The sequence below is a fragment of the Vipera berus genome, assembly GCF_964194415.1.
Source record: "Vipera berus genome assembly, chromosome: 7".
NCBI lineage: Eukaryota > Metazoa > Chordata > Lepidosauria > Squamata > Viperidae > Vipera > Vipera berus.
The window spans coordinates 26,252,040-26,380,909 of NC_138209.1; the positions used below are offsets into that span (position 1 = coordinate 26,252,040).

Consider the following 128,870-nt stretch of genomic DNA (forward strand, 5'->3'; position numbering starts at 1 on the left):
GTTTAGATAAATAGGAATGCCATTCACACTATTTTATTATTAGCTCAGTAAAGATGTCAATATTTGTGAATTCAGAATGTATTCAGAAGTTAGTATTTGGAGATGAAATGTGTTTAAAAATGACAACACATACAACAATGCATATTTAAATGAAAATATTTGTATTTTTTAAATAGATCAATAAAGAAACATAATCAAAGTATGAAATAATGCATGCAAAGTTACATGAATCACATAAACAATGAAGAACATTTGTATCTTGAAGTATGTTTCACTTTAATTACTTAGCAAAGGGTCAGACTACAAATGTGTATAAGCACATAGATACATACACACACACACATACACACACGCCAGGGAGAGATGGTATGTGGCATTTTAAGACATTTAAAACAAAAAACCCTTTCATAGCTCTACTGGCTCAGAAAAAATACAAAGCAGAAGTGGAAAAGGACAGACAATATAATCTGATGATACAAAAATAATGGTATGCACGTCACAATATCGCAAAATTAACCTTGATATTTTACAATTGTATCCTGATATCCAGTTGAAATACATAAGTGGTTTGTGTCATGATGTATGTTTTGTTACTACACATGATAGCATAGGATGCTACATTATTCCTAAAATGAATGATATAGAATATGTATACCTCTCACATACAGCATTATCACAACACTGATAATCTGAACTTTGGTATTTGGCCTGGATTGGGATTAAAGTAAAGAAGTTAGCCTTTGATTCCTGTGTGATGGCCCAATGAAAATTGCTTCCCACTGTTCAAATTGCTACCATGTTTCCCTGAAAGTAAGGCCTACCCCGGAAATAAGCCCTAGCTTGATTTTTGGGGGTGGGCCTAATATAAGGCCTACCCCAAAAATAAGCCCTAAAAATCAAGCTACAGTGGGCGTGTGGAACTGGCCCACGTGCCCCGCACCCACTTACCTTGCAGCCAAGCCTCTCCTCACTAGCCCACTTCTTTTGTGGCATCTTCTGCATTTCTCAGTCACAGGCCTCTCCAAAAGGCCACTGCAGCCAAGATCTGAGCTATGGATTCAATCTGTAGCTCAGTTCTGCAAGACATCTGCAGCCGAGAACCGAGCCATGGATTAAATCCATAGCTCAGTACTTGGTTGCATAGGCCTTCTGGAAAGGCCTAACTGCAAAAGGCAGGCTGGAATGCAGCTGCAGAATGAAGCTGCTCCTTCCGCCGCAGAAGAAGTGGATCTGCTGAGCGGGGCTGTCAGTGCCGGAGGTGAGTAGGACATCCCCTGAAAATAAGACCTGGTGCCTCTTTTGGAGGCAAAAAAAAAGACCTGGTCTTATTTTCGGGGAAACATGGGTATCTATCTTTGGAGAAAATCTTTCATTGACACCAATCACAGTTTTGTTCATTGGAAATAGCAGATTGTTTAATAGAATAGTAAGATTTATTTGAAAGATGGAAAAAAAGGATTAAAATAGCACGCATATGTTGCTGTTAAATCCCAAGGAGGCTAATTTTTTCAAAATGCAATTTCAAGATGCATGTCATGTGAAGTTGGGCCCACAGTTGGGGGCATTTAAAGTGTCAAGAAATTTGTCCAGCTCTTGACTATGTATATTCATGTAATATGTGAATAGTATTTAAATCTTGAAGATTTCCCCCCGCTATTCCCCATCCCAAAGCTATAGCAGCAGTAGGATGATTGTCCCATTCCATTTTCACTTTATAAGCAGCCTTGTATAAAATGCTTGCATTGATTAGTGCTCTGTCAAGAATATTGTGCAATGTTTTATCAAATATGTCTGTATTTTGTATTCTGGGAATTATTGTTCCAACTTAACTTGGAGCACCACATTGGAAAAGCCTAATGTATTGAAGTGGAACAATGATTTTTTTTCCTGGTGTTTTTATTGTTAATTTCTGACTGAAAAAAAGTCTTCAAAACCTGGGCTTGCTAAGAAACATGTTGATAATAAAAGAACCAAATGTAACAAATAGTGGATATAAAAAGTCTACACACACCTCTGATAAAATGCCAGATTTTTGAGATGTAAAAAAATCAGATCAAAATAAATTGTTTCAGATTTTTTTCACCTTTAATATAACATAAACTCTACAATTCAACTGAAAAACTAAAATCTTCTAGAAAAAATAACAAAAATGTACAATACAGTAATGTGGTTGCATAAGTGTGTCACTCACTTATAAATAGGGATATAACTGTATTCAGAATTAACCAAACTGATATTAAATAGTAAGTACAAATCTGCCATCAATTAAAATAGGATTTTTCTGACATTTACTCAGTTGCCTTTTAGAGCAAAGGTCATGGTCTGGAAACTGCTTACAAAGCATCAAAAGATTATCATGATTGGTAGGTATCAAATCAGGAAAAGGGTACAAAGAACTTCCCAAGAGATTGGATACACCAGGGAAGACAGTGAAGACAGTCATCAAGTGGAGGAAATTCGGCACAACAGTAACATTACCAAGAACTGCATGTCCCTCCAAAATTAATGAAAAAAACCAAGAGGAAAATTTGTAACTTGTAAGCCAAGAGACCTACAGCAACATCAAAGGAGCTACAGGAATTTATGGTGAGTACTGGTTGTATACCACATGTCAGAATAATCTGTATTCTTCCTATGTCTGGGCTGCGGGGCAGGGTGGCAAAACTGAAGCCTTTTCTTACAAAGAGAAACATCAAAACCTGGCTATATTTTGTAAAATCCTATATCAATTCTGACAAAAGCATGTGGAAAATATGTTACGGTCTGATGAGACCATGATCAAACTTTTTGGCCATAATTCCAAAAAGTATATTTATTTTATTTATTTTTTATTTTAATTCCATTTATATCCCGCCCTTCTCCGAAGACTCAGGGCGGCTTACAAGCTTAGCAGTAGCCTTCATTCTATGTATATGCCTGCTTATTAGGGCTTTCGCCCCCCCCCCAGTGGCATTATTACAAAGTCAGCTTAATTGCCCCCAACAATCTGGGTCCTCATTTTACCTACCTCGGAAGGATGGAAGGCTGAGTCAACCTTGAGCCTGGTGGGATGCGAACCTGCACTAATTGCAGGCAGCTGGTGTTACTTAAGGAGGCATTAGCCCACTGCTCCACCAAGGCTCTTTAGCACAAAAACAACACTGCACATCACCAAGAGTACACCATACTGACAGTGAAGCATGGTGGCAGCATTATGTTTTGAGGCTGCCTCAGCTGAAACTGGGGCTTTAGTCAAGGTGGAGGGAATTACGAACAGTTCCTAATTTCAGTCAATTTTGGCACAATACCTTCAGGCCTCTGCTATAATGCTGAAGGTAAAGAAGAATTTTATCTTTCAAGACAACAATGACCCAAAGCATAACATCAAATAACAAAAGAGTGGTTTCACCAGAAAAAGATCAAAGTTTTAGAATGGCCCATTCAGAGTCCACATTTGAATCCAATTGAAAATCCATGGGATGACCTGAAGAGAGCTGTGCACAGGAGAAGCCCTCATAATCTCACAGATTTGGAGCATTTTCACAAGGAAAAATGGACAAAGATTCCCAAGATAAGATAATACCATGCTGATAAGCTCCTACCCCAAAAGTCTGAATGGTGTCATAAAATGGAAAGGTGCTTCAACAAAGTAGTAGTTTAAAGGCATGCACATTTATGCAACCACATTATTGTAAGCTTTTTATTTTTATTTTTCCCTCCCTAAAAGATTTCAGTTTGTTTTTCAATTGAATTGTACAGCTTATATGATATATTAAAGATGAAAAAATTCTGAAGTGATTTGATCTGGGTTTTTTTTATATCTGAAAAACTGACATTTTAAGAGGGATAGATAGACTTATATCCACTGTAAGTATTCATAAGAACATTTTAATATCTACCGGTAGTTGTTTGTCAGCAATGACGATAGAATCATCTGTTTATTTGTGAATCTTTGATAATATAAACCAGTATCTTCCAGTATATTTCTTTATATGAAGAAAGGAATAGGATGCTGTTTTGCAGTATACTTTACAAATCTAGGATTTAGCACATGATTGGTTGGGGAATTCTGAGAATTAACATTTACACCTCTTAAACCTGCTGACATTGAGAAACATTGATCTAACACGGGTTCGCACCCTGTGGGTGCAAGACGAACAAGGGGTGCGAAGTATAGTGTACATGTTCATGTCATTCAAAACTAGGTATTACTTTTGTAAGAGGTGCGAGAATATATCAGAAGCGTTCTAGGGGTGCGGGGTATAGAAAAGGTTGGGAACCGCTGTTCTAGCTTATCTAGTATGCTTATCAGTGTTTTCATGGTAATATATTTGGCAATACAAAATACTGTACATCTGCTAATAGACTAGAGCAGGGGTGTCAAACTGCTGGCCCGCAGGCCGGATGCATCACAACGAAACCGCACCCACCCCATTGCCGGCAATGGGGAAAAAGCTCCAATACATTGCGCGATGTCACGTGACGTCGCGAGTTTGACATGTCTGGACTACAGGGTGGAATCCAATCTTAAACTTATCAGTTTTTCTCCTCGAAACTGTTTGCTTGGAGGATTGGAGCCAACATGATTGCATGATAGGCAACAAAGGAAATATTTATTTTCTGTCAAAAGCTCTTTCTGCCAAAGTATGGAGTTGGCTGCATTTCACCAGGCCATTAACACTGATACCTTGGTTATGGTTTTTGTTCCAACAGGTTCAAAGATTGATATTTTTATTTTTCTTGAAATTGATTTTCTTCTCAGTATACCTAGACTAAAAAGAAATATGAATATTATTAAAGAAAGCATTGGTATTTAAACAGAGAATAATACCAAATTTTATATCTGGAAGCTGTTCAAATTTCCCAAGGCATAGTAGGAGCCAGAGGGACAGTATGCGAAATCTCAAATCAAAATGCAGGTCATGAAAGCTATGGAAGAGTTCCAAGAAGCAACACCAGGAATTGCCAGTAAAGTGACATTTTGAAAAATTATACAAGGAAGGAGTGATTAAAGAATATATATTCCATATATTATCCAAATGATTTGGATAAATCATCCAAATTTTAAATTGTATGTGTGTGTGTGTGTGTGTGTGTGTGTGTGTGTGTACACGGGCATGTGCAGCCATAGGATGACTTCCCAAAGACTCTTGCCCTCCCTACCCTAAAGTTGTGTACACCATATTTCAGCCCATAAAATGATTTCACATTTCCACAAGCTATAGGAAATATGATAGAACAATTAAAAAAGATTCAATAAATCAGGGGTCCTATTTGTATCTGGGCTGTGCGAGTGGCTGAGTACCCTACATCCCCTGCTTACATATATTTCCTTTGTGATATGTCCTTGATTACTGCACCTAACCTTCAATCTTGTATTCTGATGAGCAGCAAATGTTATGGTAATTTTTTAATTTACGCCACAGTTTACTATTGATATTGATACTGATATTGTGTCAAAAGCTGACCTGAAATCAATAAGTGCTCCATAAAGGGATTGTCCTGAGTTGTGGATATTTTTTCCTACCAGGTGTTGCAGCACCAAGGCATGTTCTAATGTTGGTCATCCTGTTCTAAACCCAGCAAGTTCATCCCTCAGAATGTCCTTGATTTCAAGCCAATCAGTTTCTCTTGTAGATGTTTGGTATACATTTTGCTGATCTGAGTTAGCAAACTGATTAGCTTGCTCATCTCTTTTGTCCTTCTTACATATTGGTATAATTATAGCCAAGCCCCAGTCCTTTGGTATAATGGCTGAATGATTTATTGTTGTGAGAAGTGAAGCTACCACTGGAATCCACCATTCCAAATTATTTTTTATTATTCCTACATAATAAAATTTGAGCCTGAGACCTTATTTGGTTTAAACTGTTTAGTTATATTTTTGATCTCTGAACATGTGACTACGGGCCAGTGGGGAAGGGAGATCGCATCCAACTTGCAAGTCTGCCAATGAATTCTCTGCTTGCCCATACAGGGTAAAAAAATGGGGCTACCATCCTCCAAAAAATGGCAGAATTATTTTGCACTGGCAGCTGCAATCCAAAATTGCCAGGATATCTACATAGCATTCTTTTTTAATGGATTAATTATACTAGGTTTTTTTTTAATATCACTAGATTAGTAATTGAACAAAAGCCAGGATTCCCTTTGTATAATTTAAAGAAATATTTAGAGAGATTCAAACTTCACACTATTCATGACTGAACCAAATATGATGTGTTCTTCAATCATGCCTAATTATAACAGATTGGGAATCAGTTAACAAAGATTGAAACAGTTTGATTAAGTTATTTAAATTAGCCAGTAAAATGTTATCTAACAATATGCCACTTTATGACTTAGTAAAGAGTTTTGGCTAGTTCCCTTCTAACAAGGTTGATTATTATTATTGCTTGCTGAGATGTCTATTTAGCACAGGGCAAAGGTCACTGGCCACTGTTATCAATAACCTATCGAAGTTTTTCAGGTGCTGGGTGATAGGAAAGTGGTAACTTTCAGACCTACAAACAACTGCAAAGCTAGGTAGATAGGGAATTAAACTTTGGAAGATCCCAACATAGTCTAACAAAGAAGGATTTTTACTGGCCCAGTGGGTAAATTCAGCTGGGTAATCATCTCTGAAAACCTCATTTAGTATTACCATGTTTAAACAAGGCAAAATCCTCTGTAATCAGTGAATACTGTATATTCTTAGGCTAGCAGCATAAAATAGGAGATGTTATTACAGAAGATAGAGGCTGGTGATGAAATTTAGCAAAAAGTGTTTTATTGTTTGCTCTAGTTCTTGCATTAAAATTGCCAGCCAGTATTAAGTATGATACAGGGAGTGCAGTCATTAGATCTCTCTCTATATTTCGTCTATGATCATAATCTCAGAAATGGAACATGTACATTAATCAAGAGGAACTGGCTTCTATTGAACTGCAGGAGAATTGCCAGTGCATACTGCTAAGCTAGGTATTTGAGCCTGTAATGAGGCAGATGTTAGAATGCCTAAGCCCTCACAAAGCCTCCCATGTCCTGCATGAGGCAAAGCTTACAATGTGTCTCAAACAGTGGTGGGATTCAGCCAGTTCGTACCACTTCGGCAGAACCACTTGCTAATTTTTTGTTGCACAGGCCCAGAATGGACTTCTGGAAGTGGCATCCACACAGAGAACCGATTGTTCACATATTTGAATCCCACCACTGGTCTTAAACCCTTCTAGCAGTTCACCCACATCCCATGATCCCTGGGGGAAAAAAAACCTACATCATAGCTAGATATATTTGACAGAAAAAATGGGCTTCTACTCCTAGAATTCCATCCAGGAAATAAAAGACATGGAAATAATATTGGTTGAACGGCCTTCAGTTTGGCTGAGCAAAGATATTGCTTAGCCAAAGGCATTTCTTGAGAAACACTGGAGCAGGGAAAATATCCCACAGCTCTGCGCTGCCAACTGCTGTACCGGAACAGCCTATATCAGATATCTGGTACTCTTTAATGGGGCTGAGATTGGATACTGTGAGTGGTGATTTGTGGGGTTACATTTGCAACTCTCAGCAGCATGTTTGGATTTTCAATGATGCAAGTTAATTGTCTTATTTGATTGCCTGCCTTTGACTGATGTTAGAGACAAATTCATATTAATCCTGCTTTTGCAGCCTTCTGCATACAGCATAGAGAGCAAATCAATTAGTGGGGTACCTGTCTTATGCACTATGGTTAAAGTCTGTATTACATCCTTTGACTTCTTTAGTAAGTCCTCCTGAACACAGCCTGGCAAAGTTCCAAAGGTGTGTTATATACTGGGTTCTGTGCTTGATTGAAGAGATGAGGCAAGTGAGTTCAGCAAGAATCATTCTTTATTTGCTTACAGGAACTGAACTGAGAAACAGGGCTACAAATGCAGCTATTTATACCCTGGCCCCTAGGTTGTGGCCAATAGGTTTAAAGCAACCTATTGCTGCCCTAGAAGCAGCCAATGGCGGCGCTGGAGACAGGTTGTCTGAGGAGCTGGGAGCCGTTAGCCAGCTTCCCTGCTTAAGCAACCTTCCAGCAATTAAGCCCATGTGATATTCTTTAGTAAGACAAAGTCCAATATATTACACCCCTCCCCCCTAGAATGTACAAACATTATAGTAACAAAGGGAATGATTACAGCAATTACAGTGTTTACAGAGATACAAAAGTAGTATCTAAAAGTACACATTGTTCCGTATTTTGCTAATAGAGGCTCTCCTGGCTAGCAGCAATTCAATGACACATACAACATTATAGCTCAGTTATTTTGGAACAAAATCCTGTAAATACACAGGAGGCTTGCGAACCCTCATGGAATGCCTGGGAGAGCCAGGCATTCCCCGGTCTACCAGCTTGCCCACCAGGCTGGGTAGACCAGGGTCCATGAGTTCAAACGAGTCTGGCTGACTTGGAATTCTGTGGCTGGCCGTTCCAGGTCGGCCCATCCCAGAGTCTAAATCTTCCGCAGAGTTAGCACAGTGGCTGTAGTGTTCTGGTTGACTATCTCCATCAGGGGCCCCATGTTGCACTCCTGGGCTTTGCCCCTCTATGACCACCTTTGCATTGCTCTGACTGCTTGGGACCTCAGAGCATGTGGATTGTTCAGTCTGGCTGCCAGTTTGAGGTCCATGGATGGGACCTGGGACGAAGTCCTTGTTTTGTGGCTGTTCTGGAAAATGCTTCCTAAGCTGATCGATATGGTGACGAACAACTCACCCGCCCTCTAGGCCCACTTCGTATGAGAGAGGGACCGATGTTTTGGTGATTTTCCCTGGGACCCACAAGTTCCCATGCCCATAGTTCCAGGCCCACACCCTGTCACCCACTTGCAACCCCCTCAGGGGTCTTTGGCAAGAGGTTTCTGCTGCCATCCGTTCTGGGTGCAACCTGTCCAGTTTCGTGATTAGTCGCCTCCCCCAGCGCAGCTCTGCTAGGCTTTTTCCCATTGCCATGCATGGTGTGGAATGTTGGCAGAGCAAAAGGTCGGCCAGTCTGTGGTGCCAGTCCCCAGTCACTATGCACTTCAGTGATTCTTGCGTGGTGCACACCATTCGTTTGGCTTGCCCATTACTAGATGGATGAAATGGAGCCTATGTTGCATGCTTAATGAGGTTTGGCCTCAGGAAAGCCTGAAATTTTGCCACAGTGAATTGGGCCCCATTATCGGACACTATGACGTCCGGTAGCCCGTGTGTTGCAAAGAGTTTCCTAAGCACCTGGATGGTCCTAGCAGTAGTCATATTTGTGATTGGTATAACTTTCAGCCATTTATAGTGGCTGTCGATCACTATAAGAAATAACTGTCCCTGAAAGGGCCCAGCAAAGTCTATATGAATCCTCGACCAGGGATGTGTGTGTCTCCTCCCATCTATGGACAGAAGCGTGCGGCATTTCAGGCCTAGACTGCTGACACGTGTAACACCCGTGTACGTGAGCTTCAATGGCTTTATCTAATCCTGGCCACCATAAATAGCTTCGTGGCAAAGCTTTCATGCAAACAATACCCGGATGACTTTCATGAAGCGATTGCAATACCTTGTCCCTTAATGAGGTGGGAACAATGACCCTGTTCCCCCATAGCATACAACCCTTATCAGCTGAGAGCTCGTGTCTCCATGTGAAGTAGCTCTGGAACTCAGGTCCAGGGCTTTTTTCTAGCCACCCCATGTGGACCCAAGATAGCACTCTGCTTAGAGTCTTGTCTGCCGCCGTTTCTGCGGCTATGTCCCCCGCATGGAGGGGAAACTCCAGCAAGTCCTGAATGGACAAAACATGGGCTGCTGGGGCCAGATCTGGCTCGATTTGAGACAGTGGAAGCCTGCTCAGGCCATCTGCATGGCCCATATCCTTGCCGGGTTTGTGAATTAGCTTAAAACTGTAAGCCGATAAAAAAATGGACCATCTTAACATTCTAGAGGATAAGATGTGGGGTGTCTGTCTGTAGTGAATAACCCCAATAGTGGTTTATGGTCTGAAGACTGTGAAGTCCCTGCCATACAAGTAGTGGAATTTTTTTACTCCAGCTACTATGGCCAATGCCTCCTTATCAATTTGTGCATAATTACGCTCTGCGGAGGACAGTGTCCTGGAATAGAAAGCAATCAGGACTTGAGTCCCATCGCTCTCCAAGTGACTTAGGACATCGCTCTCCAAGTGACTTAGGACCTGTATGGGGATGCGTCACATGCAAGGCACACACGATTCCTTAAAATGAGTGATTGTCGAACTGACGGACAGTAGACCCTTCAATGCTTGAAAGCTGCTTTTGTGAACATTAGTCCACTTCCATGCAGTATTTTTATCCAAGAGCCAGTGTAACAGCTCTGCCACTGCGGCGTTGTTAGGAAGGAACGCATGGTAAAAATTTAGGAGGCCTAGGAATGCCTGAAGCTTTCCCTTCGTTTTGGGGCTGGGTGCCGTCTGGATGGCCTTCACCTTAGACTCAGCAGGGTGGATGCCGTTGGCATTGATATGGAAACCGAAGAACTCAGTTGAAGGGACTCCAATACTATACTTATTCTTCTTAAGCTTACGGCCTGCTTCCCGAAGCCTTTGAAGGATGTCTCCGAGCCTCCTTGCCAGCACCTCAGTGGACTCACCGGTGATGAGCACATCATCGAAATAGGGGCAAACCCCCAGAATGCCCTTGAGCGTTCGCTCCATGATGCCTTGAAAAATGCCAGGGGCTACGCTACCCCCAAATTGTAGGCGTTTTACTTTAAACGCCCCCCTGTGGGTTACAATTCTCTGTGCCGTGGCTGTGGCCTCATCCACAGGAAGCTGTTGGTAGGCCTGAGCCAGATCTAATTTTGCAAAAATTATATCACCTTGCAAGGACGCCAGGATGTGGCTTACTACTGGTACAGGGTACACATGCTATTTGAGTGCACGATTAATTGTGCATTTGTAATCAGCACAGATTTTGACCTCCATGTTGGCTTTTAGTGGTGTGACAATTGGGGTCTCCCATTCACCCCCATCTACAGGCTGAAGTACCCTCTGTTCTACGAGTTTATCTAACTCAGCGTCTATCTTGTGTTTAAGAGCAAATGGCACTCTACGAGGTTTAATCCTGACCAGCACTACAGTAGGATCTAGTTTAAATGTTATTGGCGGGCCCATGTATGTCCCCAGACCTGAGTCAAACACATGTGCGAATTCCTCGCATACTGTCGTTAGACTCACAACTTGCGTCTGGTTGATTCCGGTTACTTGGATGCCTAGTGCATCAAACCAGTCGAGCCTGGTCAGGCTTGTTCGCTTACCCCCTACTATGACAATGTCCAGGAGCCCAGAAAACTCCTTAAATTTGACGGCCAGTGTGGCCTCACCCTTGACTGTGACTCTGGCATTCTGGAAGTCGGTCAGTATAATGTCAGATGGCCTAAGCTTGGCCCATCTCTTGCTGCGATTGCAGACAAAATTAAATGTCCCAAGTGATATAATGGAGACGGCTGAGCCCGTGTCCTGCTCCATCTTGCAAGGGACCCCTTGCAGCTCCACCTGAAGTCTAAACTTCGGCTTAATAAGGTGGCGAGCTCCCGTGCGGCAAATGCTTCTGCGGCTGGAGCAAAACCCTACACTATACTGCCCCGGGGTCCCGGTACCTCTCCTAATCGGAATGTCCGACTGGCGATTCAATTGCCGGTCCCTCTGGCGACCTCTGCAGATGGATGCGATGTGGCCAGTCTTCCTGCAGGCCTGCCACATGGCTGTCCGGAACCTACAGTCCATGCATTGGTGGTGGCCACCACACCCTGGGCAGCTAAGGAAGGGATCTGCCTTGTAAGTTGCCCCTTGTTGCTTGTCGTTGTGACGCTGTTGGTCATTGTGCCTTTGTAGCTTGTTAACTTCCGTGTTGTTTTGGGGGTCTTCCGCGTGTTTGTTATCCTCGTGGTGGACGTCTTCCTTGTGCTGTGCTGTTTTGGCAGGCCGCATGGCTCATATGGCCCTGCCGGCGGCTTCGTCCACCATGTTCTCTTTCAATGCATCTGGGAATGACAGGGTCTCTTTGGCGAAGAGTTTTTGCTGTAACTCTCGATTCTGAAGGCTGCAGACGAGCCAGTCCTGGAGCCTCTCTTCTATGTCAGAGAACTGGCACAGGCGTGCAGCCTGCCTCAACGCCATGATGAATTCAGACGTTGTTTCACCTTGCTGCTGAACCCTCTGTTCGCATGCGTGGCGCTAAGTGATTACCAACAGCTTGGGCTGGAAATGGTTGCCAAGCCGTTTCTTCAAATCCGTGAATGTTACAGACTCCAATGGCGTCGGCGTGAAGAAGTTCTCTGCGATGTCAAACATGGCTGGGCCGCAAACACAAAGGAGTGTAGCAGCCTTCAGGCCATCCTCGGTGACTTGATTGGTGCGGAGATAGTTCGCAACCCTGGATAGATATGAAGACCATCTTTCCAGATGAGCTATATCAAATTCTTCCAGCTTTCGAACCTTCGCCATTTCTGTAGGTCTTCGCAGCTGGGGCTCGTCGTCTTCTTATCCTGCTCCTCTGTATGCCCAGGGACTGGTCCTCTGGTGCGTGGTCGCTAGCGTGGCTGTGCTAGACCAACTGTAGGGGGGGGGGAAATTGCTTTTCCCACCAGGCATGTTCTGGCCTCTCCCCTAGTGACTCTCAGCTCTGTTGGAGGAGCAGGATCCCACCCTCGTCGCCAGTGTTATATACTGGGTTCTGTGCTTGATTGAAGAGACGAGGCGAGTGAGTTCAGCAAGAATCATTCTTTATTTGCTTACAGGAACTGAACTGAGAAACAGTGCTGCAAATGCAGCTATTTATACCGTGGCCCCTAGGTGGTGGCCAATAGCTTTAAAGCAACCTATTGCCCTAGAAGCAGCCAATGGCGGCACTGGAGACGAGTTGTCTGAGGAACTGGGAGCCGTTAGCCAGCTTCCCTGTTTAAGCAACCTTCCAGCAATTAACCCCACGTGATATTCTTTAGTAAGACAAAGCCCAATACATTACAGGTGTCAATTACTGTATTTCTGTTTTCAGTGGTTGAGTCATAATCCATTCCCTCTGCTTCAAATTGCTTATCTAAAGAAACTCCCAAGGATAGGGCTGCTTTGCTAACTTTGCAGCTGGAGGGATTAGCATCCACTCCTTATTTCTCAAGTTAAAGTGCTGGTAGCACCTTGATGTAATGACTCGATAAGTAGGGAGATCTGTGTCTTACAAAATACACAACTTTGGAAATATCAAGAAAATAGTCAGCATGAGCTTCATTTTGAAAAGCATACTTGCGATTATAACCTGATTGAAAGTCAGCAGAATTACAGCCCATCTTGCTAGGCAACCACTCCACCGAATGTAAGTCAATTTTATAGTAATGACATTGAAGTAGCTAACTTAGAGAATAATAAATTGATTTCTTTGAACACCACTCTCTACTGTTGAGTCTATTGAAAGTGATTTTTAAGTAAATCTAATTTCATATATTTCAATGACTTCATAATGTTTTTTAATGTCATTGTGTCAATATATTTCTATGTTCTAGAAAATCTCTTTCAGCATGTTCCATAAAATTAATAATTTGCTGTTTAATTACAAAAGTCACTAATATAAAAACATAAAACTGTTGACTAATAGATTCTGATTTCAGATATAAGTGGTGTTGCTTCTGTTGTTTCAAACAGGCTATATAATATGCCAAAAACCTAATAGCTTTCTCTTTTGATTCCCAATATTTCTGGTTAATACAGTTCAAAGAATATTTTAATGGCTCTGAATAATTTAAATGACATTGTTGGTTAATCCCTGATATAATTTATCTGTGGAATCCTTGCATATAACAAAAGTAAATGCTGAAATATTTGCTGCAGCTGTATAAAATTGGAGTCTCTAAATTGCTTTTTTCTGAAGCAAAGGAACTGATGGATCCCTTAGTAAAAGCTTTAACTGCATTAGATAAAATTAAAAGTGTTGGTAAAACCTCCACTGATTTCTAAAAAAGAACAGATTTCAATCTTATTGCTGAAAAAGAGATGCTAATAGTAATATTAAAATATCATTTTGAATTAGCTGGTTTATCTATTAATATTCTAAATTAGAATAACAGCTGCATGATTTGACATTGAAATAGCATGTGTAGAAGAATCAATAACTATTCACAAAAACAGAATTTAAAAAAAACTATTCAAAATTTTGATAGAGATGTGAAAAATAACTATATTCTCTATATTGTGTTTTTTTAAAAACCAAATAACTATTAATTTGAATTCTAAAATATGTTTTGTAAAGCCTTCTAGTTTTGAGAAACTATGAGTTTTTTTGTGGGGGGAATTCTGCTAAGACTCTTGAAGTTGACTGAAATTGCCAGGAGATAACTGAATAAGCTATAAATATTTCTGGAGAATTCCTAATAGGACCTTAATAAATGATAAGGGTTAAGACTAGTTATATTACCTATGAAAAAATAAAACATCCTTCACTGTCACAATCTTCATGATTCATATCAATTTTAAGATTGCTATTAAGCAAATTTCCTAAATATTGAACATCCACTAATATAAATTTGTCTATTTTAAGTCCTAGCCCTTGAAAAGAAATATTTAGTAAGAGGCATGCTTTTAATAGCATAATAGTGTCAGATTGTAAGTTTTCTAACTTGTTTATTTGTCCTCCATGAAGAAGTGATTAGAGTCCAATTCTGGCATTTGTGTGGGAGACAATTGCTATAAAGCTTCCTCTTTACATTTTTAATTATATTTATAGACAGCTTATCAAGCTGAGAAAAGGGGCATTTTTATTTATAGCCTGAATGGAGAGATTGAGGGAATATTTACCAGATTTGCAGATGATTGGGCAAGATAGCTAACAAGCTAGAACTTAGAAATAACATTCAAAAATGTTAGAATAATTGTCGAAAGTTAAAAAAGAAAAGAAATTAAGTTTAGATAAGTGCAAAGTATTTCACTTGGAAAACAAGAACACACTATGGGGATATTTGGGTTGGTATTTTTGAAAATAAATTTGGAATACCGGTAAGTAGTTTATTTAGTGACTTCAAGTCAGTGCTAACTCTGGGAAACTGCCTGGACAAGTGCCTTCAATTTATTTGACAAGATATTTTTTGGGGGGAAGTGGTTGCCATTCCCTGTTTCCTAGGGTTGAAAAAGAGTGACTGGCTCAAGGTCTCCCAGCTGTCTTCATTCCCTCAGACAGGAATAGAATTTGGACTTAATACCCGGTTGATCCAGGAGGAGCCAAGATGGTGGACAGGCAGGAAAGGCTGTAAAGAGCTCCTCCAGAAGTAAAAGCTTTATTTTATTTTATTTTACTTTATTTTATTTTTATTTTTTTAACCTCTATTAACATTGTATTTTTAACTTACCCCCTTTTAATCTATTTTAACCTTTTTAAACTTTTTAAAACTTTTTTAAACCTCTTTAATCTATTTTAACTTTTTAAACCTTTTTAACCTATTTTTAACCTAGTTTTCAAGGAAAATCTTTTCAAAGAATCTTGGAAGGAGCCAGTAGGCCAAAGCAGCAAAGACAATATTACAGAACAGCTCCTTATCTATTTTTATTCATTTGTTTCCTGAGGGTAAAAATGGCCTCTCCCAAGGGAAAGAAAAGAAAGACGGCACAGTGTTCACCAAATAGTAAGGAAGATAGAAACAACCCACAAAAACAACAGAAAATTGATGGATTCTGTCAGCCTATACCATCTACAGTAAGTCGTGCATCCTCCCCCTTTCTCCTGCCGGACAGATGTGAGACTTTGGCATTGTTTGGAGATTCTTCCCTGGAGTGGGATCTGCAGGTGCAGGCCGAAGAGAGCCAGTTAAGAAGTCAGTTAAGAGGCTCGCTAATCCCTCCGTGTAATTGGATGTCAAATGACTCAGCAGTTTTAAGTGAGTCAGTTCCAAGCCAGGATAAGGATAAGGGATTAGAGTTGGAGTTTGACAATCAAAATGGATCAGCTTTAGGGCTTGAAAACCAGCTAAGTGATAGCATAAAGGATTTCATCAGCCAGCACAGCACGCTCACTTCTCAGACAGTTTGGGCCATTTTTGACCAGTTTGCAGAGGTGTGTTTAAAGTTGGACTCTGTGATCAATCTTATTGCTGTGGTACAGACAGAAAAGCCACAGGTAATTTCGGCTGGTTGCCAGACAGAACGACCTGGTCAGACACCATCAATGGTGCGAATGAGGGAAGGAGTAAGCAGACAACATATTGGCTGTAATGGCGGAGGAAAAGATGGTGAGCTGGATGGGCCTGAAATCCCACGGCACAAGTGTGGTGGGGGGGAAAAGGCGATTGTTGAAGGAGCAGATTGTATTGAACATATATAATTCTGAGATAAATGCGGGTAGATGGACTTCAAAAAGACAGATAGTGACCTCTTTGTCACAGCTTACTCGGAGTGACAAGGGGGCAATAGATCTGGTAGCATATGAATATCTTCCACAATGCGATAATTATTCCAGAATCCTTCTTAAATTCAAACAACAGCTCTTTCCAAGTCTGCTCACGCGAATGAGAGGATTCCTGGCTTTTTACCAAATTTTACCAACCCAAGTTTTTTCTAGTAGTGAAGTCAGCCCGTTGGTCCAGAGAGCCCCTAGGGCAGGGGTCAGCAACCTGAAACAGTGAAAGAGCCATTCAGAACCGGTTCCCTCACAAAAGGAAAAGCTGGGAGCCGCAAAAAATGTGTGCACGTACATGCGCGCATGCGCAGAACAGGGTTTGAAGAGTGGAGCCAAGGCGAGATATGCACCTACCCTGCATATTTGAATTGATTGGTTGAACTTTTTTAGTCCCACTTTTTGTTTTTTTTTGGACTGCACATGGCAGAGGACTGGGAGCCGCAGGAGACGGCTGAAAGAGCCGCATGCGGCTCCGGAGCCGCGGGTTGCAGACCTGTGCCCTAGGGAGAGTGGTGCAGTGCATGGGTCAGCTGACTTGAAAAGTAAACAAAATGGGGAAAGTAAGTTAACTGAAACAGGGAGGAGATCTAGCATTACAAAGGAAATGTTGGCTGAGGCTTTGGTTCCAGCAACTGTGAAACTTCCTTCAATTGGCTTAACGCAAGATGAGATATTTGATTCTGCCTGCTTAGAAACTCTTTCTTTACTTTCATTAATGGAGCAGCAAGAAGTACTTAAAAAACTAAAAGAGACAAGGAATCTGTTGAAGCAGACCATTTCCTCTGCCACCCCTTTGGTGCCGATAGTTCTGTCCCCATTAAGTTATGATGCAGTTCCGAAGAGTCAGCAGTTTACAAGCTCAGGAAATCGGACATCTGCGTCTATACAGCAGAAAGCGCCAGAGACAGCTGACCTGACAGTGCAAAGTGCTATGGGACGAACACCGGAGATGGAAGGTATCCAGGAAGGAATCTCCCAGTCCTCCTCAGTGGCACAAATGATACCAGGAAACAACGTCACCACGGAGCCTCAAGTAAAATCATTTATTGTGGAGGCAGAGATTAATGGAACTTATGGATCTGCAAGTCTAAAAGTAACAGGCAGAGAAATGATGCCTAAACAGACTTTTATGGAGAGCAGGCAATTAAATGGGTGTGTGAGTGTAAATGGGGAAGGACGGGTGGAAGAGATTATTCAAGAAGCCTGACTAGGAAATAGCAAGCACTCACTTTCTTCAAGAGTACACTTCCTCCTTTGGAATGTGGCAGGATGGAGAGGGAGTTGGTGGACAGATGATTGTATTAAATTTTTAAACAGGTATCATGTAATTGCCTTGCAGGAGACCTGGGTTAGTGGTGATGAGGCTCCAATTGAGCTCCCTGGGTTTAATATTTGGCAGTTGCCAGCAAAGAGGGTAGCCATAAAGGGAAGAGCTTCAGGAGGGTTGTGTATTTTGGTTAAAGCCGAATTAGTTTGGAAGGGAAACGAGATATGCTTGTGTGCCAGCCCTTTATTTTTTCAAGCAATCCATTTGGCATATGGAGGGAAGTCAATGGTATTTATAAATGTGTATGTCAATCCAGCAATGGGTGATCTGTGGGAGGCACTAGAAGTAAAGATATTAGATATACATAAAAATTTATAAAAACACCTTTAATTTTGGCAGGAGATTTTAATGCCCGTGTGGGTCCTTCGTTGGAGCCTTTTGTTGAAAATGGTACAATTCCAGATGGTTATTTACATAACCAACAATCATGGGTCACCCAAGATAGGAAAAAGAACAAAGATGGGGAAATTTCTAACAATGGTATATAATTATAACCTTCAAATTGTAGGCCAGTATTCAGAGGTTAGAAGGTACCCCATAACCTTTTTTGGTCCCAAGGCATGTAGTTCTATTGATTACTTCTGTGTTTCTCACAGTTTAGTATCAGGGGCCACTTCGGTCTTGACGTTACCAAGGCCAGAAAACGACCATCTTCCGATTGAGATGTCCCTGGCACTCCCTTCTGACTTAAGAAAAAGGAACCAAATAATTCAACAAATAGGCTTCAACTTGGAAATAGCTCAGGAGAGAAGGCTAACATGGAAGAGGGTTGATGGGAAAGCAGTGACAGAATTTATGAATTCACCACGTATAGAAGCTCTAGTGCATATATGTTCAAATAGTACGGGTGAACAAGAGCTTATAGTATATTTTGCGGAAATATGTCAGAAGTTGAAGTATTTTTTTATGACTACTAAGTCAATGGGCCAGTCTGATTCTAGTTACTCATCATGGTTTGATAATGAATGCAAGGAAGGGGAAAAAAACAGCTTAGGAAATCACTTAAGAGATACTTAATGTGCCCAAAGATGGAATTACAGAAGAAGTATATTACCATGAGGCAGAAATATAAGCAGCTACTGAAGAGGAAAAAGGCCTCTTATATTGATGACTTATGGGCTGGCTTAGAACAGGCAGCAAAGCTGGCCTCACCCACACTTTTCTGGTTGGGGGGTCTCAAAAATTATTAAAGACAGAAAACCAATAAGTGACCCAAATATTACTGCAGAAAGTTGGGAGAGGCATCTGGCCATTCCAGCAGTAGCAGAGAGCTCTGATGAAGTGATATCCTCTCTGAGCTTGATACAGGGATTTGAAGCCTTACCCCAGTGGGCAGAAGTGTCAATCACAGAGGTGAGGCAGTTAATTTCTTCCCTGAAGACAAATAAAGCTCCAGGACAGGATGTGCCCCTGGCATCCCTATTTAAAGAAAACATAGCCTGGTGGGCGCCTGTCCTGGCGGGTCTCTTTACTTTTATTAATAGAACAGGGCAAATTCCTGCCAGTTGGCGTACATCAATAATTGTTCCATTACATAAAAAAGGCTCTAGTAATAATCCAGATAATTTCCAGTTAATTAGTCTAATTGACATTTCAGCAAAAAATTATGCTAAGTATTTGTTGCATAAATTAGAAGACTGGATAAAGAGAAATAACATTCTAGTTGAAGAACAGTCTGGTTTCAGGAGCGGAAGATCTACAATGGACAATTGTTTTGTGTTGGAGCATCTAATAACAAAGTTTAAGTTTTGGAAAAAACCACTGTACGTGGCATTTATAGACCTGAAGGCAGCCTTTGATACAATTGATAGATCAATTTTATGGGATAAATTAGAGGTCATGGGAATAGAAAAGAAACTGCTATACTTAATTAGATTGTTATATATGGAAACCCAGGTAAGAGTTCAAGTGAACAAAATAGGATCGGTAACAAATGCAATTCCAATTAAGAAGGGCATAAGACAAGGTTGTATTTTAGCCCCAACACTTTTTAATTTATATTTAAATGATTTTCCAAATTGTCTGGAAGACTTATCACTTCATGGGCCCAGTATAGGAACAAGACAGGTAAATTGCCTGTTATATGCCGATGATATAATTTTGCTGTTGGCCTCACAGGTGGGGCTACAAAGGTCACTAGGGAGGTTGGCAGCATATTGTATAAAAAAATCGTTTGATAATTAATGTAGAAAAATCAAAGGTAATGATATTTAGCAGGCAACAAAAGATGAGGAGATGGGTTTTAAATGGCAGAAGAATAGAACAAGTTCAGTCATTTACCTATTTAGGGCTAGTATTACAGACAAATGGTAAATGGGATAAGCATGTAAAAGCTGGAGCTCAGAAGGCCATGGCTCGGATGGCCCAATTAAACAAACTTATTTTAGAGAAAACTCCATCTTCATTAACCCCAGTGCTAGAGGTCTTTCAGGCGAAAATTGAACCAGTACTTACCTATGGGGCAGAAATATGGGGATTAGTTAAGCTGCCTGGGCAGGAAATTCCTCAAAATAAGTTCCTGAGGAGAATTTTGGCAGTATCCCCTGGAACCCCAGCTTGCGTAGTAAGGGCAGAAATGGGAATCCATGCGATTGGCACTAGGGCCATGCTGAAGGCCGTTTATTATTGGCTCAGAATATTTGAGATGGAGGAAGGGAGGTTACCTAAGCTAGCGCTAATGGATCAGATAATCTCAAGTAATAAAAATAATTGGTTATCAAGAGTTTTGAAGCAAGTATCTAGCTTTGGTATTCTGTTAAACTGGCAGCAGTACGATCTTAGGCAGATTCGAACTTGGATTGCACAGAGATTTAAGGACATAAGTGCACAATTGGACATTGCACAGGTGACAGCAGTAAAAGTTTGTCCCTGGTTATCGGCTAATAAACAAATTTTCAAAATAGAAAAATATTTAACTTTGCCTTTATCTCCCATCTTAAGGAGATTTTTTAACAAATTGAGATTGAACCAACTTCAAACATACATGCTTTGGAGTAGGTATAGGGGGATTCCTGTAAGTGAAAGAGTCTGTTTATGCGGGATGGGGGAAGTTGAAACACTGTCCCATGTAATTTTTGATTGTCCCCTGTATTCAGATTTGAGGAAACACCAGTTGGGCAGGATCTTTTATACCAGCACCCCTATGTCTAAACAGCGCTTCTTGCATCATTGTTTGTTAGGTTCTAATTTACAGTTGGTGAAATGGATTACCAAATTCGCTGTAAAGTTGATGGAAATAAGAACAAGGTTGGTGCAGCAGAGCGTGGTAGATTGTAGGAAAGATCACTTGATTTAACAATGTAATTTTAAAAGTAGTTTTAGGACTGTTTGGGGCAGATGCAGGGGTGATATTGTAACATAATTTTAATTATATTTAACCTGTTTCTTAAATCAGTGTATTTTATCCTGATTTCATTTAGATTGTATTTTGTTTTAGTTTTATTTTAAATTGTATTTTATCCAGTTCCATTTGAATTGTTTTTGTTAAGTTTTGGTGATATTTTGTTTTTGGAATCTGGTAACTTGATATGGCCCAAGGGCTAATCATTAAATAAAGATTGATTGATTGATTGATTGATTGATTGATTGATTGATTGATTGATTGATTGAATAGAATTTAGGACTACCATGACCTGGATGACTGAGAATCTCCATACACAATTTTACACAGCATCAATAAAAATCTTTCCAAATCACAGGATGTAATTATTCCAGAAAACCGATTGAGTTCTCGTTCCTTTTCTAGTCAATATATTTTAAGAAGAATGTAGAGAAACTGAATCAGGGTCAAAAGGATAATCAGGAGACTAGAAACTAAATCCTACAAAGAGATATTGAAGCAGCTGGGTTGTTTTAGCTTTGAGAATACATGCCTGGAAAGGTGGAGAAATATGATAGCACTCTTCAAATACTTGAAAAGGTATCACATAGAAGAAGATCAAGACGGGCTGTGTCTCAGTACAGAATACTGGGTGTATAATAATGACTTCAAGAAGACAGATTCGGTGTTTTGAAAAGCGTTCTGCTAGTAAGAGCAATTTAACACTACTGCCCAGAAAAAGGAAGGAGCTCCCCTTTACTCAATGTGTCAAGCCCCTTCAACTCTATTGTTGCAGAATCAAGAGACTCAGACCTCGGAATCAAAAGAAGGTTGTTTTATTTTGCATGCAAAAGGTTCAGAACAAAAAGCAATGTCAATGTCTGAACACGTTTTCAGGGAAAAGCAAGTACATATATAGTCTCCAAAGTAGCAAAACACAGAAATGTAACTTATGAGCTCTGATTGGTTACATGAATTCTAAGCCCCCTTCTAGCTCATCTGTAGCTCCCCTTTGCGTTGCTAAATTATAGCTAAATATCTTGCAACCCTGTCTCAAGCAAAGGTCACAGGTGTCTTGATAAGCGTCTAAGTTTCCGGCACCATTTGTGGTTTAGCTACAAGTGAGACATGTATGTGGTTAGCTGTAACTGAACTTTGTGCTGGCCTACGAGGTGTGACCTATTGTGGTTTGGCATTCTCCATTTCCTTGTTCCTCTTCTAACTAATACACGCATTTTCTTCATGCCTCACTTTTATGTCCTACCTCACTTTTATGACATGCAGCATTTTTACGTATTCTTTGTATCTTTATGGCCTGCCTCACTATGATTTTGTGCTTCTGCAGTGTAGATTACAGTATGTATGTGCATGTGTGCATGTGTATATATGTACATGTTTTTGTTTGTGTGTGTGTCTTTTTTAATCTATATGCAAAATAATTCAGCTACAGTATATTTCTTTTAATTAAGCTATTATGTATTGAAATCATCTTATAAATTCAAAGTCTCCCAAATGGAGTTATGGCCAGGGTAGGTCATTACAATAATTTTAAAATGAGTATATAACGTCTGAAAGGAAGAAGATAACATAGCTACCATTCTGTTACCTTCCTTTGTCTTTTGTCTTTTGTGTGGTCTTGTAAAATGCTGAAATAATCAGCAATAGAAGTGCTAACCATGGCTTATGTTCAAGAGATGACAAAGGCCACCATTATTAAGCCTGAAAAAGAGACACAGTATGCCCTCCCTGAGGTGTTTATAAAAACACAGTGATAATGGAACTGCATCTCCATTTTCTCATTTATAGAACGAGAAAAAAGTACATTGGGATGGACATAAAAGAAATGAAGGACGAAAAGATGTCTTGAAGAACTGAAAAGAAACATTTCCACACCCACTGTGTAGACTTAGAAGCCATCCCACTTAAAACATAACAGTAAAGGGAAGTGATGGTGGGATACAGTTACAGGAACAAGCATGTCAGTTAATTGATGCAAACTAGTTAAGACTGGTAGTTTAGTAATGCTGTCATTCCATTTTCAACAAACATATATTTTCAATGCTAACATAATTTTGAAAGGAGGACTTCTTAACAAAATAGTTTTATAAATATATATGGCATATTTAGTTCGTCATATAGTAACATTTCAAGACTGTCATACATAAATTAAAAAATCATTCACATCCTTAAACTTTAATGATCTTTGTAATAAAAAATTAACAACCTTACAGATATCAAACCTCATGTCAAAATGGAACATTAATATAATAATATAACATTTTAAAAGCAAGTGTTCCCAGTACAGTTTACCTTCTGATATAATTAACTTAATCTGCACTTAGAAAATATTATCTAGGGAGCCCAGTAATTTTTGTTAAATTAATCTCATTTTAATACCTTTAATATATCATTTAACATTTTAAGGACCCTTTGCCATTAATTAGCTACTATGATATTCCAGCTCCTTATTCCAGAATTTGTGCAAATATATACATCTTTTAAAATAAGAAGTAAAACATAGGTTTAGGATTATCTAAAACAAGTTCAATAATGAACCTAATAGACTGTGATGTTTGTGTGTGTCTCTGTGTATACTATACAAATCATGTTACAATTGCAGGCATTGTAAATATAGGGGCTTACTCCAATTAATTGAATAACACTGTTGCACTATTGATAAATAGTTAATAAATAAAAAATATTAATAAGACATATCATCTGCCTATAGTAACAAATTGTTCTAAATTTCAGCTACTGTTAAACTCAAAATATCCTTGAATTTGAGCCTGTGTGTATTCTAACTGGGGACCCTTTTCTTTCTCCTTCAAGATTAAAGTGGAATCTTATTATCCCAAAATAAAATTATACTGCTGCCATTACATAGACACACAGAGACACACAGATACACAGACACAGACAGATGAGAGAGAGAGAGAGAGAGAGAGAGAGAGAGAGAGAGAGAGAGAGAGAGAGAGAGAGAGAGAGAGAGAGAGAGAGAGAGAGAGAGAGAGAGAGAGAGAGCGAGCCAAAGAGAGAGAGAGAGAGAGACTCAAACATGATACATAACAGTACAGTCAATTAAGTTTATTAAATAACTTAAAATGAGCTACAAAGACTTTAATTTATCTATTGGCTGTTAATCTTTGTCTTCCCAGGTCTTAATATATTATTCATAAATGTGTCACTCTGACTTGTGGAAGTTTTGCTGTAACTAGGACTCGGAGTTTCCCTAGGATCCTTCCTTCCTACAAATAAGTCTATCTATTACTATAATGAGCCACCACAATTAGACTATATAATTAAATAGAATCATCTATATTACAAAAGTGATATGTTTCAATTTCCTTCCTTAATAGATAATTTTCAGGAGCTCCCTTTAAAATAGACTACTTTCTAGTTCCCTAGCCAAGTTTGCTCCTAGTGAAATACCTCCATCTTCTTCAGTGTCTCTGGGCTTAAGAAAAACTCTATTATAAAGTACAATCAGTTTTATTTAAAGGTAGTCCTCAACTTATAAAAGTTCATTTAGTGACTGTTCAAACTTACAATGGCACTGAAAAAAGTGACTTATGAACGTTTTTTACACGACCATTGCGACATCCCTTGGGTCATGTAATCAGAATTGAGACACTTGGTAACTGACTTGTATTTATGATAGTTGCAGCATCCTGGGGTTATGACCTTCTGACAAGCAAAGTCAATGAGGAAGCCAGCTTAACATCCATGTTACTAACCTAAAAACTGCAGCGATTCACTTCACTTAACAAGAAATGTCATAAAATGGAGCAAAAATTAACAAATGTATCACCTAGCAACAGAAATTTTGGGGTCAATTGTGGTTGTATGTCTGTATTGCCTTTACTAAGCAAACTTTTCCTCCCTTCCGATATTATCTCCGCATTAGCAACACCGCAATAACCTGTTCTTCTGCTTCTCCTCACAAATATTGAGGGGCATGTAAAATAAATTTTAAAGATGCTGTAGGGTACATCATCACCAAACGTCATCTAAGAAAAACTTCACAGCTTCTGCAGTGAAGTACTTGTACTATCAGGACATTCTTATGTTTAGAGTATCTGTGTAATTTGATAGTGTATGCTTTCTGGAGCAATTAAAAATAAATTTGCTGAAAATGAAAAAATCCTCAACATCTGAAAAACTTTTCATATCACTTTTTCAACCTATACTATATATAACTGATTCTCTTGTTCTCTGAAAGGTGTTCAAGAACAAATAAAGGTGTTCAAGAGCTTTGGGAGGATATGCATGGCAACTAAATTTCTAACCTGGAATGTTAATGGACTAAATTCACCGCAGAAGAGGAAGAAAGTTTTTCAATATTTAAAACAATTTAAGATAGATGTTATATGTTTGCAAGAAACGCACATTAGAGTTTTGGATCAAAAGTATTTATTGAACTCGAGACTGGGTACGCAATTTGTTGCCTCTGCAGAGAATAAGAAAAATGGAGTGGTTGTTTATGTTAAAAGTGCCTTAACAGCAGACTTAATTGAAGTAGATAAGCATGGAAGATATGTTATGATTGAGCTGTTGTTAGAAGGCAAAAAGACGCTTCTAGTTGGATTATATGCACCTAATCAACAACAAGCGGATTTTTTTAGTTTGCTCCACACAAAGCTTACCCAGTTGGATTATAAATCTTTTATTCTTATGGGAGACTGGAATGGTGTCTTGGATGCACAGTTGGACAAGGCTGGAGCTTTTAAGCGCATTCCAAGTCATGCTAGATTGCCTAAATCTTTTTTTGAAATGAAGGACGACCTGGAATTGAGAGATATTTGGCGTGAGAGGCATTTGCAGGAGAAGGATTATACTTTTTATTCTGATAGACACCAATCTTTTTCGAGGATTGATTTTATTTTGTTGACTAATGATTTTTTTTGAGAACTAAAAAGGTGAAGATTTGTGCAAGAACTATTTCCGACCACAGTCCAGTTTGGTTGGAGATTGATAAGGAGAAAAGAGACAGGCGCTCATGGCGTGTAAATGAGAATTTGTTTAGAAATCAGAGAAATGTGGAAGAATGCAAACAGCGGATGAAGGATTTTTTTGAGATTAATATGAATAAGGGTACCTCTATGGATATGGTTTGGGATGCTAGTAAGGCATATATGAGAGGGGTGTTGATATATATGAATAATAGACATAGACGTGTAATGGAAACTAGAAGGAAAGAACTGGAGAATGAAATAAAGGAAAAAGAAAAGGCTTTGATTCTGAATCCAGAGGATGTGAAGGTTAAGGAGGCTATTAGACTGCTAAGAGGACAATTTGATAAATTAATGGCAGATCAAGTGGCAACCAATCTGCGGTTTGCTAAGCATAATACTTTTTGCAACGCTAATAAGCCAGGCAGATGGTTAGCTTATAGACTGAGGAAAAAACAAAGGGCCTCTAATATAGATAAGATTGAGTATAAAGGAAGGGTTGTGTTTCAACAGAATCTTATTAAGGATGCTTTTGTGGATTTTTATTCGAAATTATATACTAAAGAGGAAATTAATGTAAAAGATATTGATATATATTTGGAGAATGCTAGCATCCCAGTTCTTACGCAAGTACAAAAAGAGGGGATTAATCAACTGATTACAGAAGAAGAAATTCTTACAGCAATTAAGGAATTGAAGTTGGATAAAGCGCCAGGTACGGATGGCTTGACTGCAGCCTATTATAAAAATTTGCAATTTGAGATGATAAAGCCGTTAAAGGAACTGTTTCAGACAATTCAGAGGGAGGGAAAGGTGCCACCGTCTTGGAGAACAGCTTTTATTTCTTTGATTCCGAAGGAAGACCAGGATGCTACTCAAGTTAAAAATTACAGACCGATATCGCTTTTGAACACAGATTATAAGATATTTGCTAAGGTTTTGGCTAATAGACTGATGAGGGTTCTGCAACAGGTGATTCATGGGGATCAAACGGGGTTTATTAGTGGAAGACAAATGAAAAATAATGTGAGACATATAGTTGATGTTTTAGAGTTTTTGGAAAGGCACAACCAGATCTCTGCAGCGCTAATTTTTTTAGATGCTGAAAAGGCCTTTGATCAATTGAATTGGCAATTTTTGTTGAAAGTTTTAGATAAAATGGACTTTGGGGAAAATTTCTTACAGCCGATTAGGGCATTATATCAAAAACAAACTGCCCGAATCATAGTTAACAATAGCCTGACAGCAGCATGTAACATTGAGAAGGGCACAAGGCAGGGGTGTCCGTTATCGCCCTTGTTATTTGTGTTAACATTAGAGATATTATTGGTTAAGATTCGGAGTTCGGGAAAAATTAAGGGGATACAAGTTGGGGATCAGGATTATAGATTGAGAGCATTTGCAGATGATCTGGTTGTTACAGTGACCCAGCCAGAGCACTCTGTTGTGGACCTGATGGAGATAATAACACAATATGGGAAGGTTTCTGGATTTAAGGTAAATACACAGAAAACTAAAATTTTGGCTAAAAATATGACAGTTTCACAGAAGGCTCTCTTAGAAGGATTAACTGGATTTGAGATTGTTAAGAGGGTTAAATATTTGGGGGTGATTTTGTCGCCCTCTAATATAAAGCTATATAAAAATAATTATGAAAAACTATGGGGGAAAATTCAAAAAGAATTGGAGAGTTGGCAAAAATTGCAATTGTCTTTGTTGGGACGGATTGCAGCAGTGAAAATGAATGTCCTGCCCAAATTTTTATTTTTGTTTCAAATGATACCGATTCTTAAGAAAGATTCTAATCTGGAGGAATGGCAGCGAGGTATCAATAAATTTGTGTGGGCAGGGAAAAAGCCACGAGTTAAACTTAAGATTATGCAGGATACTCGTGAGAGAGGTGGCCTTAAACTGCCTAATCTTAAATTATATTATGAAGCTGCTGCATTAGTAGGAATAAGTGATTGGATTAATTTGACGCAAGGGAGGTTATTAAATCTTGAGGGCCATGATTTGTGGTTTGGCTGGCATGCATATTTGTTGTATGATAAGAAGGTAGACAATGTGTTTAGGGTGCATATTTTAAGACAGGCATTGCTGAGGGTTTGGAAGAAGTATAGGCATAAGTTGAGCTGCAAGATACCATTGTGGGCAATTCCAAAACACGCAATAGAAAATATTCATGCTGGCTTCAAACATGATGTGACTACGTACAAGGAGATTTTAACTTTGGAAAGAAATGTTTGGTGTTTGAAATCATATAGCCTCTTGCGAGAAGAGAAGGTTGTTCAAAATTGGTTTCAATATATTCAGCTACGGGCCAGGTGGAAAGAAGACCAGAAAAATGGTTTTACAATGACTGATGAAAATTTGATAAAGCAAGTTAGAAATCAGGGATCAGCACATATCAAACGGATATATCTTGCATTGATAGAGATTGATTCAGAGACAGAGCTTGTTAAGGATTGTATGATAAAATGGGCCCAAAACATTCAAGAAGTTATCACAATGGACATGTGGGAAAAGATTTGGGTGAGGAACGTAAAATTTACTCAAGCTCAAAATCTAAGAGAGAACTTTTATAAAATGTTTTATAGATGGCATTTAGATCCTAAAAAGCTTGCAAGTATGTATCCGAATTACCAGCCTAAATGTTGGAGGTGTGGTGATGAAGATGCAACATATTTTCACATATGGTGGACATGTAAGAAGGTTAAGGCTTTTTGGATAAAAGTCTGGTGGAATATGCAGAAGATTTTTAAACAGAGGATAAAGTTTTGTCCGCAGCTTTTTTTGTTGGGAATAATTGCAGACGCTACAGTTGTGGACACTAAGTTGATGTTGAACCTAATTACGGCAGCAAGACTTTTGATAGGCCAATATTGGAAGAAAGAGGAATTGCCGACCATAGAAGAGTGGACTTTAAAGGTTTCCGACCTGGCAGAGATGGCGAAGATTTCGGCTTATTTGAAAGATCATTCGCAAGAACGCTATATTATGGAATGGAGAAAATGGATTGAGTTTATCCAGAACAAGTATAGGGTTAAGAAGTTTTATGTAGCATTCGAATAAGTCTTCTTTCGTTTTTTCTTTTTTATTTTAGTTTTTTATATATAGTCAATATTGTTAAGGTGTGTCTTATCCTATATAAGCTAGAGAGTAATGGATTTTAGATTTTATAGTGGGTAGTATATGGATGCTTATGATTGCCTTTTTATAGATATATACCTTGTATTTAGCTCTGGGAAGTCGGGGGGGGGGAGGGGGGGATGGAGGGAGGGGAGGTTGGGGGGAGGTAGGGGGGGGAGTAGGGAGGGGGAAGGTGGGTTTGTTAAAGGAAAATTGTATTTTAAAACTTTTTCAATAAAAAAAAAAGAACAAATAACTATTTCTATTGCTATTTTTCTATTCAATTTTTTAAAAATGTGTAATATATCAATCATAAAACCAATATTCAACTTTAGTCATTTAAAAAGTCATGAATGCTATCACTAAAGCTCCTATGCAAGGATGCTTTTTGAATGAAAGACTATGAAGAAATGCTGTAAATAAAAGCTTCATTCCATTTTGAAGAATACTGTTCTACAACTTTGAGTTGCAAGAAGTTGTTAATGATCTAGGTCAGACATGTCAAACTCATGACATCATGTGATGTCACGCAACATATCGGGAGAGTTTTGCCATTGCCAGCAATGGGGTGGGTGCGGCTTCCAAATGACGTGTCCGGTCTACAGACCGGCAGTTTGACACCCCTGATCTAGAGTATACATCCTTTGCATTAGCTTCTGAATTGGATCATTATTCTAATCATAGGCAGCTGTTCCTTGATATGATGATGCCAAAATAATGAAAAATTATTAATGATATACAACACAAGCCCTGGCCTTTCATAATTACATCATCACATGACACTGGTAGACTATTTCTACATTGGTCTCCTATATCCTGTCTGTGTATGCCTGTAATCCCAATTACATTGGCTGGATTATTCACATTTCTTAGATATGCATGAAATTAGGTCTATTTATCACAGGTCCCCAACCTTTTGGGCACCAGAGACCAGTTCCATGGAGAGAGGTTTTTCTGCAGACCAGAAGGCACGTGGTTTTGTGTGCTGTCTGCATCCCGCTTGTTTGTGCGGACTGGTGCTGGCATGCCACAGCCCAGTATTGGTCCATGGACCGGGGGTTGGGGACCCCTGCTATTTATGATTCATTTTCTAGTACTACAACCATTGTATTCTATTTATTCCTAAATAATCAGGAAATACTGGGACACCAAATGTTGGTCTATGTTATTAGGAAAAAGTCATTGTCTTTAATTTTGTTATTGTTCAGTCACTAAGTCATGTCTGAGACTCTAGAAAGAGTACAGAGAAGAGCAACAAAGATGATTAGGGGACTGGAGGCTAAAACATATCAGGAACGGTTGCTGGAATTGGGTATGTCTAGTTTAATGAAGAGAAGGACTGGGGGTGACATGATACCAGTGTTCCAATATCTTTGGGGCTGCCACAAAGAAGAGGGAGTCAAGCTATTCTCCAAAGCACCTGAAGGCAGGACAAAGAAGCAACAGATGGAAACTAATCAAAGAGAGAAGCAACCTAGAACTAAGGAGAAATTTGCTTACAGTTAGAACAATTAATCAGTGGAACAACCTGCCTCCAGAGGTAGTGAATGCTCCAACACTGGAAGTTTTTAAGAAGAGTCTGGACAGCCATTTGTCTGAAATGGTATATGGTTTCCTGACTGAGCAGGGGGTTGGACTAGATGACCTCTAAGGTGTTGTTGTTGTTGTTGTTATCTTTTAATCATTAAACATGAACCTCAGTCAACTGAGCATTCAAATTGACTGGCGCTGATGGTTGACACAGGTTGCTGCCAGCATCCTAGGTATCAACCAGGTGTTCTGAGTAGCACAGTTTTTTGTAGCATTGCTGGAGTTATTGCAGGATGCTGCAGTTTCTTGAGGTATTTTGCCAAGGTTCTGGACATAGTTCCCAGTGCCCCGATGACAATGGGTATCACTGTTACACATTTCATCCATAATCACGCAGTTTCGATGGACAGGTCATGATAGTTTGTAATTTTTTCCAGTTCTTTTTCTTCAACTTTGGCATCTCCTGGTACAGCAATATCAATCAGCTGTATGGTTTGGTTCTCTGCAACTGCAATAAGTGGTGTGTTGTGTTCCAAATGGCGATCTGTCTATATTCGAAAGTCCCACAATATCTTCACCCTCTCATTCTCAACAACTTTTTCCACCCTATGTTCCCACGACTTTTTGGACACATTATTATTATTATTATTATTATTATTATTATTATTATTATTATTATTATTATTATTATTATTATTATTATTATTATTATTATTATTATTATTATTATTATTATTATTTTATTATTATTATTATTATTATTATTATTTATTATTATTATTATTATTATTATTATTATTATTATTATTATTATTATTAGAAAAGTTTTATAAAAGTTACAATATTATCACATCCCCAACCCACCCCTAAACCCCCCTCTCCCTCCCCCACTTCCCAAAGCTGATTACAGGGTTACAAATATATAATAATCATAATCTATCATTGATCAACTATATAAATAACCAAATACATCAGGGGTGTCAAACTCAATTTCACTGAGGGCCGCATCAGCATTGCGGTTGCCCTCAGGGGGACGGGTGGGTATGGCCAGGGTGGGCGTGGCCTACTGGGTGGGTGTGGCATACTGGGTGGGCCTGGCCTACTGGGTGGGCGTGGCTAGAGTGCGTATGGCCTACTGGGTGGGCATGGCCAGCTCTACATCGTTTGCATCAAGGGTGCCTATGGGGGCCTGGGCAGCAGTGGGACAGATCTGAGGGTCTCTGGCAGAAGGAGGGTCTCTGGGCCAGGGCCAAGGCAGTGGGGGCCGTTCCCTCACTGTTTCCAGGATGGCTTCACGGGCCGCATGAAACCACTTCGCGGGCCGGATCTGGCCCCCGGGCCTTGTGTTTGACATGTCTGAAATACATAATGCACTTTAACCTGCCTATAACATAATTACAAACACTCTAAAAATATCCAACTTATACTAATACAATAATAATATCATATAATGTAAATATTATTATAGCTAATAATAATAATAAAAAAAGAATTTAAATTATAACAATCTAAAATTTACTCATAAGCTAAATGGAACTTTTTAGTCCCATATTTTTTCTGAATATAATCTATCCATCTTCTCCAAACCGAAATGTATCTTTCTTGTGAATGATCCTTCAAGTAAGCAGAAATCTTAGCCATTTCTGCTAAATTTGACACTTTAAGCATCCATTCCTCTATAGTAGGCAGGCAGTCCTTCTTCCAATATTGCCCTACCAATAACCTTGCAGCTGTTATCAAATTCAACATCAAGTTAATTTCTTTAGTATCACAATCTGTAATAACACCCAATAAAAATAATTGTGGGGTAAACTTTATCTTTCTCTTGAAAATCTTTTGGATATTCCACCAAATTTTAATCCAAAAAGCTTTTATATTTCTACAAGTCCACCAAATATGAAAATAAGTAGCGTCCAAACTACCACATCTCCAACATTTGGGCTATAAATTGGAATACATACAAGACAGCTTTTTAGGATCCAAATAATCGCACAGTCAGCCAGATGTTCAGACTGGATTTGGCATTTTTGTCTACCTATTGAGTCCTTACCAAGGACCTGGGATAGGCAGATGTGGATGTTTGATGGTATTATAGATATCGTCACAGGATGGAAGCAGTTCCTAGTAAGGCCACCTTTTGCAATTGACTAATGGCGAATTTGTCAATGCCAATGGTGTTCAAGTGGTGCTCCAGTTGTTTTGGGACTGCACCCAAGGTGCCTATTACCATTGGTACTACCCTTACTTGCCTTTGCCACAGTCTTTCTATTTCTATTTGTAGGTCTTTGTATTTTGTTATCTTCTCCAGTTCTTTCTCGTCTATTCTGCTGTCTCCAGGCACTGCCACATCCACTATCCAGACTTTTTTGTGTGTCTTATCGACAATTGTTAAGTCTGGGGTGTTATGTTGCAGGTGCTTGTCTGTTTGCATTCTGAAGTCCCTGAGCAGTTTATCATTTTCTATGACTTTCTCTATTTTATGATCCCACCAGATCTTGCTTACAGGCAAATGATATTTCTTGCAGATCTTCCAATGCACCATTGTTGCTGCTTTGTCATGCTGCTGTTAGTAGTCAGTCTGTGATCTTCTTGCAGCAGCTTACCAGGTGGTCCACTGTTTCTTCAGCTTCTTTGCATAGGCGGCACTTACTGTGTGTTGTTGTCTTCTCAATTTTGACTTTGTATGCATTTGTTCTTAAGGCTTGGTCATGTGCATCCAGAACTAGTCTCTCGGTCTCTTTCTTCAACTTTCCTGCTCTTAGCCATTGCCAGATCTTATTATCTGCTTTCTCAAATATTTTTTAATGTACTGGCCATGTAGTGCCTTGTCTTCCCATGCCTCTATTCTGTTCTTCATTTGGTCTTTCTTGTAGGCCAGTTTGGTCTCTCCAGTAGTCAGTAAGCTTTCCTGAAATACTAATTTCAGTGCATCTTCATCATTGTCCTTCAGATATTCTTCCAAAGCCATTTTTTCTTCTTCAACCATCTGATGTACTTGCAGCATTCCATATCCACCTATTTGCCTTGGTAGATAGAGTCTGTCAATGTCACTGCGTGGATGAAGGGCATGATTCATTGTCATTATTTTTCTGGTCTTCCTATCCATTGCTTTTAGTTCTGCTTGAGTCCAGTCCACTATTCCAGCTGTGTATCTAATGACTGGAATTGCCCAGGTGTTGATTGCCTTCACGGTATTTCCTCCATTGAGTTTGGACTTTAAGATCTTCTTCACTCTCTTGATGTATTCACCTCTAATCTTTTTCTTGACTTCAGTGTGCTTCATGTTGTCAGCTTGAAGGATACCCAAGTATTTGTAGTAATCTTCCTCATCCAGACTCTTAATGTTATTTTCGTGGGGCATCTTGATTCCTTCAGTTTTCACTATTTTTCCTTGTTTGAGAGTAAGTGTGGCACATTTGTCCAAGCCAAACTCCATTGCAATATCTTGGCTATATATACGGACATCATCAGGGTCTTTTACCATTAGTTCTCGCTTCTTATTTACTATTTGACCTTCAGCTTCAGTATCCTTCCAAATAATAGTCAGGATTTATTGTCTTTAATACTGGTTTGTAAAGAAAATCCATGGAACAAGTCTAAGCTTTTTGTGACATCTAGTGGTAAAAATAATTCTCTGTAGATTTTTCCTGTCTTGGCCAAGCTTTTTAAAAATGAACATAATGCCACATACATTAGTACCTTTTTAATTTGGAGGAAAAAGAATAAGAAAGGCATCTTGATTAACTTCCCTCAAGATTTTCTCATATTCATTCTCTCTCTCTCTCTCTCTCTCTCTCTCTCTCTCTCTCTCTCTCTCTCTCTCTCTCAATGCATCTCAAACTGTTCAATGGCCTAAGACAAAAACTGAAGCTGATTTAACTGAATTAAAATTATATTAATTGCATCAATGAATAAGGCATTGTGTGTGTGTGTGTGTGTGTGTGTGTGTGTGTGTTTGCAAAATTATAAATGGGTAGGAATTTCTAGAAGTTCTACTTGGAGTAGATGATCCTGCACCAGGCTAAAAAGGGCTTCATAAGTTAAAATAGTTTAAATTATACCTGAAAATCAACTGGCAATTCAAGCAGGATCCACAAAATAGGTGTTATGTGCTTCCAATGAGAGAAGCTGGAAAATATGCATGCTGTTGAATTTTGAACTAACTGTAGTTTTTGAATGGATTATAAAGGCTGTCCCATCTATGTTCACAAGTGACAGATCAGCTAAAGCTACCTTTAGGTCTCTGTAGCCATAGATTTCAGCTACTTTTCCACAGAGACCTTTTAATTATTCGTAAAACAACTGTGATACATATCTAACTTTCACTGCTGTTTCAATACAATGAGAAACATTTGTTTGTGTGAGTGTAGCCAGATATCTGGCATTGACAGGATAAAAACACATAATGCAACACATGTACTGCAATATTATAAATAAATATAAGTATATAAAGTAATTTATGAAAGCAAGTATCTGACTTAATAAGATATAAAAATGTTGCAGCATGGAGCAGTCATCACAGAAAATAATCTTGCATTGCGTGTCCCCCTCCTTCCTTCCTCCAAACATTAGAACGAGGGTCTTCCAAGGAATCTGACTGGACAGAGATTTTATATAGACTAAAGAAGGGATTTATTTGCAAAGGGAAGATTAACATGAACAATGGTTGCAGGAATTGTGTATGTCTAATTTAATGTAAAGAAGGATGAGGGGTGACACGATAGCAGTGTTCCAGTATCTAACGGGCTGCCAAAACATGGGGTCAAGCTATTCTCCAAAGCATCTGAAGACCGGACAAGAAGCGATGGATGGAAACTAATCAAGGAGAGAACCAACCTAGAACTAAGGAGAAATTTCCTGATAGAACAATTAATCAGTGGAATGGCTTGCCACCAGAAGTTGCAGGTGCTCCAAAACTGGAAGTTTTTAAAAAGGGATTGAACAACTATTTGTCTGAAATGCTATAGGTCACCTACTTGAGCAGGGGGTGTTATTCTATCAATCTATGAAATGCATTACTGCAAGATGCAGTGATGGTCATCACATTGGATGGCTTTATAAGTTATTGGTTCAATACTCAAATATTACCTCAGAGATCAGGGATCTTGTTTCCAGTTATAAGTTGCAGAAGAATAATGGTAGGAGAACATAAGATTTCCATCTCTTGTGTGTGAGCAGCCCAGAAGCATCTGGTTAGCTCCAGTGATAAACATATAGAATTAAGATTTATCTTGGCTTGACCAACGCTATTCCTAAGTTGTCTTGCTTATAGCAAAGGCAACATGTTCCTGAAGTGAGAAAAGTCTAAGGGGATAGAAGAAAATATACAAATTTCTAAATTTTAGTCACAGGAGCATATCCATCTGGAATTGTTTTCAAGCTGGTTCTCTTCGCAAACATCTGATAATATATAGATGTGCTTATTTTTTTTTATAAAACAATGCTTAAAATGGAAAAAGGGAAAAGGACAAAATCAAAACTTCTTATCTATGCTTTGTTAGGCCACTGCATAGAGTCAAAGGAAGTCATGAAAGAAGCAATTGAAAGCAAATAAGAAAAGGAAGTGACAAGGAATAGCAATACCTTGGCCTCCTTATGCACCACAGTGTCTCAGATTGCAACCATTGTATGGGTTGGAGAGGGTGTTCCTTTTATCTTGGGAGCTATCAGGATCAGCTCTTATAAAGCTCCTTTGACATGGACCACAAAGATAGACTTTGTTCTGAGAATTCCTCTTGAATTTCTGTTGATACATTGTTCAAGAGGCAGGTCAGCAGGAAGAGGGTTTTGCCATAGCTCACTGATCACTAGAAAAACAACAGGAGCAGCCATTTAATTCTAGCAGATTGCTTCCCAACTTTCAGCTCTCCCTCAAAATTCAGAAAGGGTCCAAAGGATCCTTAGTTTCTCTGCTTCTCCTTTTTCATCAGGAGGATGTAGCAAGATAAATACTAAGATTGTGCCAAAATCTGCAAAATCTGGCTTCTCAAAACACTCTTTCTCCCTTGCAGGGGTCTTTTGTTTTTCAAATCTTAGTGCTTGAAAATTACTTCTGAATATAATTTGATGCTATTTTTGAGATTTATTAACTGCTGCAGTTGGAAGAGGGTGCAAGAAACCAAGGAAAGTGTAGACTGCTGGGCAGACAGTTGCTTTTAAGCTTTATCATATAATAAAATACAGGGTTATCATGAATATGCACTTCATAATTAAATGAGTTCAAAAGCACCAAAAACCATTTAAATTCCACTAAAATTCTTTTTTTTTAAAAAAAATGAAAGCAAATTGTTTAAAATAAATCAAACGAGACCAGGTAGAAAAAAATGGTGAAGAACTGTTATGCAGAACACTAGCAATTCAAAGTGTTGTCACACTAAAAGCCTATCGTAGCTTCAGATCTGGATATCTTTGGGAACACCTCTTAGTGGCATCTGCTTATCTGGTCAGATTTAAAAGAGAGAGCTCCTTTGATTACCTGTTGTTGTTGTTAAGCTGCGAAGTCGTGTCTGACCCATCGCGACCCTATGGACAACATTCCTCCAGGCCTTCCTGTCCTCTACCATCTTCCGGAGTCCATTTAAGCTCACGCCTACTGCTTCAGTGACTCCATCCAGCCATCTCATTCTCTGTCGTCCCCTTCTTCTATTGCCCTCGATCTTTCCCAGCATTAGGGTCTTCTCCAGTGAGTCCTTCCTTCTCATTAGGTGGCCAAAGTATTTGAGTTTAAGCTTCAGGATCTGGCCTTCTAAAGAGTTGATTACCTAGCCTTCAGGAATGTCTTCTACAGGGAACGGCTCTTCTCCAGTGCTGTCTCCCTTCTCTGGAGTAGGATAGACATTCTTTTCTCCCTAACCTATCTATCTACTTTCTTCTGGAGATTAGATTGTCCCCTACAGCAGCAGCCCCCAACCTTTTGGGCACCAGGGAACAAGTCTGTGGAGAGAGGTTCTTTCCGTGGACAAGAGAGGGCATGGTTTCACATGCTGCCTGCATCCTGCAGATGGGGCTTCGCTTGTTTATGCAGCCTGATTTCTGGCATGCCACGGCCCAATACTGGTCCATGGACCAAGGGTTGGGGATCCCTGCCCTAAAATATGCTTCTGGGGCTCTACAAACCCATCGGGACCTGGTTGTTTGATTACTTGTGACTTTGGGCTTGAATAATTTGATTTTTCCTCTGTCTACAGCAGTGTATCTCAACCTCAGCAGTTTTAAGTTGTTCAACTCCAGAATTCTCCCTGTCAGAAATTCTGGGAGATGAAGTCCACATTTCTTACAAGTTGCTGAAGTTGAGAAACACTGCTACAGAGGCAAGTTTGTTGATTAGCTGATTTTCCATGCAATGTGTCTACTTTGTTTTTAGAAGTGAGGAGACCATGTTGAAGTAAAAGCACCTCCTAGATATCCTGCATAACCCTACTATACAAACAGTGCCACGCACAATGGTTTATTTATTTATTTATTTATTTATTAGTTTTTATAAACCGCCCTTCTCCCGAGGGACTCGGGGCGGTGTACAGAGGAAGGAATGTATACAGATTGAACAATAAATAATAAGAAACACTAATGAAAACAAACTGGGACCCCAATTAACGCTATCATGCCAGGCCAGACTGCTGGAACAGGAAAGTTTTTAAGTCGCGACGGAAGGTACGGAGGTCAGGGGCCATCCGGATTTCGGTTGGTAAGCTGTTCCAGAGGGCTGGCGCACCTACTGAGAATGCCCTCCCCCTGGGGGCCACCAGCCGACATTCCTTGAGCGGTGGCACCCTGAGGAGGCCCTCTCTGTGGGAGCGCACAGGACGGTGGGGTGCTGACATTGGCAGAAGGTGCTCCCGTAGGTAGTCCGGACCCATGCCATGTAGGGCTTTGTATGTCATTGTTAGCACCTTGAACTTCACACGGAAGGCAACCGGAAGCCAGTGCAGCGCACGGAGGAGAGGTGTGATATGGGAGTATCGGGAGGCTCCCAAGAGTGTCCGTGCCGCCGCACTTTGCACCAGTTGAAGCTTCCGAGTGGATCTCAAGGGCAGCCCCATGTAGAGAGCGTTACAATAGTCTAGGCGAGAGGTCACAAGGGCATGGGTGACTGTACGTAAGGAATCCAGGTCCAGATAAGGCCGTAGTTGGCGAACTAGTCGAACCCGGGAGAAGGCCCCCTTGGTCACAGCTCCTATGTGGTCTTCCAGGGAGAGCTGCGAGTCTAGGAGGACACCCAGGTTGCGGGCCCTATCAACAGGTGGAAGTAACTTGTCCCCAATGTTAAGCAGTGGGACGTTCTGAATATCCTGGCTTGCCGGTACGTACAGCCATTCAGTCTTGTCCGGGTTCAGTTGAAGCCTGTTTCTCCCCATCCATTCCCGGACCGCTTTCAGGCAGCGGGACATCACGTCTAGGGCATCACTGATATTGTTTGGAGTTGAGATAAAAAGCTGGGTGTCATCAGCATACTGATGGTACCCTACTCCAAAACTGCGAATGATCTCACCCAGCGGTTTCATGTAGATGTTGAACAGGAGAGGCGAGAGGACCGACCCCTGAGGGACTCCGCAAGCGAGAGGCCTCGGGGTCGACCTCTGTCCCCCTGTCAGTACCGACTGCGAGCGACCCTGGAGAAAGGAGGAGAACCAACGCAGAACCGTGCCTCCCACTCCCAGTCCCCTGAGGCGTCGCAGCAAGATACCATGGTCGATGGTATCGAAAGCCGCCGAGAGGTCTAATAAGACTAGGACAGAGGAATGGCCCCTGTCCCGGGCTCTCCAGAGATCATTCATCAGAGCGACCAATGCCGTCTCCGTGCTGTAGCCCGGCCTGAAACCCGATTGGTACGGGTCTAGATAAACCGCTTCATCCAGGATCTGAGGAAGTTGGTGCGCCACCACGCTCTCAACAACCTTCGCAAGGAAGCGAAGATTGGAGACTGGACGAAAGTTATTCAAAGAGGATGGGTCCAAGGTGGGCTTCTTGAGGAGAGGTCTCACCACCGCCTCCTTCAAGGCGGTGGGGAAGTGACCCTCACTCAGAGAAGCAGAGATGACTGCTAGGAACCAGCCTCGTGTCCCCTCTCGAGCTGCATAGGCCAGCCAGGAAGGGCACGGGTCCAGTAAGCAAGTGGAGGAGCTCAACCTTCTCATAATCCTGTCCACTTCCTTAGGAGTTACAGGATCAAATTCTTCCCAGATGACGTCGACAAGACTGTCCATGTCTTGTTCTTCCATCTCAGCCCAGTTGGAGTCCAGGCCAGTTCGAATCCGAGCAATTTTATCCAGCAGATATTGACCAAATTCCTCGGCTCGACCCTGCAAGGGTTCCTCCCTCACCTCTTGGTTTAGTAGGGAGCGAGTCACCCTGAACAAGGCAGCCGGGCGATTATCTGCGGACGCGATGAGGGTGGAAAAGTAGTTGGATTTTGCCACCCTTATCGCAGCGAGATAAGACCTGGTGAGGATTCTTAGTCGCAATCGGTCGGATTCGGATCGACTGGATCTCCAACGGCTCTCTAGGCCCCGTCTCCGACGCTTCATCTCCCGGAGCTCCTCGGTGAACCATGGGGCTCGCTGGGATCTGCGCCGGGTCAGAGGCCGCAAGGGTACAACTCGGTCCAGAGCCTCCGTGGCTGCCTTTTCCCAGGCTTCCACTAAGGCATCCGCCGAGCTGTGGGCAGGGGGTGCGTGCGTGTCCCTAAGCGCTGCCTGGAACTTATCGGGGTCCATTAGGCGCCTAGGGCGGTACCATCTGACTGGCACCGTGCACCCACGGTGGGGGGTGGCAAGGGGGAAGTCTAGCCGCAGGAGGTGGTGATCGGTCCATGACAGGGGCGTAACAGTTGTGGCACCCCCACCGATATCATCACGCCACCGTCCAGACAAGAACACCAAGTCTGGGTTGTGGCCTCTCTCATGAGTCGGCCCAGAAATTATTTGCAACAGGTCCATGGCCGCCATGGAAGCCATGAACTCCCGAGCCAGTTCGGATGATCCTCCCAGGGACGGTAGATTAAAGTCACCCAAGACCATGAGTCTTGGGAATTCAACCACCAACCCTGAGAGGACATCGAGTAGCTCGGGTAGGGCCGCCGCTGCACGATTAGGTGGTAGGTACGCCAGCAGCAGGCCCAACTGCGCCCCTGGGCCGTATCTCAGTAGGAGAGACTCACACCCGACCATCTGAGGGACGGTGGTCTCTCGCGGGCTAAGGGATTCCCTGATGATAACAGCCACTCCCCCGCCCCTCCCATGAGCCCGAGGCTGGTGCAGTACCTGGAAACCTGGCGGGCAGAGGTCAACCAGAGGAACACCCCCCTCTGGGTCCAGCCAGGTTTCTGTGATGCAGGCCAGGTCCGCATGCTCACTCTCCACTAGGTCACGAATGAGGTGAGCTTTGTTAGCTACGGACCTTGCATTCAGGTAGACCAGCCTTAGCATGGGAGGGTGCGCACCTTTGCTCCCGGGTCCTCCGGGGGAGAACAGAGGGTCGGAGTGTGTTGTCTGCTCTTCGTTAAGTCTGAAGATTACCGTATATACTTGAGTATAAGCCGAATTTTTCAGCCCACTTTTTGGGCTGGAAAAATCCACTTCGGCTTATACTCCAGTGAACAAAAAAAAGAACTGTCCCTTCGTTCGGGCCAGGCTGCTGAGAGAAGGGAGCGGCAGAGCCTTGCAGAGCTGGTAGAGGTGGTGGCAGTCCAGCGTTGTTTCTCCCCCTCGTGCGTGCGTGTGTGTGTCAGACCCACGGGAATGGCTGGTAGGGAAGCGGCATTCCGGCATTCCCCCCCTTCCTGTGTGTCGAGCCCACGGGGCTTGACACACAGAGAAACGCAAATGCCGGACTGCCGCCACCTTTACTAGCCATTCCTGCGGGTCTGACACACACACACACACACACGCACGAGGGGGAGAAACAACGCTGGACTGCCGCCACCTCTACCAGCCCTGCAAGCCTCTGCCGCCCCTTCTCTCCGCTGCCTGTTCCAAACGAAGGGGCGTCCCTTCGTTCGGGCCAGGCTGCTGAGAGAAGGGAGCGGCAGAGCCTTGCAGAGCTGCTCCCTTCGGCTCCTCTTTGTTCAGGCCAGGCAGCGGAGAGAAGGGGCAGCAAAGGCTTGCAGAGCTGGCAGAGGTGGCGGCAGTCCAGCGTTGTTTCTCCCCCTCGTGCGTGCGTGTGTGTGTCAGACCCACGGCAATGGCTGGTAGGGAAGCAGCATTCCGGCATTCCCCCCTTCCTGTGTGTCGGGCCCACGGGGCTTGACACACAGAGAAACGCAAATGCCGGACTGCCGCCACCTTTACTAGCCATTCCTGCGGGTCTGACACACACACACACACACGCACGAGGGGGAGAAACAACGCTGGACTGCCGCCACCTCTGCCAGCCCTGCAAGCCTCTGCCGCCCCTTCTCTCCGCTGCCTGTTCAGAACGAAGGGGCGTCCCTTCGTTCGGGCCAGGCTTCTGAGAGAAGGGAGCGGCAGAGCCTTGCAGAGCTGCTCCCTTCAGCTCCTCTTTGTTCAGGCCAGGCAGCGGAGAGAAGGGGCAGCAAAGGCTTGCAGAGCTGGCAGAGGTGGCGGCAGTCCAGCGTTGTTTCTCCCCCTCGTGCGTGCGTGTGTGTGTCAGACCCATGGGAATGGCTGGTAGGGAAGTGGCATTCCGGCATTCCCCCCCTTCCTGTGTGTCGGGCCCACGGGGCTTGACACACAGAGAAACGCAAATGCCGGACTGCCGCCACCTTTCTTTTTCTTTGGGATGGTTTTGGTTGCTACCTGTTCTACAATGTTGCGAACCTCTGTCCATAGTTCTTCAGGCACTCTGTCTATCAGATCTAATTCCTTAAATCTATTTGTCACCTCTATTGTATATTCAACAGGGATATGATTCAATTCATACCTGACTGGCCTAGTGGTTTTCCCTACTTTCTTCAGTTTAAGCCTAAACTTTTCAACGAGAAGCTCATGGTCTGAGCCACTGTCAGCTCCTGGTCTTGTTTTTACTGACTGTATAGAGCTTCTCCATCTTTGGCTGCATAGCACATAGTCAATCTGATTTCTGTGTTGAGTGTCTGGTGATGCCCATGTGTAGAGCCGTCTCTTGGGTTGTTGGAAAAGAGTGTTTGCTATGACCATTGTATTCTCTTGACAAAATTCTATCAGCCTGTGCCCTGCTTCATTTTGTCCTCCAAGGCCAAACTTGCCTGTTATTCCGGTTATCTTTTGGCTTCCTACTTTAGCATTCCAATCCCCCATGATGATAAGGACATCATTTTTTGGGATTCTTGCCCGCAGTAGTATACCTGATGGTCATCTGAATTAAATTCACCCATTCCTGTCCATTTTAGTTCGCTGATATCTAAGATGTCGATGTTCAGTCTTGTCATCTCTTGTTTGACCACGTCCAGCTTTCCTTGATTCATGGATCTTACATTCCAGGTTCCTATGGAGAAAAAATCTTTACAGCATTGGACTTTCCTTTCACCACCAGACACATCCACAGCTGAGCATCCTTTCGGCTTTGGCCCAGTCGCTTCATTCTTTCTGGCGCTACTAGTACTAGCCCTCTGCTCTTCCCCAGTAGCATATTGGACGCCTTCCGACCTGAGGGGCTCATCTTCCAGCGTCATATCTTTTTGCCTTTTTGGTACTGTCCATAGGGTTTTCATGGCAAAGATACTGGAGTGGATTGCCATTTCCTTCTCCAGTGGATCACGTTTTGTCAGAACTCTGCTATGACCTGTCCGTCTTGGGTGGCCCTGCATGGCATAGCTCATAGCTTCATTGAATTACACAAGGCCCTTTGCCAGAACAAGGCAGTAATCCATGAAGGGGGGCAATACAGTAAATGCATGTTAATATGAAAGTTGAAATCTAATATATACAGTAGTACAACACAAACCACATTGTGGAGGAAGTCATTACTGAGCCTTTTGGTATACTTATTTTAAAAGATGTATTAACAGCGTTCCGTGTGCCTTTGGCGTCTAGTCATGCCGGCCACGTGACCACAGAGACGTCCTCGGACAAATGCTGGCTCTTCGGCTTTGAAACGGAGATGAGCACCGGCCCCTAGAGTTGGAAATGACTAGCACGCATGTGTGGGGGAACCTTTACCTTTACCTTTATTGTAACAGCAACACAGGGTGGCTCAAAAAATGTATCTGCTGATTTCTAGGAAAATCCTATAATAAAAAGATTATTCCTCATTAATTTGAAAGGCTTAAAATCATGCTTTAAAATGGAAATATTGAATGTTCTAAATGAACTTTCGATGGGCTTTTGTGATGTAGTGCTTCCTTTGAATTATGGTTTTAGTCAGATTTTTTTCTTGTAGTTTCAGACCAGGACAAGAAATATGTTCAAAAGTGATCTGTAACCATCTATAAGAAGTTGGAGATCCAACAAAACATCAAAGTGCTAGGATAATTCTATTGTCTGTCTATCATCTATCTATCATCTCTATTTATCTTCTATCTATCATCTGTGCAGGGTCCTTGATGCTGTCTGAGCTTGCTTTGTTTTCTTGCAAACATTTCATTACCCTAACTAGGTAACATCATCAGTGCTAATAAGGAGTGCTGTTTGCTGTCTGTTTATATTCTGGTGTCTTGCCTGTCTGGGTGGGTGGGAGCAATCAGGAACTCTTTGGTTGGGCTATCATCTCTCTCTCTCTCTCATCTATCTTTTTCTTTCTTTCATCATCTATATCAGGGGTCCCCAACCTATGGGCCATGTTCCACTACCGGACCGTGGCCTCTTGGCCAGCGGGCTGTGGGAATGGCTGGCTGGTGCGCACAGACTCCTCCCCACTTGCACTAGTGCCTGTGGCACCACGGGCGTAAATGGGGGCAACTAGAGCCAGGCAGCTGTGCATAGCCTGTTTGCGCATGTGCGAATTGGGCCTCTAGCCATCACGGGAGAGTGCACGACCATTCATGCATGCACAATGCCAACACATGCCACGCCAGTGCATACAGCCCTGTTTGCATGTGCACACACCAATTTGGAAGCTGTTCTCCTTCGTTCCAGGCCGTGAGCCTGGAAAGTTGGAGACCTCTGATCTATATCTCTATCTCCATCTATCATCCATCTATCTTTCTCTACATATCTATATCTATCTATCTATCTATCATCTATCTATCTATCTATCTATCTATCTATCTATCTATCTATCTATCTATCTATCTATCTATCTATCTATCTATCTATCTATCTATCTATCTATCTATCCCTAACACCTTCTATCATCTTTTATACTACCAAACACATCTAAGTGACTCTGGGTGGTTTATAAATAAAAACATACAGTGATGTAAAAATGTAATTCTTACTGTCATAATTCCTAATGTCTTAGCCTGAAAAAGCTTAAATGCAGCTGGAGCAAAGAAATTTAAGAACATAGTTCTTTGCCTAGTGGCCGAGGAATATTCACAATGAACTTTCCTTGAGTCAGTGATATGCAACATACCTCCCAAATATTTGAAGCAGGTAACCCGTTTCACAAGTTAGGTGACCATTAATTCTCCATGAGCACGGCCTCCGTCTCTTGGCATATATCGTAATTGGGGGGGGGGGAGGTAGACTTTAAGAGCTTTTCTTTCATTCCTAGCTCAGTTATCCATATTATCTATAGAGTTGTTTAAAGGAAATGATTCCAAGAATTTGAATGAATTTGTTCCTCCTGCATTCAAATAAAGATTACTGGAAGTTGATTTCCTGGAGACAAAGGTAGAACTACAACTTGTTACAAGAAACAGGCTTTGTGTATCTCTGATTTATTTAACATTAAAGTAAAATGTTTTTATGGTGATGCCATCAGAATGGGTGGAAAAGAAAGACCACCAGATGTCAAAAACAAAAGACTTCTTAGACAAACAGTAGATCAGAACTATTTTTAAAGTTCCTTCTATTAAAATAGAGAAAAAACTTTGAGAATAAATATTTCTACAGTATTTTAATTTAATCAATGCCCTTTTTTAGTTTTCATTGTTCTATCCTCTTTATAGAATAAATAGAAATAAAATTCAAGGTTGAAAACCTGTTTGGTTACAATCCTATTCTCATTTACATAGTAAGACTTCTAATCATGAGAATCCAAGTCAAGCTTGACTCTTGATGACTGCAGGAAGAAGTCCCTGCAGTTTTCTTAGCAAACTTTTCAGAACTTGTTGCTGTTGCCTTTTTCCTGGGGCTGAGAGAAAGTGACTGGCCCAAAGCCTCTCATTCCATACCTAAGATGGGACTAGAACTTAGTTTCCCAGTTTTTAGCTTGGTCCCTTAACCACTACATCAAATTGGTGTACGAAGTAAGACTCACTTCTGATGTAACAATTTGCTTCAGCTTTAGAAGTTGAAAGTAGGAAGCAGAGCTGTTCTAGCCAACCTGATGACCTACCAGCTCCACCAGACTTCTCTTTTCACTAAAAGTGTTCCATTCCCTGGCCATTATGAATACTTATTTAACTAAGAATTGCTTGATTTTGTTTGTTGTTCTCCCATACCTCATTTTAACAATACATAGGCCACATCAATCTTCTTTTGTTAACAATTTGTAAATGCCTTAGGAAACCTTTCAGCTAAAGAGAAGGGCAGAAGTGTTGACTCATCTCATTTGGCTCCTCCTGGTAATGAAATCCCCTTCAAGTTCTTAGTTATGTTTTGGATTGGGGTACTGCCAGCCCGGAGGCCGGACACATCACACGGAAGATGTGCCATCATTGCCGGCAATGGCAAAAGTCCTGATATGTTGTGCGACATCACATGACGTCACGAGTTTGACATGTCTGTTTTAGATGCTAAAGCTGTTGATAAATATTTACTCATGGTATGTAGAAGCACCATAAAACTGACTGGGAAAATTTAAAACAATGAGACTCACTGGCTTATTACCTTGAAAAAACCTATATAAGAAATCAATCAACTTACTCTTCAAATTGTATCCTTGATATCCCAAAGTCACCCAGTGAGTTTTTAGACTGGTGGACTTCGCAGTCTTCCTGTTTTTCATTTTTTGTATTGTATTTATTTTTATTTTTGTTTCCTGCCGAGAGTTCCATCAGTAATTGGGTAAGCATTTGCCAAATGAATGCCTGAATAAACAATCAAATATATTTCAAATAACTATTCAAAGCAACTTCATCAAGTTTACTCAGTTCCTTGGATTGAGTTCAATGTCTATGGTACAGAATATAAAATTTTCCACAGAATTTTTGAGCAGAGAAATGGTTTAAATTTTCCCATGGGTAAAAGAAATATAGTAACTTCTTAAGAATAGAATTCACTAATGAAAAGTTCTCTCAATGTCCTCTTTGAGAGTACACTGAAACGCCCAAAACCAGAGACTAGACTACTAGGTAGATATGAAAGACTGTGAAAGGCAGATATTCTTATTTCCTCTGGCAAGCTCAACATCCTATCAGTCTTCTGGAGGCTGTGAAAATCTGGCTCTTTACCCAGACATTGGATTACGGTAGAAATAAGCTCAGAAAATGGAAGTGTAAATGTAGAATTTATGTAGTAGTGCAGAGTACTGTGGTCGGAATATATAGGGATTTGAGGGATTTGGTTAATTTTATTCTATTTTTAGTTAATATAATTAGGGCCTTATAGGAATATCATGTATAAGGTAGGAAAACATTTGTTTCTAAATAAAATAAAAAAATGTTTTCACTGGTTACAGTTTGCATGAACTCAAATTCTGAGCATAATTCCGTCCCTTGATGTTACTAGAGATACATGTGAAGGATTGACTTGTTGGCAATTATCAAGTTAGATCCTGAGCTAACACTGTAGCTTCATTTTCTAATCTCATTAATACTGAACCATCTGGTTCTTTTGGCAAGAAACAGAGTACATAAATGACAAGCTTCTAACAGTAAAATGATTTCTTAAATTTATTTTTTTAAAAAAAAAATATATTAAGCTGGCTTCAAGCCTTTTTACAAATCACAGTGCTTAAAAAAAGTCCAAGATTTCTTGATTGTTAGCAATATTAAAATTCTGTACAATCCATGTTTCTCATTTTTTTTAAACTGCAAGATCAGTTCTGACTTGGGGTCTGTGAAGGCCAGATAAAAAAACAGGCTTAAGTTTAAACAACAGAAAGATGAAATGGTTATGGATTCAAATACTCACTAACCCCGGAAATAGTTAATGTCTACCTCTACCCAGAGTGACAACCTCCCTTATGGAGGCGGCTTACAATTCAGTACTCCTGGACTCTGCTGGGACCCAAGATTGGAACAGTTGACAATCACTGCCAAAGACACCTTTGCATAATGAAATTTCGGCACCAGTTATGGCTGGTTCTTGATTGGGAAGCTTTGTGCTTAATGATTTGTGCCTTCATCACATTGTAGTCCAATTACATCTTCTAGTTTACAAAGTGCTGCTGTTGAAGACTGCTGTGAGATCAGAAGTGAGGCTTTCCTGAGGAAAATATCACCTACAAGCACTTAGGGGGGGGGCAGCCTTTCCAGTGATGGGCTTATTTCTATGGAATGTGTCCATGGATATCCAGTCTTTCTTCACCTTATTGGGCTTGTCTCCTTAGGAATTCATTTAATTATATGGAATTTAGCCTATCCCATGGAAGTGCTATAATGCTTGACTGTAGGTCTCCCTTCCGATAAGATGTTTATTAGCGGCAGGAGCTTGGGTTTCTCTGCTCCATCTGAGTGGAGGAAAGAAGAGGCACAGCAGCAGGATTGCTCTCAATAAGGCTGGCGCACACAAGCAAGCGGCGCACACAAGCAAGCAGCGCACCCGGGTCTTATTGTTTGAGAGCAATCTTGCTGCTGCACCTCCGCTTTCCTCCACTCAGATGGAGCAGAGAAACCCAAGCTCCTGCCACTGCCTGAGTGAGAAGAGTGGTGAGTTGTTGTCCTAGCCGGCCGGCCAGGCAAGGACTAGGTCAGGCGGGGTGAGTGGCTGGCTGGCTGGAGAGGGGGATCATGGCTGCTCAGGTGGTTGCCACTACTGCCAGCTTGGATGCAGGTGCAAGGGACCTGGCCCCACAATGCCTCCCCACTCATTTGAAGGCTTCATTCCTGGCCTCAAACTAAGTCCGGCGCATGCAAGCGAACGGCTCAGCCGGGCCACTGACAATATTGGTTCCTTCGCCCGGCCGAGTCTGATTTCATGCTTTGCCCCATAGGCGTGCAAATGAAGCACACTTCTCCCCCCCCCCTCACCCCCGAGAACGGAATGGGTGTTTGAACTCACGTTGTATTACGGCACCAGGAGCTTCCATTGTCCGCACGAAAAGCATTTGCAAGCTTTTCTCCTCTTCCTCAAAGGAAAGAAACCGCGGCAGAGAGCAGACAGATTTTGCAAGGTAAGGGACTCCGGTGCAGCAGGAAGGGAGGGGGAAGCATGAGGTTTCTTAGTGAGTTGGGGAGGCCTTGGGGGCTTGTTCCATCATTAGGCCTCCCCCATGGCCTTCCCCACCCTGAGATACCTGATGTTTACTTAACAAGTCGCGTGCGTTTTAACGAGGAAGAGAGTGATCTCGCTAAAGGAACGAGATTCACTCTCCGAGTTTTCAATTTACGAGTGGAATGGGCAGGCTCCATTACACTCGTAACTTGAGGACTACTTGTATTAAAGATATTTTGTCAGAAAAGAGAAATTCCAAATGCCTTGGTAAAAAAAAATTTATTTTCCATACAAAAGTGCCAAAATAATGACCAACAATGAATTCTAGTTCAACCACCAGTTCATTCTAGTAATCAAAAGAAAAAGCATTTTTTTAGTTCACATTTTAAAAATGACATTCCTTTTTCACACATTTCCACAATAACCCGAGTCCCTAGGAAGAGAGAAATTTGCATTCCGATTAGTCGCTGAAGTCCATATATCTAAGTTCATATAGGCACGGAATGGGTTAAATCTCGGGTAACATTCCTGCTTACACAGAACTGTTTGGCTTTCCACCTGAGCTGAGTGCTGAGTGGCAGCACTGACAGGGCAGCAGTTGTCATAGACATCATTCTGAGGGGCCCAGATGGAACCAAAGAGGCCAGACATGGGTGACAAACTCCTGGTGCTCGAGAGGTAGGACTGAAAGACAAGAGAAGGTATCAGTGTGCAAAAGCTGTCTAAAGACCAGGAACAAGCAGTTAAATACCACTTGAGAAACTGAAGCAAATAAGCTAAGGTGAAAATAAAATTAAAATGGAAATATACACTTTATCCAAGCATGTTCTCCAGCTAAAAGTGGACTTGAACCCTGCGTTTCCCAAACCCTACTCCTATGCCTTAATCACTGTAAGGTAAAAGTAAAGGTTCCCCCGCACATGCCTGCTAGTCGTTTCTGACTCTAGGAGCTGGTGCTCATCTCTGTTTCAAAGCCAAAGAGCCAGCACTTGTCCGAGGACATCTCCGTGGTCATGTGGCCAGCATGACTAGATGCCAAAGGCGCACGGAATGCTGTTACCTTCCCACCATAGTGGTCCCTATTTTTCTACTTGCATTTTTACGTGCTTTCGAACTGCTAGGTTGGCAGAAGCTGGGACGAGTAACAGGCACTTACTCTGTTACACGGCACCCGGGATTCGACCCGCCAAACTGCTGACCTTCTGATCGACAAGCTCAGCGTCCTAACCCACTGAGCCACCGTGTCACTGTACCAGAATTATAAATCTATTTTTATATCCAGAAAAAAATTCCAGCATTTTTCCATTATTCATTACATGCATAGTAAAAATATGTATTGAAATGAACAATGAAATCTATTGCTCAGAAAATTTGTTATTAAATGTGCCAAAATTACAATCAAAACTGAAATTGAAGCCACCTAAATTTTGAAATGTGGATTTTAAATACTTCACTCTTTAAAAAAACAAACCCAAGAATATAGCAATAGCACTTAAGAGGTATTCATAGTGCTTTACAGCCCTCTCTAAGCAATTTACAGAGTCAGCATATTTCCCCATACAATCTGGGTCATTTTACCGACCTCGGAAACATGGAAGACCTTTGAGCCGGTCATGATCAAACTCCTGACTGTGAGCAGAGTCAGCCTGCAATACTGCATACTAACCACTGTGCCACCACAATCCTAAAAAATTACATTTGAACTGTTATTAGAATGCATGAAACAGCCCACTAGTAATACTTACAGTTGGGTTGACATAACTGGTGGGTTCCCATGTTGGAGGAAGATTAGGTGGGGTGTTCCATGAAGACTGACAGGTGTGATCAATGAAGCTTGAATTTTGAATTTCTTCTGTGCATGGAAAGCCATTATGGTAATTCATATTTTCTTTATTTTAGGAGATAGAAGGATTTTCAGTATTAGTCAACTTTATATCAAAGTGCAATTATATATATATATATATTGTATGAATAAACATATATAATGCTTTTTATTTACATTAGTTAGCCAAATAATTACTCTATGAATCCTAGATCCTGCTTTTATGTCCAGCTGACAACAGCACATAATCAACTCTGGCTAATCTTCATAAACCAAAAGGGGGTCAGCCCAGATTAGTATTTACATGGGACACTTTCCAAGGCTATTTGGAAAATTTTAAAATTCCCAAAATAATGTGGCAGAAAATTACTTCCCATTGCTACCATAATGACATACCTGCATAGCCCATCATAAATTGATCTGGACTTAAAACTGGATTTCATTTTTATATCCTATTTTTTGTTTATTTATATAGGAGGGGAGGAAGACAATCTATACTAAATAATAATGTAGGTAGGGTAAATGAAGAACAACATCCATTTCAAAGAAATGGAAGGTGCTGTGAGACTGAAACAGGAAAGCTGCCATGCCTAAAGACAAAGCGGGCAAGTAACCAGGGTGGGTAAAAGCCAGGAATCCAGTCTGAAAGATCCGTTTGGGGAGATAGATAAGAAGGAACTAAGTTGTTAAGGAGACAAATGAAAAATGTCACCTCACCCAAACAAAAGAAATTGGGCCTGAGCACATGGGAATCTCTTCCCCAAATCCCATCAACAGCTACCAGATTTGTAAATTAACAAGGAAAGAATAGTTGCTGGTCTTGTCAGTCAACAAAGCAAAGCTAGCAAGGATTTGGGGAATAAAAGGGCTCCTGACTCTGAGTTGTTTTTGGATCCAGATTTGGCAGTTTTTCTCCGTCTGCCAGTCTAACTGAGAAGGACATGAGAAAGTGCAAATGAGTGTGTACAAAAAAAGAGTATAATCTGGACAGGAGTCCAAAAGACACTACAAAAGCTAGAATAATAACCAAAGGTGTTTAATGGAATTCTGAATGCCTATTTAAGTGCATCTATTTCCATATAAAATACTGATGGTTTGGTAGAAGACGTACCATATTCATTCACTTCTACCGGACAGTACATGCTAAGCTGGCCATCACAGGTTGGATTCCAATCAACAAAGCTACTGCAAGATAAAAAAGTGTAAGAAAAATTTCAGAAAGACTGAATTAAAACCAATACCTTGGCTCAAAAATCACAACAAAAACATATTTCTGATAAAACAGCCCCTCCTAAACTGGATCCCTCTACAGCTTCCAGATATGAGAGGACAACTCACAGTTCCCATGCCCAACACAATCTCAGACTGTGAAGTCCATAGCAAAAATATATAATAAATAATAAATAAATAAAAAACCTGCCCATTATGTAATGAAGGGTTTTCCTGGATCATGCATGATACGTTGTTCTCAAGACTGTAATTCATACTATTTGTCAGGCAGATAGGCTGAGATGACCACAGATCTGCTGGATAGAGACCTAGAAAGGCAAATAAAATTTATAACATATTATTTATTTAGTTGCATTTGTATACCGCCCTTTCCCTGAGGACTCAGGGCGGTTTACAGGGAATTAAAAAAAATCCAACATACAAAAGTTAAAACCATATTAAAAAATATTAAATTGACCCTGTACACGATTAAAACCCCAATTAAAAATTTCTCCTCAGCCTGGGCCCGAGAGCTCAAAGAGCCAGGTCTTCAGGCCCCGGCGGAATGATCGGAGGTCGGGGGCAGTTCTCAGCTCTATATTAACACAATATATATTTTTAAAAAACTTTCAAGCACCAGCATTAAAATGCTATGCAATGTTTCATCTCTCCCAAGACAAACTAAGTTTTTCAAGATACAACATTCTATCTAGCCACTTAATAGGCTGCGGCTTATACAGTTTTAATATAAAAGTTCAAGTACAATATAATTGAGGGTCATAAGGCTTATACATCATATGAATTTGTTGTAAAAGTTATGACTATATATTCAGCCAGTATCAAACTCTGCAAATTCAGGAGATATGTGCTGAACAAAAGGTACTGATGACTGTTTCTCAAAAGTTCTGGATGGTCATGTGAACGTAATCTGAGTGTTTAGCAATTGTCTCACACAATTGCAGTGTGTCGTGGTCATAGGACTACAATTTGTCATCCTCCTTGCCAGATTCCCACAGGGAAGGTTACAAGTCGCTCCTGCTGCTTTTTCTCCAGCGCATCAATCCCCCCCAGCCTGTGAGGCACCTGGGATTCACAACTTCCTGCCAGCTTCCCCATTGACTTTGCTTGTGAGAAGCTGCAAATCATAGTCATGCGAGGTCTTTGCTTAATGAACCACAATCCTTAATGTCGGCAATGAGGACTGGCAGCATTGCTGTTGCTAAGCAACGCAGCCACATGACATCACACACTTTAGGATTGTATCACTTAACAGAAATTCCAGTTCCAATTGCTTTGCTTAAGTGAGGGCTTCCTACGGACCAAAGCTGAATCCTTAGAGATTTTGGGAAAGATAAGATATTTGCAGAAAGTGATATGTTAGCCCCCAAGTCTCCTTTGTAATCCTGTCCATTTGAGGCCAATAGATTTTAGAGGAGGATGTTGAATTATTATATTCACAGGACTATTCCAGTCTTTTCAAATGCACCTTCCAGAAGCAGGAATATTTTAAAATGGGAGTCTGTGGGAAATGGGATATTTGTTCTGAAAATGCTGGATGTGCAACTCCTTCTGCTTTAACCATTTTATACTCCCATTCATCATTCACATTTTATGACTTAGATGACAATTAATTAGGCAATAAAATAAGCAAAAAGGCTTAGTTTACTTTTTCATTTATTTATATCTGGTATAATTTTATTACCTAATTTCTGAGATTATGCTGTCTGTCATTTTCTTAATATCTGCCCGTAAATCCCACCACTATATCGCAATCTATTTACATGAAAGTTGGTATTCTTGATTAACTCAGAAAGGAGGAAATGCACTTTTAAACTTATTTTATCTCTGACAAAACTTCTCATCAGACTTATTTTAGACCTCTTGTGAACAATAAGCTGATCAGCAGTTCTTATTTGTGGGGAAAACATTATTTTAATTTTTTGTAGTACTTTTATTAAAGATTGCAATTTACAACACTAAAAACTAATGCAAACTAAACAACAATAAAAAGTAAAAATGGAAGCAGAAAAGACAAAAACAGAAAAAAACAGAAGGAAAAAACTAAGAGTATAGTAAGCTTAAAAAAGAGAGAAATAAGAACAATTAACAATAACAAAACCTTGAGGGTAGATTATCTTTTAATAGAGGTAAAAAGAAAGAAATGCAAAGCAATTTTTAATGTATATCTGTTAAGTTAGTGAAATTTAGGCAACAGTTCATCCTAAATAAGCTACCTAGTTTCATTTGAGTTACATAAATCTTAGTGAAACAATATTAAAAATAAGTTAATCATTAGTCATATAAATTTGGATATATCAGAAAGAAAGAAAACGAATAATGGAGGATTGTTTGGATGATCTGCCTTATATTACAAACAATAAAAAATATGCATGAAATTGACAGCATCAGATCTTTTTTTAATTAACCAACCTTCATTTTTGTCTTGATCTGTGGTTAAATCAGTGAAGCTGGGACACAAATTCTCTGGATACTGTGCGATACTGTTCATTTCTCCACTAAAAATAAAATAAAGATAAATATTCTTATATTTTTAATGATCACACATAACTTTTCCACCGCAAAGAGTATGACTACAGTTATGTTCATAAATGGACATCCACATATATTTGAGGCATAGTATCTAATGTAACCAAACAGAGGAATGGTATACAGGTTTTTGATCAAAATATTTGTATGGCAGCATCTAGCCGTTCTTTTGTCTGAGCTCAAAATACAGTTAATATTAGTTAATATTACCAAGAAAATCTACAACTTAGCTACACTGACAAAAAAAAAAACCCATCCCACAGGTTATGGCAAACCACTTCTATATGGCTCCCCTAAAACATGGACAGGAACTGAGAAGGATTAAAAAATATATTTATATTGTTAAACCAAAAAAGGGGGCACATTAATATTTTGTATGAAATAAACAGTAAAAAACACACCATCAAATGTATAAGTAAGTTTAGAATTAGAACATTTACTTTTCATTTCTTTGCTAGTTATATTTGAAGCAGTTGGTCTGTGAGTGATCTATAGAAAAGAGGAAGTATTAAAAGCCTTTACCTGGTGTTGCAGATGCTGTGAGAAAGATTTAAAGTGATGGGAGTATCAGGTGAAAAATCATTACATAAAATATTTTCTCCTGCAAAAAGCAAAATTAAGAATCAGGGACTGGAATAACATATGTACAATGCACTAACTTTGGGACTATATGATTTAACAGGCAGTCCCTAACAGGAATTTTAGCATCTTTCTAGATATTTTCTTTCTTTTCTGTAGCAATTTCAAATAGTCAAAGAAAAGAAAAAGATTGAGGAACAGATATAGCACCCTCATCCAGAACTAGCATCTAAGATTACAATGCCAGTAAAAATTAATTCATAATGTATAAAATTTGATAGCACTTCGATTTAGTCTGCTTCACAGCCCTTTACAACCCTAAGCAATTTACAGAGTCAGCATATTGCCCCCGACAATCTGGATCCTCATTCACTGACCTCAGAATTGAACTGCTGGCAGAATTAGCCTGCAATACTGCATTCTAACCACTGTGTCACCACAGCTCTTTTGGTAAATAACTATACAAATAAACACGTCTTCACAAATAATACATTTCAAAGTACATTGGCTTTGATTTCATTGTCCCTTTAAACTATGCTATTAACAACTCATGAGACTATTGAAATGCATTCATAGTAATCCCAATGCATTTAATAAAGGTTAACAAAAAAAACAAATAGGAATTGTTAATGAAAAGACTCAATTGTTTATACAGGCAGTCCTCACTTAATGATAGTAATTGGGACCACCAAGTGACACAGTTGCAAAGTGTGGCATTGCATGACCATGCCAAGGGCAGTTGCAACTGCCATCATTAAGCAAATTCCACAGTCAAGTGCAATGCCATGCAATTGCCTTTTGCTACCCCCTGCTGGTTTCCCCAACTGACTTTGCCAGAAGCCAGCAGTAAAGCTTTTAACTGGATACTGGGACTGTTGTAACTGTGAATTGCCAAGCATGCGAATCATGATCACATGATCAGAGGGACACTGTGATAGCTGCAATTCCAAGGACTGGTCATACCTTTCCTCATTCAGTGCTGCTGGGAGTTAGAATGGTTGCTGAATGAGTGGTTATAAGCAGGGACTATCTGTAGTTAAACTTCAAAATAACACAAAGATAAAAGAGCCAGTTTTGGTCTAGCAGGTAAGGCACTGGGCTAGCAACCAGGAACTGTGAGTTCTAGTCCTGCCTTAGGCATGAAAGTCAGCCCAATTCACCTTACAGGATTGTTACGGGACAAATGGGAGGAAGAGGCTTGAGTTATTTATAAAAATAATAAAAGTGGGACAAATTCTTTAGAAGCGATGTTCAAATATGTGACTGAAGATATGTTAATAGTTCATTGGAAATCTGGTTTAAACACAATCCCTTTAAAATAAACTGATTGTGTATTATCCCCTAAAATAGTTATGCTTATTTTAAATACTTCAATAGGAGTGATTAAGATATTTTTGTTATTTTCAGTTAAGATTATTTTCCAGATAGCAATTATTAAGATGGGGGCGGGGGGACTTCAGAGTTTAATGTAAAGACAGTGACTTGCAATGACGTTTTCCCAAAGCAGAAAAGAAAAAGAACACGTGTCCAGAGCCCACATACATACTTGAAGGAAGGAAATGTCTGCTAGGAATCTTCTTATCTCCATCTGAACTGCTGGTGCTGCTCCAGCTGCCCCAGCTGCCGCGACTGGCCCGTACACTTCCAGAAGAACTTCCACAATCTGAACTTGAATCTGAGCAAAACCTTTCCAAGCACTTCTTCTTAGGCCACTGGTAGAAACCGTCTTCAGGAAGCAGTTAACAAAAGCAAACTTTAACACTCGTCCCATTGCATTCTTGCCAATAACCAAACATGTGATTACCAGGATATCAGACTTTCTCTTCTATTCCGTCTTTTGTTAGATAGAAAAATTAAACAACTTTAACAAATGGCAGAATTAGAGAGAGCTCATTTCTAAACTATGACTATCCCTGAAGTTTAGAAATGTTCAGAGTTTTATGTATGATTATAAGTATGGGGTTTTTTGTCACTGGTTCCCATTCTCCCAATCAAGCGGTCAGATATAAAGTCTAGGATGTTCTCCTTATTATAGCATCAAATCAAATCAATTTATTTCTTGGATTTAATTTGAGAACCAAAATCACAAAAAAGGATTTCTAATTAAAAAAAACCTGTTTCCTATTGTTTGTCTTCCATTTACATTTTACTACCTACCTGCTTCTCTGTGTGCAGATTTATCATCTCCTTTGCAAGTTTCCCTGTTGCTTTGAGCACACCAATTTCTTATATTAATAGTAGTTCTAAGTTCATGTCTTTCACTGCACACATGCTTCAGCTCAGTCTGCTCAGGAACGCTGTAAAAATATCCCCCAAACAAGAAGAAACGCCTTATTTTCCCCCCACTTTGATCAGTAAATGAACAATGGCAACAATTAGTATTAAGATTAGATGCTTGGGTTTTAAATCACACTTGAATAGCAACTGAAATACCTAAGTTACATGTTAACAAGAGAATGAGTGAAGAGAATAATTATACAGTAATAGATGGAACCAGACTTTCCGTTTCTTACACATAATTACTATTTCTATTTGACAAAGCTTTCTGATCCAGGTTTCTTCATTTTCTCTTTCCTCAGAGTTCTTTTAGCATTTATTCTAAAATATTGCGGAAACCCCTCGACACAGCAGCAGAAATAGTAATGGAAGAAGAGGAAGGAACCAGGAGGGGGGGAAAAGTCCTTCCTTCTATAGACAGGAACATTCAGAATAAAAATATACTCAAAGAAGCTAGAGTAGAAGCACTCTCTGAACACATCCAATAAAATTTAAGTGAAACAGTGCTGATTTTCTAATTTAAAAAATGTGAATATGTAAAGGTAGTGATGCATACCGTGAAGATATGTTTACATGCTTCTTCTTATTTTTTCTATTTGTCCTATGTCTATTCCAGCTAGTATTGGGCAACTGTCCATCTTTTTTCTCTTGAGATCCATTTTTGGGGTGAACTTCTTCCTGCTGAAAGACACAACTAATTTTTGAAATATATATGTGCTAGAACCATATTTAATATAACTAACTGTTGAAAGACTACCATTTTATGATGCTGAATATATTAACGTAAATCTTTTTTTTCTATTTCTTCTCTGATACTTTTATTCTTTTTTTGAGTCAGAAAGGGCTGGAACAGGAGCAAGAATAGGTAATACGATTTTGACTGACATTATCTAGATCAGCATAGCTATAAGCAGACCTATTATAAATGCTCCCTCTGGCTTTCTTTCTTTTTTCTTTTCACTCACTCATTCATTCACTGTTATTTGTTGTTCCACTGAGGTTTAAGGTTTCCTGAAAAGTTATTTCAGCTTTCTATTATATAGTTGCAGCCAGGGTTAATCAAAGAGAAAATTAAAGGTACGTTTCATCAATGCATACTTTTGTTCTGGTGTTAAGATCACAAAATGGCAAATCTAAAGTGAATCAAACAGTTTATCTCGTGTAGGTTATACAGCAGCTAATGTGATCTAAGAGACCATGGACAGCCTTGAAACAATTGTTTTTAATTAAATCATTTAAATTTTCTAATTTGTAAAAATGGAGCTCATTAACCCACTTCAACCAATCTTCTTATTTTGAAAGTGTTTATTCTTTTTAACAATTGTTTATATTGCTTGTACTTTACTGCTAGTAATTCCAATTACTGTAACACACACGGTGCTCAGGGCATACTGGTAAACAATTGTTTAAAAGTGTGAAACAAGAAAAGAAATATGACTACTATATAAAGTTCATCTCATTGAAACCACTGGGCTTTTATTAGCTTCAACAAAACTTTGCTCAAACTCGATCATATTTAACCCTGCCTCCGATATATTGTATTGTTTTTAAAAAAAACAAAAAAACAAAACTGAATATTGCAACAAGGAGATATAAAATACGAACCCCAGCAGAAATCAATTCCCGTTTTCCAGAATACAGTAATTCATCTTTAAGTCCTTTATTCTCTATCTTCTCTGTGGAAAGCTGTTCGTTAGCCTGTTTTTGCAACGTCTCACAGTTTCCTGTTTCATTCCTGAGAGGCACTTGCTGACTATTTCCTTAAGCAATAAAGAGACATGTACTTTGTAATAACCACTAATAAGTCATGAAAAATTATGGACCTGTATTACTTGAAATTTATAGTAAAAGTTAGTGTCATGTTAGATTGGATTTAAAAATTCTCAATTTCTTAACTAAAATCAGTGCTTTTTTTGTAAAAGAAAAAGGTGCCGGAACTCACACGTCATACAACCCGCCTTGCCTACCCTACAAGGTTCCATCCAAAAAAGGTGCCGGAACTCCGTTCTGAACGTTCTATGAGAAAAAAAGCCCTGACTAAAATAATTTCATAAAATACTTTAAACAGATTTTAAATTTATCTGACTAGATAAATAAAATGTACCTGACTAGATAAATAAAACTTGAGTTTTGCTAACATTGGCAAAACCCTTTTCTTCCTGGAAAGCAAAATAAAGGTGAAAAAAAACATGCTTGAATTTCAATCACCTTAAAACTTACTCTGAAGGAATTTCCTCATTTACAATTCATCTTAATCTTAGTAAATATGCCTAAAATTGTACCCTTTGTGTCATATCTTTATATCTTCTATAACTGTTAAATGCTGAAAATCCAATTAAAAGCCACTTCTTAAAAAAGCATTAAAATGCTTGGATTGCAGTATGTTATAATTGCTAACGTATTTGACGTAGTACAGCTTCTATGGTCATAATTCTAGCATTATTTTCTAAATTCTACAAAAACCTATTTTCTGGCATGCATATTTCTCTGTTGAGTTTATTCAAAATGACACCTTTTTTGATTAAAGATAAAATTACCGCCATTTTTTCTTGAAATCTCTTGAAATTCTGATTGTTGTTGAGGTGAAGATCTTGGAAGGCGACTTTCAGACAATTTCTTTGATGACTTTGAAGGACATAACTCAGGTTCTTTGAGTTCAGCTAAATTTTCTGAAGACTTAAGATTCGTTTCCTTAGGAAACATATTTGTTTGAAGGCCCTCCTTCAAATTGCAATCTGAAGAAATATTTTTCATAAGTGATGCACTTTTTAATGCACTTTCGTCTTTATCTACAAAGTTCCCTGGATGTGTTAAGTTCTTTTGCATGTTTATGTTTACGTTATTTGCATATTTCAAGCTCAGCCAGTTTTCACTAACAGTGCAAATGTCTTCCTTTGGTGCTGAGATAGGATTTTCAATTGACTGGCTCGGCTTATCATCTGTGGTCAGAGTGTTGCTGCTAGTTGTTGTGCTTGATTTTTGTTTGCCGTAGTATACAGAACATTTATGTTTCTTCTGAGAATGACTGTATGTTGCTGGACTTCTCTTGGCTGCATTCTGGCTACGGCTGGTTGCACTGCCCGCCAAAAGGGAGCCTTTTCCTTTTCCTTTGTCAGAAGAACTGTAAGTCTCAGTAAACGCTCTGCAGCTACTCCTGATTTTAAAATAAAGTTATAAAACTTACTATAAAAAGATTGCATGGTTTCTAGACAATTGCCAAAAACAAAGCAGTAAAAAAGCTGCAAAACATGGAACCAAGCATGAAACTTTGAAATCAAGCTGATACTTCTAAAAGGATTATTCTGTTTTCTGTCTTTCACTTTTATATTTCTTGGCTCCCTTAATATATGTCATAATCAGAATATTATTTTTATTTATTTAGTAAACTTATATGATGTCCATCTCTCCTAGTTTTTTGTCCCTCTTCCACTGGAGATACAATATGCAAATATACATATGCTCGGATATGCAAATATGCACATCTATAGTATGCATGCCCACAACTTTTTTAAACAGTAACTCGTCTTCTCAGTATAAAACAACAGTCATCCCAACTAAGATGCTAGAAATACCAACTACTGCTAATGTATAATTTTTAAATGAAATTTCTAGGAATTTTATATAGAAAGGGAAAAAACATTACTTGTAAGTTTCAGAACTGATGATGTCCACAGAATTGTTGTTTTGCAGCGCAGAATTGTGGTTTGACCGCTGTCTGGACTTCATGAATTCTGTTAGAATGTACTGCGCTTGCTGGAAAGCTATCAAGATCACACCAAATAAGGACAAACTGTAAATGCAAACACATGCACAGAAACAGTAATGAGAAATGTGCAAAATTTAAAGCTCAGTCTCAATTTGATAAAATACATTTGAAGGCACCGAGAAGTTATAGTCAAAGGATGACTATTGTTATACAAGTCGCCATATCCTAAACTTTGTTTTGTAAGGGGTTCAATATGTAAAACTGCATGGCATGCATTCTATCAAACACTATTTTAAAGTTAGGCATGATTCTGATAAGATTCCAGAATTTACTGAGCCTAGTATGATGCAAAACCCACTGAAGATGATATCTGGTTCGTATGATTCTTCTCCACCAGAATAAGTTCACTGTCAGACTAGCAACACCTTCATATATTTTAGTTTCTGTTTAACAGCTAAGGATATCCTCTTCCGGGGTTTGTATGTTCTTCGGTGCCTGAGTGGATACCAACCAATTGCATTAAGATCAACTAGCCATATGAGTAAATGTAAGAGTTTTGTATTCATCAATATTAATAACAAAAAACCTCCTCTTTTATAATGAAAATTTAAAAATCTACTAGAGGAAAAGTTTAGTGACAGTTGATTAAAACATGCACATCTGTTAGTTATTTAATAATTATTCCTTTATTGTTACAGAGTTTATTTCTGTAAGCATCCTGAGATTCTTAAATGATTTACCTTACAAAGAGTACGGTGAGCCTCCAGAATGACTCTTCCCAACTGGGCCCTGGTACCACATCTGCACATATGGGTAAAAGATGGTGAGGAAGGGTGACGTTGAGCGTAAAGTGAAACTCGATGCCAGCAGCAGTAACCAGAGTTAGCTGACGAATAACCCAAGATGATGTAAAATCTGGAGTAAAACTGCACCAGAAAAAGAAACCAAGACAATGAAGCTAGAGGCTTTTTAAATAGTCGTTTTATAGTTGCTTTTGCTGGGAATAAGATCAATACGGGTAGTCCTCAAATCTCAACCGTTCATTCAGTGACCATTCAAAGTTATGGTGGCACTGAACAAAATGTGCTTACATCTAGTTCTCTAAGACAGAGATCCCCAACCTTTTGGGCACCAGGGACTGGTTACATGGACAGAGGTTTTTCTCCGGACCGGAGGGGACATGGGCTTGTGTGCTACCTGCATCCTGTGGATGGGGCTTTCCTTGTTTGTGTAGACTGGTTGCTAGCATGCCGTGGCCCGATACTGGTCCACGGACTGGGGGTTGGGGATACCTGCTCTAAGATACAGTGCTCATGTGTTCAAAATGCAGATGCTTGGTAGACCACCTGCACTTCACCTGCCTATCTTTCCCATCCCTGCAGCCTTACTCTTCTATGGGGTGCTCCATCACCCAGCTGACATTCACTATTCTTCTTGCTCCCACTGCTGAAAAGGTATGCAAGGCTTTCTTGCCAAGATCATACATGGCAGTTTCCTTGTGAGGACTGGGAAGAAGGTCTCATATGGTCAGCAGCTGCCTCATGGAGGACCAGGCTGGGTACACTGTGTCAGCGGTAGGGGCAAGAAGATGGTGAAGGTCAGTTTTTCTTTTGTGGAAGCATACTTTCATGAAGGTACTCCTCTTTCTTTCTCTCCCTCCCTCCCTTCCTCTCTCTCTCTCTCACACACATACACACGCACACATTTAAACCATGAATAAACTGTTCTGTTGAGACCTGCTGAAGCTACATATCCACATGATGGCCTCATTAACTACTCCAGGCAGTAGTAATAGTACCAAAGCATCATCCAAATAGACATGTACCAAAGAAAGTAAAAAAGTGGTAAATGCCTGGATAACAGGATTTCACCAAAAATATGTTCCATTTTTAGCAGAAAGTTGAACAGTGAAAAGTTGAACACAAAATGAGAAAATGCTTTGAATGCATAATCTTGTTCTAATATATTTGTCGCAGTCTCTTTAAACTTCTCTCTTATGTAATATCAGCAACTGTGAAATGCAAAGCAGTTCAGGAATAGTGTAACAAGAAATGCCTTTGCCAAAAGATTGCATTAAGAAGGCTAAAACACTCACTGCTCTGAATTATGGTAATTATGACCAAAATTAACCATAAATAATGATTTAAGCAGCCAGCAAAGCAAACTATGTATTAAAAGATTAATCTCAACATCTGAAATAACATTGCAGAATGTTACAGAATATGTTACTGAAGTAAAATTTTGTTAAAATCTTTACTAGGAAGAATTTGGGAATTATACTATTTTCTATGAAGATCTTTTAGGGAATGAATCTTCTACTCATTTAAAGACAATTGTAAGAAACAATAAATTTATCAATAAAAGAACAAATGCTTACACAATGCTAATGTCACGTGAAGAATTTGGTGCCAAAAAAACCTCCCTGCAGTCAAGTACTTCGAACCCATATCCTTGGCATCTGTACCCATTAATTTTCATAGACATTACAGTAATAGGAAGATGACCAATGTTCTCAACTTTAAAGTTTTTTGTGATAGACAGAATATGCTTGCCATCCTTCAGTTCTGAAAATCATAAAATTGATATATTGTTATTTTTCTAGCAGTCAATCTATAATGCTAACAAATCTTCCCATAATGCTGCTATGATACATTCATTTATATGCAAGGCAGGAGGGTTAGGTGGGAATAACAATGATATGCAATGCCCCTTCAACATTTTGCCTGTATTAACGCAAAAAACTTTCTATACTACATTATATATTATCCATCCATTTATGGCATATTTACGATCATAGTCACAACAGGAATCAGAGACGTGTGAATAAACATACATGCATGTTATGAACCTAAGTCTCTACACACCTTCCTTCTCACCATACATATCTGTACACTTGAAACTAATCCCATTCAACCCCTTACCAACAGACAAGTTTCGCACTCACGTCGTCTGCAGTCCATAAGGGTTGACTCTGGCACCTTAAATCGAAGAGATCCTCCAGCCCCAGGTAACCTTCCCCCTACTTTCAATAATTCTCTTGCTCCAGTGCCTTCAACATAAACCATATCCAGAATTGTCAAATTATTCCTGCAATAAATCAATGCAAACTTAGTAACTAATTTAAGAAAAGAATACTAGCACCATCACAAATCACCCAACACCATATAATATGCACAATATATCTCAAAACAAAAATTAGAAACATACAGTGATAATTCCTTTTCCTAATGTATTATTAATGAATTAACTTATCCTAAAGACCTCATGGGTAGGAACATCTTCAATTGACACCGACTTTAATGAAGGAAAAAAGGATTTTCAGTAATGGAAAGCTAAGAACATTATATTTGTGTGCACAAAACTGACTACTGGAGGCATATAATGTATAAAATATTCGAGGACATATAGATACATTATACATACGAACTATAGAGTTAACATCAGGGGTCCCCAACACCCAGTCCATGCCCCGGACCTCAAGCCCTGGATCCCGTCCTCTGCCTGTTGGGAACCGGGCCACACTAGCGGCAGGCAAGTGCATGTGAAACCATCCCCTCTCTCCCTCCCCACCACTGCTGCCAGTCCATGGAGACAGAAAGGTTGGGGACCAGTGGTTTACATCACATCATATACTTCAGGTGTGAAGTGTTTTAAAACATCTGCAATGAACTTTTTAGCTTCAGCCTTTTTGAAGAAAGTAAAAAGTAGACCTACCTGACTAATATAAGGGAAGTTACTCTCCTGTAGTCAAGAGGTGTAAAGACAACTCCAACTCTCTTCATTTCTAGGGGTTGCAATTTCAAATGAAGCAACTCAGAACTAGATCTGATATAGTCATGGCCTTCCTGTGGTTCACCCCGCCAAACAAAATAAAAATATGTTATTTATATTTGTATATTTTTAAAATAAAGATTAATAAGATCAACAAAATATTCCGATGCCCTTTTTTGTTTGTAAGAAAATAATTCTTTTTCAAATTGTTTACTAAGAAATGAATGTTACTGAGTGTAAGACTCAGTGTGTTACTTTTAGCATCAAATCAAGAAACAAGTTTGCCACTCAGACTTGTAATTATGAAATGGATGACTATATAAATTGATATAATACATAAATAAATTTAATATTATTTTTACTCTACACTAGGCATGTCAAACTGCTGGCCCGCGGGCCAGATGCATCACAATGAAACCGCACCCTCCCCATTGCAGGCAATGGGGAAAAAGTCACAATACATCACGTGATGTCATAAGTTTAACATGCCTGCTCTACACTATTACTTTCTGCATAAACAACAGCTTAGGCAACACAGAGAACAACAACCTTAAATTGAAATATCAGAACTACAGAACATGTGTACCAAAATTAATAAACTGGTTACAGATTAAAGTTGGTGAAATCAATGAACAAATTAAACATGATGGTTACATTTCCAATAAAATTAACTAATTTTGAACCATTTTATCATAGAATCCATCCCATACAGTCAAATAAACATTATGCAGTCTTTCTATACTCTTTTTTTTTTAGAGATACTGGGTATCACTCTCAAATCATTCGAAAATTTCTTGCTGCCAAAGACAAAATGACTTTCACTTCTACATATAATAGGACCACCATACTTCGGATGTAAAAATCTATACAACCATTAGATGGCGTCAAGTAACTAGTTTACTGTATCTTTTTGCTATCATCCAGTACCTAAGATATATTACCTTATATATGCTAATATATAAAAACTGACTAGACTAGCAAGTGAATCTTTCTTCAAGGTTCTCTCTCTTTTTGTACTGGAAGCAATTTTCTATAACACTTAAAAATACGGCGGTGTTTCTACCAAACTTTTTTTCTAACTCCCACCCACCTGTGGTAATCATTTTATTCAGTGGTATAGCTAGTTTTTCTTCCAATTTTTTTTAATCCCAATTGATTAGAATCTGTTTTCTAACTAAACTTTGCTCTTTTAAATGTATGCTCTCTAACAATAGGGTTTATCTTTCTGTGACTTGCCCTGTATTATTTGATTGTTCCATAAAATGAAAAATATGCAACAGAGACAATGAAAGGTTTTTTTTAAAAAATGAATAAATATTGCACATCATGTGAAAGCTAATTCTACATTTCATAGCAAATATTAACTCTGAATAGTTGAGTGCCTTTTGTGTATATAAACAACACATTCCGGGAAAAGTAAGTTGCTGCAGAATGTATTTAATGTAGATTTATTTTTAAGTTCCCTAATGTTGAATGTATTACATCACTTTAACACAAGACATAACTTACCCTGTAAGTATACTCTTCTGTCAATCTGAATTCAGTGGTTGTATAATTAATAGATTGTATATTTGCACCAAACCTGTATCAAAATGCATTAAAATAGTTATACCCCAAAGACAGAACACATCACAGAAATAACTAAAACACTCAGTTACTTTAAGTTTCTATTTAATTCAAATATTTTCTTTTCAAAAAAAAGCATTAAATACTTTTAATGCTTTTATGTAATTAAATACATAAATCATGTATTAACCACAAATTCTTAATTGTTTTGAAATATCACTCTTGTCATTGTACTGTAAGAAATGATATTTTACAGTTCAAAAGTACATTATACATTTTGTTGCCAGAACACATAATGTAGCCACCATTAAGAATTTTGAGAGAATTAGACCAATTTTCCTACACAATAGCTAGAGGAAATTGTTACTTTTGTCCAAGTGAAAAAAGCAGTGTCGTGCCATCCTGCTGCATTCACAAAAGGGACAAAGCTTCATTGCAATGACACTTCTGTTGTTTTACTTCTCCACACCCCTTTTCCAGCCTATTGCTGCAAATCATGAGAACCAGTTTGGTCTAGTGCAGGGGTAGGCAATCTCGGCTCTTTTATGACTCGTGGACTTCAACTCCCAGAATTCCTGAGCCAGATGAATTCTGGAAGTTGAAGTCCACGAGTCATAAAAGAGCCGAGGTTGCCTACCCCTGGTCTAGTGGTTAAGGCACTAGGCTAGAAAGTGGGAGAGAGTTCTAGTCTTATTTGGGGGGAAACGTGGTGGCTATGCATACTCTCTCTCCTTTATCGCTTCCACACATAACATTTTTTGATAAACTTAATAAACATACAGTTTATTTATTTAATCTATTCTTCTATTCCAGAATGATCTCAAGTGGTATAAATATAATAGATTTATACATTCCTCCCACTATACACATTCAGTACCATAGACATAGATGGAATTCTTTGTATGTGTTGCATTTGAGATAATAAAATAAAAGTCATATTCTTTAATAGCTATTACCATTTGCTGAGTAGACTCAGTGGAGCTTGAGGATCAGGATAGAAGGACAGAGGCAGGAGTTGCAATGTAACTGGGAAATATGAAGGGTTTCTTAGCGTAAAATATTTTACCTAAATAATTAAAGAATTCAAGTTATTAATATACAATTTTGAGGCATATTTTGGCATGTTATAAATTTTATTTTTTATCAGATATTTACAACTATACATAATTATATTTTATAAGATTATAAATGTAAAAAAAAATTCTTTCCACTAATTTCAATGGATGTGCAATGTGTTAAGTGAAATTATTGGCTTCAACCTAGCTCTACAATTTTCCAACACATCAGTTGACGTTAAAATTCTTTTAAGTTGATGCAATTTACTGATTAGAATTTTTTCCACAAACATAATAATATAATCTCACCATGCTGTTCTTTGGTGCAGCTGCATTGAAGTTCAGTGTAAGACCCACCTCTGACACCAAATGGGGAAAAGATAATGCAGATGATTCTTCTTCAGGATTTTTTGGATAAGCAGCTTGAATAATTTCCCTAAGATTTCTTCTGTTAACATATGTAAAAGAATGGTCAATAACTTTAATGTTTTGATATAAATATCAATAGATAGACAGATATAGATATAGATAGATATTCTTAATAAGACTAAAAATGCGAATCCTGAGTGTGTGCATGTTAGAAAGAAAAGAATCGAGCACCAGGATAGAAAAATAAACAAACTGTTTAATATGCAGAACACTTAGCTTTCATTGGCCAAACACCAAGGGCGGCCAGTTGCTCAAGGAGGCATGGCTATCCGATGAAAATTCCATTAACTGTCATATACACCTTTTACCTGCTTACCAGACGCTCAGGGAATGGGAAGAACGATGTTATGACTTACGACAGGCACAAGTCTGCTCTTTGCAGGATCTGAACAACGCTGCTACAGGCAGAACAACAGCGATCCCCGGGAAGGATGAATCTTCAATGTGCCCTGTGTCAGACTTTGGGACGTGCCCTGTATTAGATCCTGATTTGGAGGGTGTAGCCACAACAATAATCCCCAGGAAGAACGAATCCACAACATGCCTGGCTTTAGGTCTTGAGACGGAGGCTTAGGGTCGACCAAAGAAGGGGGGGGAGGAGGTACAAAACAACTGCGGCTGGCTAATCATCGGCTCCCTGATGTGTACACGCTCACCAGGGGAGCGACCACGAATAAAACAACTTCTGATCCTCTCCTATTCTTACTCTGATGGCAGTTTGGCTGATGAAAGCTAAGTGTTTTGCATATTAAACAGTTTGTTTATTTTTCTATCCTGGTGCAAGAGAGAGAGAGAGAGAGAGAGGGGGGGGGGGGAGGTGGGGGAAGGGAGAGAGAGGGAGAGGGAGAGGGAGAGAGAGAGAGAGAGAGAGATGGGGGAAGGGAGAGAGAGGGAGAGGGAGAGGGAGGGAGAGAGAGAGAGAGAGAGAGAGAGGGAGGTGGGGGAAGGGAGAGAGAGGGAGAGGGAGAGGGAGAGGGAGAGGGAGAGGGAGAGAGAGAGAGAGAGAGAGAGAGAGAGAGAGAGAGAGAGAGAGAGAGAGAGAGAGAGAGAGAGACTAAAGGCATGACTAATCAAGGAGAGAAACAACCTAGAACTAAGGAGAAACTTCCTGACAGTTAGAACAATTAACCAGTGGAACAACCTGCCTCCAGAAGCTGTGACTGCTCCAACACTGGAAGTTTTTAAGAAGAGACTGGGCAGCCATTTGTCTGAAATGGTGTAGGGTTTCCTGCCTGAGCAGGGGGTTGGACTAGATGACCTCCAAGATCCCTTCCAACTTTACGATTACGATTACGATTAGATAGATAGATAAGATAGATAAGATAGATAGATAGATAGATAGATAGATAGATAGATAGATAGATAGATAGATAGATAGATAGATATAGACACAGACAGATAATATTTGTGAAATTATTTACAATAGTCCAACTGTGTGACATGACTAGGGCCTGAATGACTGAGCTCAGGGATTCCTGATCCAGGAAAGGCTGCAACTGGCGCACAACCTGAAGTTGTACAGAGGTTTTCCTAGCTGTGATTGCCACTTTTTTAAAAAAAAACAACCTATCATTGGAGATACACATTTTTAAACAAAATAGGTTTGAAACTTTTTAATATTTCACTATATCAAATGTTGCTGAAAACATTGGCTAATATAATTTATTAATTAAACATATTAACCAAAATATTAACTAAATCAAATAAGCTTGGCTGGCTGGGGAATTCTGGGAGTTGAAGTTCACACATCTTAAAGTTGCCAAGCTTGAGAAACACTGAACTAGATTATTAGCCTTTTTCCCCATCCAGTATACACTTCATTCTTCCTTTTAACTGATTATTCAATTCTTCTTTGGCATCAGAAACTGGTGTTTAATCCTACTCATCAGAGCCAGATGCAAGGAGGGCTAATCTCTACCATTACCTGCAAGGTTCCATTTTTAAATGTTTTTATCTCCCTTTGCCATATAGTAAATAGTATAAGATATGTTGTCTGAGTTCCCCTCATGAGAGGGGAGCTGAAGAGAACCAACATGGCGCTAAATATCCAATACAAAGCAATGTGCTTCTTTTACTCCACTGCTTAAAGTATTTTTAAGGAAAAAAAAGTGAAGACTAATTTTGATAGTGGCTGAACAAATAAGATGACAATGGGATGAGAGATAAAAGAATATCGCCAATTGGACACCTGTTTCCAGACTGTCTTCCAAGCCCTTCCTCCGAAGTCTAGGGTCTGATTTAAGTCAGGAAAAAAATAAGTTGCACACTATACCTGACATTTTACCCATAATTCATCTTAATTTGACTTATGGTTATTTTTGCCACTTACAGAAATTTAATTATAAACCACAACTCTAGCTGTAGACAAAATCGCTAAAAGAATATATATATATAATATAATATATATAATGCAAACCTGCAAATTTCACTCTGTTTAATTTTTTGCCATTTTTCATGGAGTTCATATGCAAGATCAGAATCCACATTCCATGTCGAGCTGTCAAGAGAAAGACTTCTTTCCCAAAGAAGATTTGCTAAAATGAAAATAATACTCAGTTATACTGTTATACAATGTTTACTTTAATTAATACCTCTCTGACCATCATCTCATTTTAGGAAAGTACCAAAGAATCTATACTTTTTTAAAAAAATTGAACAACAAATTTTATCTAATACATGTGATTTATACAAAGAAACTCCCCTTGTTATTATTTCTCTTTCTTATGCTGGAGCATCTGACTTATCTTTCTCCGATGCACTGCCTTGCCCTATTTTCCTGTTCTTGTAAAAAAAAAAAAATCTAAACCTCTGTACTACTAAATATTAAGCAGCAAGGACAGAATATTGCTAAGATCTACAAAGAATAAATAGCATTGCAAAGAAATGAATGCTAGTTGTTATATATTTATTTGATATAAGATAACAGATTAAACATTATTTTTCTACATTTACCTTTGTCTGACATTCTTAAGGAACAGTACATATCATGATGTGCTATGACTTCAAAATGAGTCTCTCCTTGCTGAAAGATAATTTAAAAACAGGTTAAGCAACATTATCGTGGAAAAGTAAGTTTCTAAATGTAAGCAAGCTTCCACTATGATTCATTCTTATGTTTTATGTGTTTTGTGAATTTTTAAAATACACATAGAACACAAATTAAATTAAAACGTGTGTGTTTGGTTTTTTTAAAAGAACCATAGAAATTGTAAACTCCTATGACCAAAAGCTTTTAATTTCTGTCACGGTAATACAAAGTGGTCCAGAAAATCTTGAGTCTTACTTAATCCAGATTCAAGAAAAACTGCTTTAATTCTATTTATTTAATCTTTTAAATACAATTTATATGTCTGCCCAACTCAAATATTATGACTTACAGATGGCAATAAATTAAAAAAATGAAACAATTTCACTTAAAATACAAAACATTAATAGGTGACCAGAAAAATCTTATTCAGATATTTCCCCAGATGAAAGTGCCATCCGGGAGCTATTTATTAGTTTGTTAACAGTTTTCCTGTCTTTATATGTTATGGAAAATAATTCCACAGACAACAAATTGCAAGTAGAAGAGGCAGTACCACTTTTGTAATATTATCATTATTCAATGCATTCTGTATATATAAATTTAGAAAAATATAGTACCTGAGACAAAGCAGAATAAATCTGTAGTGGAATCTCAAATATCACTCCAACATTTGTAGTCACAAAAATACTGGAAAATAAACTTGTTACAGATTCCTGTATGTGATATTTCAAGGAAAACACATTCCAACAGCCAGGAGGTAGAATCAGGGCTCCTGTGAAGTTCAGAACCTAATGACAAAAACTTCAGATTAAGTTTATGGTAAATAAACATGTACAAATGTTACTTGATTTTATGCCTTTTGATTCTAATCCTACTGTATATGAAAATAAAACAGCAAACAAGGGGTGTGTTTGTCCTGCTACTGACATCTTCTCCCTGCTGCAAGACCATTTCCTTCAATATCTAGAAATTCCACAGCCAATCGTGTTTCAAATATATTGCCCCAAAGTGAAAACTGATTATCAGTTCAACATTCAACATCCTCACAATTTCACCGGCGCTTCACAAATTCAATCACCAGTAGGATAATTTCTCAGATGTGTATTGATGCTTAGTGGCATTTTAGAAGCTGTTCAGAATAAGTTAAACAGCTTACTTCACAGCTACCAAATGCTAAAATAAACCGGGAAGGCCCCAAACTGCATTACTCTAGCTTACATAGCAGACCTTTTGAGAGGTCTTGTACTCATTCACATCCAATACCCAAATCACAGTAGTTTCACATTGGTTCGATATGATGTGTTTGCATTGTGCATTATTGTTGATGGAATGCGCCGAACTGAATTTGAAATTTATTTTTTATAATACAGTGATAAATACTTAATTCATATAAATGTTCATAATTTATACCAGTCATAGATAAGGTATCATTATTTTATGTAGAATGAATAAAAATATAGATATATACACAAACAAATTACAGAAAGGAGGTATGACTGAGCTGAATGAAAGCACTATTATATATAGATAGAAATTTGAGGGAAAGTGCACTATGAGATCAGAAGTAAAAAAAAAAATTACCTTTAGAATATCCTTAGTTTGCCTTGATACATATACATCATTTAGCATAATGCTAAAATCGAAATTATTGGTAAACCAAACAGACCAAAATGCTGAAATATTGTAATGTGGTTCTATGTGAAATACCACTGCAAATGGATTAATGCCAAAATATCTACAGAGATAAAATGAACAATTAAATGTGAAGACTGACAATAATTTTAATTAATATTGTATAAATATCTCTGTATAAAACAATACAATGCATAAAGATTTTTCAAAATACAATAAGAAGGAAAAAGAATATTAATCTGGAAATTGCCTGTTTCTTTCTTTCCTTTCCTTCCTTCCTAACCCTATAATCTCAATATATAGTAAAATCTATCTGCTCCAAATCAGTCATTAAAAAATCAATACATCCCTCTGGAGTCTCTGGAAATTGTTTTTAAATCATGTCAAATGAGTTATGATATCTGGATTAATTCTAAATTATAGAATATGTATTCCTATTTTTGAGGATTTTGCACTGTAGTACATTATTACATATTTGCATTAAAAACTCACCCTTCTATCACTGGATGCAAAAGACACGGCTTAAGTAAAGTTGTTCTATCCAGTAGATTAACTCTTTCTTGGTTGCTTTCATGACCACATAGTTTACCTATGTCAAAGAAAGGGGGAAAAAATGGATCCAGGAAACTATAGACCAACCAGCTTGATATCAATACCTAGGAAGATCCTGGAAAAGATAAGCAACAGATTTGCAAACACCTAGAAGAAAGCAAAGTTATAACCAGAAGCCAACTAAAGTAAAAAACAGATCATGTCAAACGAATGTAATTGCATTCTTTGACAAAAGTAACTAAATTAGTGGACCAGCAAAATGCTGAAGACATAGTATACTGGGATTTAAGTAAGGCATTTGACAAAATAGATCATAATCTACTTCTTGGTAAATTAGAAAAATGTGAAATAGACAGCATCAGCACCAGATGGATTTGTAACTGGCTGACAAACCATATTCAATGTGTAGTCCTTAATGGAACTACATCTACAAATAAGCAGTGGGGTACCCCTGGGTTCGTCTTACTAAGCCCAGAACTCTTCAACATCTTCATAAACCATTTAGATGAGGGAATAGAAAGGAAATTCATCAAATTAGCAGATAACACTAAGCTGGTAGGTATAGCCAAACTGCAGAAGACAAGCTCAGGATCCAGAAGGTTCTTGACAGATTTCACTGGCCTCTATCTAACAAAATGAAATTCAATGGTGAGAAAAGTAAGATTTTATACTTTGGTAAGAAAACTGAAACGTACAGGTAGAAAACTGTGGAACCTGGCTCAATAGCAGTAACTGTAAGAGGGATCTAGGATTCCTAATGGACAAGCACTTTTATGAGCCAGCAGTGTGCTACAGCTGCCAAAAAAGCCAATGCAATCCTAGGCTGCATTTACAGAGGGATAGAATCAAGATCACATGAAATTTTAGTACCACTTTATAATGCCTTAGTAAGACCACACTTGGAATATTCCCATTTTGGTCACCACAATATAAAAAAAATGTTGAAGATCCAGAAAGAGTACAGAGAAAAGCAACAAAGATGATGGTTTTGGAGTCTAGAACATATAAAGAACAGTTGCAGGATTGGGTAAGTCTAGTCTACTGAAAAGAAGAATTGGGATGACACAAATAAGAGGTGGTCAACCTTTTCTCCAAAGCCTCTGAAAGCAGAACAAGAAGCTGTGGAAACTAATCAAGGAGAGAAGCAACCCAGAACTAAGGAGAAATTTCCAGACAGTCTGAACAATTAACCAGTGGAATGACTTGCCACTAGACGTTGTGGGTGCTCCCTCACTAAAAGTTTTTAAGAAGAGATTGGACAGCCATTTGAAATGGTAGGGTCTCCTGTTTGGGTAGTGGGTTGGACTGGAGGACTTCCAGGGTCCCTACCAACTCTATAATTCTGTTCTGTTATTCTGTTATTCTTTCTATGACTGTGTGTTCCTATCCAATCAAGGCCAAAGAAAGTCTGAAATGGCATAGGATCTCCTGCCATGGGCAGGGGGTTGGACTAAAAGACTTCCAAGATCCTTTCTAACCAATTCTATGTTCTAAAGGAGCATATAATTTTGACGTGTGTTATGGTCCATGTGGTTGTGAAGAATCAGACATGACTTACTGACTGAATGATGACAACAACAATTTTGGCATAGATTTCACATATATCTTAGAATCTTAACAATTTCTTGAGAAAATTACTACTGTATCATTTCATTAATATGTATCTGAATAGATACTGCTGCTTGCAAAATGTTTAGAGTTAGAACGTAAAGTCCAAGAAATGAAGAAAAAAGAAAAAAAAAGTGCTAGAAACTGAGGGAAGCAATTTCTCAGATAAAATTATTTAGAAAGAAAATTACTGAAAGTAGATTCAAAACTAAAAATATACACCTTCTAATTATACTGATTATGCTTTTGACCATATCCATATAGTACACATAATTGGGAATTTAACTATGGAAGAAAACCTAAAATATTCTATAACACAAAATATTTTCAAATAAAGCAACTGTTTGAAAAGTGTATTATTTTTTCTGAAATGTAGCCACACTGTGTACTGGTATCCTACCCACTTTAATTTCTCACTTGTATCTCACTTTTACCGAGATGAATAAATTGAGGTAGATTGTAATTATACATGTATACTCACATGCATTTCATACAAACACACACGCACATACACACGCATTTATACTATAATATAATGTGACTTATGTTTAATAGTCCTACTAAAAGGACCACGGATTTCAATAAAATATATACTTGAAATGTTCTTTAAAAGTCAAATTATAAAGTATGCTATGTTAATACATTTTGCTCTTTTATTGTTGTTTTATTAGCAAGGTAGACAAAATAATTAAAGTGAAAATAGTTTTTAGCTCTGAACAAAAACAGACCCACAAACATCACTTATTATTACACAACATATGAAAATACTGTACCTTTACAAATAATAGAAGCCACTTTTGTGAAATTCATGGTCAGCGATGGTAGCAATATTGGCTCAAAAATCAAAGTAAATATGTTTTCCTGGGTCAAATGTTTTATATCCTGCAAAAAAGGGCAAATTATATCACTTATTACTATCGTAGTTGCTATAAATAGGCAAAGTTTCAAGTCCCTGCAGTTTGTCCCATCAAGCCATGCTTATTCTGGACTCATACTAATGAACAAAGCCATTAATATAGTTTCAAGTCTGTTAATGTAGTTCTATACTATGAATTAGCACAGAATTACAACATTCTTCTTGATTTTTAAACTATTACTTCCCCACTCCCTACTTGTGCAAATTCTTTCATTCACAATTTACACAAAAGGTATGTCCTAATCTTCTTTTCAATTCTCATTGGAAGTGACTGATTTTTTTTCTCCTTTGTTCACAAGAGATGGGAAGAGGTTGTTGGAATGTCTAATTGTGCATAAAGACAGCAAACAGAAAAATATTTCTCCAAATAGAAATCTTATATATATATATATATATATATATATATATATATATATATATATATATATATATATATTACCCGTTCTCCTTAGCCTGCTGGAAATCAACCCACAACTTTCCACTTCTCACTTCACTGGCTAAAAGCTTTTTGAATCAAGCAGCCTTTCCACAAGAGTAATGGGTTATTCAGAGAAAGAGACACTTAAGGGACAATGTTGTTGTTGTTATTTCTAAAAACTTTCAATCTACTGGTTTCCAGGATAGCTTCTCCCTTGCACACCTGATTCATCACTTAAATTCTAACTCTAAACCAGATTGTGAAATAAAGAATGTTCTGTTCAATATCATAAACATGTTGGTAACAATCCTGTTTGCGTTTTGTTCCTTGACTTGAGGATTTCCAATTCCAATAAAATCAGTTTGCTGTAGTATAACTGCTTAGGCATAAGGGGATCAACAATTTATTAAACATAAAAGTATAGAGCAAAAACAATATGAAACAATATATATATATATTTAAAATTACCTGCACGTACAAAAGGTTGTTTCCCGAATGTAATACATACAAGATTACTGAAGAACCATCTATGCAAAAAGAAGAAAACCAGAAGCAAATGTAAACTCTCTACTGTAACACTATACTATGGTCTAAAAAAAATTAAAGTCAAAAGGGTAATATATCTTGGCCTTACCTGAGGTCTGTGTTTTATCCATTGCTACATAAATTACAAAAAGGTTCTCCAGTAAGTATTGTCTAAGATCCACAAATTCATGCTGCACATTTTTCATTCGGACCATTAAACTTATTTCTAGCAGCAGGTCATTGGATGCAAAGCAACAATTCTAATATAAAATGAAAGGAAAATCCAAAAATGATCACAGGTGAATAATTAAAAGCCTATAAATAGAAGTCTTAAAAGTGGGACTTACCCACATCAAGAAAACAAAACTGTTGATGCGACAAGCAAAGGGATGCTCTGCTGGCATTCTTCTTGTATGCTACGCACTAGCTCAGGAATTTTTTTTGGGGGGGGGCATGGATACCCCAAAGAAGAGCAGTATCATACATATTATATTGTTTTCATGTAAATAGTTTAAGTTTAATTAAGTCTATTTAATGACTATATGTAAATTGAGTTTATAATTTACATATAATTAGGCAACCATGAAAGGGAGTAATAATATTACAATTGATGATGCAGTGTTACTAGATCCACTACTGGATCTAGACGTCAGTCTATAAATCTTAAATGGAACTAAAAAGTTTGATCATATTAAATAATCAGTATGAATAAAGAGAATGAAGCAGTTACCCGAGGCTCTAAATGCCTGCACTACGAAGAGGGCAGCAGTAGTATCCCACTGCTAGTCTACTGAGAATGGAGTTAGGAACCCCTTAGCTTCGCCTGCAAATTCTAAACTACTCCCCTGCCCTCATCGGCCACCTCATGACCAATGCTGAATGTTTCATATGCTCAAAACTCTACAGGCTGCACTAAATTCCATCTTCTTGTTTGATTTTAACTTTAGGTCAGCACGGTATGAAAGAAAAAGTTCTGTCTGACATTCAACATTGTATTGGTAGAGGAAAAATTTTGGAAACTAACTGCCCTTCATTCCATTCCAAAGTCCTCCAGTATTCAGGAGTACAGGTAATTCTCACAAGAGTTTGTTTGGTGACAAGTTACAATGGCAATGAAAAAAGTATGCAAGTTTTGCACATTCCTAGAGTCACTTTAATAACAGAAAATGTTGTGTCTACCTCATTTTAAGATCCCCAATATATTAAGAGAATCAAGAAGACAGGAAGGGAAACATGGCACAGAAACCTATGTTAGATAATATCCAGCTTGAAGTTGAAGAGAAAAATATCTAGAATAAAAGTGGCTCTGCTTAACAAAGCTAATTTTTCACAGAAAAGAATGTTTAAGAGCAATTATTAAATAATTCTAATAATGTTCACGAATAAATAATAAAAAGGACACAGGAGCTTTCATGTTAAGACACGTATTACTTGAAAAAGACTTGATAAAGATAAAGAGGGGAGAATTAGTTTTGAAAAGATAACTTCAGTGTATATGCCAATGTAAACCTGAACAATGAATCAGGACTGGTTCAAGTCACATCTAACAGCAGCTCAATTTATTGCTCATAGATAAAATGCTTATAGTCGTAAAAGCAAATTTAAGAGCAAACATACATGCCATACCTTAAAATAATGATACAATTTGTTATGTAAACTGCATTCAAGGCGAACTTTTACATGACTGACATTCCTAGTTTCTGCCTGAAAAAAATACATAACCAGTAGTTTTATAAAATAGTTCAAGAAATTGAAATCTAGAGGAAAATAAGGAGAAACTGATAATATTTAAATAGAACAAAAGGTTATGTCAAAGTACAGAGAAGTACTTTCTTCTGTATCAAAATCTTGGGCTTCCTAACCAGAAACAAGAAATCTGGGTCTCTAATTACTGGACCCAAGGTTGCTGATCATAGCAGCCTTCCATTATATACTGTATACGATGTACTTCAGACATTTTAATAATATACAAATGGCATGTATGCTTTTTAATATTGTAATTTATGTTATTTGTGTTAAAATAAGTAACCACTTGAAAAAGTATTTATAATTTTGTCACATCAGATTGTCAAAGGTACTTACTGAAGAGTCTGCATCCAAAATATAAATGATAAAAACATAATATAATATTTACTAAATTTAAATAGCATAGTTGCTAATTTTATTTCATTCCTACATTCAGAGTTTTACATTTCCACAAGGGGGAGATATAAGATCTTATTTAAATTCTTTCTATAAGCACTATATTTTGTGGAAATATTAATACCTAAGATCGAAAAGTGTGTGTAGTATCAGCTTTGTTAAAATACTGTACAGGAGAATCAGCAAAACCTATACTTATAACTCACTCTGAAAGAATATTTAATAAATCAGTATAATGACTAACAGCATAACAACTGAAACAATCAATGCATCTTTTAATAAACTACTAGGGACTGTTTATGTTGTCATGGTATAGAGTAAGCAGCCTTGCTATATTTAAGGCTAGTAAACTTCTCTTACCACGTTTAATTTAGCAAACCTGTTCCCCTTGCTTCTGCTACATCATGCAGAGCCAGTGATCGAGTTTGCATGAATATTTTTTATTTAAAATAAGATCTAGACTTATATCGTCCCTTTTCTATGGTTATTAATCGTATATGAAAGTGGATCTTGCCCTTTAAAAACATATTTATTCATAAAGGTGAATAAAGCACTTTTTTCCCTCATTAAGCTAGAACTTCTTTTTTTAAAAAAAGTTCACATAGCAGTCCACAGTTCTAGCTCTTTTTAAAACTTTTTCCTGTTTGCAAAGTGGGAAGCCCTTAGCATGCAAATCATACCCTTTACCTATATACTTTCACATATAAATCTAATATTTATGTTCCACAGACTTCAATGCACTTTTATTCTGCCCATAAAATTTTTAAAGACAATGGCACAAACAGAAAAAGTTTATGATAGAAATTTTTTTTTAGAAAGCACACTGATTTGAGTGCTGAAATTTGCATTCCTGCTTTTTCTGCTCTAAAGTGGTCAGTCAATATGTTAATTCAATTCATTCAGTTCTGGATAACAATCTATTATAAAATGGCCAATCACTACTGGGCACTCTATTATCATGCTTCAACAGACAAATGCTACAAGATGAGATTCACACTTAGTTTTTCAGATATTAACCACAAAGCAATATCTAAAACAGGGGTCTCCAACCTTGGCAAGTTTAAGACTTGTGGACTTAAATTCCTAGAATTACCCAGACACCATGGCAGTTGAAGTCCACACATCTTAAAGTTGTCAAGATTGAGAAACATTGCTCTAAAATGTTGTTTAAATTCTTAAACAAATTAAATATTATTTGCATTTAAACTTAATTAAAATTAAATATTATGTGATTTCCGGAGTCCTGAATTTAATTATTTCTCTGCATCTGGCACATTACATATTGCTATGTTTAGAAGCAGGCAGCCAAGGGAATAAGATTGTGCATTTCTCTTTTACATAATACTATGTAAAAGAGCTTAAGATTGCTTCAGAACAATTATGAATTGATCTAACTTGTTATGAATAAATAACAGCAGCAATCAATGTAATGAAATCCTTAATAATATTTGTTTGTAAGCAAGATGAATTTTTTTTTAAAAAAAAATCTCATTAAGAGATCCTCTCCTTAACAGTATGTTATTTAAGAGGTATGTATGTACCAAACTGGTTTGTATGTCAGGAATTTTGCCTGCTTAAATTAACTGATGACAGTGAGTGATAATTAAGTCAAAGCATGGATGTATGAGAAAGCAAAACATTGGCTTTCTTTATTTTTAGAGCAAAACCCTCAGCATAATGGAAACACTTGTCTGCAAAACCAGAGCCTTTAATTATTGGTTACTTCATCAATAGGGTTACGTTTCCCACCATTTACAAACTCATTATTAGAATCTTCAAATATTATTACCCATTCTCATTTCCCAGGTCACACTCAAAAGTCCAATTAATACTGTACTTAATAAACAGGACATTGAGAGTAATAGATATTTTTTAAAAGAATACAGTACCAGTGTTTGTGAGATCTGAATACTATTGATATGGGGAAGCAGCAAATAAGTGTTTGCTAACTCCTCTCTAGAATCTTCTGAAACAGCTTCTGAAGTTCCGGTTCCAAATACCTAGTGTAAAACAAGATGTTATATTAAATATTTCCAACAATAAATGTAATAAAGAACTGCAATCTTTTACAAACACATTTATATAATGCTATTTTAACAATAAATAAGATATTGCAGCATTGAGATACTGTTCATGGTAAACATCTAGGGTGTAAATAAAATTTCCTTTCAGGAAACTTCAAATGCAACTGACCAAATTTTTTTGAATGTCACACCTACTCCCCTAAACAACAAATTATGTTTCTTACAAAACAGTTCTCAAAACTTTGTAATGTAAATAATATTGAGGGTGAAGATTCATTCTCCAAGCTTGTGAGTTGGTTTGTGAACATTTTGTTACCAACTAGGTAACATCTTCAGCAGATTTTAAGGGATTTCAGTGTCAGGGTTCTGTTTATAAGGGCGTCAGGTGTGGGTGTCAAGGGAGGGTCTTGTGATCCGTCAGGTGTGAGTCATCAGTGACAGTCTTGTGATGGGTCTTGTAAAACTCACACCTGAAGCCCTTATAAACACTGACACAGACATCCCCTAAAATCCACTGAAGATGTTACCTACCCTGGTAACAAAACGTTCGGAACCAAGCCACAAGCTCGGAGAACAAACTCTCACCTGAGGTACAGATATTTCCACTATTGTAAATAATATTTTTTGTATAACATATTAAATTAATATTTGTATTTGTTTGCACCTTGCTTTAAATTATGCAAATGATGTAAAGGGCTGCAAATGATGCACAAATGTCAATGATGTAAGGATGTAAATTTTCCCAATTCAGATTTAATAGAACTTCAGATTTTTTTTCTCCATGTTTATAATCATTAATCAAGATTTTATTGTATGTTATTGGCATTAAAAGTACATGCATGCATGCATGTGTTTGTATATTAAGGACATGCATCACATTATATCTATTACTGGAATAGCCAACATAATGCTCTCTTCATTATATTTGAACCAGCTATCCCATCTAGCTTTAACTTTTTGTAAAACAAGCAAACCGACCAAATTTTAATTTAAAAAGTGAAAGCTAATATACCATTTGCCCTCTTCATGTATCCCTAAAAAGTGTTATAAACTAGAGAAGCAACAACTTTTCTGAACTCTCACAGTAGCTACACAGGCCTAGTAATGTAATATTTTTCAGGTAAGGGCTGTTATGATGTATTGTACTCAAGTTTCTGTTTCCTTAAGCTACTTTTTGCTATCTCCTTTTCAGACCCAACTTTTCCAGCTTCTGTCTTCAGAAATTTGTTGTCTCCAGAATGACTTGTTCCAAAGATAGCACAGCTTTCCAAAGGCTGTGGTGACAGTGCAAATTTACAAAGACAGGGCTGTCTTCAGAAGGAAGGAAAAAAGTAGGAAAGTAGGAGAACTTTGCCAGAGAAGCTGGGTTCAAAAAGGAGGCAGTTTTTACCCATGTTCCACACTAGCGTAAAAACTAGGGCTATAAACAAAGGCATTATATTCTCAGATGACATGATGCTTTGGTCCCCACTACAGTGAAAAGAGGATCTTTGTTTTTCATAAGACAAGGATGAAGATATTATGCTATGTTTCCTGGTAGGAAAGAGAGGGATGAATGTGTATCACAGTCTGCTTTGCTCCAGCATAGAACTGCTTAAAAATCCAGAGGCATCTACATAAACTATAGAAACATGCCTTTCTCATGCCAGTTTCTGACACCCCAGTAAGACCAATTCTGCAATTAAATATAAAAATGAAGCATCATGACAGTTTAAAATTATGTGAGATAAATATCAAAATATTAATATTCTCAATAAGACAACTTGCCTTTAAAAAAAGGTTTATTAAAATTCATAAATATTATTCTGCTTAAGGGAGAATCACCAACATTAATGCAGAATCCCTTCATGATAGTGAAGAATTGAGGAGCAGATACCTGTAAATATCAATCTCTTACACAGTATGCAATGTTCTGCAAATTGTATTTATTTGGACTGTACATCTTTGTCAGCTTTCACTTGTTTGTCCACTACACCATCATTTGAAATAAAGTATCTTCTGTACTTCAAGCTGGTAAATTAGTATTACCTGATATGAAAATATTCCATGAGTTGAGGTATTTATAAATAATGAACTTTCAAAACTGCCTTCTTCTACTGGAAGAAAAAGTACTCTGAAATAAATTTTTCCCATTGCTGGAATCACCTACAAGTAAGATAAAAAGTATCTGATGTTCAATATATTAAATTGCCATAGATTTATTACATTTATAAATTACCAAGGGATAGCCACTAACCTCTTTGCTGTACTAAGATAAAACTAGCCAAGATACACTCATTTGCACATCACTTCATCAAATCTACAACCAACTCCCAGAAGTACTACACTATCCGTCTATAACCCATAGAAAATTATTGTCTTCAAAGTGTCACAGTAATGGTGTTCTATTATCTGGTCTTCAATGTATTAATCATCCTTTGATAAACCAGCATAGCTAGGTTACCCATAACATTAAGCAATAAATCATTTTTATGAATCATGGTGGCCAACTTCACATATACAGCTAAGCCAAAAACTCAGATTATAGCTAAGCATTATGGCATAAATCCAGCTACTAGCTATTCACACATAGTTATTAATCACTAACATAATGCCACTCCTTAATGGATACATTCACACATTACTCCAGGCTAAAAAGTGGCTATATTACACCTTAATGTAAAATCCATTTTAAAGGGATTTAAATGGATTTCATGTGGTATCAAATAGCAGTGACTAGTATCATATTACATATCCTCTTCTCATTCTTCATGGCTTTTTCCTACATTACAATTGTAAGCAACAGCTTGTAAGGTCTGGATGAAATGGCAAATTACAATCTCAGTACAGCTGTAACTACTGATTATTTATTTATTTATTTATTTATTTATTTATTTATTTATTTATTTATTTATTTTTGGGACTTATATCCCGCCCTATCTCCCGAAGGACTCAGGGCGATTATAATTAACAGAGAAGAATACTCAGTCCCGATTTACAAATACAGAATGAAGCAAAATATTTTAACACAAGACATATTAAAGGATACTTTTGAGCAATGGTCCCAGAAGTTAGTTTTAAGTGTTTGCCTCTACAAACAGACTGTGTTTAAAAGATGCTATGGAACAGGAGCAAATATTACCTGACTTGATTGAGAGTGATATAAAGGTACCTCCATCATGGAGGACAGCTTTTGTATTGTTGATCCCAAAGGAGGATCAAGATCTTACCCAACCTAAAAATTATAGACCTATATCGCTCTTAAATACAGATTATAAGATCTTTGCTAAAGTATTGGCTAATAGATTAACGCAAGTTTTGAAACAAATGATTCATAGTGACCAATCGGGATTTATATCTGGGAGGTATATGAAAAATAATGTAAGACAAATTGTTAACTTGCTTGAATATTTGGATAAGAACAACCAAGTCTCCGCAGCACTGATATTTTTGGATGCAGAGAAAGCCTTTGACCAATTGAATTGGCAGTTTTTATTAAGAGTTGTTGAGGAGATGAATTTTGGAGAAGGTTTTCTACATGCTATTAAAGCTATATATCAACAACAAACTGCACAAATTATAGTTAATGGGGGATTAACAGAGACTTTTAGAATTGAAAAAGGTACAAGGCAGGGCTGCCCCCTATCACCATTATTGTTTGTTTTAACATTAGAGATTTTACTAATTAAAATTCGAGAGTCCTCTTTGATAAAGGGAATTAAAATAAAACAGAATGATTATAGACTGAGAGCTTTTGCTGATGACTTGGTTGTGACAGTATCCCAACCGCTACAGTCGGTTGTAGACTTGATGGAAATTATAACTCAGTATGGTAAGGTTTCTGGGTTTAAGGTGAACAGTAATAAAACTTAAGATATTATCCAAGAATTTATCTACGAGTGAAAGGGATATGTTATCTAACTTAACAGGTTTTGAAATAGTGAAGAAGGTTAAATATCTAGGAGTGCATATTGCAGCCTCAAATGTAAAATTGTATAAGAATAATTATGAAACACTATGGTTGAAGGTACAAAGGGACTTAAATAATTGGAAAAAAATTACAATTATCACTACTGGGAAGAATTGCAGTTGTTAAAATGAATGTTCTACCAAAGTTCCTCTTTCTGTTTCAGATGATACCTATACTGAAAAAGGATGCTAACCTTGATCAATGGCAGAAGGGTATTAACAAATTTATCTGGGCGGGGGAAAAACCAAGAGTTAAATTCAAGATTTTACAGGATGCCAGGGAAAGAGGGGGACTTAAGGCGCCGAATTTGAAATTGTACTATGATGCGGCTGCTTTGACCTGGGTTAGTGATTGGCTTAATTTAACTAACAAGAGAATACTTCATCTTGAGGGATGGGATTTGGTATATGGATGGCATGCATACTTGCTTTATGATAAGAAGGTAGACAGGGCTTTTAAATCCCATATTCTTAGAAGTGCTTTACTGCGTGTCTGGAAAAAGTACTATAATAAGTTAAATTATAAAATACCGATTTGGGGAATTCCTGGACACGCGATAGAGGGTGTATCTATGGGAGTGAGTATGGATATGGTTTCTTATAAGGAACTACTCAAATTGCAAGGGAATGATTGGCAACTTAAATCAGCAGAGGAGTTAAGACAAGAAAACATAAATTACTCTTGGTTTCAATATACCCAATTGAAAGCTAGGTGGAAGTCAGATCAAAAGGTTGGTATCACAATTACAGATCAAAATTTAGTAAAGCAAATTAGAGATCCAAAATGTGCACATATAAAGAGGATATATAATGCTTTAATTGAATTGGATTCGGAAACGGAATTGGTTAAAGATTGCATGATAAAGTGGGCACAAAATATTCAGGAACCAATCTCGTTGGACACCTGGGAGATAATTTGGGTCAGAAATGTTAAATTTACCCAGGCTCAAAATTTAAGAGAAAATTTTTACAAAATGTTTTATAGATGGCATCTGGATCCCAAGAAGTTGTCCAACATGTATCCTAATCTGCAGTCTAAGTGTTGGAGGTGTGGTAGCTTAGAAGCTACCTATTTCCACATGTGGTGGACTTGTAGAAACATAAAAGCCTTCTGGATTAAAATTTGGTGGAACATTCAAAAGATTTTTAAGAGGAAGATAAAGTTTTCCCCGCAATTGTTCTTACTGGGTATTGTTGTAAATTGTGATGTCAAAGAGACTAATCTGATGTTGAATATGATAACGGCAGCACGGTTACTGGTGGGACAATATTGGAAGAAGGACAATCTGCCCACGGTAGAAGAATGGGTGTTTAAAGTTTCTAATCTTGCAGAAATGTCCAAGATTTCTGCTTATTTAAAGGATCACTCACAGGAGAGATATATTTCAGTTTGGAGGAGATGGATAAATTATATTGAAAACAAATATGGGACCAAAAAGTTCCATTTAGCTTATGAGTAGAATTTAGTGGGATATTGTTATTGTTAGTAGTTATGCTAAGAGAGAGTTAAAGCGCAGTACGAATTTGGTTGATTGTATATTGTGTAAATTTTTATTTAGAATATGATTGTTGTAACTATAATCCTGTATTTAGCTCTGGGAAGTGGGGGGGGGAAGTGGGGGGGGGGGGTTGGGGTGGGAGGGATTTGGGGATATATTGTAAAATATTGTAAAACTCTTTAATAAAAAAAAGAGAGTGATATAAAGGTGGATTTAAACATGACATGGAAAAAAAAGGTTATAGAAGACATACAAAAGAAACTGATGTTTTAATAATAAAAAGGATATATAAAACTGATTTATTTGAACAAGGTTAAAAGAGTCCTTAAAGGACTTTTGCTGACCAGGACTGAAACAATATAGCTATAAGGATTTGCTTATAGATAAGAGATGGAATATGGAAAGAAGAGTGTTGTATTTTAAGAGTAGGTGATAAGATAAGCTACTAAAATTGTTTATACTTTTGATGACAGGAAAAGTTAAATATACACATATATGCACTCATACACACACACACACACAAAGAGGACATTTTAACATTAAGGATGAGATGCGAAAATCTCTATGGAAATAGGTTCACATTTCCATATACTTGGTTTATGTTGACTGATGCCCTTCAACAGCAACTGGACTTGAAAACTACCCTTGAAATGAGGTCAACTTCAGAGTAATTTGTGACAAGGGTAAGGAGGAAATATTATAGAAAAACATTTTAATACATTTTAAGGATACCAAAATTTTGGCACTGATTATGATTGCATCCATTATACTTTGCGAACAAGTCCCAGATTTGTTTTTCTTCAAAAAGACATGATGAATTGCAAAATAAATTTTTATTTTGCAAAAGGAAAACACAAGAATTTTCAAACCATATTTTAAGTATTTCATTAAGGATAGTTGTCAAGGTTCTGTTAAGGCTTAGCCTATTAAGGATAAAAGAAGAAGCACTACAAATATATAGAACTTGATCCCATATCAGCATATGCAAGTTGTTTTATGTTTCAGGGGTTGAACCGCATTTCAAACTTGCTGTTTGCATCCTGTATGAATTCACGTCATATACTTATAACAGGAAAAATATTACATTTTACAAAAAGGAGGGGGGGAAATGTTGTAGTATGTTTGCCTAAATGAAACAGAACCCAATAACATGATGTCAACCCACCTTTATTCTTTAAAGCATGTGATATAATAATGCAAAATTATAAATATACTTGGTTATCTTGATATCTTTTAATGGGTTGTAAATGAGAAACAATTCAGTTCTTTCACAGGAAAGTGTGTCTATTTATTAATACAAGCTAAGCCAAAGCCACAGCTTTCTGTCTTAAAACTGAGTCAGTATTTTAACCACCAGAGCCTCAAATGGCCTCCAACAGAAAGGTTTCTAAGGAAGTGTAGCACAATATAAAGGGGTTAGTACTTCAGCTTTTAGTAATGCAGTTGTTGCGCACATGAGTATTGTAGCTACAACTTGTGTCATTGTGTTAGAAACTTTTTGTAGTTTGAGTGCAATTTGGGGATTCAAATTTTCAGGAGACATAAAACTCAAGATTGATTTCAGGTGTTTCAGTATGGTAAAATAGAACCAAGGCATAAAGACTTCATTGTATAGGTAGTCCTTGATTTACAACTGTTTGATAAAGTTACAATAGCCTCGGGAAAAGTGACTTATGACCTATACTCGCACTTACAACTGTTGCACTACCCCACAGTTATGTGATTGCAATTTGAGCGCTTGGCAACTGCCTTGTATTTATGACAGGTTGCAGCCTCCTACAGTCGCATGATCACGTTTTCCAATCTTTCTTTGCCAATTTACAACCACAACTGGCAAAAAAAAAAATCCATTGAGGAAGCTGGATTCACTTAATGACCATATGATTTGCTTAACAGCTGTGAAGATTCACTTAACCCCTGTGATAAAATTGTCATAAAATCAGATATGACTCAGCTTATGGCTGCAATTTACTAACATATATTCTGGTCCCAAACTATGATTTTAAGTCAAGGACTTACCTGTAGCTACAGAGAGGGTAACAAGAACATGTATAATAATACGGATACTGAATGGGGAGGGAATTCATTGCAGGTGTACCTGCAATCTATATCTATGGTGAGCATAGAGAAAACCTCAATCTTAGATCTTAATGTGGAGAGGGGCAGAGCTGATATTTAATATTCTCTTACAATCTGCTTATGTATTGTATTCCTCCCCAAACCTTTTATCACATTCCTGTGGCCTCATACAAAGGCCTATACATTGATATACCTACGTGTCCTTGATGGCACTGAAGGAGTCTCTCAATAATATTCCTATCCAAGACTGTTAATGTACACATTTACTGTAAATATTGAATCAGTTGCATATGTACTTTCAAACTGATTCACATATCACTTTAGAATGCTGGAACTGTCTTCTATACAGACAGTCCTCAACTTACAAGCATTTATTTAGTGACCATTATAAGTTATAATGGCACTGAAAAAAAATGATTGTTTTTCAAACTTATGACCGTTGCAGCATCCCCATCAAAACTTGGGACACTTGGCAACTGGCATGTATTTATGACACTTGCAGTGCCCCAGGGTCATGTAATCACCTTTTGTGACCTTCTGACAAGCAAAGTCAATGGGGAAGCTGGATTTATTTAATAATCATATTACTAACTTAACAGCAATGATTCACATAACAACCGTGGCAAGAAAGGTCATAAAATGGGATAAAATTCACTGTTTCACTTAGCAACAGAAATTTTGGGGTCAAATGTGGTCAAGCACTGCCTGCAATCATAAATCACTCAGGTTGCCCTAAACAAGCAGTTCTGCATTTGCTATTAAATCACTAGTATTCTAAAATTCCAGAAAAGTAATTAAATCATTGGGATATAACAATTATTGTTAGAAGTCACTGGATCAAAGTTTCTCTTGTAAATGGGTTATACTGAATGCTTTATTATTAACATTTGTATACAGCCATGCATTAGTAAAATATAAAAGAATAATACTTAAGTATTGTGTACATTTGATAAAATATAACATTCTATTTGCAACTGTGTATTTTACAAGCAATGTTTGCTCTTTTGCAAGTATTTGCTTCAGACAAAATGTGTGTCTTCTAAATGATAGAAGAGGGTTTTTTTTTATAACAAGCTATATTTTTTCTACCAAGTAATAAAAAATTTGTATCCCCTTCAATGCATTCCCTCTTCCAATTTAATATTGTAAGCCACCAAGAGGTAAGATGACAGTCAGTAAGTTTAATAAATAAAATAAAATGTAATAAATAAAATATGACAGCAGCAAGTCAATGTCAGTCTCTTTTCAGATACGAATGAATGTAGCTTCATTTGTTAATTATAAATTGATCTAGCTACAAACATAACCATTGCCATTTTGGCAAAAATTGGCATGCTACTGCAACGTAATTTTCAAAAATACATTAAAATACTCACTCTGCTATGAGCAGGGGACACATGAAAATGCCTAGTTGCTGTAAACACTGAATTCACTAGAATGTCTCTATCCTTATTAGGGTTGTAAGCATAGAGCATTTTAGCTTTGGGTAGCCCCAGTAACCTAGGGAAACAAGAAAAGGTGAAATAGAGGACAGTGCTAAAATAATGTATTATTATTATTGCTCCAATTCAATTTCAACACTCAAACTACTACAGAAGTATATTCCACAAAAATAACATTATTTTCAACAGTTTGTACTAACGGAGGACAAAGTATCAAGCCATGTTTTACAATGACACAAATTCTCCTTTCCTAGTAGTACTGTGGCTCTCTCAAAATTTGCTGATTTCAATGTATTATTCAAATATTGTTTTTATGTGCTTTTCAAAGCAGAATCAAACCAGAAGAGTATTGCTTGAATATGCAGAATTGGGTTTTAGGACAAGGACAAACTATAGCTGAAAGTATCGGAAACTCAACATAGTAACACGTGAGCCTTGCCTTGATCACATAACAAACCCTGGTTTGATATAACACTAAAACTATGATACAAATAGGTAAACAGTTTAGATTATAAAACAAGTTAATATAGCCGTTTTACATATTCCTCTTAAGAGCTGTAATTATTTTAAAAGTTAGCTAATGTGCTTCTTTCATAATTAAAAAAATATTTCGTATATGTTGCCCATTATTTACTTTTCATAATCACCCTGAAAATATTGATGCATCTTATAAAATAATTGTAATGAGAAAGGAAAATAGGCAAAAGGCTGTTTTCTTGAAAATATTATTTTTGTATTATAGGTATTACTTTGCCTTTATTCTGAAAAAGTGAAAAATACTCACTGCATTCCAAAATGGAGAATAGAAGGATGAAAATGAAGAATCTTGCCATCAGGCATTTTTGCAGAAAATCTGAAAAAGAATATAGCAATAACTATAGAATCTTATTAGATAAGAGAATATATGTAAACACTCCAATTAAATGTATAGTGTGACATCTAGTGCTTGGTTTTTTTTAGTTAATTCCATTTCTGTATTGCTAAACTATAGAAAATTCTGAATACTGGATACTAGATTTCAGAATATTGTATCCAAATGTAATAAATCCTTTTTAAATAATTCAGTTACATATAAACTATTCTGTAATGGCTAATTTAAAAGTGTTTGAGAATATGAAGGGCATATAAGTAGCTGCCATACCATCATTTAGAAGTCAACTCTGTCATTATTCTTATGCAGCTGAGGCTTGCTGGTTTAATTTGCATGCAACTATTGGGGGTGAAGGGGGAAGGTAAACAGGTTTATTCCAATGAGTATTCATTCAACATTTTCTGCAGCTGTAGTTTAACATGACCACAGAGTGAAAAATTCCTAGAAAACAGACCTGACAGTTTGGACAAAACACACCAGCATTTATACACTAGCATTATTGTGCTTTGCAATAATTCAGGCAGGAAGTAACAATAACATGGATAACTATCACCAAATCTAAGTGCCTCAAGAAAGACTGTATCTGGTACACCAGAAATGTTATCTCCTGCAAATACAGTGACAACCAAGGAGTACTTCTTCATTTAGGACTTATCAATGCTTATCAAGACCAGTTTCCAATGAAATAATAGTTATCTTGATCACGTATCCAAATTTTAATCTTTTTCTACCTCATCTAGTTCATCATCAAGTGTACCATGTTTCCCCCAAATTAAGACCCGGTCTTTTTTTTTTTCCTCCAAAAGTGGCACTAGGTCTTGATTTTGGAGAATGTCTTATGTTAGGACCACTGCAGCTAGGCCTCCCAAGCTCCAACACCTGTTGCTCTGCTGCTTGACTTCTTCTGCAGCTCCTTGCTCCCACCTGTGGCCAGACACCATGTGGCATATTGCGCCATTGCCGCTCCACCTGGCAGGATGCCGCATGGTGCTTCGGGGCATTGCCGCTGCTTGCACGCTTTGGGCCACTTCTCTTTGTCACGTGCTTTGGGCCACTTCTTTTGCTCCCGCACTTCGGGTCATTTCTGCTGCTCGTGGGAGGACGCCGCCTAGCTCTTTGGGCCATTTCCGCAGCAGAAACAGCCCAAAGCACCATGTGGCCTCCTGCCGCGAGCAACAGAAGTGGCCTGAAGCACTGCACAAGCAGTGGAAGTGGCCTGAAGCATGCAAGCAACAAAACGGCCCAAAGCGCCATGCGGTGTCTTGCCGGGAGGAGCAGCTACGGTGCAATGTGCCACATGGTGTCTGGCCACAAGTGGCGGCAAGCAGCCACAGAAGACGTCAAGCAGCAGCATGACAGGTGTCGGGGCATGGGAGGCCTGGCTGTGGTGGTCCTGCCGGTAAGGTAAGTAGGTGTGGGGCAGCTTCACCTTCCTACACCCACCCTAGCTTGATTTTTAGGGGTGTAACTCACCCCAAAACTAGGGCTTAGTTTTGGAGTAGGGCTTATATTAGTCCCACACCCAAAACTCAAGCTAGAGCTTACTATTGGCCTGGGTCTAACTTTCAGGGGAACATGGTAGGAAATATTTACAAGCATCACTTTCTTCCATATGGAACACAAAGATACATATCTGATTGTTACTGCATATTTATACTATGCAAATCTCTACCTGATGTACCCTGGTGATTTCATTAAGATGTTAAATAGCATTGGAACAGGATTGAATGTTGTAGAAGAGTTAGATACTGAAAGAGCAAACCCTACTACATTATCTTCTGGGCACGATCTTATAGGGAAAGATCATCACTCTCCTCAGAACCAAAAGAATGAAATCTTTTTCTGGACATTCTTTTTTTTAAAATTGTGAATATTTCAATACTTCTTCGTTGGTCACAACAAGCAAATGTAGTATGCAACAATCTGCCCCTAACAAGGACAAAGCAGGATATGCTGCATGATCTTCCTGTTGCTGAAGTCCCAAAGCCTCTGCTTCAATGGGGGGAAAAATCACTGAACTATACTGACTCTCAGCCTTCCAATTTGGTACAAAGCCAAAAGACACTTCAGTATCATCATGATAGTAGAGGTTCAAGAGAGTAAGCAGGGCTCTGCACACCCTGCCTCATCAGTTTCTAGTATAGCTCCCCCGTACAGCAGTGTCAGCACCGTATTCTGATATTTACTTCTCTACATCTCTCAAAAATTGACTCTTTTGAAAGTTTATATGTATGACTTGTTAATTAAAAGCAGGAGCATGCATATATGTGACCTTATTTTTACCTTCATATGAGGAAACTTGCCCAATTTTCAGAGGCTTCTATTTCAAATAAAGAATCACTTTTAATTGTATATAGCCTATCCAAAATTTACACTGAAGTCAGGTATTAATCACAATGCCAAAGGCAGCACATGCTACCAACTTTTAGTTTTCTCCCATGCATTCATTTGCATAATACCTATTCCCCACAGCCTTCTACATACAGTACCTTTGAATCAGTTTTTGTGGATGAATCAGCTTCTAAGAACAGAAGCCTACAGCTATATTAATTTCAATGGATGCAATCAGAAGCACTACAACTTTATTACAATTTTTAATCATATAAACACCTAGTATTGGTGCAGGCAATATGCTTCAAAGTCAGATGCAACATAAAAATTCTGCTTAATGTAAGTGCTCGTATATTTGTAATCTGTTTTGTTATTGTTGTCATATAACCTTGCCCATGTTAGCGGAATTGATCTAAAAAAACCTTAATTCTTCTGATCTTGTATTTCATAATACTTAGATTGACAGATCCAATTGTTACATATATATCTGCTTTTGTAGTGTACTGTATGGGTAGATAAGAATATGAACAGTGAACAAGCACAATTTGTTTTATAATACTGAAATGCCTAAATAGAATGTTTTCCTTGCAAAACAGGCAGCCATTTCATTTCCTAACTTCAACATTGCTTGTAGTCACACCAAGGCCTGCTATGCTCCCTCACTGTGGCAGGGTGAGGGATGTTGCTGAGTGGAGTGAGTAAAAAGCAGTGGGAGTGTACATATTCCCAACAGGATGATCCAAGGCAGAGGTCCCCAACCTTTTGGCACCAGGGACCGGTTACGTGGAGAGAGGTTTCTCTGTGAAACGAAGGGGGCATGGTTTTGTGTGCTGCTTGCATATCACAGATGGGGCTTTGCTTGTGCGGCCTGGTTGCTGGCATGCCACGGCCCAGTACAGGTCCATGGACCAGGGGTTGGAGACCCCTGATCCATGGCATGAATGTCATCCAGCTGCCCAGCTACAGAAAACTAAGATGACTTTGAACTAATACAGCAAAACATAAATTAACCCTAGGAAGGGAAGTGATAGTCAGAAATCTGAAGAAACAATGTCTTGATTCTGGATCAAGGAAGGGAAAATGCTGCAGGCTTTCAAGGTTCTGTTACTATAACAAAGCACAGTTCCAATATTTCTTATTCATTTCCTGATCTGGCCTACTTGAAAGGCTGACACCAGCTAAAAGAAGCAGCTATCTATATTACACAGCGGTGATATATGATGGTTTGGGAGGCGGATACCCAATTTACTGACAATGGCAAAGGCATAATTTTATATTAACCAGGAAAATGTAATGGTGAAACTAAATGGATAGACAAAATAAGGCTATTGACATATAATTCTGGACAATGAGCCTTTTAGGTCAGATGGCACTAGGTATGCTACTAAGAAAGAGCTGAGGACTTTTCAGAATTGTTTATGGTGTGACTTTCCAGATAGCAAGTTAAAGAGAATAAAATCTGAAGTTGTAAAAATAGAAGTACTGTAGGCACATGGAATGTGAGCAGCATAAAGACAGGAAAGGTCAACAGTGAAAGATGACATGAATTTACTGCACTCTGATGTCTTTGGCATCAGAGAATTGAAATGGACTGGAATTGGACACTAAGTTAGAAGATCATATTGCTTACTACTCAAAAGATAATAAGCAAAGAAGTAATTGCACTGTTTTCAAAGTTATAAAAGATAAAACAGAGTCAGTATTTGGGTACACTGTAATCAATGACAGAATAAACTCAGGGTTTGTAGACAACCAGTTGATGTGACAGGTTGGTCATATTTATGCTCTAACCACTATTGCTGAAGAAGAGGCTGACAAGGTTTATGGTCAAGTTCAATCTGAAATTTTTGCCAATTCAATGATGTCTCTTTGTTGCTAATTGTCTTCAAACAACAAAAATGACACCTACACACATAGATATCAACATGTATAAAAGACAAAGAAAACAGATAGACTATATAGATATTACTGCTAAAAGGAGATAGAATAATTTGGTTATAACAGAGATGTGGCCAGAGAAATAGACCATAAGCTGCCCATACATAAGTTCTAAGCTAAGGTAAAGTAGAACAAAGCCACCCAGTTGCCACAATGTGATCTTGGACTTGTATGGATTTTATACTTTAGATTTTTTTAATGTTGCAAACTGCCCAGAGTCACATATCCACAACTGTAACTTTGCTTAACTCTATCTTAATGTGATATCCAAACCAAACTGGGTTATTTCCCCTAAGAGGAAATGAAATTATAAAATTGATATTCAGCCACAGCTGGAGCTGTCCTCAAGTTATCAGCTGTCCAGGTCATAAGAACAGCCAGTTGACACCCAAGGGGGAAGCCAACACTAGCATGAGATTATTAGTACGCCAGAATAATGGAGAAAGTAAACTTATTATATAAGCAAGACAAATCTAAACATAAAATCCATTAAAATATACTAACAATATACTTTACACACATAAATAAGTTAACTGCAAATAGAATTTTAACAGACTTTTAAAAATAAAATTTCAAGAACTCCTTTTATTAGCATGTACATGTTGTAGGGGTTAGCATGAAAGCAGCTCCATTCTCTGACTTGATATTTTACATACTGAACATCTCATCTGTATGTGGAGCACTTAGGTCAAAAGTCCATGCAATCTGCACTATTATCCCAAAGGAGATTGTATATGCAAATCCAGCTTAACCTTTGTTTGGTAACAAAGGTTTTAATACACAGTAGTCGTCCCATTAAATGACCAGGGATAATCTAGATCCAAATAGCCATGGAATCTATTTCAGATAAATATTTTCCAAATAAAAGAGTTATTTAAAGAAATAAAAAGAGTTTGGCCCTATTCTATGCACACTGAGAATACCTCTGTTGTAAAGAAGAGAAATGCAATTAAAGAAGAGAAGAAGGAAATGTAATTTGAAAAAGGAGTTAACACACTAGGTAAAATGTCATTACACCTAGCCATATTATATATACATTATACATTAATACAATCCAATTCCTAATCTTAAAATAAACAATGCAAACTAGATTTTGCAATTATATAAAGTATCTGTCAATGTAGGTAAGCTGAATTGTTCAAGTCAATCACAGAGCTGAATGAATATATTGAATATTTTCAAAATAAAATTCTGTTGCAACTATGGTCTGCTATGTAAAATAAGTTTAAGTAAACTGCAGGTTGAGAACCAGTATGGTGCTCTCTCAAAATATCTATTTATTCTAAAACAGAAGCAAGAGTTTCACAAAGAAAAAATGTGTTTTGTGGTATAATTGCCACTTGGAGAAATCCATGTAATATGCACTCTCTAACTTTATGAAAAGCTTGTACAAACTTACAGTCCCACTCGAATTGAATGCAGCTAATAGGCTATCATCACTCAACTATCCAAACTTCAGAATTTTATCTTTTAATCAGAAAAAAACAAAAATATAAAATCATTAACCTGTATTTTTCACTATGCTTCTAGGCAAAAGGAGCACAAAACTCTTTTGTATATCATAATAAGCTTGGGTTAACAAACCATGGTTGATATGGCCTTACTTGTAAGCAGCATAAGCATGTATACAGAAGTGAGTAACTATTAGCTTTTTGTGATATTTGTTATGTCATACATTTGGCTGATGGGCATATATGTATATACATACATAAGAAAAAGTTTAACAATTCTGTAATCCATCTAATATAAAACCAATACTTCTATGCAAATATAGTTTTATAAGTTTAAAGACAGCTATATCTTAAACAAATCAAAACTCAAATTAATTTTGAAAAGAAATGGATTACAGAGAGTAATCTTCCTGGTCTTAAGACTACAGGAAAAATGGTGAGGAACAACTCTAAATGGAAACACTGCAACAGAAATCAAACTGGCACTGAAGAACAGTAGTCAATGGCAACAAAACATGTATGTCATGGGTCAAAGAGTTGGTCAAACAGAGGTCTTTCCAATCCATTCTATTGCTACTTGCCTTGAACAGAATTTAGAAAATAGCAAGCAGTACAGTATTGTGGAAAAAGCATTTGAACACACAATGTTATTCAAGATGGCACATACTTTAAAAGTGACACTTGGTGTTAATCTTTTCTTGTTTTAGTAGACTAAGTAAGATCTACAATCCAAATGAAGTTCTAATCAAACTGAAAATTTGGTACTGCAATTTTGCAGTCCACAAATGACACTGAAGATTTTATTTAACTTATTTATTATTTTTGCTTAATTTATTTAAATGTTGTTCTGCCTATCGATTCTGATAGGTTTATTTTTATGAACAATCTTTATTACTTCTAATATTAGAAAATGGAACGTAACTTTTTATCACAAAACTATATGATATATAAACTTAGTTTTTGTTTTACCAAAACTTCAAATCATACATCTTCCACAAATGCAGAGATCTAATCTTGATTTGCAATTTGAACCAAACATGTCATATACTATGATTAATATTAAATATTGCTTAAGAAAATTCATATTCCAAACCATGGCTTGTTGTTTTAATCCAAAATATAGTTATAATTACTTCCTTAAATAAGGAAATAAGACAATGTAAAAATTCCTTTCTAATTTTAGGCAGCCACCTGAAAAAATCAATACTCCTAAAAATAAAAAATACAACCCAAGTAAAATAAAAAATAGTGGTTATATTCTAATAAAATTAAGGCAGATGACAAAATGCAATTCAACTGATATTCAGAAATTACAAGAGATTTCAAACGTTTATAACTGAACCAATATAGATACAAAAAATAGAAACAATAAAAGATCTTAACTAGCATATCTAAAATGAAGAAACTCAGTACAGAATACAGAACGTTAGAGGTGGAAGGGACCTTGGAGGTCTTCTAGTCCAACCCTATACCATTCTGGGAAAAACGAGTGTCAAATTTCTTCTTAAAATCCTCCAGTGCTGGAGAACCCTAGACTTCTCAAGACAAGATGTTCAACAGATTAATTAACTGTCAGGAAGTGTCTCCTTAATTCCCGGTTGGATCTCTCTTTGATAAGTTTCCATCTGTTACTTTTTGTCTTGCTCTCATGTGGAAAAGAAGTTGTCCACCTCTTCCTTGTAGCAGTCTCTCAAATATCGGAAGACTGCTATCATGTCACCCGTAGTCTTTCTCTTCATTAAATTAGATATACTCAGTTCCTGTAATCATTTATCTTGTTTCAGCCTCCAGATTTATTGTTCTTCTCTGCACTCTTTCCAGAGTTATTTTTTTTTTGTACTGTGGGGACTAGAACTGGACACAGTATTCTAAGTGTGGTCTTATCAGGGCAGTATATAGCGGTACTAATACTTCATATGATCTTAATATACTATTCCTCTGTTGATGCAGCCTAGGACTACATTGGCTACAATGGCTAGACCAGGAGTTGGCAACCTTGGCTCTTTTATGACTCATGGACTTCAACTCCCAGAATTCCTGGGCTAGACAATTACCTACTGTACGTTTTTCTAAGTAACAATTCCTTGAATAAGAAGTTCCTTTCTAATTCAATATTTTTCCCCTAGAATTGTAACTTTTGACTCCGACTCCACCAAAAAAACTAAAGCTTCAATTGTCTCAAGAAGCAAAATAAGACTTAACTCTGCTTATGACAAAATTCAGGTTAGCTTGCAGTCAATGCTCACAGAAATTTAGATATGAACTATCTGTCCCTTAGTTGGTTGACTGTGAAATCTCTCAAGGTGTAGAAGGCTTTCCTGCCACGAGGGCTTCCATAAAGACCCAGGAAAATTAATGGGAGATTGGAAGATTTTTAAAATTTGATACAAGTTTATCAAATCCACATTTCCGAAATGTATACAGCAACCAGAAAACAGTTGCTCTTTGTTCATATTTAAAAATTTGACATTCCAACAAATGCATATACAGTAGGAGAAAATACAGATAAGGAATTTGTTATACTAGCAGAAATATACATGATCCTATATATGGTTTGGTTCTTTCTAAAAATATTAAAATGAAAACTAAGCAGTGCAGTCTTGGGATATAAAAAATAGATATTGGAAACAGAGAGAGATGGTAAAATTGACAAATATGTCCATTCCTAAAGATGAGCAAATTATTTCAGGGTTTATTTAACAGAAGGATGGGAAAATATATGGGGAAGGGACTTTTACAGCAAATGATTTATTTAGCAAATACATTATGTAGCATTTTTTGATTCTGCCCTCTCCAAATTGTTTTTGCATTACAAATCCTATTATCAATGAAGACAGTTGGGAAAAAAGTAAATAGGGATAAGGGATAGGGAAAGACAAAGTTTGAGATCAAATATGAAGGAAGCCAGCATTACAGGTAAAATAAAAAGGACATTTGGAAATTGTCTTGTCAGCAGATATATTAATCAAACTTTCCATTTGTTTTTACAAATATCTACCTATATTGGAATAAAGTCAACAGCAACTGGGAAGTATTTTGAAGGAAGATCTTAAACTGAGAAACATCTTCATAAATGCAGAGACTGCATGGGGCAACAGATCCAGAGACAGAGAAAACTAAAAATAATATTGAACATCAGAACACCAAATATGGTGCAGCCTTCCATCAGCTTACCAAATGACAGCACAACATTCCCAAAAGAGCTTTGGAAGTCTGATTTTGCTCTTAAAATATCATCTTAAAATATCGTGTTCTGGCATAGCAAGATACATTTTTCCCCTCTTTTGTCCCAAGTTATTTGGCAAGTAAATTTGTAAAAGCCTGCTTAAATTTGTGATAGATTTCTACTACATACACACAACTGCTGCAGTCTGTTCCAACTCCTTTTTCACAAATCATCTGCTGAGTCTCTGAGAAGAGTTGTATACCAATAGTTTCTGTTGTTATAAAATCATGATGGATACAGGTAGTCCTAGACTTATGATCACAACTGAGTCCAAACTTTCTGTTAAATGAGACATCTGTTAAGTGAATTTTGCCCCGATTTACAACCACTCTTGCTATAGTTGTTAAGTAAATCACTGAAGTTGTTAAGTTAGTAACACAGCTGTTCAGTGAATCTGGCTTCCCCATTGACTTTGTCAGAAAGTCACAAAAGAGGATCATGTGACCTTGGGATACTGCAACCGTCATAAATATAAACCAGTTGCTAAGCATCTGAATTTTGATCATATGGCTATAGGGTTGCTGCAATGGTCAAAAGTGTGAAAAATGATCATTAGTCATTTTTTTCAGTGCTGTTGTAACTTTGAAAGGTCACTAAACGAACAGTTGTTAGTCAAGGACTACCTGTAGAGGAAGGCAAAAGAATATACACTCTTCCCTTAAAAATTACAGGGCAGAGAAGCTGGACAGAACAATCTTTTTTAACCTAGTACCTATTAGATATTCTGCACTTCAATAGCCAATATCTCAAGCTACCAAAGCCAAAGATTAGAGATGACTGGGAAAATAGGACAACAGATGAAATTAACTGAATTTTTGTAATTATGCACTGTAGCAAATATTGGAAAACAAGCATGCATCCTCCTTTAAATTTAACAGTTTTTAAAGTGTGAAAATAGTACTACCTGAACAATTTTAACAGTAGTTTTTAAGAATCCTTCAGTTAAGGATAATCTTACTCTAATATTGTCTCCATTTTTAAATTACTGAAACAATATAAACAGATTAACTCATTAAAAAGGGCTCTCTGGACAGCAATAAAAGGTAAAAGTAAAGGTTCCCCTGCACATGCGTGCTAGTCGTTTTCGACTCTAGGGGCCGGTGCTCATCTCCGTTTCAAATCCGAAGAGACAGCGCTTGTCTGAGGACGTCTCCGTGGTCATGTGGCTGGCATGACTAGACACCAAAGGCGCACGGAACGCTGTTACCTTCCCACCGTAGTGGTCCCTATTTTTCTACTTGCATTTTTACGTGCTTTCGAACTGCTAGGTTGGCAGAAGCTGGGACGAGTAACAGGCGCTCACTCTGTTACGCGGCACTCGGGATTAAGATTGCCGGAAGAAATATCAACAACCTAAGATATGCAGATGATACCACTCTAATGGCAGAAAATGAAGAAGAACTAAAGAGTCTCTTGTTGCGGGTGAAGAAGGAGAGTGCAAAAGTTGGCTTGAATCTTAACCTTAAGAAAACCAAGATCATGGCATCCGGCGCTCTCAATTCCTGGCAAATAGATAGGGAAGAAATGGAGGTAGTGACAGATTTTATTTTCCTAGGCTCCAAGATCACTGCAGATGGGGACTGTAGCCAAGAAATTAAAAGACGCTTGCTCCTCGGAAGGAAAGCCTGGCCCATGGCAAATATAGACAGCACACTAAAAAGCAGAGACATCACCCTACCAACAAAAGTGCGTATAGTCAAGGCGATGGTCTTCCCAGTTGCAATGTATGGCTGTGAAAGCTGGACCATAAAAAAGGCTGAGCGCCAAAGAATTGAGGCCTTTGAACTATGGTGCTGGAGAAGACTCCTACAAGTCCCTTGGACTGCAAGGTGATCAAACCAGTCAGTCCTAGAGGAGATCAACCCTGACTGCTCTTTAGAAGGCCAGATCCTGAAGTTGAAACTCAAATACTTTGGCCACCTAATGAGAAGGAAGGGCCTAATGCTGGAAAAGATTGAGGGCAAGAGAAGAAGGGGACGACAGAGAATGAGGTGGCTGGATGGAGTCACTGAAGCAGTAGGCATGAGCCTAAATGGACTCCAGGAGATGGTAGAGGACAGGAATGCCTGGAGGAATGTTGTCATTGGGGTCACGATGGGTCGGACAAGACTTCACAGCTAACAACAACAAAAAACCATTTAAAAAAATGAAAAATCCAAGTAGAATCACATGGCAACAACCTTTTTAAAATGTTCTGAAAACTCAGCAATAGAAAAACTACTTTCATTTCCTTCTAAATGTTCAAAGGCAGAAGAGGCTATCTTTACATCAGAGAGTAAGGAAATCCATAAGCCTGGACAGTCACAAGCTCCTGGCCTGTGCCCATCTCCAGTTTTGACTGCTTTCATGACACAAACATGAAACTGCTTTCATGACACAGGATGGGCCACATGTTCAACACAAACTGACTGCTTTCATGACATAGAATGGGCCACCATGTATAATATATGATACACGATTCTCATGGATTGTTTCCTTTTATCCTACATAACATTTTTCACTGAAGCCAAAAAGTTCTATTTTGGTCTCATCTGTTGTCCAAAGAACATTCTTCTAATAGCATTCTGACTTATCCACAGCATTCTGGCTTATCTTTTGCAAACTGTAAACGGTCAGCAGTAATGTTTTTGGATAGCAGTGGCTTTTCCCTTGCAAATCTGACTTGCACACCATTGTTGTTCAGTGTTTTTCATGAACACTGACATTGGCCAATGTGAGAAAGGTCCTTAGTTCCTTACCCAGGGGTTCTTGGAGCTTTCCCAGGATATTACTTGCTTTGCTCTTGGTCCAATTTTAGTTTAATAAACTTTTAATAGTTCAAGAACTATTAAGTCTACAATATATATACTTATTAACTTCCAATTGCACTGGAGACTCCAATAAGGAGAAATTTCCTGGCCATTATAACAATTAATCAGTGGAACGATTTATCTCCAGAAGTTGTGGGTGCTACAACACAGGACGTTTTTAAGAAGAGAGATTTTTTAAAGAGGGTTTCCTGCCTGAGCAGGGGGTTAGACACTAGAAGACCTCCAAGGTCATTTCCAACTCTGTTATATCATGCTGCCTTATTTTTTGAGGGGCATTTTCTGAATATTAATTTAAAACAAAGACATACTCTGAACCTGCTCATATTTTATATGACATTTTAGACATACTCTGATACTTATTAATTTGACAAGTATAAAGCAACCTTTGAAGACTTTTTGAAAATGGTCTAAAAATTATTGTCACCGTAGATAAGGCCACGACAAAACATTTATCCAAAATGTATTCAGTGACATTGCACTCTAATATCTCCTCACAAGAATATTTGGTATTTCCTCAGTTCACATTTTTTTCTTGGCTTGCTTCCCGAAGGTCTTTAATTGGATCCATGAATATAAATACTGTGCTTTATTTTGCAGCATGCCCACATTCCAAGATTAATATTCATGAAATATTGGTTGCCATCCCCTGGTCTAAATCAAGGAGTGGAAGCTTGTTAATGCCAAAATGCTCTGCTCTTTTTCTTTTTTCCCCCCCAACCAACCTCCACACTCTATACCAGGCCTTTACAATGAGCAGAGCAATGGGGAAATGGAGTACAATCAAACACGGAGGAAAGATAAACTTGCACTTCAATGCAAGTTTATAAAATTGTTCTTCAATGATCAGATATTACCTGTTACAAGTTATCAACTTATATCCATTCATTTAGCAGCCAAAGTTACAAAAGCACTGGAAAAAGACTTAAGATCGGTATTGTTACTGCATTCCCATGATCACATGATCAAAGTTTGACACTTGGCAACTGGCATGTATTTACGATGGTTGAAATATTTTGTGGTTGCATTTTCAACCTTCCAAGATGACTTCTGATAGGCAAAGTCAATGGAGGAAGCTGGATTTGCTTACCAACTATATCATTCACTTAACAACTTTAGCAATTTATTTAACAAAATAGCAAACATGGTTGTAAAATGGATGTGACTCATTAACAACTACCTTGCTTAGCAAGCTTGTAAGCTAAGCTTGTAAGCCGCCCTGAGTCTTCGGAGAAGGGCGGGATATAAATGAAATTAAAATAAATAAATAAATAAATAAAATAAATAATAGAAATCTGGGTGCCAATTGTGGTTGTAGTCAACTCCTGCAATTTGGGATTATTTTTAACAAATCCTTTTTGTAAAAGGATATTTGTGAAAGGACTTCCTAAATCATTTATTCACTTACACAAGAATTAAAGCATTTTAAGTTGAATTCCATGTACAGCATCTTCACATAATGCAATTCCAATAATTTATCCCCTTTTCTTCAGCCCTTTCTTGTAGCTCATCAAAAAATATTTGGAATATTGGAACATGCATTTTCCAGACTCATCCCAGAATTTGTAACATTTTGACATTTCAATGTGCTTTGAAATTCTTTGAGAAACAGCAATTAACCCACTTTCATTCTTTGAGCATTCTTCCAGAAATTCACAGGATGCAGCAAAAGCCCTTCCACACATTAGATTTATTTATTTATTTAACCTATACAGATTCAAAAAGAAAAAAAATGGAAATGTAAGTAAAAAGAACAAATAAATTCCTTTTACTTAATGCTTAGACCTCACAGACAAATGGTATTGCTGAAATTCAGTGATAAAGTTGAAATTTCTGATCAAACTAAAAGCCACATATTATTGGGAGAGGGCATATGAGGCATGCAGACCTCCCACCCATAATATAAATGCTGTTGAAAGTTTTTCTTAAAATGCCAGGAATGCAAAAGAACGAAAGCATCTATACCAACTTTCATAAAAACATTTCAAACATCACAGCTCCATTGCCTGTTTTTAATCAATACACGTTTATAGAAGGCCAAACTTTTTTTTGCAAGTTCTTTCCCTCAGTGAAATTTTTATTTTCCTTTTACTAAAATTTATCCCTCAAGAGAAAAGCTGCTAAATATGCAATATACCGTGTGGTGATATGAGCCTGAAAAAAGCACAAATCCCATCAACAGTGTTTGGTTGAAAGTGATTCGAGTGGCTGTTGATCAGGGCTGTGAGTGTCTGAGTGAGTGACCCTAAGTGTTACTGATCAGCAGCCACTCAATCACTTTCAACCAAACACAGGCATTCATTCTTTCCAAAGAATACACAAGAGACCCAGTGAATCTAAAGTAACCGCAAGTTTACCGTTAACAATGTAACTGCTCTCCTCCTCCCTCCCTCCCACTCTCTCTCACACATATACACACACACACACACACACACATAAACGCACCTGCAAGGATCCACACCTACCCACATCCTTCTCAACTAAGCAGCCATCAACCAGCCAGAGAGACTGAAGCTACCAAATCTGGATCAAAAGACAATGCAAAGAGCATGCAGGCTTCAGAACCCTTTTTTATCCCAGGTGCTTGCTTTGGTGTTTTACAGGAACGGTAGCTACTCTTGCCTTGTTCATTTCAAAATCTGGTAGCTGCTGATGGGATTGGTGGAAAGGTTTCCCATGTGTTCATGTCCAACTTCTTTTATTTGGTTCAAGTGATATTTTTCCTTAACAACCTGGTTCCTTATCTATTTCCCCCAAGGAAACTTTTAGACCAGTGTTTCTCAACTTTGGCAGCTTGAAGACACGTAGACTTCAGAACTCCCAGAACCTTCAGCCAGCCATTGCTGGCTGGGGAATTCTGGGAGTTGAAGCTTACATATCTTCAAGCTGCCAAAGTTGAGAAAGACTGTTTTAGACAATTCCTGGCTTTTTTATCCATTCTACTTATACACCAGCTTTAGTATGGCAGCTTTAGCCCCGTCTAACAAATGTCTTTATACATACTGCATGCTTCACATCTATTAAAAGCGCATAGTTTGCACAAGAATTGTTTGCAGAACAGCATCTTCCGTAAAACCAGAGCACATACTAAGAGCACTTGAAACATGTCCCTATTTCCTGAAATGTGTAATATTATTGCAACAATTACTTTATGCTCCAAAGTTGGTGAATTGCATTGCACAGAAGTCCACAACAATCAAAGATATGGATATAAGCAATGGCAACACTCCTTAAAGTTATGAATTTCTATATCTCTCTGTAAACAATCAATGATCTCACATCTGAACCAAAAAAAGCATACTGAATTTTATTCTAAGTTGACTAAGTAGAGAAAACTGACCCTAAACATTCCTGTACTTCTAATCTGTACTTCTAATCTGTACTTCTGTACTTCTTTAGCAACTATGATCAAACACAATGAGTGTTATACAGGGAAAGATCTCCAGTCACTGTGTCTATTTCTGGATTGTATTAAGCCATACATTTTTTAATTTTAAAATTATTTTCATTTCACAAATCTGTAAATGAGTAAATAAGCCTAACAGAAAGACAGCATTTCTAGGGAACACTATGATACTAACAAAAGATAGGAAAAGTGATGGAAAATGGATTTGTATTACAAAAATGTATTCTACATTTTTTTTTCAATTCACATTTTTCAAGTGTTTTCAAAAAATTAAAGACAAAATACGTTTTAGTGGAATGTACACAGTTGAGTTACAAAGACCTTATATTTATTTTATTTAAGGGGTGGCGGAGACAGTATATATGTATGACTTGAAAACAATCAGCATTAATGTGGCTTTCTGACCCTCAATTAAATCCCACAGATTATTAGAAAGGAACACTTCCAGTCTTTTTCATACATTCAACAATTCTCTCTTTCATACAGAACAAAATAATCTGATATAATAATTTGGGAATAAAAAACAAAATTTCCTCACCTTCATTTTATTTGAATAAGACAAAGCAAAGATATTCTGAAGTATACAATAAGAATTCTACATCACCAATTATTTTTAAAATTAATCTCAAATTTTAAAAGAAACAGATATTGCTGTATTACATGCTATATTAAATGTTGGGAATGTTCCAAATTATGGATATTGTATTAATATTTTAGAAATTGCTATGTATTCATATTTTCTAATTTACTGATAAAGAAAATATAGAGTATTAAAAGTTCAAGGTGGTTTCTGGATTTAGCTTGATTAGGTTAAGCGTGTGCAAGTATAGTAGTTATAAAATCAAGTGTAATCAGATGCAACAAAGAAGGAACACTAGCTAAGTAAAGAAAAAAACTGATTACATTTGTCATTATATTGGTAACAATTCAAATATGTATATCCATGAATCAGAAAACATACAGATATCTGTACTCGATTGGAAAGTTAATGAAACAACTTACAACCAAGCACATGGTTCCCTAATAAAATCTTCCTCTTTCTTGAGAATAAGAAAAAGCGGAGGAAGCATTGAAACCACCTTCAGTAGTGTTATGGCAGGGGTCGTCAAACTTGGTCACTTTAAGATTTGTGAACTTCAACTCCCAGAATTCCCCAGCCAGTATGGTTGGCTAGGGCATTCTGGGAGTTGAAGTCCACAAGTCTTAAAGTGGCCGTGTCTGAGGACCCCTGGGTTATGGTTTTGCAAAGAACATGGCAGAAGTATTTTTTCCCCCTAATATTAGTAAGGAGACCGAAATAACTACAAATAATAAAACCAGCATTGTTTTAAATGTTTAAAAATTGTTAAAAGTTTCTGCATTATTTAAAATATTTACATGAATATTTTGGAAAGAAACTCTACCTCCAATTTTAAGAGGGGTAGTATTTTAACTGAGACTGAGCAAATAATGTTAATGTTATTTTTATAACAGGGGAAATTGCACTGTTTATATTAATTTTTCTAGAACTATGTCTAACCTAACCAAGCTTACATTTCTATATAAAATTTGTCTAGAGTAAAACAGATAGGCATTGATCTGCATTTAGAAACATTGCTCCCTTGAAAGTATTGTTTCTTTGAGAAAGTACATTTTCTCAGAGAAATAAATAAGAATAAAATAGGAACATGTCAACGGTTTTAAAGATATTTATGGGTGCTATTATTATGTCAAATTACAGCTATGGACGTGTTGCATTTCTCTAGTAAAAGAACAATATACATTAAAGTATCAGTTGTCCTGATTCTGCGAGGAATGCTACAGAATAAATTCAGTGGGAATCTGCCACAGCTGCTCAACAGAGCTGGAAAAGTTCTTCATTGAAACCTATGGTAGCCATTACCAGAAAAAACTAATAACTGAAGATTAGCTGGACCAATTGGTCAGACTCTTATTGAAAGCTGACTTTACTTACCTCTGCTCTTGTGGATCTTCCTCCATGTCCTCCTCTGATTCAGCCTAATAAACAAAGAAAAGACCAGAAAGCTTTTCAGCAACGAACATGCATTTCCTACAAATACTTTATTTCAGCAATGCCAGTATTGCTCAGTGATGGCTCATGTTAATTAGGCTGCCACACTACAAACATATATTTGCATGCGAATTTTTGAAAAAAATGCTATTAGCAAAATTTAAACTTTTTGAAGTAAATGCCTAAATCTTCAGACATATAACACAAGACCACTGTAACAAAATAAACAACAACAATCACAATATAGAGAGAGACAGCAGAAGAGAAGAGAAAGAACTGGAGAAGATAGCAAAATACAAAGACCTGCAAACAGAAACAGAACAACTGTGGCAAAAGCAAGCAAAGGTAGTACCAATAGAAATTGGCATTTTGGATGCAATCCCAAACATCACTTGAACACCATTGGCTTTGACAAATCCACCATTAGTCAATTGCAAAAAGCAGCTTTACTCAGAACAACTTCCATTCTGCTACGATATCTGTAACATTAAACATCCACACCTGCCTATCCCAGGTCTTTGGAAGAGATTAGATAGACAGACAAAAATGCCAAATCCAGTCTCAACATTTGGCTGACTCTGCGATGAGCTATAAAATAGACAAAATCATAGAAAATGAAGAAACTAAATTGCTCTGGGACTTTAGAATTCAAACAGACAAGCACCTACTACAAAACACCCCAGACTTAACAACTATCAATGTGAAAGACAAAAAAGTCTGGATGGTGCACGAGGCAGTATTGTGAGACAACGGAAGAGAAGAGAAAGAACTGCAGAAAATTGCAAAATACAAAGATCTGCAAACAGAAATAGAACAACTGTGGCAAAAGCAAGCAAAGATAGTACCAATAGAAATAGGCATTTTGGGTGCAATCCCAAACAACTACACCAGGGGCAGGCAACCTCGGCTCTTTTATGACTCATGGACTTCAACTCCCAGAATTCCTGAGCCAGCTGGCTCAGGAATTCTGGGAGTTCAAGTCCATGAGTCATAAAAGAGCCGAGGTTGCCTACCCCTGAACTAGACCTAGAACATCATTTGAACACCACTGGCTTTAATATATTCACCATCAGTCAATTGCAAAAGGCAGATTTACTCAGAACAGCTTATATCTTGTGACAATATGTCTAACACCATCAAACATCCACATCTGCCTATCCCAGGTCCTTGGAAAGGACTTGATAGGTAAACAAAAATGCCAAATCCAGTGTGAACATCTGGCTGATTGTATGACGAACCATAATAAGGACTAGACAAACAGAGAGACAACAGTCAGCCTATCAGCAGCATTTAATAGCTGCATTAAGGCTCATGGCAAAGTTCAAGAAATCTATAATACATGACAAATGGCATTTCTTTTCCATAAATTAGGCCCTGGGAAAACAATATCTCCAAATCCCATAGTGAGCAGCCCCATTATTCATTGCATATTATCCTTGTGTATTCCACTCAAATAAACTTAAACATGTCATTTCCCTTCTGAGAAATATCAACTTAATACACACACTTCTAAAAGTTTTCCTATTTGAGATTAATTTTCCTGTCATACTTGGCAGGAAAATAGCAACACTGTAATAGTACTGTATTTCTGACTACAGAATGTAGCTTCTTCTTCCATATTCGCATATGCCACATCCTTAATATAGATGAAGAAAATTAAAATTCCAATTTCTTCCTAATTGCAAAATGCATCTAGCTCTTTTATCATAGTACACATTTAATTGCATGGAAAACACATAAGTGTCTTGTGCAAGTTGAATTGTGTATGCATGTGCACCAGCCCATTTGCGCAAGCTGAGCTCTATGCATGTATGCCCGTGCGCACGCACAACCGAGTTCCACTCTCCCTCCACAGCTGGGCCACCAAACCACAAAGGTTGGGGCCCACTGCTTGAAATAAGCACATAGTTTAGATAAAATACCTATGAGAATGTACAAAATTGAGGTAAGATTTTTTTAGAACACTTATACACTGCCTTTGTTTTTTTTAATCTATGTACACTTGTCCCACAAAATTAAGAAAATACCACTCCTTTCAAGATGGAGTAACAAATGAACCCACAAAAGGCTTTAAAATATTTACTAGACAGTCAGTCTTATTTTACTTCTGTTCCTACATAGAAAGTTAGATAGCCATAGACACATAGGAGATTAGGCACAGTATCACCATTTTATAATGGACCTGTTATTTATAAACCCTGATGGGCCCAAAATATGGTAACTTGTACAATTGCCCTTAGCAACTAAGACTGTCTATAAGTCATTAGTTGAACAAGCATTAATGCAGTTGATTCCCAGAAATCAATATACTATAGCAAGAAATGACTAACATAATACGGGAAAATGCAATTAAGAATTTATAAACAAAGCAGTATTTGAACTGCAGCATTTCATTTATAATACTCGCTATCACTTTTGCTTTGTGGTTTCTATTTCTGAAGAATGTTAGAAAAAGCCTATTGAAAAATATTTATAAAAAATTAATAAAAATATGAAAAAACCAATTCTTTTCATGAACATTTCAAAGTTACTCAAGATTTGAATTTGACATTTCATGAGTTTCTAAAATAAGAACATCTGAGTATTATTACTTTATAACTGAGAATTTAAAATGAAACTCTTAATTCACTTTCTAGCTAAAATTGGCATCAGACTTACATTGAGACTAAACAAAATACTATAGGCCCAACAGAGAAACTGAACAATATGAACCGAAAATTGAATTTCCTTTTAAAAAGGCATTTAGGAAGTACCCAAAACAGTCCAGCTCTTTTAAAATCTACTTCAAACTATCTCACAACAGATAAAGGAAGAAATTATTAGTCTTTATTCTAAATTCACTTCTGCTTTTTAAAACTGGCTGTGGGTATACTGAAACCAATCTATTTTTCATAGTGTCTAAAAAAGTTTATATATGAATAGGAACTCATATTAGTAAAAAAAAATAGTAAAATATTTTGAGAAAATATCTGAAGCATACCTTTACCGAAAAAATATTTCCTGTTAAAGTAACATGTTCTTCACACATAAAAAAATGTTTCTATTATCTTTCCACTCAAGGCTTAAAGTCAGCCTTTTCATTTTAATATCCTTCAGAGTTGTTGAACAATGTATAACTGCAAAACCACTGTTTTAATGCCTAGGAATTATGATAGTAGCAAACCAACAGTACTATAAATGCAAGATAGCAGAAACAGGGAGATGTTCACAGAATGTTTCCAATTGCACAAAACTGAGATTCAGCTTTTCTCAAAATTCATTTACTTCATCAAGATAATCATTGCTGCATGTTAAACTAACGCAGCAATGACAGTTGCTTCACCTTACTACGCATGGCTGAAACAAAGGTCAACTTTGCATGCAACATGCACTATTGCTCATAAAGGAAGGCAGAAAGAGCATTGTGAAACAAAAGACCTTTTGGTTTAGTAATACATAATTAACTCATGGCATAATAGAATAATTTGGGACAATATTTATATGCTCTATGAAAATACAATATAAAACTGATTCAGATTATGTAAACCAGGGCTTTTCAACCAGTGGTACGGGAACCACCTGTGGTACATTGGCACCTAGCAGGTGGTACGCAACCATCCTGGAAAAGTGGTAGTGGGGGAGGGGAATGAGCTGAACTGGTGGTAGTACTACAGAAGCCTGAGCGAGAGATGGCTGAAGCTGCAGGGCTGTCAGGTTTTTGACACCTTGCTAGGCGACTGGTGGTACTCGGATGTTGCCATATCCTAAAAGTGGTACAATGGGTGAAAAAGTTGAAAAGCCCTGACGTAAACTATGCTAAACACATTATAGTAATAAGCTTTCAGCTACTCTGTTGTCCTTTTCTGCACACTGATGTTGGAAAATAACAATTTGGCATAATATACAATATTAAACATTTATTTTAGCCAATATGCTTACACTCCAGAAAAACCAGCAATCTTAATTGTACTTAAAGTTGACACCCTCCTTTGCTTTTCTAAACAGAACTCAGTGGCTAATAATGCCACACATTAAAACATTAATATAAATAAAAGGTAGCAACACTCTTAAATTAATCTAAGATTGAGTGATTACAACTAAACATAAAAGCATGCAATTTTTCATATACTACCTTCAATTTAGATAAAACAAATGAATACCCACTTCATCAATTAAAAAGGTAAACCAGAAAACAAACATACTAAGTTTTCAAGTATCTGACTTCCAGTCAAGATCACTGCAGGAGTTACATTTTCATAGGACTAAATGATATAAGCATTCAAACACCAATTCACATACCTCTACTTAAAAATAAAATCAATCCTGCATAGTAAAAATGGTCTCAATAATAACGCTCACACATACTTTACTTCCACCGTAGATATTTAACTCCAAAGAGAAGGGATTATTTTATCTAGAGAGTTGATGGAACTATCATACTCTACAAATGATTACTGTGGGATTAAGAAGCAGGAATTAAGTCCCTCAAATGCATTCTTTCCATGCCAGACCCTCTTCTGCTGGTATTTATTCTGGTAGACATGGAAGATATCATATGGAGAAGTTCTTTCAATCTTGAGGCCTTTAGCTATATTACCATATGAGGCCTCCATCCACCATATAAACTCTTGCAGCATCTGGGGCTGAGATAAGTTATACCTTTCACATCTGGGCAGCACCAGAGAAGCCCTTTTAGTGTTTAGAAATAAACTCTTTTCAGCTCATTGAGATTATACTTAAATTAGAGCTGGAAGAGAGCTCTGAGGTCTTCGTCCAACCCCCCACTCAAGCAGGAGAAGACATGATTACAGAAAATCACACTGGTCATGAATATTGCACTGTTTATGAATATGTGGAACTGTAGACAGAATATACCATAAGAAAGGCTGAGCGCCAAAGAATTGAGGCCTTTGAACTATGGTGCTGGAGAAGACTCCTGCGAGTCCCTTGGACCGCAAGGCGATCAAACCGGTCAGTCCTAGAGGAGATCAATCCTGACTGCTCTTTAGAAGGCCAGATCCTGAAGCTAAAACTCAAATACTTTGGCCACCTAATGAGAAGGAAGGACTCACTGGAGAAGAGCCTAATGCTGGGAAAGATCGAGGGCAATAGAAGAAGGGGACGACAGAGAATGAGGTGGGTGGATGGAGTCACTGAAGCAGTAGGCGTGAGCTTAAATGGACTCCAGAAGATGGTAGAAGACAGGAAGGCCTGGAGGAATGTTGTCCATAGGGTCGCGATGGGTCGGACACGACTTCGCAGCTAACAACAACAAGACAGAATATGTAAAAAATGCAAACCTAGATAGCTGCTAAAGAAAATGTATCTGTAACTATTAAAAAGTATATGAAAACCACTCACCTTCCATTTAAGAATTTTTCTAAAAGTTTGAATTTTAAAATAATTAAGATTAATAAGAGTATCTTCACAATTTAAGTGACTATATCACCTCACTTTATTAGGGATGGGGAGCCAGGGAGAATCTGTATAGTGTTGATACATATCCTGATACAATGTTCCTCTTAAAGAAGTGGATTTTATTTCAAACATGTTAGAAGTTCATGAGATCTGCTGACAGCAACCTTCCCTTATAGAAGCAGTACTGCCATCATATGTCAACAGATTTGTCCTACAAAATTTATCAAGCGCGATAAGATTTTGAAATCTTGCAGAAGCATCAGAGTATTTTTCCCCCCTCATATATAAGCTTCATTATTTTACTCCGAAGTTACAGAAAAATAGAGCCTGCAGTGCTGCTGATATCCGGTTAAGATGAATGTGGATGAATTGCTTTCCAGTCACAGCCACCACCATCTCTAAGGCCACCATGACTTGCAGAACAGTGTGGAGGAAAACACTGGCAATGTAGGGAAATTATTTGTTTTTCCAGAGACACCTAATCCCCTCCAAGGAGAAGAATGATCTTATTCTGTAGGTGCTACCACGTACCCCCTTCTGCCATTTCTCTCTTCCCAGATCTTCCTTACCTTTGCAGGCATCAGGAGTTCCCCTTCTTCTGCTTGCCACAGTTCCACCACATTGGGAATAGGATCAATCGCTAGATGGGGGAGGGGGAGAGAGAGGTTAAAAACCTCAATCAGTGCCAAATCACGACTTCCAGCCAGGTCAAGCGATCATTGTGGTAACCTGGACCTTAATATAGTTAGAGAAAGGCGAGTTCTTATGCTCTGGGACCGGACATTTTCGAGCGGCCCAAACATGTGGTCGGGCTTTGTTTTTGTTCGGCTGGAGGCTAAGAGGCGCTTCCATATTGAACGCTGCTGCAGACACCACGCGCGAAGAAAAGGGGAGGGTGAAGAGGCCGACTTGGCTTGCGAAAGGCGGGTGTTTGGCCTTTTTATTCTTTAAAGCAGCAAGTCGCGGGAGGGAAAGAAAGATCTTAGCAGGACCACGTCCGAACAACCCACCCCTCTTTCTACCAGGCGGCGGGGCAGGCTGGGGAAGGCAGAAGGGAGAGCCCGGGCGAAGGGTGGCGTCGTTTTCTCAGCCACGCGAACCCCAGCAGCGGCGGCGGCGGCGGCAGCAGCGTGTTGCCCGAGCAGGGCGGGAAGAGAGGGGGCGGTGGTGGCAAGTCACGAAAGCAGCGTCCACACGTTCAGGGTGCAAACGCCTTCGACGGTTTGGCTCCCCCACCCCTTTATTTACTGATCTGCCACACGCTCGTGCAAACAAGCCCCGAGGAGTTCTGAACGAGCGGTCGTGTTTTTTTTCTTTTTGTTTAAAAAAAAAGCTTTAAGCAACGAGGTAGAAAGGGGAACTCGCTCACGGCTCTTTTTCCCCCCCTTTCTCGGCGACTGGGAAGGCAGCAGCCAGAGACGCTGCTGCACAAAGGGAGGCGGAGAGAGGGGCGAGGGGAAAAAAAAAAACCTCACTCAATTTTCGCCCTCGTCAGACCCCCGTCCTCTTCTGGTCGACCCCCACCCCCTTCACCTCCCGCTGCAGATCGGCGCTGCCCCTCGAGTATTTCGCCAGGCTCTCTCTCCCTCTCTCTTTTTTTTTTTTACCTTGGCCCTGCGCTTCTCCCAGACGGAAGCCAGGCAAGAGGACCTGAAAGACGCCGAGCAGGAGGTTCACGGCCGTGGCGACGCGGCAGTAGCTGCTCTGCGACGGGTAGCGCAGCCCCGCCATGCTGCTGAGGCGGCTGCTTTCCTGTCTGCCCGAGCTGGCTGGCGGAGCTACAGCTGTGGCGGCGGCGGCGGCGGCAGCAGCAGCATTGGCCGCCTCCTCCCCTTCCCCCGCTCCAGGCGCGTGTGCGGCAGAGATAGAGCAGGCTGCGCGGCGCAGGGCGGTGGAGTAAGAAACGGCTTTCCCCTCCTCACTGGGCTCCGCCCGGAGGCGGTAACTCGGCTGCTGTTACCGCCGCCCAAAACACATGGAAGGCAGGCCAAGCGGACACCGAAGGGAGAGGACGGGCTTCACCAGCTGCAAGGCCCCGACTCTGCGTTTTGGCTCTTTTATTCAGGCCGTCAGCCCTGTTTGCTGGAAGGTGGGGCTGGTCTGCCGGTCGTTCTAAGCTGCAGAATGAACCGTTGGCCCTCAGTTCTGCATTAGGCATTGCCGGCCTTCCCCCCTCACACACAAGACGCACCTGTTCAAATTTATGGGCCGAAGCTTTCAGAATCAGTCCTGCTGAAGTGTTTGCCTTGAGCAGAAACTCTCCCTTAGATGCTCTCCAAGGTCGCTTCTAAACCCTTCTTTTTTTCTGATTTCTGATTTCCTTCACCCATTTTATGTGGACAAAAATCAGGCCTGAGTTTTGGGAGGGGGGGAGGCCGAAGGATACACACACCATGGAGCCCCCTAAAACATGCTTTGTTATTAGAATAATTGTTGGAGTACAGTAATACCTGTCTTTCAAGGGCAGTAAAACCATCTCCTGACCAATGACCCCAAAGACTGATATCAGTATTTTGAGTTTTTCTCTGCACTCTCCACTTGAAAGGAAAAACGGGGGGGGGAGGGGGGGACTGGTGCAGGATACAGTGGGAAATAATGTGAGAAATTCCAATGAACGTCCTTCAGTCTACTGGCTTCTTGAGACTCTAGGACTGGTGGCACATTTAATTGTCTGAAATGTATGGCTAAATCAGATTTGAACCTGCATCAATCGTATTCAAAGCTAGCACTCTGATCAGTGCGATCCGTGGCTTTCTGGTGACCTGCTTAGGCTGGAAGATGTAAGATGCAAAATTTTAGAAAAGAACCTTAGATTCATGCAACATTTAGGTCACAATCCCTGGTTTACTATCACATTATTATTTTTTAAAAAATGACCTAGCAATAATCAATCCAATATACATCTTTTCATATACAGTACAATAACATACATGTATCTAAGAAGCCATTGCACATCAGAAGCTTGTATCTTTTAAAGGGCTACATTACTGTTTTTGATCAGTATGTTAGCGAAAATAACAGTGTAACCAGATGATAACCAGCTCCATATAATAATATATTAGGTCTCTTTATTTGCACTGGAAGAGCAAGTGTATAGGAAAGTTGTTTGGAATCTATGCTCTATGTAAATACATTTTCGTTAATTTAAAAAATAATATAGTTTTGGGCCAGTATTGGCTATACTATAGTTTTATGTATGAAGAATAGGTTTCCCTGAGTTCAAAGACAAAATGTAGCCTTGTACTAATGCCAGAATTAGAAGACTAGGAAATAATGGCTTGTAGCCTAAACTTTAGTTGCTTAAAGTATTATTCTTATAAGGCTAATCATTCTAGCTATAAATATAAGGCTAACTTATCCGGCTATAAAAAAATCCTTACAGCCATTAAGTGGGAACATACACAAACATGTATAAGAGTACAATGCAAGTAATAGGTATCTCTTAACGATATTTGCCATTTAGTATTCTATCCTACCTTGTCTTAGTAAAGGCATGCTGTAGAAACAACAGTCTGGTAGCAACAGTTTGGTAGCAGGTACATGAGTGCCAGTTTCATGTGGGATCAGTAAGGACATTTTAGCTGTGGTATTATGGAGATGTCAAAGAATATAAATAGTTCACTTCAGAGAGAAAGGAAATAAGTAAGCTGTACAGAGAGTGACCCATTTTTCAAGAGTAATTAGAAATAATTATTGTTTTGTCTCTTGATGGTATTACTATTATTAGATTTAATATCTCTTCTTTAAAGTAATGTTAGAAAGTATTACTTCAAATAAATAATAGTAGAAGCTTAAAACCAACTTCCAGTGGAGGTAATGGGTCAGTGATCAGTAACTGAGTTTAAAAATGCTTGGGATAAACATTTCCATCCTTTGACAAAAATTTAAAAAAGTAATAAAAATTAAAAATGATAATGAAAAAACCCTCAAAGGCCAGACTCAATTGACCAATAGGTCTTTTTATGCTGTCAGTTTTCTATGTTTCTATTTTTTTTTCTATCAAGCTGAACGTACAGTAGCTTATAGGTTTGTTTATACTAACAACTGAAACTTGAGAAGCATGTTGCGCTGGCCAATGTTAGCTAGAAAGGAGCTTCCATTGCTGAAAATGGACTTGAACCAGACTGTCCCAACCCCTAACCTATCTAGCTAGTCCTCAATTTACAACCAGTCACTTAGTGACCATTCAAAGTTATGAAAAAGGGCATATACAACCCAGATTTGAAATTCCAATTATTGGGCCGCCTCTGCAACCACATAACCAAACTTCAGACATTTGGCAACACAGTTGCATTTACGGCTGTTTTCAGCATCCCAGTTAACATGACCACGTTTTTATTATGGTTTTGCCGAATACCAGCATTTCCAGTTTTTGGCAAACCACACCAATGGTAAATCATTGATCTATTTAACAAATATGGCATTTACTTAACAATTGCTGTAGAAGGTTGTAAATTAGTCACATGATTGATTCATCTTATGATCATAAAACAATCCATTTTATGGCAGGTTCCTTTACTTTCATATACCAAAGCCTACCCGTTCTTCATAGCTTCGGATCTTTGCTTGACATACAATACATAATCTCTCATGTTTGCTCCAGTAATAAGCATATTTATAAAAATGATTGTCCTTGCCAATGTGTGTCTATTCTATATTTTAATTAACATCCATAATACCTCATGTCATTAAAAAAAATTCCATTAAAAAACAAAAGATACCAATCCTAAATAGAAAAGCAGCACTATCACTGCAGAAGAACTCAGTTATGATCCACCAAAAGTTTTAAAAAATCCCTTACTCCATCAAATATTTAAGCAAGCTAAGGAAAATACCAAGCAAGCCCATAGGCTGTTCCAGCAGATGCCTTTTACTTGCTTTCTACGTGGCAATTCAGTGACACAGTCTTATGGGAGCAATATTTTAATTTGATAATTATGACTTAACTAGGTAAGCAAGATGCTCTACTTTTTCTAGAATACAATTACATGTTGGTGGTATTGTAAACTTTTTTTGGTCAACAAGTTTTTGACACCTTCCTAGGTGGTACTTGAATATTGCCATATCCTAAAAGTGGTATACTCCGTAAAAAGGTTGAAAAGCCCTGTTGTAAAGTACCAGGTAAAATACTCTAAAATCCCACATTCTGTATGAATGACAATAATCAAAACTGAAACAGTGCTATCCAGAATATGTTAAATGGCAACTCTCTTCTATGTATTTGATTCTCACTAACCTGAAACAGCATGAAATCACAATAGTATTTTATTAGGGCTGTCCATACTTGAAAAAATGTCCATTGAAGTATTTCAGACTTCATGCAAGCCCAACTCCTATCTTCTACTCATCACAATATATGCATCATTTTTCAGACTTATTTGAAAGGCCATTTTAATGATTCACATTATTAAAGCAGCATACCGTATTTTCAGTGTGATATTTAAAATAGTGACCTTTTTTTGGTCAGGCTTTCATAGCTACAGTATTTTAATTAAGTGCTCTGCTCACACTTGTCCTTCTGATTCATTTTTAAAGCATGCATTGCTCTGTAAATTACTTTCATTAAATTAGAAAAAAAATCTCTTGCCAAAAACTTATCTTCCATCAGATATTTTAATTTCATACCACAGAATACAGTATGTCTAGTAATACAGTAAATAGGGACGCGGTGGCTCAGTGGGTTAGGACGCTGAGCTTGTCGATCGGAAGGTCGGCAGTTTGGCGGGTCGAATCCCGAGTGCCGCGTAACAGAGTGAGCGCCTGTTACTCGTCCCAGCTTCTGCCAACCTAGCAGTTCGAAAGCACGTAAAAATGCAAGTAGAAAAATAGGGACCACTACGGTGGGAAGGTAACAGCGTTCCGTGCGCCTTTGGCGTCTAGTCATGCCGGCCACATGACCACGGAGACGTCCTCGGACAAGCGCTGGCTCTTCGGCTTTGAAACGGAGATGAGCACCGGCCCCTAGAGTCGGAAACGACTAGCACGCATGTGCGGGGGAACCTTTACCTTTACCTTTACCTTTAGTAATACAGTAAGCAAAAAGATAATAGGTAATCTCTCTGTTTTTGCAAGACCAAGTAGTCTATTAGAGTTCACATTTTTATTACCGTATGTCTGGTACATTCAAGAGATAAGCCAGAAATGTTTTTTCAAAACGCAACTGGACTTCGTTTTTTCCTTAAAGATATTTCACTTCTTATCCAACAAGCTTCTTCAGTTCTTCTTCAGAACTTAAGAAGCTTCTTGGATGAGAAGTGAAATGTTTTCAAGCAAAAAAACAAAGAAAGCCAAGTTGCCTTTTGAAAAAACACCTTTGGAACAACCATGACCTGGATGACAGAATCTCCATAGACATTTAAGAGATAAAAAATAAAAATTCTGGAAAATGTTTTTACAATCAAATCCAAGCTATTTAAATCAAGGAATGTTTCATAAACCATCTGGAATAACTGTAACTGCCTTTCTAACAAATGAAAATGAAACAAAGAATATGCAGTTCACTTTTGTTTTTGAAAATCTTGAAAGCACTGCCAACAGTTAGCCTGGTAAATTCTGACTCCTTGAACAGGAGGTACAAATTTTCAAACTGGTAATATGACATACTGCCCAAATTTGGACTTCCTGTTGGAAAAAAAAAGTATTTTTGTTTTAAAAAGCATAGGCATTTTCAGCTTCCAAGAATGTGGGTTTCTATCCAATTGTGCAGGAGATTAGGTTGAAACCCAGGCAGGATTATTAGAAGATAAGAGATGAATACTCTGGGATATAAAGTCCTAAGAGATCAGCGTAGAACAGAACCCGTTCCGAACAGAAGAATATCTTACAGTCACTGCTGGAAATGGGAAATTGGAAGAAAACATTAACCCATGATGACATTAATAAGAATGTTTTAATTTTGTCCTTCTACTCCTTGAAAATATGCATGCATATAAGTATGCATACATTTGTGAGGGAGCTTCATAGAGCTATTCTAGAGATACTGGAGCACTTTTCTGATCTCACGTTTTGAAGAGGATGCTATGGAAGAACACATTGCTCACATGCTACTGACTTGAGGCATCAGATTTTTGCAGTGTTATCTCTCTGTACAAAGAAAGTTTGAAAACAGCTCCATACTAGAACTGCTTTCTAATTCATCATTTCCAATACAACATATCTTTGGAGTCATTTATGGTTCATTAGAGACCAACTCTGCTAGAGTTAGATGAAAATCAGAATGCTACAACTCGCCACAGCCAATTCGCCACAGCCAACTCATGTGGCCAATTTGCTATGGCCAACTCACCAAGGGACAAGTCGCTACAGGACAATTCAACAATTCAATTTAATTATTTAAAATAATTTGAACATTTTAATTTTTGTCATTCACATTTCATTTTGTCCCTCCTTTTGCATTCTTTCTTTAATGATTCTATTCCACCATTCTTTGATATTAGTGTAATTCTTTGATATTGGTGTAACTCTTCTCCCATGATGAATTGTCCCACAACAAGTTGACCATGCCAGATCGGCCACTATTCACCATTTCCATCAGAACCAAACTGAAGCATTATAGAGTGGTTTGAAATATCCTGCTTTTTAATGTGGATCATTGCATAGTAGACCTGTTTATTTATTGCTTATTTAACTTACTGGTTACTATAGGCAAGGAATACTGAATACAAATAACTTCATAATGGAAAGCACGTAATGTGCCAGAAGCCCATATCATATATCAGTAGTGCTAAAAATAGAGAGTTCTGAACATTTCAGAAAAAAAACTGCCTGATTTTTCTTCTGAGATTTCTTGTTGGATGATCAAGCATGTGCGCGCGCACACACACACTGAGTTGATCTTGAAAATGAGGCAGCCTCAGTGGACCTTTTTCCAAAATCTTTGCCATTTCTTAAGGTATGACCACAATAGCCTTTAAATTTTCAAAACTTTGGCAGCCACTGATTCAAAACATGCTGAAAGATGGCTGGTAGCTATACTGTACAGTTGATATTTATATGAACCAGACATTTGATTCTTAATTACTCCTGGTAAAAGGAGATTATTAGCTCATCATTGATAGATCTATGAATCATCTCACTAATGAAATAGTAAGATAATTTGTAACAAAGCATGACATTCTGGACTAGAGTACTATTAAATAGTTAATACTAGATTATATGTATTACATAAATCTAGTCCATATTTCATAGTTATGCTTCCAGTGCTAACTCATACTATATAAATTACACCATCTATGTGCAGAGTGGTTACCTTTTCTATTTCATACCCTCAAAATATACAACATTGGGTGAGTCTGAAAAAGATGTAGGTGTGTCTCTATGTTGAATGAACCTTCCATACTTTATATAATCCTCCTCTCAACAAAATACTGATTCATACTTTGTACACAATGGTTGCAATGTAACTGATGATGTATATCTTAGCAGCTGAGTAGTCCAAACTCATGCTTAAAAGAAGTCTCTTGTATATCCTTGAAATTGTAATTAAAGCTTGTTGTTTAACCCTCTCAACCAACTTCTGCTTGAAGTTTCTCCAGTAAATGCACAATGGGTTCAGTATAAGGGAGGGGGAAAAGAGGATCTTGCTGGCAGAAAATAAAAATGAAGTGGCACCATTAATGGCATCCCACAAGCCCATTCTTACAGCCAAGAAAAGGTTACTGTTTATTGTGGAGACACCCTTACACCTGCCAGTCCCAAAATTCATAGGTAACTGGCTGACTGCAGGCTAACACTGTGAGTATCCACATGCCCAGGAAATAAGGGAAAAACAAATGTGAGGGAAATAATCTTAACAAGCTTGGATTGGTAGGAAGCACTCTTACCAGTTAGCATTTGGGAAACATAGAGGTTTTGTGACTAGTCTTATCCATCATGGCAACCACTTTGTGACCATAATCAACCATAACTTGAAATTCCAGATTGTCCCACTGGCACCAAAGAATAGGCTAACCTTAGCTCTAACTCAGTAGTCAGATAAATTACTTCAAAACTTTATAACATGTTAATATGCTATCAGTTTTAATATTGCATTTACTTTAGTAAATAAGGCCATAAACATTTGGTTAATTTTCCTAATTTATCATATTTATTTTTAAAAGGGAAATTTAAAAACAATAAAAATTTTATCCCAATTCAGAATGTACTGTCTTAACATAAACATTGTTTGGGAAGATTTTTTTAAAGTAATTTTATTAAGTTTATCAAGATATAAAATACAAATAAAAATGAAAATGAAATAGTGGAAAAATGGGGGAGGAAAAAGGGACGAGAAAGAATTATAGGGGAAAGATGAAAAAAGTACATTGACTTCTGACTCTTTTTAGTGCAGTAGAATAAGATAGTAACATTACAGCCTCAACTTTTTACTTTTACATACTTAATATATACTAGCCATTTCTATAACAAACTTATGTAAACAACAAAACACAAAGTAAAAAAAACCCATTTTTTTCCACCTCAAGCACTAAATCCAGAAGTGTTTCCAAGTAGAAACAAAGTTGGATGTGTTCTTTTCTTTGATTAAAGCAGTCAATTTAGCCATCTCTGCTAGTTCCAGCCAGACATCCATTGTGGGAATTAAAGTATCTTTTTATTTTTGTGCATAAAGCATTCTTGCTGCTGTCAACATATATAATAGCAAAGCTCTAGAATTTTTTTTTTCAAGTTCTTTGTCTATTAAGGCTAAAGGAAAACACTCTGGTTTGATTTTTATATTCACTTTAAGAATCTTCTGTCATAAAATATGAATCTTACATAGCTCTTACCTCAGTATTTTTTTTTACTTTGTCATAAGTCCACCAAGAACCATATTGGTCATATAAATGTATTTATGTGTGTAGAGCTGGCCTTGGGGGAGGTATGATCCTAACATCGTATTTTATTTGGCATGTATATTAGTAGATGAATTGGTTAACTCATTTTTTATCTATCTTTGCACAAAAGAAAAATAATAATCCGACCTATCAAAAAGAAATACTGTAAATGCAGATTAGAAATGCAAGTCAAAATAAGCAAGAAAATGGTAAGAGTGTACCTGTCTACTCTAGATGAGTTCAAATCACAGGACAAGTTGGATCACACCCCAAGGTTCTGAAGGATCTGGCAGACATGATCTCACAACCACTGAACTATATCTTTCAAAGATCCTGGAGCACCAGGGAACTACAAGATGACTGGAAAAAGGCTGATGTAGTTTCCATCTTCAAAAAAAAATGGACCCAGGAAATTGCAGACCAATCAGCCCAACATCAATACCTGGGAAGATTCTGGAAAAGATAATCAAGCAATGAATCTACGAACATTGTCCTATTTTTTATTTTTTTTTATTTTAATTCCATTTATATCCCGCCCTTCTCCGAAGACTCAGGGCGGCTTACAAGCTTAGCAGTAGCCTTCATTCTATGTATATGCCTGCTTATTAGGGCTTTCGCCCCCCCCCCAGCGGCATTATTACAAAGTCAGTTTAATTGCCCCCAACAATCTGGGTCCTCATTTTACCTACCTCGGAAGGATGGAAGGCTGAGTTAACCTTGAGCCTGGTGGGATGCGAACCTGCACTAATTGCAGGCAGCTGGTGTTACTTAAGGAGGCATTAGCCCACTGCTCCACCAAGGCAACCCAAGTCATAACCAGAAGCCAACATGGGTTTGTCAAAAACAGATCATGCCAGACAAATCTTATTGCATCTGTTGACAAAGTGACAGAATTAGTGGACCAGCAAAATGCTGTGGATATGATATACCTGGACTTCAGTAAGGCATTTTATAAAATAGACCTACTACTTGATAAGGTAGAAAAATGTGGGTTAGACAACATGACCACCAGTAACTGGCTGACCAACTGCAATCATTGTGTAGTCCTTAATGGAATTGCATCTACACGGAAGGAAGTATGCAGTGGGGTATACCAAGGCTCTGTCTTAGGTCCAGTACTCTTCAATACCTTCATCGATGATTTAGACAAGGGGATAGAAGGGGAACTCATCAAATTTGCAGATAACACCAAGCTGGCAGGAATAGCCAACACTCCAGAAGACAGGGTCAAGACACAGAAGAATCTTGACAGACTTGAACACTGGGCCCTATTTAACAAAATGAAATTCAATGGTGAGAAAAATAAGATTCTACATTTAGGCAAGAAAAAAAGATACACAGGTATAGAATAGTGGTACCTGGCTCAATAGTAATAATAGCAAGAGGGATCAATGGATACACTTTTAATGATATTATGTTGTTTTTATTTGTATTTATTGCAGTAATTTGAATGTCACCTACTTGTGAGAAAAGATAATTTATTAAATAATATACACTTAAACAAAACATGGTAAAAGAGGAAGAATCCAAGGCAATTCAAAAGACCAGTTAAAGAAAATTTGATTACCATGAACAAGTTTAAATATCTAGAGTAAACCAATTACATCTAAGAATCTTGAAGGAGCTTGTAGGTGTCTGTAATTTTTAAGAAATCATGAAATATACTGTACCAGAGCAGTGCATAATGATAGAGATTCTGCATATCTATTGACCATCAGTTTGATGTCAGTGCCAAGCAATGTCTTGAACATTTTGTTTGTGAACAAACTAGCACAAGGTTAATGAGAATAAAGCATTCTAAACCAATCTGATTCCTTTTTCTGAAAGAAAAACCAAATTAGCTCACCGTGGGAACACACTGAACAATATACCTTGAACCAATTTGAACATTTGAAAAAGTTGCCAATGAGACTAGTATGAAAGATAACAAATGTGAGTGGGAATAAATTACTATTGAATGGATATACAGTTGGTTAAACAATTATAACCAACAATTGTACAGCTGCACCATGACCTGGGAGAAAATGTTGAAGAGCATACTGCTAGGCTCCATTCTAAGCTATGGGCTGTTCAGCAAAGAGAACTTATAATGGCTCAATACGAAATTAGAAAATATAATTATTACAATTTATGTATTTATTCATTTATCACATTTCAAAGGCTTCCCAACTCACTGAGTAACTCTGGGTAGCATACGGCATAAAACAGCAAGACCAAACAAAAAATGAAAATAGTAATTCCAGTATATTTGCAGATCAGACAAAGATAGAGGCAACAGAAGAAATTTGAAGATTCATATTTAGCAAGATATTGACAAGTTGTAATATGGAACATTATTCACAATTAATTTAGGGCAGGACAGACATCAGTATATTCAAAAACAATCTGGTATCACAATTTGAATTTGGTGAATAGTATCATACAGGTGCAGAAAACAAATAAAAGCATTCCTAGGCTACATCGGCAGAAATATAGTGTCAAGACAAAGACTAACTTAATTTTTCTATATATTGTATTAGTCAGACAACACCATCCAGTTCTTACACCGTTTTAGGAAAAATATTAATGAACTGAAAATATCCAGTGAAAAAAGGCAAGATTATAAGGGGAGGAAAACTGACAAGGAATGATTATGAGATTGGATATGTTTAGACTATAAATAAAAGACTACACTGAGACAGGATAGCTGTCCTCTGGTATATAAAGAAGACAAGGAATAATTGTTCAGTTTTTACAGAAGGCAGGGCAAGATATAAGACAATTAGAAAGAACAGTTTATATGCACATTGTAAATAGTAACAATTAATGAGAGAATGGGTGGGTGATTACTGGATTACTTCACTGGTATTATTTAAACAGTAGCTGGAAAAGCTTGGAAAAGCTATATGAGAGTTCCTGCATTAAGGAGCAGTTGAATTAAATAATCTATAAATCTTTTGATCTCTTACATTCTATGAGTCACATACTTCACAAAATTTCCTACTCATTTAGTGGCCAGCTGTCAAATAATACTTTTACTATACTTTTTGAACCTGTTTCACTTGTTTACCCACTGAGTAAATCCTGAGGACCAATATATTTCATTGATAGCCCCAGTGAATATGGTCTTAATTCACCATTATGTCCAATCTTCTTTTACTATTTATCTAGCCAATCTTACCCTTTACTTTATTCTCTTTATTTACTTTAATTCTTCATTCATCCAGGCTTAACTTTTAAAAACCTTAAAATTGACAAGGTACTTTTTCTTCAGTAAGATATTTAATGTATGCTACAGAAGTTGTTAGTTGCCTTTGTGTTAAAAATATACCTTGAAAACTGTCAGGAGATTAATTCCTTTGCAAATATATGTTTAATACAAATAAGAGGCCAATATTTGTTAATAATTGCATTTCATAATCCCTTAATTCTTTGTATATGCAATATTACTCATAACACACTTCACTTTGTCCTACACACACACACACACACACAGAGAGAGAGAGAGAGAGAGAGAGAGAGAGAGAGAGAGAGAGAGAGAGAGAGAGAGAGAGATGTTATGACTGGTTTATTGCGGTGCCATGATATTGGTAACTTGTTTTGAAAAGGTTAGACAGTCTAATTTTAAGGCTGACACAAATCTAAACACACTATGTCTAGCCATTAAAGGCCAATGTTCCTCATATTAACGTCATTGTGCTAGATAAGTAAATTTAGATCAAGACCAAACTAGACATATAACATGCCTGGACTTGCTACAAGGTAATCTTGAAGTCTAAGAACAATTATATAGGGAACTGGGCAAAATTAATTTATTTTATATTTGAATCTGAAGTTAAAGATTATTAGTTTAAAATAGGCAAAAGTCTGCATATAATGCATGTTTAAGAACATGATGTACAAAAGTGCATTATAATAAGGAAAACTGCAAAATTATATATTTGGACAGAAAGGCAAACCAAAGTGAATAAGTTTGGGTAATGTCATCAGAATCCATTCTAATTGAATGTAAATTAATAAAAGAAAAATATAGATTGATTTTAAAATTATCCCTCCTCCCAAAAGAAAAATTCCAGAAAAATTGATATAAATACATGCAAAAATTTGTAGTTCTGCTCAGCTCTCTTTCCTTGTCAACTATGGTTGTCAGCTATTAGTGGAATCAATATCAGATACTTTTGTCCCAACTAATATATTCATATGACACAATATGCATAAATACAATATGTACACATTTCAAAGGGCCCCATTCCAAAATCAACAAGATTATGAGAACACATATAATAAAACATTCCATGGGCAAAATTAATTGGTCCACATCTACATACAAACATTATCTCACATGTAAACCATCCTCTCTGTGCATACACAAGAAAAGTGTAGTCATGACAAACAAGCAGACCTATTGGAAATCTGGCCTCTGCAAATATAAAGCTGTGCATACTAATTTCAACATTAGTTCTGTTAAATTCATTTACACCTATTCTCTGGTTAAGTGCATACAGGCTGCTATGCTATGGTTAATCCTATTTACAGAAAGTCCCTCTTTTGAACTTTCAAGTCATGAACTTTCACAGATATGAACAAAGCTGTCTGCAACTCCAACCTAGAAGTCTATGGAGATTCTCAATCATCCAGGTCATAGTTATCCCAAAGATGCTTTTTCATGAGGCAACTGGATGTTTTTATTTGAAGACATTTCACTTCTTATCCAAGAAACTTCCTCAGCTCCTGGAGGGTGGGGAATGGAGATTTATATTCCTTGCAGACAGCTGTTCATTTGCATTCTTTTAGCAAGTCGTTAATGCTACCTGGAGGCTTATCTGTGTCTTCAGGGTCACCTGAGTGGTGCAAATGTGTGTGGAGCCTTCTTGAAACTGTTGAAAAGAGTTTTACCCCAATCAAGAAACTGCCACAGAGCCATTAGTAAACAGCCCAACCAAAGAATCCCTAAGGACTTTTCAACCTTTTCACAGATTGTACCACTTTTAGGACATGACAATATTTGAGCACCACCAGTGCTTAGCAAGGTGTCAAAAATTTGATGACTAAAAAAATAAAGGGGGGGGAATTTGGGGTTTTACTGATTAGATTCATTTGTTGTTATAGAAATGGCTAGTTTATAATATTATGGAAAAGTAAAAAGTTGAGGCTTATTTATTTATTTAATTAGTTTTATATACCGCCCTATTCCCGAAGGACTCAGGGCGGTTTACAGGGCACAATTTAAAAGACAATATAAAAGCTGAAATAGAATTAAAATGAATTAAATTAATAGCCCAACATATTAAAACAAAGGTTCAATGTTAATGCTTCCTTCTACTGCAACAGAGGAAGTCTGTCCTTTTTCCCTTCTCCCCCTCACTTTTTCCCCCTTTTTCCTCCCCACTGTGTCGTACTATTTGCTTTTATTTTTGTATTTTATTCTACAGGTGAAACTCGAAAAATTAGAATATCGTGCAAAAGTTCATTTATTTCAGTAATGCAATTTAAAAGGGGAAACTAATATATGAGATAGACTCATTACATGCAAAGCAAGATAGTTCAAGCCGTGGGGCATTGCCAAGAGAAAGATGAGAGACATGAGACCGAACAATGCAGAAGAGCTGAAGGCCGCTATTGAAGCATCCTGGTCTTCCATAACACCTCAGCAGTGCCACAGGCTGATAGCTTCCATGCCACGCCGCATTGAGGCAGTAATTGCTGCAAAAGGGGCCCAAACCAAGTAGTGAGTACATATGCATGCTTATACTTTTCAGAGGTCCGATATTGTTCTATGTACACTCCTTGTTTTATTGACTGTATATAATATTCTAATTTTCTGAGATTGTGGATTTCGGGTTTTCATGAGCTGTAAGCCATAATCATCACAATTATGACAAAT

At 37.9% G+C, this 128,870-nt stretch overlaps 1 protein-coding gene across 4 annotated transcripts; it reads right to left on the reverse strand.

The window, feature by feature from the left end:
* Positions 1–49,243: 49,243 nt before the first annotated feature.
* Positions 49,244–115,051, reverse strand: TMEM131L (transmembrane 131 like). Of its 4 annotated transcripts, none has more exons than XM_081332306.1 (35): positions 114,803–115,051; positions 113,765–113,835; positions 107,742–107,785; positions 90,542–90,610; positions 89,692–89,815; positions 82,818–82,934; positions 80,655–80,765; positions 78,250–78,327; positions 76,733–76,883; positions 76,567–76,625; positions 75,538–75,646; positions 73,097–73,193; positions 72,554–72,707; positions 71,590–71,760; positions 70,897–70,966; positions 70,361–70,478; positions 67,825–67,960; positions 67,417–67,526; positions 66,404–66,476; positions 64,838–64,968; positions 64,068–64,210; positions 63,501–63,687; positions 61,864–62,049; positions 61,061–61,207; positions 59,955–60,571; positions 59,023–59,177; positions 57,974–58,098; positions 57,298–57,437; positions 56,687–56,866; positions 55,084–55,162; positions 54,445–54,530; positions 52,226–52,343; positions 51,917–51,990; positions 50,729–50,871; positions 49,244–49,667 (listed from the first exon to the last, which is right to left on the reverse strand). In XM_081332306.1, the coding sequence occupies exons 1-35, from the start codon at positions 114,924–114,926 to the stop codon at positions 49,389–49,391; spliced, it is 4,776 nt and encodes a 1,591-aa protein (XP_081188432.1). In that variant the 5' UTR covers positions 114,927–115,051; the 3' UTR covers positions 49,244–49,388. The 4 variants fall into 4 exon arrangements, with proteins under 4 accessions (XP_081188432.1, XP_081188433.1, XP_081188431.1 ...); XM_081332307.1 differs by having other exon boundaries at positions 57,974–58,095; positions 67,825–67,963; XM_081332305.1 differs by having other exon boundaries at positions 67,825–67,963.
* Between the last annotated feature and the right edge of the window lie 13,819 nt (positions 115,052–128,870).

What these genes read in the sequence shown, in the direction of transcription:
- TMEM131L (XM_081332305.1), bottom strand. Translation starts at nt 114,926, where the DNA reads ATGGCGGGGCTGCGCTACCCGTCGCAGAGCAGCTACTGCCGCGTCGCC. An exon ending in TCACGTGACATTAGCATTGT is followed by an intron (nt 62,050 to 63,500) that starts GTAAGCATTTGT and finishes TTTCTGGTGCAG; the next exon opens with TTTTACTCCAGATTTTACAT. An exon ending in ATCAGTTCTGAAACTTACAA is followed by an intron (nt 60,572 to 61,060) that starts GTAATGTTTTTT and finishes TTTTAAAATCAG; the next exon opens with GAGTAGCTGCAGAGCGTTTA.